Source organism: Chelonoidis abingdonii, chromosome 1, assembly GCF_003597395.2.
Source record: "Chelonoidis abingdonii isolate Lonesome George chromosome 1, CheloAbing_2.0, whole genome shotgun sequence".
Lineage (NCBI taxonomy): Eukaryota > Metazoa > Chordata > Testudines > Testudinidae > Chelonoidis > Chelonoidis abingdonii.
Window position 1 is genome coordinate 226,938,135 of NC_133769.1, and position 139,791 is coordinate 227,077,925.

At 42.2% G+C, this 139,791-nt stretch overlaps 2 protein-coding genes across 8 annotated transcripts; one reads left to right on the forward strand and one right to left on the reverse strand.

The window, feature by feature from the left end:
• Positions 1-2,079: 2,079 nt before the first annotated feature.
• Positions 2,080-35,113, reverse strand: MBTPS2 (membrane bound transcription factor peptidase, site 2). Of its 4 annotated transcripts, XM_075060021.1 has the most exons (14): positions 34,798-35,113; positions 31,193-31,341; positions 29,362-29,487; positions 26,187-26,246; positions 24,630-24,640; positions 24,430-24,446; positions 23,914-24,017; positions 22,443-22,570; positions 17,360-17,478; positions 15,262-15,442; positions 11,270-11,364; positions 8,782-8,977; positions 3,517-3,592; positions 2,080-3,067 (listed from the first exon to the last, which is right to left on the reverse strand). In XM_075060021.1, exons 1-14 carry the CDS (start codon positions 34,870-34,872, stop codon positions 2,845-2,847), a joined length of 1,560 nt encoding a protein of 519 aa, XP_074916122.1. In that variant the 5' UTR covers positions 34,873-35,113; the 3' UTR covers positions 2,080-2,844. The 4 variants fall into 4 exon arrangements, with proteins under 4 accessions (XP_074916122.1, XP_032637105.1, XP_032637106.1 ...); XM_032781214.2 differs by lacking the exons at positions 24,430-24,446; positions 24,630-24,640; positions 26,187-26,246 and having other exon boundaries at positions 29,349-29,487; positions 34,832-35,112; XM_032781215.2 differs by lacking the exons at positions 24,430-24,446; positions 24,630-24,640; positions 26,187-26,246 and having other exon boundaries at positions 29,349-29,487; positions 34,798-35,111.
• Positions 35,114-53,548: 18,435 nt separating this feature from the next.
• SMPX (small muscle protein X-linked) lies at positions 53,549-120,242 on the forward strand. Of its 4 annotated transcripts, none has more exons than XM_032781207.2 (5): positions 53,549-53,673; positions 56,843-56,902; positions 62,216-62,302; positions 69,979-70,129; positions 111,430-111,789. In XM_032781207.2, exons 2-4 carry the CDS (start codon positions 56,864-56,866, stop codon positions 70,114-70,116), a joined length of 264 nt encoding a protein of 87 aa, XP_032637098.1. In that variant the 5' UTR covers positions 53,549-53,673; positions 56,843-56,863; the 3' UTR covers positions 70,117-70,129; positions 111,430-111,789. The 4 variants fall into 4 exon arrangements, with proteins under 4 accessions (XP_032637098.1, XP_074916126.1, XP_074916128.1 ...); XM_075060025.1 differs by lacking the exon at positions 111,430-111,789 and adding an exon at positions 119,112-120,242 and having other exon boundaries at positions 53,551-53,673; XM_075060027.1 differs by lacking the exon at positions 111,430-111,789 and adding an exon at positions 119,112-120,242 and having other exon boundaries at positions 53,553-53,653.
• Positions 120,243-139,791: the final 19,549 nt, after the last annotated feature.

Here is a 139,791-nt window from a genome sequence, read left to right on the forward strand (position 1 = left end):
AGGCTCCATGATTGCCATGCTATGGTGTCTGCCAGGGCAATCCAGGGAAAAAGGGAGCGAAATGATTGTCTGCCATTGCTTTCACGGAGGAAGGAATGAGTGATGACATTTACTCAGAATCACCCGTGACACTGTTTTTGCACCATCATGCATTGGGATCTCAACCCAGAATTCCAATGGTCGGAGGAGACTGCGGGAACTATAGGATAGCTACGAGATAGCTACCCACAGTGCAATGCTCCATAAATCGACACTAGCCTCGGACCATGGACGCACATCGTCGAATTAATGTGCTTAGTGTGGCTGCATGCACTTGACTTCATACAATCTGTTTTATAAATCCTGTTTATGTAAAATCGGAATAATCCCTTAGTATAGACATACCCTCCTACTTAAATCTATCCTTATTCAGCAAAATTTAGACTTCAGTGAAATTAAGTATGTGCAAAGTTAAGTACATGTTTAAGTCCTTTCCTAAACAGAGATGGGCGTAAGCATGTACTTAAGTGCTTTGTTGAACTGGGGATTTAAAAGGTGATGGCACAATCTGGCCCACTGAAATTAATGGGGCTTTTTACAGAATAACGTATTACTCCACATGAGTTAGGACTTGTGCTTTGCTGTGCCAAGTAGACATCAGAGGGCTGTGATCTGTAAAGCGCACTAAAAGACTACACTCTCCCTGCCCCATGTAAACCCTGCTGGCGCACTCTAAAAGATCTCAAGAAGACTAAGTTAACATGAACTAGGTACCTTTTGGAGAGCACCAGTGGGCTCTATCTGGAACAAAAAGATTGTAACATGTCATAGCATTTCACAGATCACACCCTTTGCCACACGGTACAGACAAGCCTAAAGGGTGCCAGAATTAATCCTTTCATAAACACTAACCACAACAAAATTAATTGATTTTCTTTTAAAGTAAATGTAAAGGTGACACATTAAGTGACCAATTAATTTTAGAGCAGCGGGACTCAATTCATCAGCATATTAACAGAACAGTTATAGTAGACTTGTAGCTGGTTACTGGAGAGCACCCTTTTTCTCTCTCTCCTTTTTCCACATACTCAGATGAGTACTGTGCCTGCACAGATTGTCACAAAAATATCTGCAGTGAGGATAAATATTAATGTACAAAATATTATATTTAAAACTTTACCCAAAGAATATTTTTGAAACGGCCATAATAGCATTAATGATTATATATGAGAAGAAAACGATACTGCAACTCGAATACATACAAAGTGATCATCTGATTTTAAACTACTGAAGATAGTTCCATTAAATAAGAAATTTGATCAGTTCTACTGAGTTAGGGTCAGTGTCAAACAATGTGCGTCAGAAGACAGACCAGAGAAAAATGCAAGAGGTAAATTCAAAATATACGTACCTCAGACATGTCAAGCAAACTAACAAAAAGCCAAGTAAATGAACATGTTCTTTCAACCTGTGCATCATTGCTCACATTATCCAAGGAGAATATATTTTTCATAGCAATCCATTTGTGTTCCACATTTCTATACTGAGAAAATAGAGTAACCTATCAATAGTCAAATACAGGATACCGCAGTTATCAGGGCATGCATACAGCACTGGGAATAGGACTCTATCTTCAATTAAAATCACAGCGGCTTCTATCACTTGGCCCCTGTACATTTTGGAAGACAAAGCCACACGCCAACAAAGTTCACTTTAGAGATCATCATATTCTTTTTTCTGCTCGGTTATGACCCAAGACCAAGCTCAACTAAACATCTTTGATTAAAATGAATACTGATAAAGGAAAGTAACTCTTTTAGGAAGAGACAAACACCAATGAGGTACTGTATTTCAATCCTACCGCATACATGGCTACAGAGGACATATGTTCAGAAACAAGGTTTGTTGTTAAACACAAACAGGTATAACATTTAACTTTCTGAATCACACACACACACACACTTAACCTTACCAGTCACTTCTGAATAATTTTGCATAGTATTATTTCAGCAATCACAATTCTTATTGGGAGACCAGAACTTCAAATTATTTTCAAGCTACTGCTGATGCACAAAACAGTATCTTCAAAAATATTCTCAGTGGTGCACAATATTATACATTTAATGTTTTAAGGAACACAGACAACATGTGGGTGGGTTCTGCCATTCTTCCACATACCCATTTCTCAACTGACATTGGCATCATTGAAATTGACATTTCATCTATGTTGGGAGGCCAACATGCTTCCAGTCTAATCAGCCAGCTGGAAGAGAAGGGTCCTAAAGCATAGGACGACTTGCTTCTCACGAACACATGGCAATAATTTACATGGCCTTGCACCAATATAAAAAATGAGCCCAGACTTCAGTTTTTCAGGTTCAAATTAGTACACCACCAAATTTTTAAAAAACCCAACTCCTCAAACCTGCACTGGTTGAGCAGAGCCAATGCAGAGATCTCGTATTTATTCAAATTACAAAACAGAGCTCGAGTAGGTTTTTCCCCTCGCAGTATACAAGACTTCAATGTCACATATATTCCATCATTTTGGAATCTAAATTCACCAGGCCTGAGTCTTTTCCTTGTAAAATTGTTTCAGTGTAATTTCTCCAGAATGATCACAGTGCTTTAAAAACAATATTAAAAGAGAAGAGTTCTTACTCTTTAAACTTTTCCATTATCTGCACAAGATTTTGCAGTTAAATTAACATACAACTCCAATCACCAATCTTTCTTCCAATGGAATTTTAAGGAAGTTATTCCTATCTCAGACAAGGCAAGTTTTACAAGGCAATGGATTTCATTACTTTGTGTGTACTTGGAGAATTCATGGAAGTAATCAGATGCAGAAATGTATCCAATATACTATCGGGCTGTCACCAACCAAAGTCCCAGTGCCACGTTGGCAGCCAAAAGTGCACTGCCACCAAGCAAGATTAAAAAGCCAACAAGATCTCGGTTTTGTTTCTCTACGATCAGTGAAGCAAGAGTGGCTTCGAGGAAAGAGTTTAATATCCATTGACCATCCAGTGCAAAGCAGGGTACTGCATTGATAACTGCCAAGGCTCCTGACAGGGAAATTAGATATCTGGGTGGGATTAACTAAGGAACAAAACAAAAGAATATAGGACTGTAAGAATGGCCACACTGGGTCAGATCAATGGTCCATCTAGCCCAATATACTGTTTTCCAACAGTGGCCAATGCCAGGTGCTTCAGATGGAATGAACAAAACAAGGCAATTGTTATTCTCATCAGAGCTCTAAAAACTCACCATCAAGAGTTAAAAAAAAGTAAGCAAAATTATTCTTATAAACATCAGGAAGCAAGGAGTTTCATTCTGAGTTAGGCATGTGAGCAAATAATCAGTTTAGGAATGAGTCAGAGCTCATGTCCTAAAGATACGCTTCAGAACTGTGGACACCAGCGTAGAAGCAGCCCTGTTTAAAACTAGTAATGATATCCCCCTGAAATCTTGCTGGATCAGCAAACTGCAAACAATTTGTTTGTTGTTCTAAGAAAACACTTCAAAGGATACTTGCACATTGTCTCTATCACCACAGGCAGGTCAACGCTTAGAAAGTTATGTCGTGGTACAAAACTGCTGAGGCTCACTGAAACAAAAAGAAAATGAAAAAGCAATAAAACTGTAAATTAAACCAAATGGCAATTCAACAGACGCAGCATAATTAGTTTCGGATTAGCAGTGTATCATGGCAGATCTGATTTTTGTTTGTTTTCCACATTTCTTTCAGGATAAAGAACTATCCCAAATACAGATTTTTTTTTTTAAACCGCATTGGCACAATCACTTAATTATCTCTTAGTCAGATGCAGTCATAATGATGGTAGGAAAAATCAACACGCCACATTACACAATTAGTACTTTATACTATGCATGTAACATCAAATCTAAAGCACATTATATGCCATCAGACACAGTACAACTGAACATTTGTACTCCTAAAGAACATGTTGTGCAGTTTAAGCCCAGATCTGTGTAACCTTATAATGACTATTACAGCAAGAATGGCAGTTAAAGTTGTGTTAACATTTCCATTCTAACCACTCCCCTTGTTTTTAGGTCAGGTCTGCATTAGAAAGTTTTGCTAGAATCATTATCAGTAAGGGGTGCTGTTCTTTATGAAACGTTTAGCAAAAATCTCCAGCGTACATGTACTTTTATCAGCAAAAAATGTCCCTTAGTCAGTTTTGCTTAGTTTATTTCGGGAATTGGCATAAACCATACTGGCAAAAGAACTCTTTAAGATGCCTCTCAACTAGGAGCAGGGTTGCCAACAAAAGCTAGCTATTCCAGCAAACCTTTTCTTGTGCTGACTTGACCTTCATCATTTATACCTTTCTCAAACTTTCACTCTTCATTCTGGGCAGGCAATGTAAGTCACTTTGGGTGCTAACGAGAGATGAGGAGTTCTCAGACATTAGGGAAGTGTCCAGATTCTCTAGATGGTGGTCTCCATTGCCTTCAACATTTGGGTTTCTTTGAAATTGTGGAAGTTTTGTAAAGAAAGCATGATTGATTGATTGACTGATTTAGTATTAGTTGGATTCCACTATCAGAGGGGTAGCTGTGTTAGTCTGGATCTGTAAAAGCAGCAGAGAATCCTGTGGTACCTTATAGACTAACAGACGTTTTGGAGCATGAGCTTTCGTGGGTGAACACATGCATCTGACGAAGTGGGTATTCACCCACGAAAGCTCATGCTCCAAAACGTCTGTTAGTCTATAAGGTGCCACAGGATTCTCTGCTGCTTTTTTGATTCCACTGAAACTCACTGAATCCTTTACAACTCATTTTAGCATTTAAAAGATTTTTTCTGGTAGTGCACGCACCATGAAACTTGAACTTGTGTATTGAGCAAGGGCCATGCTCCAACATACCCTAGAAGCAAAAGCAGCCCCAAGGAAGAGGTGTTGAGGTATGTGTGTAACATAGCAGCTTAAAAATAGCAGGTGTAGAGGGTGGGGAGTATCTATCTGCAAAATTGGAGTATTGGGTTCGTAAATTAATGACACTAACATGGAGAAAAGATGTCGTGTATTCCACAACTCCTGTGTCCCTCTATGGTCTCCTGCTTCAATTCTCACCCTTTCCATGGTCTTTCCACCCCTGCCTTGTGCATGCACTCCGCCCTCCCTTTTGTATACTCCCACCATGCCCGCCGGCAATCTGCACTTTATCACCATGCATCTCTCAATCCCTGCCCACCCCAACCCCGGCTCCTACCCTCCATGTCTTCTTCCATGCCCCCAGGTTTTGTACCCCCTTTAATACCCTATCACTGCTGTCCCCACTCCGAGAAACTCCTTCACTTTCTGGACGGAAGCCTTTTAATCCTATGCACCCACCATATCCCCAAGCAAGCCTTAAGCACCAGACCTTCCCCACCCTTCCGACTCCCACCCCAATTTTCCCCTCAGTTGCCTGCCTCCAGGTCTACGCCACAGTTGTCGGTTATGTACGAGCGGGGGTCACAGGCCGACTGCGGTCAAATCTGGACCACCAGGATGCTTTGAAAATGGACCTCCAAATCTTTTTTATTAATAATCTCATTATTAGTTTTTTCTTATTCTCTGAGTCTCGGACCCGATAACCTTGGACCAGAATTTGGATCTAGAAACAAAATAATAACAGTCCTGTCTAGAGAAGCAAAAGCCCAATAATTATTGGTAACGTTTATAGAAAATACTGTCCTTAACATATGATTAACTTTTATTACCTCCTCAACCCCTTCACTCATTAGCGCCTCTTCTGCGTGGGCAACAAAAAAAGTTTGGGGTTGGCAACGCAAATCACAAGTCAACCATTGAGCCAAAAAAGAGAAAAAGAGGAAAATCTCAAAAGGCAAACTGAAGTATCTAAAACATTCTTTCACTTAAAAACTTCTTTGGACTTTAAATACCCTGAAAAGTCCAACTGGGCTGAGATGGAGTATGGAGATTTAGAGGTGTACTTTTAAGGAACCGAGTATTTATAAGAAGAACAAGCCTCCCATTTCAACGGAAATCCAGGTAAACTGGAAGCTAGTTTCAACCTCAGCTAGAGTAGAGTACTGCTGCTTCTGTATCAAGACTTATCATGACAACACATTAATGCAAGTAGACATAGAAAAAAATTCAGATGTAGAGCGTATAAAATAACGGTGAAATTTAAACAGGTTATGGAGACAAGAAAGAGAATTTATTCACGCTAGATAACTGAATGCAAGACACAGAGTAAGAAGGTTTAATACAAAGCTACTCTGAAATGGCCTATGTAAAGTGTCACTCTATTTCGACATCTGCTACTGCGAGTATTAGGGCCCACTGGCTATTTATTGACAAATGAGGATGTTTTTAAACACTTATGCTTTTTACAATTACACAGCACGGTGGGGGTGGGACCCTCTCCTGCTTCAACAAGTTTCAATCAGTTACACTCAGCATGCCATGAAGAAAGGCTTGTTTGCGCAGACAACGCACTATGCACGAGCCACTGAGGGCAATAGGGCCCAGGGGCGGCAACCTTTCCAGGAAGTGGCTGTGCCGAGTCTACTTATTAACCTATAAATTAGTTTCGCGTGCCAGAACATTATGTTTTTAGAAGGTCTCTTTCTATAAGTCTATAATATATAACTAAACTATTGTTGTATGTAAAGTAAATAAGGTTTTTAAAATGTTTAAGCTTCATTTAAAATTAAATTAAAATGCAGAGCCCCCCAGACCGGTGGCCAAGACCCCGGGCACTGAAAATCAGCTTGCGTGCCGCCTTCAGCACACTTGCCACAGGTTGCCTACCCTTGCAATAGGGCATCTGCATGCTGCACAATGCAGGATTTGGGCACTGGTTTACATTATCTTGTTACCGGTGCTGATATGGTAGAGGGAAAGAATCCTATTTGACTCAGACCCTAAGCTGAGTTTGCAATAATGGTTATTAAGAAAAAAAAAACATCTTTTTACTTGCAAACTGAGATAATTTGAGAGGGGAACCATTGAGAGACAGTAAACCATTCAACCTCAATTCTGTTTTCAAAAAGTAACTTTTCAGCTCAGCTCAGCAGAACTAAAGGTCACAAGTGCAGCAGCAATTTAGTAATTTCCTGATCATTTCTTTCCTGAGTGCCTGACAATAAAAAGCAGTTTTTTGGTGGAAATCCTAGTCTAGTGGGAAATGTCCACTAAAATTCCATTACTCCATCAGCAAGGTATTGCAAAACACAACAGAACAATACCAGCTGCTTGAAGAATACCTACAGTGTTTTGTGTTTTTCAGTTAGAAAGGCAAGAAAAGAGGCTTAAAATAATCATCACACACTATTCTTAGAGCTCTGGTGCACACTGAACAAAACATCAGCAAACATAACATTAAATGTCAATGCCAAAGGCCTCAATCAAGGCGGAAAAAAGACAAAAAAGACATTATATTCTGGACTTTCAGGATATACTGCAAACAATAAAGAGTAAAAAACAGAATACAATAAAAATCAAATTTTAAAAGTACTCAATAATATCTGCACCAAACAACCTCTTCTCCCAGCCAAATTCCAGCAGAAAAGGATAACGGCTGCCATCTTTATGAAAGAATCATTGTACACACAGGGCCTCATTTTGCCATTGTTACTCAAACTCAGCAATACATAATTCCAGCCCTGATTCAGGAAAGCACTTAAAGCTCATGCTTTAGACTACTCTTAGTTAGGAAACCACTTTAACATGTGCTTCAATTCCTTCTGAATAAAAACACTCTTCTAAAAGGGGTCTTCATAAGGAAACCCGCTGTTTCAATGGGACCTCTCGGAGAGCGCTAGATAGTGACTTTAAGCACAGCCCTGCCAAGGGGCAGTGCACACTGTACCACCCAAGAGTAGTCCTGCGAGGCTTGGAGGCACAATTTCTCCCTGGCTTTCTCCTTGCTCCTGGAGAGGGGGCATAACTTACTACTTGTCTAAACCAGCCTCAAATCACTACCTACCCCATGCTGGCTCGGCTATTCTGGCCAGTGAGTGGGCTCTGGAGCAAAGGGTCTGCCCATTCTCCACTCACCTACTCGTAGCAGGTAATAAACTTACTCCCATGTGTCTGGAGCCACGACCTGAATAGCCTGCATAGGAGTGAGTCAGAATTTAGCCCAGAGTAAAGAAGTACTTAACATGAGTAAAGGTGGCAGAATTTGGCCCACGTTTACAGACTGATTAGGGTTGATAACATAGGGCTAGGTTTGGATACTCTTCACTCATGATGCGTAGTAATTTAATCTATTAGTTGTCTCATTTACTTTACTAGGACTTCTTGTTAAGTAAAAAACTACTCAACATGTGTAAGGGTGGCAAAATCAAGCCCTTATATATTTACAAGGAAGACATCATGTGGACTTGTAGCAACATTTGGGTACTGGGCAGGGTTTAAAGGAACAATTGTGGATGTTCCAATCCAGGGGTTCCCTAAAGGCTTTTGAAGAGTGCTAGAGCCTTGAGCAGTTCACACATTGGACAATGCACAAATTGGACAAGTGAAATCTGTTGAAGTGTCCCTTTCATGCTTTTTTTGAATAAGCAGTCACCTAATATATTGTTTCTATTACAATTATATCTCTTTGCATGGTGCACATTTCACTTTTATTCCTAATTACTCCAGCATCTCCACTGGCTATAACTAGGAAAGGAACAATAGATTGGAGCTAGGAATGGATTCTGCACAAATGAAGCAAACTGGCAAGCCCTCCAACACCTTATTCAAGCAGTCTGCCAAAGCTAACCATGCCATAACCCTCTTCATTTAAACTCTCATAAATAATACAAACCTGTATACTGAAGATGCATTGGATGTCCTACAAACAACATGTCAACGTGGGGTGGATGTTTCACTCTGATTAGTCTCGTCTGATTTTCTAAAGAAGGTGTCACACACAAACTTGGAACAAAATCCTTCTGGCAATCCATGTTGGTTCGACAGACTTGGCTGGCCTCAATAGCTTTTCGTGCTGGCAGACAGGCATACTGCAAAGGACGTTTTAAATAATTATCAAATTTAGGGTATTTTACAATAGATCATAAACATACTGTTCTGCATGTTTCTTTTTAAAATAGAAGAAGTTGATTCAATTTCATCGATTTGCTGCCAGGATATGAAGAATATTGTTCTGATTCTTTTTGTTTTGATGCATGGGTATATCCCCACATGCCCTGCAGATCTCCTATACACTAACATAAAGGTGCGAACATATTCAGCCTGGGATTCTGCCATTAAGGCATAGAGGCATTTGTGTGTGCATATTAAAAGCAAGATTAGTATAAACATGTACATTAGCTGAAAATTTAAATATAGGAGGGACAGGATGGTTCAAGCAGGCCCACAGGAAATACACATCACCCTACTACAACACTGAGCTAAAGTCTGTTTATGGGGTTTTGGTTTTCATAGTCATGGTATCTGCAAATTAAAGCTTTTGTTAAAAGAAAAATCCTAAAATCTAATATCCTGGGCACTTCTGATGGCTAAGTTTTAGATCATTCTGAACTGAAGCAGCCAATGCAACGGTGTGTTCCTGAATGTGCCTACCATACACACCCCTTCTGCAGTTTGAGAGACCAGGCTCTTCTCTCCCACTCACCACAGCACAGGGAGAGGGCAGTGGAACCCAGGAGGAAATGGAATTTTTTTCCCTCATCCCCTTCTAGAGGCTTACGGTGGCTTGCTTCTTGTTCCTCAGGGCAGGCTGGGGAACAGTTCATACCCCCTGTCCCTGCTCAAGGAAGGGAGGCTGTCAGAGGGTTTCAACCAACAGCCACACTGGCGGTACAGGGCTTGCACACATGGCTGTGTCTGTCTCTCCCCATTAACCGGAATCTAGGCTCCTCCCCAGACCAGTCTCTTTCATGCTGGATGGGTGAAAGCATTCAGAAGTCCTCTGCTGTTGCTGTGTAGTTCCGCAAATAGCAGTTTAAAAAACTGCTCAGGCAGCTGAGCAGCCATCGTAGGCCCCCTGCACATCAAAAGCGTGAAAAAGTGTTTCCTCTCAAACATTAAAAGCTATGCATCCAAGAACCTCAAAGTGCTAGAAGAGAATGACTTATCTGAACCCAGTGCAGGTCGGGGCTGTTACAGTTGATGGCTATTTGGTGTCCAAGACGAAATGAACTGATGGATTATGTCCACTCTGTAGTGGACAGGAATCCACACAAAAAATATCACTGGAACTGGAAGCTTCATGTCAGAGGGATCAAATGGATTTGGGGAATGAACTCCTCTCTGTTTCTTGAGGTGGTGACTCCAGGTGAGGACTGGGGAACACTGGCAGAGCACTGCTGTTAACTGCGCTTTCCTGTGGATCCTGAAAGAACTGCTGAATTTGCTCCACCACTCTCAACGTGGCATCTTTCAAAACACTTACTTTTTCAACAGGGCTCCTATATTTTAATATTTTAATTTTAAAATCCCAGAGCGGCACTTAACATTTTCCCATATTCTACAAGATGATTAAGTCAGAGGAGGAGGGGCGAAACGGGGGTTTCATCCAATAGCCACTAGCAGTACAGGGTGCCAGGTGCCGAACACTCAGTCTTGATCCAGCACAGCACTTGCTTAACTTTAGGCATGTGTGCAGGCCACTGACTTCAGCTGTTTAATGCTGAGCATGTATTCCAATGCTTTGCTGCTTCAGGGCCTAAAGTGCTCAGACCTGGCAGCATCAAGCTCACGTTGAACAATTCCCCCTTGCTCTCGAGAGCTGCTGTTAGTCTCTTGTTCGCATGTATTTTCTCACAACTGTTGTGCCTTCGAAGTATAAAATGTGGATGTGTATAAGCAAAGTAAGAAAGAACGGTCCCCTGGCTAAAGACATGTGACCAGGAGGATTGGGATCTGATTCTACCTCTACCACACATTCCCTGTGTGACCTTAGGCAAGCAGTTCTCAACCCACAGCCCACGTGGAACCCAATCAGCACACAGCTGCAGCCCATGTGACATCCTGAGGGCCATACAGGTAAGCATATATATTGGGTGGATGTGGCCCATATAACACGCAGACAGCTGTATATGTGGTCCACAATGGCAATTAGGCTGAGAACCACTGCCTTAGGCAAATCACACAACCTACAGACTCTCAGTTTGCTCAGCTGGAAAATAGGGACATGAATGTCTGCCTACCTCTTAGGGATGTTGTGAAACTTAGCTAATTAATATTTGTCAAGTGCTTTGAGATGCTCAGACAGAAGGTGCTACACACTGCACTGTATAATTATGTGCATATTTGTGATACCTATCTGAATATCAGCTAAAGTAACTTACCAGGTGGCTGTCCAAGTTATTGCTGTATGAAAAGCAAATGTTGGTGAGGCTGCTGTTACTACAACATTCAACAGTGCCATCAAGTCTTCTGTAGACTACAGAGGAACACAACCAACTAAATTTTAGACAAGCACAGAAAGACAGATTCATAATAAATCACAAAAATACATACGTCTATGAATAAAATCAAATAATCGTTTCTGTAGCCTGCTGAATTATAATGAATTATTTTAATTCAGAGAACCTGATCTGGATGTCAGCAATAGTTGTAAATGAGTTTCTTCATCCTAAGATCACCACCAGACTGCAGCCATCTCTCCCACAGGCTGATCTTATCACCTTAATACATAGACTACTACAATTTTTTGAATACTGTTACAAAATAGTTTGATCTGTTGCCTGCAGCTGGCACCAATGGTGAGCAGAGGGATTCTGCTGCCTAGAGAGATTCTGCTGCCTGCTGTTGCATTCCCTTCGCTGGCTGTAGGAATGACCCAACTTCAAAGTATAGTTTTTAAAACATTAAAAGCTTTTAATGGACTGGGGCCCTGACGGCTCTCTGAGGCCCGTGTTCAGCTAAAAGTGTGTTTTTAAACTGATTTAGTTGAACTGGTGCAAAATCCTGTGGGGACAATCATAATTTGATTTCAAATGGACTTAGTGATGCAAACTAAATGGATACCAGCCAGTTTGAAACCAATGCAACAGTGCCCATGTGAAGAGTTGCACCAGTTGAACTAAATTAGGTTTTTAAACCAGTGCAACTTCTATATGCAGACAAGGCTTGAGCTGCCTGCATCCATATACCATTGTACTCTCTGAGGTCCAACAGCACGGAGCTTGGAGCTTGCAGGTGCAGAAGTTACTATACATATTTGTTTGCTGTAGTCTTAGGACCAGGCAATGACATACTTTTGATGTCTGGATGATTATGGAATTGGCCCCTTACAAAATACATTTTAAATGGTTTTTATTTCAGAAGGCCTTTGGCACATTGATTTTTTTATATCTTTATACCTGTTTTAGTTGTTTATTCTATATTTGTCTTATTGTAAAGTGCCTAGGGTCCATTTGCAATATAGGTTCATTATAAATACAACATATTAACAGAAAGAATGCTGAGATGTGAACTGTTGAGATTTTGACAAATTATAGCTACTGCAGTTTGAATAACTGAGTTCATTTCATTTCAAAGGAATGACTATCACTGCTGAAGGCTCACCGCTAAGAAATGCAGATAGACTCGTCTGGTGGGGTGGAGGCAAGGACTGTGGGCGGCTAACACAACACACCACTGGGTTTAGAATCAACTCTGGCACTTCGGTCCGAATGGGAGTAAGAAGGTTACAAAATATGCAGTTTTATTACCTTTGCCCCTGAAATTACACTCCTGTGGACAGCAGGGATCTTCTTATATTTATCTTTGGTAGGCTGGGATCTGGAAACACCACAGCATTGCTTCTCCCTTACCCTCCCAACCCAACTAGGGCATGTGGCAAGGCTGCCCTAACCTCCTTCGAAGAGTGACTCAAACCTTTAGTTTGTCTAAATGCTTGGGATCTGACCCCGGCATAATTTGGAGACATCAGTTTCAGATTTACATAAAAGGAAAAGACATGAATAGATTATAAAGACAGAAGGGACCACTGGGACCAGAATTAGCACTCTGAATGTCACATGAAGAACAGTACACATCAAAAACACATGTGCACAAGCATCTGAGCTGGCCTGGCATCCTGTTTACTTCCAAGTATAATGCAAAAGGTTGGTAACAATCTTTAAAGCTCAAATAGTCTAGAATCTGGTTATCTGAAAGACTGCCAACTGAGTTAGGGCAGTTAAGAATCGCTGCAAGGTGACTGCTGTCCAGTCGAAGTTAAACAAACTTCCCGAGGTTGGTGTGGGAGAATTGGTTCAGCTGAGGACGCTCCCTTTGGAATTCACAGTTTGCTTGAACCAAACCCTAAAAAGTTCCTGGGCATCATGCAAGACAGGGTTTAGTCCTGTGGTCCCTAACCTTTTTGTGGCCAATAGCACATTCATGTTTTCAGAAGAGTGTGGTGGACACCAAGAATTTTTCAAGGCATCAGCGGAGCAAGCACATGCCTGGGGTGGCACATGCTATGGGGTGGTATTCCGTCCATTCTTGGGATAGCAAAGTCAGAGCGCTGGGTTTTTTTTGTTTTTTTTTCCTGCTTCGGCAGTTTGGGCTTTTTTTGTTGTTGTTGTTTTTTTTGGTCGGCAGTTCTGGGAGCACAGAGAGAAGCCTGAGAGAAGCTGCAGCCCGGCGCCTGCCAGGGACAGAGAACACCGGCGCCTGCAGCCCCAGAGTTCTCTGTCCCTGGCAGGCGCAGGGCCGTGGCTTCTCTCCCCTGCTGGGCACTCGGCGGGCGCACATAAATGGCGCCCACGGGCACCACATTGGGGACCACTGGTTTAGTCTATGTTTAGTTTAGTTTAGCTTGATTTTTAATTTTTTGTTTTACTTAGATTTAGCTTTTTGTCCTAGTTTTACTTAATCTATATTCTTCATTAAGGGCCAAGCTCTTATGGTAAAAGGCACTGTATTGTATGAACAAAACCAGAAAGGGAGAGAAGACTAACCTCTACATCAGTGGTCACCAACCATTCAATCGCGATCAACTGATCATCCTGATGACTCTCCCAGTTGATCATGATCTCTGGCTGATAAAAGTCTGGTGGTGTAGCGGTGCTGCATCTAAGGCAAGTTTCCTGCCTGCTCCAGCCCCATGCCACTCTCGGAAGCGGCCAGCATGACCCCATGGGTGGGGAGTGGCAGGAGTATCCACATGCTGCTCCTGCCTGAAAACATCGCCCCCACAGCTTCCATTGGCTGGGAATGGGGAACTGTGGCCAACGGAACTGCAAGGGCAGTGACTGCAGAGACGGGCAGTGCGCAGAGCCACGTGCTTCCCCTCAAGGACTGCAAGAGAATGTTGGCCCCTTCCAGGAGCGGTGTGGGGCTGGGGCACTTAGCCTCTCTGCGCGCCTACCGGGAGCTGCTCGAGATAAGTGGCGCCCAGCAGGAGCCCACATCCCAACCCTCAGCCCTGAGCCCACTCCTGCACCCAAACACTTTGCCCCAGCCTGGAGCCCCTTCCTGAACCCAAACTCCCTCCCAGAGCTTGAAACCTGAACCCCCTCCTGCACCCCAAACCCCTGCCCCAGTCTCAGCCCGGAGCCCCCTCCCACACTCTGAATCCCTTGGCCCCAGCCCAGAGCCCACACCTCCTCCTGAAACCCAACACCCTACCCCAGCCTGATGAAAGTGAGTGACAATGGGGGAGAGTGAGTGACGGAGGGGTGGGGGGAATAGAGTGAGTGGGGTGGGGCTTCGGGGAAGGGGCGGGGGCAGGGTGGATCCTGGATTGCACGTAAATTCAAAAAGTGATCTTGTGCATAAAAAGATTGGAGACCCTGCTCTAGATGGAACACCCAGAATCAAGAAATAGAAATAATTCCCAATTCACAAAGATTTTGTTTAAAAAAAAAAAAAAATAAAAAAAAAAAACCCAGCCTTTATCATAGTGGGATGATCTGCAATAGCAATCATAATACAGAGCACTGTAACCTTATACCCTACCCACCTTCACAGCATTGTTTTCCTACCAAATCAGTCAAAGCAATAAGCCAACCTAGGAATTCACTACTGTAGAAGATCCCCGAGATGAACACTGTAGCTGGATTATTACTGGCAACAACTGTATATGCAATCTTACAAAGAGGTAATCAAAGCTCATTCGTCATTACACAAACGAAAACGACCAGAAGATAAGAAAAATTAATTCTTCTTCCACCTCCTCAAAAAGGAATTACATATTGGTCAATGCCAAAGACAGGATACCAGACTTGATGAACCAAAAATCTGACCCATTAACAAATCCTAAATCAAACAATCTTTAAGAGATGATGAAATTATAATAGACAGTACTTATAAGGAGCATTTATAAGGAGTATACAAATAATCATACCCCTGGCTGGGAAGCTTAACTGCTGGAGGGTTGCTGCATTTATGCAGTACCCAATTTGTGTCTTCTGCGAGATCTCTCCTAGGCAGGAATTCCAGTCTTCCACACCACGAACTGAGCAGTCTTGAAGATTAGTTACAAGGTCCCCTACAAAAAGACCTCTGGGTCCATTGGCAGGAGAATCCTGCAAAGGAAAAAGGAAGTCAGACACGCTACCATTCTTAATAATGCTGGGATTAGTTTATAGTTCTTCTGAATGTCCAACAGACATTTAAGCTAATAAACTATTTTTTGAAGAAACAGAAAACCTCAGGTTTTATTAGACCTGATTATTTTAATTTTAGGCAGGGTATGAGAAAAACAAACTCCTCCACAAAGAGCCTCAATTATCCAAATCTCTCAAGGAACATCTGAAATCCTCAAGCAATTAGTTTCATTCAAATGAATGTTTTGTTTGTTTTTTAAAAACTCATTTTAGATTCAAGAAACAGAAGCTGACACCTCAGAGTTTCAGACAAGCAGCGTTCACCTATATTTCTGGGGGAGTGAAGCCATAATGTTGGAGAACACCAGGGAATCTTTCCTTTCTCTTCCCACATAGGTCCTCAGTTATGTCAGCTCCCTTTTTATCCCAGAAAGATAAAAGTGACCAGCATCAAGTCTATCAATCATGCTCTGAGTAGCTGATTATTCAAGAGATAGGAGGTACTCCCTTTCCAGAAGCTCAGCAAGCTGCTCCATTGTGCTCCCAGGTCTTACTGACCCAGGGAGCGAAGGATCAAGCTCACAGTCTTAACACTGATCTCTCACATTACACTGACACTGGGTCACTGAACCAGTGTGGTCGTTATTCTCTCTCATGCTGGGATTGACTTCAGTTTAATTTAACAAAACTAAGGCTGTAAGTTCATTATATGTTTTTACTAGTATCACTGAAAATCAGGGCATTTCCATCTAAACAGTGTGTGTTTCTCAAAGAACAGAGTATACTGGATCCTGTAGAGTACTGCAGGATTTTTTAAAAATGTTTTTCAGTTTCACCTAGTGGCAGTGTATATTACACAAAAGCCCCAATCCTGCCACTGGATCCATGCAGGTGGATCTTGGAACCATCACAAAACTTAACTGAAGTTCACTCTAGTGTATGTGTTTGCAGGACTGGGGCCCGCGCTTGGACTACATATGGGAGCAAGGGAGAGGAATAAAATCAACTGCCTGTTCTACTTCAAGTGTAAATAAACCCAGTCAAGGTCATGTGAAAATGCACAAAATTCTCCATCATTTTTTAAAAACTGTACTTGTTTTTCTAGCATGTTAACCATCATAACCAGACTATATTATATGCAAGATTGTCCTGTGACAGTGAAATATAATATAAAATTATCTGTCTACACAGAAAATCAAACAAATGGAAGAACTTCATTAACTAAGTGTTAAGGCTGTATAATCCAAAAGTCTACTGATCGAACATCAGAAAGAAAGGAAATATTCAGTTAAGGTAAACAGATAAAAATACATCTTTATTCATTAAATAAATTAAGTTTAAGATTAAAATAAAACAAATGAAAAACAGGCAAATCAACCTGTAAAACTCACCACTAAAATGTTTAATTAATTGACATATAATACTTCTTATCCATGTGTACTTTGTGTTGTTCTAAGTAAAAACACTAATAATTTGAAATGTTAATAAAATACATATTGTAAATTATATTAACTTGGTAGTTAAAGAATAGTCTATAGACCATTTCTTTTTGTTGTTTGAGTTATCAGAAGGAGGGTAGGATTTCCAGAAGTGCCAAAAGGACGTAGAAGCATAAGTCCAGTTGACAGTCACTGAGATTTGTTTCTAAATTCACTTTGGATACCCTATCCAAAATGTTTTATGGTCCAATACTGAAATTTTTTATAAATGCTAGTTCTGTGATTTAATGAAGTATGTTTGTCTATATGATTTCTTTAGGCAACCTTAACTGAAGCAACATTCTTTTCAAATGCTGGAAGATGGATTTTTACACTGTTCAGGCAGTGATCAAATTTTAGCCAATGAAATGTTTCAGGTCACATAGCATATAAGGAATCATTCAAGACCTGTTCATACCTCTGTGACCTCAGTGACAAGTGCCCCAACACCTGTGTAGTAAAATGGGAAAAGAATTGCTGGCAGCAGGAACAGAACTATGAGACTCGCAACACCAAGAACAAAATTATGCCAGACACCTACAAAGAGAATAAAAAATATCAAACTAAGGAAACGCTGGCATAAGTAACTAACAAAAAAGTGTTTCTGAACTGTAAAATATCAGTGTCTTTCCAGCTAACTTTTCTGAAATGACTGCAAGTAGCTATGAACACAAGTAGCCTGCTGATTTATGGATAAAGGCCCCAGTCCTACAAAGACTTGAGCACATGAATTACTTTACAAATATAAGTAGCCCCCTTGATGTCAATAGGACTATCCACATTCATAAAGTTATTCAAGTGCTTAAGTCTTTATAGCATTAGAGCCAAAGCAAGTACTCTTTTGGTTGTGCAGCTTTAGAGTCTCTTTAAAAAAAAAACAACATAGCAAGTACCATGCTGATATATGCCACATAGAATTCACATCGTCACTAATTCAAATTGAAGAGAGAGGAACTGGGGTGGTTTAATTTTTATTAAACTGATAATCAACTACTTTACAGTGATTTTTCTTTATGCAGCGGTACCATGTATTCAGTGGGGGAGAATAGAAGTCCAAAAAGGGAAGCAGGGAAGAGACTGATACACCAAGTTACACTATGTCCTTAATAAAATACTTATAAAATATTGAGTGGAAAAATCTGGGCCCAAAGCTGTCCCAGGAAACTGGCTTGTGCAATCAGCACCTCCTAGTCTATCACTTTTCTTACTAAGGAGAACATAAGCTTCACAGGAGGCTGAGTGAATTTAGGAAGCCAAAAACAGGGTTACTTTCAACACCTACTACAGAAATTTTCCAGTTCTACTTGTTTGCATGGACAAGTATTCTGTGTGGCCAATTCATAGCAACTTTCCAGTGATGGAGTTTCCTTACAGTATCTTTTCTTGTTGAGAAGCGTATGATCCAGTTCCACATTTACAGTACTGTAATGATTTATTCAGGACTGGTGCCAGGGTTTCTCGCGTCCCAGGTGCATGGCCATTTCGCCGCTGCGCGCACCGCTCCCCTGGCTCCAGTGGAGCTGCCGCAGCCACTTCTGCGGAAGGTCCGTTGGTCCGCGGCTCCAGTGGAGCTGCTGCAGCCGTGCCTGCGGGAGGTCCACCAGAGCCGCGGACTAACGGACCCTCCGCAGACATGACTGCGGCAGGTCAACCGGAGCTGCCTGCCACCCCTCCGGCAAAATGCCGCCCCCTAATAATGCTGGCGCCCTAGATGATTGCCTAAGACGCCTAAATGCAAGCGCCGGCCCTGGATTTATTGCATAAGAGAAAGATTAATCTCAAAATCTTTTTAATTCATTTTCCGCTCTCTGTATATAATGGAGCAATCATAAGATGCAATGGAATCTCACGATAATCCCTTGGGATACTCACTGTGAGTCATCATTATGAGTCTTATAAAATTTGATTTCTCCTTCAGGGCTCTGAGACCACAGAAAGGGAACTTGAACCAAAGTTCTATCTGAGCAATGCTCTAGTTAAGGGTTTGTCGTCATTTCCATGAATAGCTCTTTTTTAAAGGGATTTCTTTCCATGTGGATTTTAAATCACATCTGGCTGAAATTAAATTGGCACATAAACTATAAGCCTGAACATTAATTCCTCTCATCCTAAAATAAAATAATCAAAACAACAGTATAAATCAAATAGGTGACAGCCATTTTATTTTAGCTTTCACGCCATTTAAAAAAACAAAAAACAAACAAACGTTTTAGTACAGCTTATAATACAGACAACTTGTGTTCGAGTTTCTTTTAATCTCTCACAAATTTTATACATTTCCACTGATATCAGTGCAGTCTGTGGAAGAATTCTATATAAATCAGACTACTAAAAGATGGATTATTAGATACCATCAAAAAGCAAGACGTTTCAGAGGCTGACCCTCCTATGCCTTGCACCTTGCAAAGCAAGAGTAAAAAGCTACCATTTTGATTGGGCAGCCTGTTACAAGGCAGTGGAGAAGCTGATCCTCAAAGTTTATGATGAAAGATTTGTGTTACACACACAAAAGAAATAAAAGGAGTAAGTTAGGAAACAAGAAAGGGAGGAAAAACTAAACAGGATAAAAAAAAGAGGGGTCAGCAATACTGTTGGAGGATAACAAGGGCAGCTTCAAAAGCACGAGCTGAGAACCACTGATGTGCAGTTTATTATGTGGGAATGGGGCAGAGAAATATAGAGGAGGGAGTGATCTTATCCATCCCAGATACTGCAAGATAAAAAAGGTCTGAAAGGGAGGTCAACTTAATTTTGTCAGAATATTTACATTCCTTAAAGGTAAATCTCAGGCAGCACCCTTGATGATGTCTTTGATATATTTAAAAAGACAAAGACTTCAGAAAGCAACAACAAAAAACAAAACCAACCTGAGGACTCAAACAATTTCTTAAAATCTACTTAATTCTCATTAAAAAGTACATACATTCCAGTGATGTCGCTACAAGAAATGTACCCGTCTCTGAGAAAATATTTTTTTACTTGGGGAAATAAATAGATAACATGGAATTCCTTTGCTTTTATCCAAATCTCAACCTTTATTTTAACACTCATTCAATATTATTGAACTTATGATGTCATCTGCTGAACAACAAACATACTTTTTATCTCAAAAGTTTGAAAGGCCTACTTCTTCAGCAATCATCATAAAATCTGATTTCTGTCATTTAAGCTTATATTTCAGGTCTTCAAAAATTGGAGTAGTAAGCTCTTTCAGTTCCTCAAATAAACAGTCAATAAGCAACTCCAAACAATGAAGCTTTAATACTCCATTCATCTTTTAAAATGCATTATTAGCGGTATCAAAATGCACTAATTTGATATAATTAACTGATAACTGTTCACTCAAGTATGGCCATGGCAGTCTGCCTCTACTCTTCCCTGTCATCACTACATACAGTTCATTTTCCTGTTTCAAGTTTCGAAAGAGTTGTTCTTGGTATTTATTAGTCAACAAAAAACAGAATTCATTTTTAATCATAGCTTACAAATGTTATTTGCTCCGATACAGAAAGCAATGGTGGGGAGCAGTTTCAATGAGGCATTTATGCCCCTTGACCCTTCCTCTTCTTCAATTCTGTCTAGGCTAGCTGGGTTTGACCTAGACTATGTTTGATTTTTAAAGAAATGTACAGCTTAAAAGAGAGAGAAAAAAAAAAAGGTCAACATATCTACCTGAAAGTTTTTGGTTTATTGATATGTTTGGGATATAGAATTATTTGCTTGGCTTTGATGCGCTCGGCTTAAAAGCTCTTTTGCAACAAATTACAGCTACAGTACTCAGTGAAACAACAGCTTTCCAGAGTCTTTATAAAGCAGCAGTACACTAGGCAAACCAACATACCACTTTCCCCAGTAGTAATAGAACCCCGTGTCTCCAAATTCCTACAGCATTGGTGGAGGAGCTCCACTGTGCGGTAGCAGCAGGTCTTTCTGATACAATAAGCACCAGACAGGTGACAGAGTTTATAACTCCAGGATCATTTTGAACTACAAGCTGAATAAAGAATTTTGTGTTTCCTTTGTGTGTGTTTCAGCCCCCTTTCCTTCCTTAGGGCAACCTTAAAATCATAGAATAGATCAGCGGTTCTCAACCATACTGTACTGGCTGTTCATTATGCAGCTAGTGTGCTTCAACGCTTTACTATTAGTATTTAGAAATATACAAAATAAAGATTATAGGCCATGTCCACTTAAAAGATGCTTTCTATTGCTCAAGATCAATGCGTTGAAGTTGAAGTTAGAAAGTTTGGTGCTGCTGACCATTCCAAAGTGTACAGTACCATTTTTTTAAATGGAAAAGGGAATTTAAGAAAATTAAATACACAGACACCTAGAGAAGCTCCTCTTACCAACCATTTCTGACATTAATCTACAGTCCAGCAAAATGGAGAGAAAAAACGTACAAAAGTAAAAACAAAAACAAAAACAAAAAAGCTCTACAGTTAAAACAGCAAGGGGCAACCCAACATCAAGGGTAAAACTAAAAATTACATATGTCACTCTTATTAAATGGAAAAAAGGAAACTACACCATTTTCTTCAGATTTAATTTTTAAACTCGTAATAACTAAAACCTTTCATGTTGGTTAATATTTGGCTTTTGATGTATGAGGAATCAATGTGCTTATGAAGGACCAGATTCTTATACTCTTGCTTACACTGAGTAACACTGTATTGCAAGTGTGCTTCCATTTAATTCAGTAGGGGTACTTGTGGAATTAAGTATTATTCAATTTCAAAATGGTGCATCATTTTGCAGTTCATTTCATGTAAACACCCATTTTTCACCTGATTTTATTCCATTCTCCTCTCCCATACCTCTCCTCCACCCGAAAGAAAGTCAGTAAGATTTCTCAGGTTGGAGAGAATCAAAGCCCCATTGCTGCAACTTACCAGGTCTTGTTGCCTTTATTGTAAGTGATACGGTACTTATTTATATTTTGTAAAGACGGTAGGAATGCATACCCTAACTTTTATTATTTATAATTATTCATTATTAAAATGACCTCCCAGGAAACTCAAGTTGTACTTCCAAAATGTTTCCTACAGATATTCTGCCATAGCTTTTATTCCCAAATTGAATCTAGGATACAACAATTTTCTTTATTTTTAAGCTTGTTCCGTCTCCTGGAGACTAAAGTTTTGTTCGGAAAAAACCCCCCCAAAAAGATCAGTATGGGCAGTGGTACTATAAATTTTCTCCCCATCACCCAACAACGTATCTCAGTGTCAAAACAGAGGGACCACATTTAGGGGGAAGAGAAGATTTTAATCTGTTTGTCCATTCATTTCTTGGACTTTCCACCAAAATTGCCAAATAGGGTGCGACGTGATATCAATTTTGGAGATGTTATTCTGTATAAGGACATTTGCCAACCAGTAATTAGACTGAAACCATAAGGAACTGAAAAAAACATGAGTATTTTCAATGTTAATACTAACACATGCAAAACAACAACTTGTTGGACAGATTAATATTTAACATAACACAGACTCTGTTACCTGCACAAAATATTCTCAACTGCTGGACTGGAGATATAAGTTGCAAGTGGGTGGTAAAAAGGTCGACAAATGCTCCAGGATATACAATAAAGATAAAAATCCCAAATCCATTAAACCGGACTTGTTCTCTAAAGAAAAAAGAAAAATGTTACTGCAAACCAAAAACCAATGACTCTATAATATAAAATAACGATTCTTACATTTTAGAGCACTGTAGAATCTTAGAGTATCTGTATGAAATTTAGTTTAGCACAATATACTATCTTAAAAGATAATTAAGCTAAACTTTGTTTCTTGTCTAAGTACCCAATTCTAAACAGAAGGAAAGGATGACCGAAATTTGTAAACGAAAGACAGAAAATAAATGATTATTTTTAAAACCATATTTTAAAAAGCTTTTTATGTTTTAATTTTTTTGGGGGGGGAGGGGTGTTTAAGTAAAAAATAATTCCAGTTAGGAGTCAATTATGAAATGGACCAGAACTGATCTTGCTCAAGAACGACTTAGAAATAGCAACAGAAATGCTTTTCTCACAACACCTGTGTTTTCCTGAATTTATCACTCTTTTCCCTAAATGCACTTAAAAGCAATTTGCAAGCTAAAAGAAGGGCAGTGCCACTTGAAAAGAGAAAAATAAGTTTTAAATATTCATATAACACAGAGAAGAAACAAAAAAAAAAGAGAGGATGAATGAAGACAAAGGGCATTAGTAACTGACAGGATGCGTGGGGTTTATATCCATACCAGAGTTTCGAATTAGTATTTTTTAAAATGGGAGTTATATTTTTGGACTGATTAGACAAAGCTTATGTGAACCTTAGGAATTTCACAGGGTTTGATACAGGCTTCATAGTTCCTATCTGTTCCAATGTGAATATTATGGACCAGTCCTGTATCCAAGCTGTCATGTTATACACGGCTTAACATTTTACTTATTTACTCATTATTTCAAATGCTTCTTATATGAATGAGGTACATGTACAATAAAAGCTGGTACAAAGCTTATTGAACGAACCAATAAACAATTATAGGTTTCCATAACACCCATAAAGAGCTGGAAACTTTTTTGAGAATATTAGATTCTGGAACACCATTCTGTAACAGTGCACAGTGTCTTTGCAAATTCCACAGCTACAGAATCACAGAAAATGTAGGACCTCGGTTAACGGTAAAGTAAATTAAAAGAAGGCTAACCTTAAATCTCAAGCAATGCAGTACATTAAAGAAGTTAAAGTCCATACTGATGATCTGCACAGTAGATCATTTATTTAAAACTCTATGCAGCCAGCCATGACTCTAGGCACTTCGAAAACTTACAATCTACACCAACCATGAAATACAATTATAAAAAGAGAACAAATGAATTGTATATATAAACCACGTAAACTTTAATCATATTCACCTGTAGTTAAATACTCAGGATCATAAAGCTTTGTGGGCACGTAGTAAGAGAAAAATAGTTTGCATTACCGAATAGCTGCCACCCCGTGGCCGACTTCATGTATAACACCACTGATGAGGATTGCAGTGAAGAAATACGTCAGTTGGCTGATGGGCAGATTTACACCAGGCACCTGTTCATGTAGGCATGACAACAAAACAAAACAAACTAGGATACCAAGAGATACAAAGACAGATAATTTTACCTTTAAACAAGCTACTGCAACATAGTTGTTTAAAGACCAGAAGCAAGACAAGGGTCCTTTAGGTACAGAACTAGCAAAATTACCCCTCTGCCCTTTCTACCTTATACATTTAAAAAAATTGTTTAAGACTTTCATTACCTTTTATTGAAGATTAAAAACACGCCAATTCAAAAACAAAACAACAACAACAACAAAAAACTAAACAAAAACAACCTAAATACACATGACAAATCATGGGAGAAACTGCCCTAGCTCTCATTGAGCTTCAGAAGTGTATACAGATTTACACAGAAATGGTAAACAAATAAATCAGTCATGGAAATTGCAAACATCAGTTTACAACTTTCTGCAGCAACTCTTAAAGGAATCGCAGCTTACCCATCACAACCGCTTTTGTATTGGAACAACAGTAACAGTCCAAAAATCATAAGTCACTATACCAAAAAATGAGATTGGCCTAAAAATCATGAGGTGTTTTTTTTTTTTTTTTAAATCATGTTTTTTGATCTCTCTTCTTGTTTGTGGACTCCTTCTGATCACTCCCACTGTGGCTGTGACAAATACAGGTTGAAAATTCAACCTTAAATGCATACAAAATGTGTGCACACAAACAATGCAGACCCCCTTCTCTGCCCTGCTCAGAGCCCTCCCTGATTCCTCTCCTGACAGATCCCACTGTCTCAGACTCCCTCTGAGTCCTACACATGCTGAGACTGACTGGCGCCAAAAGCTACTCCCAGTTCCAAGCCAGCTGGGGAAAAGGCCGCCCTGAGTTCCTACCTTTATTAACCCCTGCTTTCTGCACTGCAGTGGAAGCATGAGGTCACTGCTGCTGCTGAGTTTGGAGAATGCCCAGTGCTGCAGCATCTACACATGGGCTCTGACCCCTCAGAGCACAGGTTGCACCCCAGTAAAGGCGGCAGCAGCTCTGGCTACCACCAGCAGCACAAACTGAAATTGTGACCTCTAGCATTAAAAGGGGGGAACTGCAAACAGAGCAGGCAAGATGACTGAACTGCCTGTGTTTTATCACCAGAGCCTTCCAAAATCAGTCTGAAATTTTAACACACAATAATATCATGAGTGTTGGCAACACCGCAATAAGCTGATGTTAGCAATTAGTAAGACAGCCATTTTGTAATTTTCCTTAGCTTTTAAGCTGCAGTGTAAGATATACTAAACTACCAAAAGTCCACAAGCAATACTTCGATGCAATTAGAGAATTCCAAGCATATAAATTTATTTCATTCTCTCATTTTAGAGAAGCTCCTACCTTGAAGAATCCAAGGAGGAAATCGACAACACAAGAAGAAGTTACAGGGAAAACCCAGACAAACAGAGAGAAGATAAGAGACAAAGAAAGCAGAAAATGAAGATAGACGTAAGGATGGGGAGAAGCAGAAACCAACCATATTAGTAAAGATAGACTGCAGGACAATGCAATAAAGAGAGTGGGAAAAAATAGGAAAAAATAGAGAGAAAACTGAATAAAAGAAAAAGAGGAGTGGTACAGAAAAAGGCAGTGATAAAAAAAGAAAGGCTTGCCTCTGAAAAAACTGGTTCCAGAGGTGGGAATCAATAAGAGAGGCGTTAATCACTTAACCTAGAGTTCCTCAAACTTCATTGCACCCTTCTGACAACAAAAGTCTGACCCTGCCTGAGCCCCGCCACCCCTGCCAGAGGGTGGCAGGGGAGAGACACACGACTAAGCCAAAGCCCAAGTCGCACCACCCATGCAGGTGGGCCAATGCCCAAGCCCAAGGGCTTCCAGCCCCAACCTGAGCTCCACCACCCAGGGCTGAAACCCCCGGTCTTCAGCCCCGGGCGGTGAGGCTTGGGCTTCGGGCCCAGCAAGTCTAAATCCAGCGCTGGCGACCCCATTAAAATGGAGTCCCAACCCACTTTGGGGTCCTGACCCACAGAACTGCTGACTTAACCTAAAGTTATAAAAAATCAAACAACTAAAATAAAACTAAAAATCCTTTTTAAAAGAAGGGAAAAGGAAACTAGAGTAGAATAGAGAGAGAATATTTATGACTAGGCTTGTCACTATCAGCAGAGTAGGACCATGATGCCAATCTCAGCAGTAGGCACCACAGTCCTATAGTGTCCACACTTGAGAGAGAGCTCCTGAGGGAAGCGGAGTTAGAATTTTGACTATGGCACCCTACCAATTTGAAGCCAGCCATGCTCCCCCACATTAAGCATCTTCTGTATTTTCTGCATCAACTGGTGGTGTTAATTAAAAGTTAGAGCTGCAGAGAAAAGCAGAGATGTCTCAGACACATACAAGGACAAACTGCTATTAGCACTGAAAGCTGGCATCATGCGTCTACCATGAATACAGAATGTTTCCCTGCATCGAACAGTTTTTAGACTCAATGTCTGAAAACCTATTTTAAGACATACTTCGAATATACTCAATCATAAGCTGGTTCGTTTATAAACCAACCACCTCCCCCCGCCCCAAGAGGGATAAGTAAAAATGGAAAATTTTTATGACTCGTTCATAAGCCGACCCTGTAATTCGGGGGTCAGCAAACTCTGGCTCCCAGGCCATCAGGGTAAACCGCTGGTGGGCCGAGATGGTTTGTTTACCTTGCATCCGCCAGCACAGAGTAAGCAAACAAAGTGTCCCGGTGCGCCAGCTGCTTACTCTGATGGGCCAGGACAGCAACTGGTGGGGAAATTTTGGGGGGAGAGAAAAGCTGGGGGTCATGGGAGTAAACCCTGGGACCACCCCCCACCCCTAGCCCGGGACCCTCACACTCTCCCCACCCCATCCCTTCCCACCTTATCTGGGGAGGGCCAGGGGAGGATGGTATTTAAAAGGAATCTAATCCTTCATGAAATATACTGAAATTGAAAATAGCATTCTGTTAGGAAACAATGTCATCTCTAGATATCTTGATTTTCTAAATTCTAGTAAAGGCATTTGAATGAGAAGAGGACCCTTTGTTATGATGCTTCTTTCAACCTCTGACAGATGAAGTAATTTCCATAGTAAGCAACTGGTAGAGAATAATCAGCAGAAGAGGAAGACCAGTAAAGAGACAAACATTCTATTTTCATGCAAATACTCACAAGAGTAGAGGCAGAAAACAGAAACAGAAAATATTATATAGATATATAGCTATAAAAGTAAAATTGACTGTTTTTCAATTATTCTTATAAGGCATCTCTACCTCTTTAAAGTTTATTATTCTCTTGTACAGTGTCTATACACCTTTCCTTTACTTACCTTATAATAATTATAAAAAGATAATCAAATTGGTACGCAACAGACAGATGGCTGATCTACAGATATAGTTGGAGACAGTCCTACACAACTGTTCCTGTCACTGGGACTACTCTTCTGCCACCAGGTGTTGAATCTCTTTATTACCGCTAATTGGATTTATGTGAGTAAGTCAATGACACTTCACTCTGAAGACTTCTGCTTCATATAAAGCTCTAAAATCATGATAGTCTCTGAGGGAAAAAGTAGCAGTGAAGAGTGCAAAAACAAAACGGCAGATATATAGCATCTATTCTCCTTTGGAATGTTGAAGTAATGTGACAAGGGGGGAGGGATGGCTCAGTGGTTTGAGCATTGGCCTGCTAAACCCAGGCTTGTGAGTTCAATCCTTGAGGGGGCCATTTAGGCATCTGGGGCAAAATCAGTACTTGGTCCTGCTAGTGAAGGCAGGGGACTGAACTCAATGACCGTCAAGGTCCCTTCCAGTTCTATGAGATAGACCTATCTCCATATGTTTTTTTTTTAAACTAGTTTTAAAAAGTCACAAACTATATCTGTTTTATTTTAAAAAGTATATCCCATTTTCCCTCTAAACATCTGGCAATAGCACAATATACAGCAACTCTTTGAAAGGTAGGGTTAAAAAGTATGTTGTGACAATTCAAGGTAAAAGTAGAATAGGGAACATTAAAAAAATTACAAACCTGCCTAGGAAAATCTTACTTTTCACCCATATCTCTGAATTAGGTGTCTCTAAATACTTCTCTATCCTTGCTTTAAATGTGTTTATATTAGCAGCCCTCATATCATTGGGGAGTCCATTCCAATTTTGGATATTAAACTTAAGTCTCTACTTTCATGGATCCAATTCACAGGGACAGGTTATATCCCAAGGGTTCAGTTTTAATTCCGCCCCCCAACAGAGGTATGTCACAAAGACCTTCCATTTTGTGAAGGTCATGATATGATCAATTCCATGTTATGATCACAAAATGAGGGAGCTAGGGCGGTATTCCTGTACAAGAATATAATATAAATGTGAAGAGAGAGTGAACCTTAACTTCTTTCAAAATTGTTACATCGATGGAAAGAGAATAAAAGAATATTTAGCTGGAAACATTCAATAAAATTGATGTAAACTGTGCAGAACAACCTTACATGACTTTATATGAGTGCGGGGGACGCCAGATGCACTCTGGTCATATTATTATACTAGAGGAAATAAAATTAGCTAGATAATCCTTCTTGTAAACTAAAAGTATTTAAAAAGATAATGTCATTCCTTCTTCACTGTCTCAGATATTCCAAAATAAGAGATAAGACATTTTAAATGCAAACTCTTCACTTCTGTAAAATAGTTCTCTTCTTCTGGCACTGTATGATTTAGTGTCTGGTATCAGAAACCCATGCAATAAACGAGTACAATGTTATTAACTCTGTAACCAGACACTGCCAACAGAGATAACAAAAATTCCTGTCTCAGATCACCAACTCGACAAATGATCCTTGAGTGATTCAAGTGTATAATCAGCTTCACAATATAATCTTTGCCTCCCACTATCCTGAACAGTTGTTCATCCTTCCTTCCCTCTTCTACTGATATCCTGAACCAAAACAAACTGAAACACTCATCTTTTTGCAGATTACAGACATGGCTTGTTTTGCTAATTTCAAACCCATTATCCCCTGCTTGCAAAAAGTAGGGATTCTAAATAGTTGAGTGGAGGCAAATCCTTATAACTGACCGGTATTCTTAGTAATTATGACACTTTCTGAGTATTCAACATGCATACTATCTATTCCAAATTCCTCTGTGCTTTTTTTATAAAAACTCTTTCATGTGTTGCTACCTCTTTTTTAAAAGCCTGAATGTGAACATGGCCATTTTTGGTATAATTGGTGAGACTTCTAATCTTGTGTAGGAAGATTTAAATATCAGAAAAGCCTGCCATCTTCTATGAAGACATCTGTTTAGAACAGGTTATAATTCTTAAGCTGAAAAACAGAGAGGAAACACTTACCACAACTTGCAACACACGATCATTCTGGACTGTGGGGGCCTCAGCTATCATCAGCGTCAGTGTCTGCATCAATGTCTTTCCAAGAAGAACAACAGAACCAAACATGGCAACTATGCCAAACACCATTCCTATACTGAACCTGAAACAAAGAGAAACAAATGGTCTTGAGCACATAAAATGAGCAACTGCATATTATGAAGACACTTAAATGTATCAGTGCAGCCTAACATACCAAAAATGAGTCAAAACTTCCCCAGTGCTATTCTATCTGGTATAGGACCACAAAAGTATCAGCAATCCAGAAGAAGGCTTAAGCCTACAGGAGTAGAACTGCATTTTTCTCCAATGAAGAAGTTAATGTCATAATGGTATACAAAACTCATCCCAGTTGAGGGTCAGGATTAGATAGTGATTCACATTGTTTCCATGCCACTAGAGCAGGAAATACTTATTTTCAGATTATCATAACTTGCAAAATTGTATTAATGTTTCTTAACCGGTCAGAGGGAAAATTGGTACTGCACAGTATTTAATGCATTAGATAAAGCTTATTTTCTGGCTAAAATATTGCAAGTCTCTGTCAGCTTCCCTCTCTTCTCCCAACAGTTTCATTGTTCCACTATCACCTTTAACTGAACCTCATCAAGAGTTAGTCAGTTAGCACATTTATTTTACGATGCTTGCATTTGTAATTAAAATAAAGGGACAAGTGGAAGCCAATATGTTCTCGTTTGCTGTAAGAGTACCCACACAGCCAAAAGTACCCACACAGCCACTGTGCACATCACTCACGCCAGGAGCATAAAAAATTCCAGCAGAGGAAAGTGTAGAATGGATATAGGCTAAAATGTCAGCAGTGCACCATAACTCCTCACACAGCTTTAGAATGCCCAGTAAATGGCATTGCCAACAGAGCCAAACTTGTGGCCCGATTTCTGTCACGGCTCAAAGCAAGCAACTTTTTAAATATGTGCCTCTGGCCAGCCAGAGTACTGAATTTGGTTCCACTCATTTCTCAGATTGCCCTCCCCATCAAAAGGTGTAATTCTGAATTGGGACTGTTTGCATACAGTCTAACTGACTTCAGAGGGACTACTCAGATGCTTGCAGGAAAAAGCTGCAGGCAGTATACCAATATTGTAATAATAGCACGATTTTTGTCTGCTGCAATATACCAACAAGCATTTTAAGCAACGCTGCAGAATTATTACAGCTCAGCCTCTTGTTTATCTCCTTAATGAACACAGTTACTTAATAAACAGAAACTTGATTTCTAATATATGTTTTTGAAAGAGTACAAAGTAGAAGAGGATCTTCTATATATATAATAAAAAGTATGTTAAGTCTTCAGCAGAGCAGACCAGGAAAAATTAATTTTTATTTCTTTATTGGGTATTTCATAATCCCTAAAACTATAAGTATCAATGGTGCACTGACAATTTTCAGGGAAATTAGATTAGGAAAATACCTAACTTCCATTAACTTCTATATTCCAGTGACCATGGCAGAGCTTAGTGTACAGGGCTGGATACAACTTGCAAGACATGAAAAGCTATTTCTGGGTCTCCTAATAAATATATAACCTACGAATTTACAATGTTTACAGCACCCCATTTTTTCAGCCACTATTTTGCCAAATACGGATTTATAAAAAGAGAAAGAAAAGAAGATTGGTACTGCAACTACATTTGTGTGATTTTAATACTAACTTATCAAGGCTGTATTATAACCTGAACATTTTAAAACTAGCAATGTGGTAATAATTATTGCCATTCTGATTAATAAGAAGAAAGTTTTCTAGTGTTTGTCCAACACAAGGCCAAACTAGAATTCTGAAACTATACCATAGATAAAGAAATCTGGGTTTCCATCGTCCCCAACTGTAGAATAGACGGTTGAAGAGAGCAGTTTGCCATCGCATATGAAAAGGAGAGAAACTCAGCCCATATGACATCAGCCAATCTTCATAAGATGCTTTCAGAGAGCTAGATGACTATAAGAAACAATGGAAAGTTAGTCTGATACATAGCTTTCAGTTAGATTTCATGTAATGACATCCAGTACAACTAAGAGAAGAGTAGTATATGGAGTATGTATGTGTGCATATAGCAACGCTTAGTAAATGATGCAAAAATAATGAAATAAATTGTGTACAACACACACTTTGTAGGAACTATAAAACCTTGTAGCAGGAGTCTAGTGAGTGACCCAAAGTGCAAATGCATCCCACGGAGTCATGTACAACAGCCTTTAGTCAGCCTCTTCCTGCGATTGTAAAGTAAGCACAAAGCTGCAGATTTTCATTCCTGGTGAACTCAAACAATAACCAAGATCAATTGCTGCACCCAGAAAGACAGAAATCTGGACAAGTGTTGTGACTGTGTACATTTATTTTAATAAATATATTAGGGCTGTCAAATGATTTTAAAAAATTATCACGAGATTAAAAAAATTGCAGTGCAAATATTTGTAATAAAAATAATATAAAATGAGCACTGTACACTTCGCATTCTGTGCTGCAATTGAAATCAATATATTTGAAAATGTTGAGAACCTTCCAAAATATTTATAATAAATTTAAATTGGTTTTCTATAACTGTTTAACAGTGCAATTAAAACTGCAATTAACCATGATTAAGCTAATTTGTTTTGAGTTAATCGCTTGAGTAAATTGTGATTGATAGCGCCTGCCTTAGCCTTGCTGCACGCCGCTGCCAACCCCCTGCTGTACCCCACATCCCTCCCGTTACCCCAAACCCCTGCCCACCCCTGTGCTTGGAGGAAGGAAAACATTCCACACTTTCTAGGGATTATGACTGAAGACAATGGGGCTCTGCAATTACTCAGAGATCAGGAGTGGGCAAATTTTTTGGCCCAAGGGCCACATCTGGGTGTGGAAATTGCATGGAGGCCCATGAATGTAGGACTGGGACAGGGATGCGGGAGGGGGCTCAGGGCAAGGGTTTGGGGCATAGGAGGGATGTGGGGTGTACAAGGGGGCTCAGGGAAGGGGGCTGGAGGACAGGAGGGGGTGCAGAGTGCAGGAGGGGGCTCAGAGCAGGAGTGCGGGAAGGGGTGTGGAGTCGGGAGGGGGGTCAGGACAGGGGTGCAGGAGGGGTGTGGAAGAGGGCTCAGGGCAGAAGGTGGGGGTGCAGGGTGCGGCAGCGGTCTCAGGACAAGGGGCTGGGGTGCAGAAGGAATGCTGCAGGGCATCTGATATTGACTGATGACTAAATATATTCAAATTTGGGATTTTTCCTGGACTCTCCTGCTCTCCTCAAGAGTCCTCTCAGGACTGCTGTCAACTACTCAATTGCCTCTAAACCATATAGTTTCTTTTCTTCTTTGCTCATGGATGAGCAGTATCAAAGGGGATCTAAAAAGAAAAGGGATGGTTGCTCAGACTGAGAAACCCATTTCAAGACCCCTACACTGCAATGAGATGTAGATGGGCAGACCATTTGGAGTCCCAATTACTTCAGTGGGTCTCCACATAAGTGTAAAAGCTGTGCCCACATTCAACTACAGGGTAAGAGTCCAAAAATGTTTGTCAAAAAAAGCCTTTGAATAGCTAAAATCAGAAGACAGCCTGATGGCTGGTCTTTTTTTTTGATTACCTACGAAAGAAAGATCGTAGTTCAGATTTTGGATTTCTTCCCCCTTGTATTCAACTACTCCTAATGAATGGAGTGCCTAGTTCAAGTTTGTTTGCCAGTATTTGTTCTAGATCTCCTCAAATAAAATGTGAACAATTTTTTTAAATAACTGTTTTATTTTTACAAATAGCTTATTGAACTTTTTGTCGGCATAATATCACAATATTTTTCTATAAAATGTTTGGCAAATATTGCTTTCATTATTCACTGAACTTTATTTGTTTTTTATCAAGGCAAGCAGCAGAGGGAGCTGCTTATTACTCCTGTTTGCTCATCTTCTAAATATTAAGAGAAAATATCTTTAAGAGTTTGTTCCTATATAATTTCTAAAAATATTTTTGCTCCTAGCCTACATCTAAATATGTTTGCTTTATTGAAATAAACCAGGTTTCATCAAGGCTGGCATGAGTGATTAAGATTGCAGGATTAGGACCTTTGCTCTGAAAAATAAGAACAGCGTGGAGGGAGCACTATGTTTGATTTTCACAATCGTTGTTCTCAAGTTTGTTACATTTATATACGTATTTAACAACTTGGATGTACTTTCAAAGGACAAGCAACAAAACAAACTAGCATCAACATTAAAATTTACTGAGCCAAGTTTTGCTAGTTATGAAAATATACTTCCTCTGTGGACGACAGTACTTCCATGATCCCAGAGAATTCAGGGGATGGGGCAAAGCGAGGAAGAAGACATAAAAAAAGACACCACCCACTGCAGCACTTGTACTCACCCGACGGCGCTCCAAGTCTTTGGCAGGTCCTTCACTCGCTCCGCATCTTCGACAGCCCTGAAAGATCCGCCGCTGAAGACCGGGAGCTTGTGAAGGGCCCGCCGCTAAAGACCCGGAGCACCACCGGGTAAGTAAAAATTAAAAAGGCATCTCTAGCCAGGGAAGGGATTCTTGGCTAGAGCTCGTGGGGCGTGTAAGGGGCCCGGGGCAAATTGCCCCACTTGCCCCCCCCCCCGGCAGCCCTGGTCAGATTTATAAAAATGCTAAAAGAGACACTAATCTATATGCCCTAGGGCAGGGTTCTCAATCTTGTTCTTTCTGAGGTCCCCCCAACACGCTATAAAAACTCCACAATAACTTGTTTATTGCATATAAAAGCCAGGCTGGCGTTAGGGGATAACAAGCAGAGCAATTGCCCAGGGCCCCATGACATAGGGTCCTCCGCAAAGCTACATTGCTCAGGCTTCAGGCCCAGGTACTGGGGCTCAGCGACCTGGACTTCAGCCACATGTGGGCTTTCTGCCCTGGGCCCCAGCAAGTCTAACACTGGCCCTGCGTGGCAGACACCTGCTCGCAGCCACCCAGGGCGCCCCAGGTTCCTGGCTGAGATCCACTGCTCTCGGGTCCCTTGATACAGCTGAAAAACGCATCCTTAAAGCAGCAATTTAACCCACCACACATCCCTGCCCCTGTCCCTTTTCCTTCCAATCCCTCCCACCACCTCCACCGCCATTTTCAAACGCGCGGAGGAAAAAGGGAGCCTGGTAACACTCCCTGGAGGTTATTTTAGGACTATTTCATTCCCAAGTGGGTGAAGTTTTGTTTTACTTGTTATTTCTCTGATCATGTATTAAAGGCGTTAAGACACATACACGGGGCTCCCTCGGGATGCAGCAAACCCGGCCCGGGCCTGGGGTGCGAGGCGCCCCCGACAAGGCCGGCGGGGGGGGGCTCCCCTCCACCCGGCTGCTGCAGGGGCCGCCGGCCCGCAGTGATCCCCCCCGGATGCAGCCGGGGGTCCAGCGCTCCCCCGTCCCTTCGCTGCCCCGGCGACCTCACCCTCAGCAGCGTGTCCGCCAGGTAGATGACGCACCAGCCCCCCAGTACGCAAACCACCACCGGGATCGGGATCATTGCGGCACCGAGGAGGAGGTGGCGGCGGCGGCAGCAGCCGTTCCCGCATGCAGAGATACCCCCGGAACTAAACGTGTGTCGGAACCTTCCTGCGGCAGCCCCATTTTCTGGTCGGACACTTCCGAGATTAGGACACAGGAGAGACGACACAACCGGTCTCGGGGAGGTTGGATTACGTCATGCTGTATCTAACCTCCCTCGTCTTCCCTTCCCCAGGAAAAGCCATAGCGGCTGATGCGCATGCGCTTGCTGCTTCCTTCAGCGGGTCGCGGCCTTTGAGTTTGCGCATGCGCACTGAGCTTCCTGAGACGCCCAGGCGACTAGACAGGGTGCTGCGAGAGGAGCGCTTGTAGATTATGCGCAGGCGCAGTGAAGTGGGGGAGCTTGCCAGGCTTCTCACGTAGTAATAGCTCAACTTGGGCTGTGCATGGGACTCGAGCTGCGCATGCTCGGTGGGGGGGGGCTCTCACTGAAGGAGGAGCCTGCAATGAGCTTGCTGCACAGTGACGTTGCTCACCATCAGCTGTGCGCCCCGGTCACATGCAGCCCCTCTGGCCTGGGGGGGGGGGGGGGAACCAAGCACATGCCTCCCTCCTGCACCGCGGCGAGGAGTAGGGTGTGGTCCCAGTTTATGCCCAGCGAGCACCAGAGTTGACTATAATAGAGCCCTGCAGCAGAGGTGCTTGGCCGGACGGCCGAGTCCCTGCTTTAGCTGCCTGGGTTGAGTTAGCCTGGCCCATGTTTTCAAACCCCAGGCTGAGCCCAAGTGTCATATCCCAGCACCTGCCCGCTTGGCCCTCTCCTTGCTGACCAATTTACCTTTTAATTTAAAAAGAAATTAAGTTTGTATCACTAGCTGGTGTAAAGAAAAGCAGGTAGACAGTGATGCACTGCTTAGGTGAGTAGAGTACATAAAGAAAGGCTTTGGCATCAGGGAAAGGCTCTGGTTGCTTGAGTCTTTCACTGCAGTGGGGAAAGGGTCTGGAAGGGAGCTTTTCCCTGCCACATTGAAAGACTGTGGAACTTGGGAGCTGCCAAAGCCTTTCCCCACTGCCACCCTGTTGACAGAGCTTTTTCCTGCAATGTGTAGCTACACACCATAGATGGACTTAGCTTGCCTTTCACTAGGGTATGTAGCTACACCTTTCCACACACCACCCCAAGTGTTGACAGGATCACAGCTGTATTCTCTCAGTGTTCAGCAAAGATTCCAAGTCTGCAGATTTGTACAGGCAGAGCCCCCATGTTGGTGTCACTAGGCATAAATTTAGGTAACTTGGGAAAATGGAAGACCACGAGTGTCGATAAAGCCCTCCTGCTCAGGCCTTAATGAACCATTGTTCTTTCATGTTTAACACTTTGCATAACCTAGTGTAACCTAATGTGTTAATAGCTGTAAAATGTAATGTCAGCAGTTAGTTTTTTGATTGTAACAGCCAGTTTCCTGCTGTAATACACTGGAGCTAAATTGAAGCAAGTTTCAAGGCCACTTTTAGATACAGCATACATGTCTTTGCAGCAGAAAGGGGAGAGGGAGGGGGAAGACAAAGAAGTGTGTGAGAAGAGAATGCTGCAGCCGGACAGAAAAGGGAGGGGAAACGGGAGATTGCTAGTCAGCAAGAAAAGTTTTCATGGGATATAAAGGAACAGACTGCTTGTTTTAGCTGTGCTTGATTTGAGGCCTCAGTCTCCCTGCACCGCTTTGAGATCTCAAATAAACTTGGTTTGCTTCTCCACCCTAGTGTGTTTATTGGCACGGCACACCGGGCGACGGACCCCCACCGCTGTTGCTTGGCCTCAGGCACTTTGTGCTGGCAACACACTTGCAGAGGATGCAGGGGTTTGCATTCTGGCTTCTGTAAAGTGTATCTAGTGTGTAATATGCAGTAAATAAATAAATCAATGTAAAACACACTGCCGAGATTAGAAAAAAAATTATAGACAGCATTGTACAGACCAGGTAATCTTTCTCAGTTTAAAGAAGTACTTAAGCACATGTTTAAGTCCATCCCTATTCAGCAAAACATTTATGCATGTGCTTAATTATTATTTATATTACCATAGCACCTAGGAACCCTAGGCATGAAGTTGCATTGATGTGTGTAGTCCTATTGGTTTTATATTAGATGGTCAAGATTAAAGATTAAGATGGAATAAGAGGATTTCAATAAGGCTACCTATGTAAGTAGGTACTACACAGTTTGAGTGAGAGTTGCAGAATCAGGCCCTAAGTAGGCAGCAGCCACATCTTGCACTAGCTGATATTTCCAAGTGACATTCAAGGGTAGCCTCCATATACAGCACACAGCAATAATACAAGGTGAATGTAAAGGCATGGATAATTATGGCGAAGTCTATATACTAAAGCAGCAATATGAAAATGCAAATATTCATATGCTACATTCTGAAATAGGCAGATCTTGCAAAAAATGGAGCAAATACCAGCTAACCTCCAATTCCTCCGCAAAGTTTCAAGGCCATATATGAATCACCAGAGAGCATGAAAATAGGGTGTGCAGTTTATCACCACTGTGCCATATGGATCAATTTCCTGCAATATCCTTGAGAAACCTTTTTGAATTAAGTTTAAGTAGCTTTGGATTCCATTGTATTAAATGTAAAGTTTATACATTATTTTGGGAAGTGTTGAGAGTATCAAAGGCCTATTGTAAACAATGTGCCAGACAAGCAGGAATTGTTGGGACAAAGTTAAGCAGATTTCCTAGGAAATACCTGTGAAGGAGGTGAATGCAAATTCCCACCTTCAGACACAACCTTTTGCAGCTGCACCCTGAGGAGGGAGCCAGTGTCTGCTGATCAGCTGTTACTTGAGGACTCTATCAAAGGCCCAAACTTTATATAGGAAAGAATGAACTGTGCATAGTTGTCCTTGTTATGAATTTGTAACCACAGAAAACCCCTCTGAATGGCTGTTCACCTACCAGAGCCTTTGTTGGAGGTGGGATGATCTCTGGTAAGCTTAGTAGCATTTGTATAAGTTCTTTTATTGTGTTTATTATGTTTTTTCTGTAACACTTTCACCTTAAGAATAAATGTGCTTGTTTCGAAAGGGCTCTGTGATAACTTATAACTGTTGGCAATTACATTGTTCATAGTCTTTGAAGAATAAGCAAAGTACAGGTGCTGGCCTGGCTTTCTGGGAATAACACAGGGTAGGCAGGGAACTGTGCAGCCTGGAAAAAGCTCATTCAGGTGCGAGAGAGACACAAGTCTCCCCCCGAAGAGAGGTGCTGGCTAAGGAGCCAGAATCCTAAAAGTGGCTGTCCTTGGTGAGCCCTGGAGAGGAAATACAGGTGTAGTTGCTCAGAACTATGACAATCACTATTTCAGTATTGTTAAACTCGGTGGATAATGTCTCAGTATGTGGCTAGAATATGATTATCAAGTGTCAAAATGTAAAATGTATGATCCAGTTAAATTTTGTAAGTTTCTGAACGATAGCTCTTTGAACTTTTATTGTTCTTTTGGTCAAAGGATCCCAAAGAATTTTAAAAATATTAATTTGCCTTACAATATCCTGTGAGGCAGAGAAGCAGAGTGCCATTCCCATTGTACAGATAGGGAAACTCCAGCATAGGATTGAATATTTTGCACAAGATCATATAGAAAACTTGTGGCTGATCTAGGACTTTCTGGACCCCCAATCCTATGCTTTTACCACAGATGATGTTAACTTCTATATGAAGATTAAAACAAAATCTATAAGCTACAGCAGGGATGGGCAACCTTTGGCTCACAGCCCGCCAGAGTGAGCCCCCTGGTGAGTCGGGCCGGTTTGTTTACCTGCCGTGTCCACAGGTTTAGCCAATCGCAGCTCGCACTGTCCGCGGTTTGCCGTCCCAGGCCAATGAGGGCTGCGGGAGGTGGCGCAGGCTGAGGGATGTGCTGGCCGCCACTTCCCACAGCCCCCATGGGCCTGGAGCAGTGAACCGTGGTCAGTGAGACCCACAATCAGCTAAACCTGTGGACGCGGCAGGGAGCTTACCCTGGTGGGCCGTATGCCAAAGGCTGCCGATCCCTGAGCTACAGGAAAAACATGTTCTGAAGAGAGCTAGACAAAGACTACAGAAATGTTTCCACAAGTATTTATTTGAATTTTAAAATATATTTTGCTTCAGCCAGTCTGCACCCCTTATGGGTTTGCTTTGTGTGAAGATCTGAATTTTACTGCCAAAAATGTCCACAGAAGGCTAGTATCAAAGTCATAAAGGCACATGTTTGTGGAAAGTGAATCTTTAATACACAGGTAAGTATTGTCTAGGAAATCAGCATTAGGTAATATGATATTGCTTCCATTTCCCATCTGACACACACAGTTAAGCAATACAGCTTGAACTTCAACTACTCAAAATGTAGAATAAAGCATCCAAAACTGTTATTTGTCAAATACATTAGAATAGTGTATTTGAGGAGTATTTTATCTGCTCATGGGTATTCCATGAGCAGAAAAACAGGGTGAATTTGTAAAGTTAGTTATTTGTTACAACTTATTCACAGAGCTATAGTTCTGATCCACAGTCATTTCAAGATGGTTCTGTTTAAAAACTGCATGTATGCAGATTAGTACTAAGACAAGTTAAATTCACAATGTAATCACTGTTCCCAAACATCATTTTTATTGAATAAGAAATATGAGGTTTCTAAGGAAGAGCAAGAACTTGTAGAGACAAAAATCTTTATTTACAGGGTACCTTTTTTGAATTTAGAAACATATTTTTGAGGCACAATCTTGATGTATGAGAAGCATCATGCATTACCAGTAGTGAAGACGGTCGATCCATTTCATAGTTATATGAATACTCATTATATGAATACACATAACTAAACCATTAATGTTTCCTTTTAAAGCTACTCATTTTTTAGAAAGTTAGACGTAACCCCTCCCCCCAAGTTATATAGTCTATATTACAAGGTAACAGAGAATCATAGGACTGGAAAGGACCTGGAGAGGTCATCTAGTCCAGTCCCCTGCACTCATAGCAGGACTAAGCATTATCTAGTATTAGTATCTACAGTCTACCATCTACTATACTAGTATTAAGTATCTAGTATTATCTAGACCAGTGGTGGGCTTCCCACAGCTTCCATTGGCTGGGAACGGCTAACCACAGCCACTGGGAACTGTGGGCGGCTGTGCAAATGTAAACAAACAGTCTGGCAGCCCACCAGCGGATTACCCCTATGGGCCCTGTGTGCCCCGTGGGCCACAGGTTGCCCACCACTGATCTAGACCATTCCTGACAGGTGTCGTCTAATCTGTTGTTAAAAATCTCCGATGATGGAGATTCCACAACCTCCCTAGGCAATTTATTCCAGTGCTTAATCACCCTGACATTTAGGAAGATTTTCCTAATGTCCAATATAAACCTCTCTTGCTTCAATTTAAGCCCATTGCTTCTTGTCCTATCCTCATAGGTTAAGACAAACAATTTTTCCCCTCCTCCTTGTAACAACCTTTTACTTACTTAAAAACTGTTATGACCTCTCTCACTCTTCTCTTCTCCAGACTAAACAAACCCAATTTGTTCAATCTTTCCTCATAGGTCGTGTATCAGAGGGGTAGCCCTGTTAGTCTGGATCTGTAAAAGCAGCAGAGAATCCTGTGGCACCTTATAGACTAACAGACGTTTTGGAGCATGAGCTTTCGTGGGTGAATACCCACTTCGTCAGATGCATGCACCCACGAAAGCTCATGCTCAAACGTACTGTTGTCTAGAAGGCTGCCCAGCTTCTCTGCTCTCATAGGTCATGTTTTCTAGACCTAATCATTTTTGTTGCTCTTTCTGGCTCTCTCCAATTTGTCCACATTCTTCCTGAAATGTGCACCCAGAACTGGACACAATACTCCAGTTGAGGCCAAATCAGTGCAGAAGATAGATGAGAATTACTCTTCGTGTCTTGCTTCAACACTCCTGCTAATACATCCCAGAATGATGTTTGCTTTTTTGCACAGCATTACAACGTTGACTATATTTAGATCACGGTCATTGTTGACCCCACATCCCTTTCTGCAGTACTCCTTCCTAGGCCGTCATTTCCCATTTTTTATGTATGCAGCTGATAGTTTCTTCCTAAATGGAATACTTTGCATTTGTCCTATTGAATTTCATCCTATTTACTTCAGATCATTTCTCTAGTTTGTCCAGATCATTTCGAATTTTAATCCTATCCTCCAAAGCACTTGCAACCCCTCCCAGCCTGGTACCATCCACAGACTTTATAAGTGCACTCTCTATGCCACTATCTAAATAATTGATGAAGATATTGAACAGAACAAGACTCAGAACTTTTCTGTGAGCAGAAAGTAAAGTTCTCCCAATTCCTGTTTCTTTATAATAGATTCAGTGTGGTTTTTGTCACAGAGGTAGGGCTAACTGCACCTCTGTACCCTTTCCAGTCTGTCTGAATATACCCATTCAGTTGTCAGTTGAGCCTTTCGCTATCCTGGAGTGGAATTCCAGAATTCTCCCATACTCCAATTCCGTCACAGCTTTAGAAGCCTGTGCTGTATTATGGGTGGGTGAGTGCAGGGGCTTATAGAAAAGCAGAAAGACTCTGAATGCCGGAGAATCACACATATACATCATTATACAGGAATACCTAAATCCATGTAAAACCTTATTCAAGTTAAAAAGATTTATGGCAAAAGCATAATAGCACTAATCAAAAATAATTGGGCATATAAATACAAAATAGAACATAATAAATGAATAAAGATAAAATCAAATTCAGTCAGTCTCGGTGTCATAAGCAACTAGCTGCTAAATAACAGATTTATCTTGAGATTAATTATCTTCATCTCTAATTATTATTCATTTCAGCTTTGATCTATTATTGAAATGCCTAGACTTATTATTCATATATTACCATAAATACACATGAGGCTTTCAAAAATAATAAGGACCTGCCTTGACGTACTTTACTGTCTAGGGTCCTGATCCTATAGTGAGTTCTACATGTGTGCTGAAGTCTGAAGTTTGCAGGATCAAACATAAATTCAGATGAGAACAGGAGGATATGACAAAACTGAGCTGGAGTGGGCACAGAAAGGTTTTATGGGTTATGATGAAGACAATACAATCAGGAGGTCACTTGAGTGAGTAAGTGCGTGAGCCTTGAAGTCTGCAAAGGGAGTTTTGGGGTTGTTTTGAGTGAATATTTGTAAGACTATAGTTCCCAAACATTTTTCAAAGAAGTAAGTTTTGAGAAATGACTTAATGAGGGGAGGGCAGTCACAGCAGACTATGGACCTGGTCCAACAAACATTTTAAACATGTGAGTAGTCCCATGGGACTTAATGTATAAGTATTTGCAGGATCAGGGCTCGGGTCAGGAAAAGAAGTTCATGCAAAGGGAAATGAGCATATAGCATGGATGGGGGAGGATACTAAATAGATAGCTAGATGAGCTGAGTTAGGAGGAGTGTGGGGAGGGGCAAGTGAGCAAAGGAAACAAGAACAGAGAGAGGAAGGAAATCAAGGCACAAGATGGTCACTATGGTGACTGGCACACAACAGAGATGTATATAGAGAGACTGATTTTAGATGATTAAAGCGTGACCATCCATCATTTCACTTACTCTATCTGAAAGATGTTCAGATCATAGGAGTTAGCCAAGCATATGATATTGTTATGATGTTTTAAACTGAATTCTTCAATTAAATGTAAAGAGTGCTTAAGTTGCTATGTAAAACTAAGGAGAAGATGTGACAGCTTTGTGAGTAGAATTTCAGGTGTCTGTTATTCATAGCGTAAGACCATTCTGGTCTCATGTAAAGATAGAGTCAAAGTTCTCTGTTAAGTTTCAGGTATCTGTTTACAAAAGTTAGTATGGACACCACAAACAAATACCAGGCACTTTTTTGTTGACCTTTTCTAACAACCCAGTAAAATTGGTTCTTAAGTCTATGTTTGCATAGCATACCTTAAAGGGATCAAACACAGGCTAACAGACAGGCCTCAAAATATAACTGTAAATGGTGACTCACTATCATCTTGGAGTACAGATCCTCTATGTCAAGGTTCCTTCCCCACTCTGGACTTTAGAGTACAGATATGAGGACCTGCATGTGAACTCCTAAACTGAATTACCAGCTTAGATCTGGTTTTGCTGCCACCACTCCCAAATACTAGCTCCCTTCTCTGGATAGACTTGAGAGACTTCTTGACCAAGTTCCTGGTGAACACTGATCCAACCCCTTGGATCTTAACACAAGGAGAATTTAACCATCTCCCCTCCTTTCCCCCACCAATTCCTGGTGAGTCCAGATCCAACCCCCTTGGATCTTAAAACAAGGAAAAATCAATCAGGTTCTTAAAAGGAAGGCTTTTAATTAAAGAAAGAAAGGTAAAATCATCTCTGTAAAATTAGGATGGAAAATAACTTTACAGGGTAATCAGATTCATAGAGCCCAGAGGAACCCCCTCTAGCCTTAGGTTCAAAGTTACAGCAAACAGAGGTAAATCCTCTTAGCAAAAAGAAACATTTACAAGTTGAGAAAACAAAGATAAAACTAACATGCCTTGCCTGGCTGTTACTTACAAGTTTGAAATATGAGAGACTTGTTCAGAAAGGTTTGGAGAGCATGGATTGATGTCTAGTCCCTCTTAGTCCCAAGAATGAACAACCCCAAAAAACAAAGAGCACACAAATAAAAGCCTTTCCCCCACCAAGATTTGAAAGTATTTTGTCCCCTTATTGGTCCTTTGGGTCAGGTGTCAGCCAGGTTACCTGAGCTTCTTAACCCTTTACAGGTAAAAGGATTTTGGTGTCTCTGGCCAGGAAGGATTTTATAGTATTGTACACAGGAGGGCTGTTCCCTTCCCTTTATAGTTATGACACTCTGTCTCAGTGGTTCTCAACCAGGGGGTTGCGAGCAGGTTTCAGGGGGTCCACCAAGCAGGACCAGTGTTAGATTTGCTGGGGGCCAGGGCAGAAAACCTAAGCCCTGCTGTGCAGGGCTGAAGCCTGGGGCTCTGAGCCCCGCCACCCGGGGCTGAAGCAGAAGCCTGAGCAACTTAGCTTCAAGGGGGACCCTGTGGCATGGGGTCCCAAGCAATTGCCCTGATGGCTACCCCTTAATGCCAGCCCTGACATTTATATGAAGAAAACCATTGTTGAGGGATAGATGGGCCTGGAGTTTTTATAGAATGTTGGGGGGGCGGGGGGTCCTTAGAAAGAAAAAGGTTGAGAACCCCAACTCTATCTAGCAACCTGTCCTGAGAGCTTATACTATGCAGTGTCTCTACCCAGTCCTTGTTATCAATGCTGACTCATCAGACTCTCCCTGTAACTTAAGCACATCTGCTCCCAGAATTCTACCCAAAAATCTGAACCTCCTGGATTACTCAAAGGGCCACATGATAGGTGTACCATATAACACACAAAGAATTCTAATACATTATCGCTCTTTTCTTAATCACATGAGAAATACACAGATTTACAAAAATAATAAAACACATGCATTTCCCCTCCCTCTAGCTCACCCTGCCCTTGGGCATCCTGGGGGTGCCATCTGTGTTCAGGGAGGCAGGCTTCACACTGCCTCATCAGGCTACCCCATGCAGCACCTCTTAGCCTGAGCTGGTAAAAAGTAGCCAAGGAGCAAAGAAGTCAGGTCCTGTCCTTTTATAACCTTCCAGACTGTCATGTGACCTCCTGGTCATTACCAACTGGTTACCTGGTTGCTAGGTGACCTCTCCCCTGACAAACCAGTTCTGGCTGGGAGCCAATCCATTGTCTGCAATGTTTGTATTTTAGTAGAGGCCTATCTCAATTTAACCACCCCATTCTTAGCTCGGCTCCACTACAACTTAGCATTTCAGCCGAACATGGAGGTGAAGAGACCACAGAGAAGGCAACTAACCCCCACACTCAAAATGGACTTTGCTGGTTTGTCAAGATTCATAGAGACTTCATAATCTCACATGGAATTCATAAATTGTACAAACAGATTTCCAAATAGTCACACAGACCCACTGGCTTTGAACCGTGAAGGTTTTAGGGTACATCTCTAGGAAAAAAAGTGTGTTCTTAAGTTAACCAACACGAGATAAAATTCTCGTGAAGTCAAGACAGTCTATAGTTTTCAAGAGTCTGCAAGTTAGACGATGGGGAGCCTAGGGTTTACCTTCACCTGCTAATTCATGTGAAACCTACAAACTACCTTGTCTTTATGAGGATTTTACCTTGTGTTAATTACCATGCATTAGCTAACTCAGATAAAGGACACACCTTTTCCTCTAGTGAAGGCAAGGCCTTAGTTCAAATCTTGCTGTGGTAATATCTTGAATGCTTATGCATTAAGTCCAGCCAACGTATGGGGACTCTGCCAAATGGCTATCTGCTCTAGCATCTGACCATCAGTTGACAGACTCAACAAATAAAGATGGTATAAATCTGCAGTTTTCAAATGTTGTTTTCATATAACAGACATTTTTCAAACTGCGCTTCCAGCTCCTTAAAGAGAGCTGGCTTTTGAGAATCGAGCTGTACTTCAAAAGGTAACCCCCTGTGTAGCACAGCCAGACATAGCTGAATGAAGCAGTTTAATACTTGTGGCTTCTTATCCAGGTTCTGTGTTATCTTTGGACAGGAGATATGGCCAGCCTTTCAGTACACAACCCATCCTCCCACATGATATACATTATGTCTAATTTTTTTAAAAATCTGCATATTTTCCTAAGAGTTTTTATTAATAATTATTTAACTCTTGAGATTTGTGTTTATTTTGTGAAATACCATTTAGGAGTTAGATACTGTGGGACTTTACTATTATCCTGTCTCCACCCTAACTCCACTTACTGATTTACTTTTGTATATTTATAATACTAAATTGCAGGAGACCACAGGTGATTTAAAAAAATGTTCCTTTAGCACATTCAATAAAAGTAAGGTTTGATAGAGATCATTGAACTGTGATAGAATTATGCAAGTCCTGATACTGCAAAGCATTAATTCTTGTTATTTATATGATTTTTTTCAGAAGTTGCAGAAGCGGAGTGTTAAAAATGTATTTTTGGATGTTTCTAATGGGAACTGCAACAAAAGGATCAGTTTCCTGTTATTGATAAACTAGGAAATTGAAAGTTCTTGTAGCTGAAATTATCTGGATCTTTTATTTCATCTGCAGCGTATACAGTCTGAACTCAGTGACTGATGGGCCACATAAGGTTCAGAAGACATTATAGATAAATCCTGTAGAGTTTGGATTCTTGTTAGCTGAACTTATTCACACTTTTTGAGGTCTCCTTGATGTTTCACTCCTTCCAGTCCACCACATTTGTCTTGCTTCACTTCAACTCCCTCTCTCCAAACAGACTTCTGAGCGCTAGTATGCTTTTCTACCCAGACAGACTTACCATGTCCCACCAGCTCTTTTTCTTAGTTGATATGCCATTTGGGGGAGGGAGCATCGGTAATTAGTCTGAACTCTGTCTGCTAGGCTTTGGACAACAACTCTATTCAAATCTATTACATGTGCTGCTGGGGATCAAGGGACCCCCAAATGTATTTCCATTCCACAAAACCCAGTGAACCCTCCTAACCTGACAACTGAAGACAGAGACTACCATAGCTCAGCAGAACTGCCAGAGACAGCATTCACCAAAAGGAGTTTGTCATGACATTGGCAATACACTGAATGGTTATTTGAACTTTCAAAAAAGATCAGATTTGTTTGTGTTCAAAATCTGGGGTCAAATTCAGCTGGTTCTTTTTTCCCCCAAAAGTTATTTGCCAAGAACTAAATCAGATGCTGCGGTGTAATGGTTTTAATTTTTTTTCAAAATGATATTGACTCACTGATGTGCTTTAGACAAGATATTTATAGTATCAGTACATTGTTTTCAAGGAGTGTATGTATTTTAATCTTTCAGTACACTGACCCTCTTCTTATGTTGTCAGTTATGCTATATATGGTGGCTACATTTTGCTAAGAGCAGAACTTAAACAACATAATTGTTTGTTCTACAACCCCACATTTCAATTTATCAAAAGGTTTTGATTTTAATGCTGTGCACAAAGAGTATGAGGCAAAGGACAATATGACTTCTGTCTATTAGATGTGGTCAAGGCTGTTATGTTCTAGGATTTGTATGGGTTACATTCACAATGTGGTTTGTAAAAGCCTAATATAAAATTTTGATAATGCAAACACAGCTATTAAAGATGTTAGAACTTCGGGATTTAGAACAAGGTCAACTGGCAGCGTCTAATGAGACCACTCTCCTTGATACAAGGCTAATTATTTCTTTGTGGAACAAATTGTAACAATAATCACCAATCTTCAATTTGAAAAAAAAAAAAAACAGAGAAAGAACAACATTTGTCAACTCAAATGTATTTGCAACAAATATTGGTTAAGTTAATAAAATTTTATGATTTCCATTCCATTAGTACATTGTGTGAGTGGTAAACACTGTTTGCATATTATTTTATGTATTTCACTGTTTAAATAACCCTGCACTGTTATTAAATGTGTTGGCATAATTATCCAAGAACTCAGGAGAAAATGATTCTTTTCTTTTCTTCATGTTAAACATTTGTGTGGGTTAGGGAAAACTGAAAGATACATCATATATAATTTACATGACACTTTGTTAAGTCATTTACCTTCTTCAAATGACATTTCTTTGATAGGCACAACTGAAGTCTGTCATTAACCCTCAAAACTGTTATGTTTTCAATCGTTAAAGAGCTTTTAGATTATTTTCAGTTTAGATTAAGTGGAAGAGTAACCTCTAGACCCGGGATGGCAATTGGCCCCTGACAGATGTATTAAACTTTTGTAACACTGACCTATGTCAGGTACTTGGGCCCAGAAAATAAAATTCAGTCTCTTACAAGTACTCCTGCACATCACACATTTATTGTATTAAGGGGAAAAAAGAAATGAACAAAAATAAAGATTCCATAAGAAAGAAAGCAATCAGCATTTCTCATTCTCTAAGATCTTCCATTTGAATCCTGTCATAATTCTTCCCACTGGTAGATTCTGTACATTTAATACTCATTCATAACTTATTTTTTTCTGATATAGGTAGCTATTTCAATCATTAATGTGTTGGATAAAGCGAATAATATATCTCATACTGGGACCCAAATCTCCACCTTCCTTCCCAAACCTCTTCAAGCAACAACGATAGAAATGTACTATATTTCATGAATATGTACTAGTTTGGGATAGTCTTATTTACAGATATGACTTTCCCTGATACCCAGCTAGAATTTCTATAGCTAAAATTAAGGGGAGTGAGACTTTTCATCCCCAAAGGGCTGGAGCTGGTCCTTTGAGACAGACACCCAAGAATGTTTTTTGATTCTCTTATTTTAAGAAGCCTTGCCTGTGTACAGTGAATGGAAATTGTGATTGCTCATTGTAGTGTCTGGTGTTCTAGACTGCATTATATAGTTTGTGTTGCACTAAAGCATGATGGAGTAAAATAGTACGACTGCTTTCCGCCTGGGAATCTCAGGACAATGAGATCTGTGTGTCATGAGGCTATCCCAGTGAGCAAAGTCTTTAAATAAATTCCTAGGTGACCTGGTAAAGAAACAGATATTATATAGTGAAGTATCTCAGTCAAAAAGTAAGATATACACAAGCAATTAGTGTTGTTATACAATTTCTATTTTCCAAGTTAAAAAGTGTTTTTTTTAACAATGTGGATATGAATGTTCATTAGACAAGCTTCTAAGTATGTTTTGAACAAAAATGTCTTTTCTGTTACAAGTGAACTACTACTCCTGGTGCGTTCTCAGTATCTCATAGTATAGTACATAGTGATTCTATATAATATGTGTGTATAGTCCTAAAAATAATATTAGGGTTTGAGTCTATAGTCTATTATGCATAGATGTACCAGACTGGAAGGTAGCTAATGTAATCCTGATTTTTAAAAAGGACTCCAGAGGAGATCCTGGCAATTACAGGCTAGTGAGACTAATCTCAGTACTGGACAGATTGGAAGAAATTACAGTAAAGAAGAGAATTATCAGACACATATATAAACATGGTTTGCTGGGAAAGGGTGAACATGGCTTTTGTAAAGGGAAGTGATGCCTCCCCAATCTATTAGAATTCTTTGAGGGAATCAACAAGCACGTGGATAAGGGTGATCCAGTTGATATAGTATCCTTGGATTTTCAGAAAGCCTTTGATAAGGTCCCTCACCAAAGGCTCTTAAGGAAACTAAATAGTCCTGAGATAAGAAGGAAGGTCATCTCATGGATCAGTAACTGGTTAAAAGATAGGAAGCAAAGGTTAGGATTAAATGGTCAGTTTTCACAAAGGAGAGAGGTAAATAGGGGGATCCCCCAAGGACCTCTACTAGCATCTTGTGGCAAATTGCCAGTACTGTTATGCTGGGTCTCGCACTCTCTCTTCTTTGGGGAAGGTTCAGGGCACCATTACTTGCCTCTGAATCAGTATTTTAATTACCCCACTAGTGTCCTTGAGGAGGGACCTGGGCCCACCCTCTTTTCCAGGTCCCAACCCAGGGGCCTTGAGGTTTGTGGTGAACCACTTGAACTAGTGGTTCCTTCCCCTGGGTTTCTTCCCTCTCTTGCCCTTCAGCTTGTGAAGGGGCTTCTTGCCCTCCTTCTACATAAGCCAGGTGCCCCTTACCTAGGGTTATTTTTTGCATTTCTCAGCCCACCACAGCACTCCTCCAAACTTTCTTTTTGGTCTCTCTTCAAAACTGTTCTCTGCTCCAACCAAACCTTCCTGCTTCAACTCCCACACTGTCTGACTGAAGCAGGGGGGTTTTATCACATGACTGACTGCTGGTGCTCTAATTGGCTTCAGGTGCTCTAGTTAATCTCTAGCAAACCTTCCTCCCCTTGCAGGGAATAAGGCTCCCTGCTAACACTCTGCTGCTGCCCTCTGGCCATGCTGTATCGTAACCTGTACTGTTCAACATATTCATTAATGATCTGAACAAGGGAGTGAAATGGCAAAGCTGGCCAAAGATACAAAATTATTCAAGATAGTTATATCCAAAGCAGACTGTGAGGAGTTACAAAGGGATCTCACAGAACTGAGTGACTGGGCAACAAAATGGCAGAGGGAATTCAGTGTTGATAAGTGCAAAGTAATGAACATTGGAAAACATAATCCCAGTTATACCTACAAAATGATGGGGGTTGCCACTCAAAAAGCAATCTTGCAGTCACCATGGATAGTTCTCTGGAAACTTCCATTCAGTGCACAGCAGTAGTCAAAAAGGCTAATGGTATGTTAGGAACTATTAGGAAAGGGATAGAAAATAAGACAGAACATATCATAATGCCACTATATAAATCCATAGTGCACCCATACCTTGAATATTGTGCAGGTCTGGTTGCCCCATCTTTAAAGAAGGATATAGTAGATCTGGAAAAGGTTCAGAGAAGCTCAACAAAGATGATCAAGTATATGGCATGACTTCCATGTGAGAAGAAACTAAAAAGATTAGGGCTGTTCATCTTAGAAAAAAGATGACTAAGAGGGGGATAGGATGGAGGTCTATAAAATCATGCTTTTTGTGTGGAAGAAGTGAATAATGTTATTTATCCTTTCACACAATACAAAAACCAAGGCTCACTCGATGAAATTAATAGGCAGCAGGTTTAATACAAACAACAAAAAGAACTTTTTCACAGTCAACCTGTGGAACTCATTGCCGTGAGATGGTATGATAGCCAAAAGTATAACTGGGTTCGAGAAAGAACTGGATAAGTTCATGGAGGGTAGGTCCATCAATGGCTATTAGCCAGAATGATCAGGGACAGAACCCCATGCTCGGGATGATTCTAAACCTCTGACTTCCAGATGCTGGAAGTAGAAAACAGGAGTGTATCATTTCATAATTGCCCTGTTCTGTACATTCCCCTGAAGCTCTGGTACAGGCCACTGTCAGAGACCTAATACTGGGCAAGAGGGATCATGCTTTGACCCAGTATGGTAGCTCTTATGTTCCATGTTCTTTGGGAATACTAGAAACTTGTTAAATCAGCAACTGAATGTATATGGCAGATGAATGTACAAGTTATAGGGTAGAATACATCTGGGGCTGTTCTCTGCAAAGTGATTGTAAAACTGACATTTACTCAACAAATCTGCTGTGACATTTTCTGACTTTAGTGATAAATTGTACTTTTAATGATTTTTACTCCTTTTATCTCAATGTAGTTAACAAAGCTAGAGACTTAACTCAATTCTCTTCCTTCTCATGCATCAATAGGTTTATTTAATAAATTCTTATTGGTTACTAATGTGCAAATCTATTGGAGGAAATAGGTCTGAATCGCTGTCACTCTAAGCACAATCTGGAGACAGTGAAATTTCAGAGGTGCAAGTAAAGACCTTATGTGGACAGCAGAGCCTTTATTTCTGGTGATGACATAATTAGGGAAAGAACCCTGTTTGACTTTTCATATCCTAGGAGAGTAAATATGTAGCATGCATGTTGTAGTATCAAGTGAAAGAAATTAAATGTACAGGACTGGCAGTTAGGAAATCATCTTTTTACCTGTAAAGTGAATGCATTTGATATGGAAATCATTAAGACAATAAATGTGGACTGACCACAATGCAGTTTTTAAAGAGTAACTTCACAGAATAAAGCTGCACTTTAAGGCAGGACAAATTGCCTTGCAAGCATGAGCGGCGAGTGCACAATATATTGCAAAAATTCCACTGCTAGCAAAAATTCAAAAAATCAAGCCGTGAAGTTTGACATGTTTTAAGTGTAAAAATCCCCTGGCCTCAAAAATATTTGAGCTATTTTAACACTAGAACTGGGGTACAAATGAACTAAAGCCAAATGGCAACAACTTCACCCATATCTATACTGGAATATTAACTGTTTTATTGACATTTCAGATGGCTTTTTCTTTTCATTTGGTTGAGTTACCTCTGACATTACAAATCAAACTATGAACTGTTTATAAATGTCTTTTTCATCAAAATTAAGTTTGAAAATTGTTCATCTCCACAATTTTTACACTCAAAATTATCCATTTCTACATTCCAATGAGTCAACTGCATGTACAAACAGATGTATGCGCTGAGCATTTTGTGTGTATTGTGCACAGTGGAGACCAGCTGATAATTCATCCCCCATAGGCCGCCGAATGAAATGAAAAGGAAAAGCCAGCTGAAATGGCAATAAAACAGTTAATATTTCAGTACAGTTAAGGTAAAAAATGCTTTGACTTTGTTTTTCATATTGGATTGTGCAGTACCACTCATTAGCGCTACTGCTGCCACGTAGGCTTATGGCTCCAACTAATTGGGCCCATAGCTGCTAAGTCTTGTGCAGCTTCTTGTGTGACGACATCTGCAAATTATGTAATGAGTTAATGTATATATTTGTAGATCATTTGCATATGAGCATAAACTTCAGCTTATGGTCAATACACCCTGTCCCAAGGAGTAGTAGGTTCAGAACACAGAGTTGCACAAAACTTGCACAAAAAATGATGGGGTACATGGGAGGTTGGTTGGAGAGTTTCCTGAAATATGTAGGTGTGGAAGCCACCTCACTGCAGTGTATCATGTCAGCAAATGCATCCATTACTCATAAGAGAGTGCAACGGCATGACTCGACACCATACTACAGATGATGAAACTGCTGCAACAGCAGCTTTCTTTGGTTTCTGCTGTCTTTTATTATTGGTGTCCTTGGTCAGACATGGTGGGAGCAGCTGCAGCAGGAGTAATGGGAGAGGAAGAATGTCAGTTCCCATGACATCACAATGAGCTGGAGGTTGCAGTCATGTGAGTGTGAACAAGGGGATGATGTCACACAAATGTGATCCATTTCTTGTGATTCTGTGTGACCTGGACTGATGAGAAAATCTGCAGTTTGGTGCAAAGCACAACTGCGGGGGTACAGACAGCTCTGGTTTAGAGCTCTCACTAAAGAGGATCAAGAGATGTCTAATGTGCATGACCGGAAGAGGTATTAGGGATGATTGCTCATGTCTGTACTCTGCCATGATATAGTACAATGAGGTGGACTTATTGTTGCATTAGCTACAATGACTGCTCCCATTTGTACTTCCTAAGCATTTCTTAACCCAGATCCCTAACATTTAACAAATATTTCTTAGAGCCAACATTTTCAGAAGAATTCATTCATTTTGTGTGCCTCAGCTTTTGGGGGGCTTAGCTGGTGCCTGACTTTCAGAGTTCCCCTGGACCTGCAGCTTCCAATGATTTCAGACTCAACGTGTGTCAAATTGGATCCCCAAAAATTGAGACAAAATTAGTGAGCTTCTTTTAAAAACATGGCTGAAAATATGTGTGTTTGTGATCAGTCCTTGGCTTGGTGCAGTAGTAAAGAGAGAACATTGGGCAAGTGGTGCCTGAAACAGAACAGGAAAAGTTTAAGGATCTGCACTGCCTTCTACCATTATGTGCTTTGCTCCTGTGAACACCCGAAAACTACAGTGAGTGTGACAGCAAAAAATGACCCAAAGGTGTGTTTCATTAACAGCAATTGCTTGACACTTGAACCCTGTTTTTAAGAGTTCCAGTGTCTCAGAGGGAATGAAGTTACAGAGCGCATCAAACTATATTTAGGAAGAACAACTGCAAGCTATGGCAGGAATTTGCTTTTACACTTAGCTTCTAAATTGAGATCCACTCCAGCCCTGAACAGCTCTCAGTACCATACAGGCACAAAGCACTCTAGCTATTTCAGACACATTTAAAGGATCACAGTCAAGATCTCAGCTGACTGAAGAAGGTGTCTCTTTCAGCATTGAAAAGAAGAGTATATACTCACTTGACGGTTTGGAACTTTTCTCATATAAATAAATAAGTGAACTAAGCTGAAGGTGTCATTTGCAAACTTGAAAGATTCTGTGATGTGTCTGAAGTAGTTATAGTTCTCTGTTTATTTTAACATCTTGTGCTGCATATTAATGTGTTTAGTGCAGATTGTTATTGCTACTGCTTTATAATCTATGGGGATCTTAAAAGATTTAAAACAGAAAGCTGCTTTAATACTTAGTGACATCACAAGCAAAACTATGCAGCAGCATGGATACTTTACCAGAAATATGCTTAATTTTTAAAAAAAATGTGTTACAGTTGGTAAAAAAAATTGTTGGGGAGGGAGTGGGTATGGGAGAGAGTTAAGTTTTCTTCACTGTAATCATAGCAGCATACAGTAGTGGAGGCAGAGACAATTGTGTTATTGAAAACTTTATGTTATTATTGTATTTGCTTGCAGAATGTAGTAAGTTTCTGCCTGGCAAAGGGGAAGAAGCCAAGTGTGGGTTTCTCCTTCTCTTCAGTACCAGTTAGGTTTCACAGTGATGTGTAGTTCCTGTCAAAGTCTTTTATAAGAAAACACACTGCAGCTTTCTGGCCAAAACACCCATGGTGTTTGATTTCATGAGTGCAGCAGGAGATAAGAGGACCGCATGCAGTGTTTGGGTTTTTTGGTTTTTGTTGGTTTTTTTTGTTTTCCCCTGCTGCTTATGTACAGTAGGATTAAGAAAGATGGAAATTATGATAGTGCCTTGTGTATCTCAGCTGTATTTAAAGCAAATTGACTAAGAAATCAGTCAGTCCAGACAGCTGCACATCTTTCTGCACCTCTCTCGGGAATTATTTTTAGCTGAAGGAGATAACTTTGTTTTTTAAACTCGTTCCAGAATACTGACTGATTCCTTACTATCAAATATTCCTGTTCATGAGTGATTTCACTACAAAGTAAAAGAGTTTGCACTGGAAGTCAGGCATTAAACAACTTCAGACTGAAATAAGAGTGTCATTGCTTTCAAAGGTTGTCTTTGCATTCAGGCCATAAAAGGTAAAAGGTAAGGTGTGGGGAAGCCAAAGAGGCTTGAGAACAAGGCTTTGTGTGTGTCAGACAATTTGCCTGGCAAAGGGGTTTGAAATTCTTAGCTGATACTGAATGTGAACTGTAACTTGTTCGAGTTTGCAAATCTGCTCAAAATGCCATAAAGAATAGAATGTGAGTAACAGCATTTTGTTGACTATCTCTCAGATATACATGGCAAAATAAAAGCATTTATAAAAATATATATTTATTAAACCATGTCCATCTTTGTGCAGTGAGAGATAAAGATATTGCAGTAATGTAAGCTTTATTTCTATACATCTGATGGCCAATAGTTGTGCTAGAGGTGAATTGGGGGGAGGGTAGGAGGGGAGGGAATGCAGCCAGAGAAGGTTGTCTATTTTTACTCATCAGTGTGCTGTTGTCCTGATTTCTCTGGTAGTAATGAGGGCAGCATGAACTGGAAGGAAAAAAATCACCTCCTCCAAAAGCAATCCTACACAATTTTATCACACATCTCTCTTTAGGAACCAGTATCTGATTGCAATCAGTTTCAACACTTCTTAGGGACTCACAACATATTACAAAAACTAAGATGGCTTGGTTTAAAGAAAGACATTCTAAGGAAAGATTTAATCTAATTCCTCACCCACCCATGTTTAAGTATGGCCAAAGACTGGTGGAAGTATATCAGCTGTTTCATGTGAGGTGGCGGGGGAGGGGGGGTTGCCATATGCTAGAAGCCTTAACTGTAATTTCATTGCTGCTGTGGTTTTAAAGCACTCCCAAAGTATTTTTAAATTTGCATGTGTATTAATTTCCTTTGCCTTTGTTTTCATTTTTAATTGTGATTAGAAATGGGAAAAAGATCATAGCATAAATGAATTAAGTTTTCCCCTATTATAAGATATAATAGATCATATCTTTCTAACAGTTTGTGGGTTTTTATAATGCACTCACTTGAAATGCATTCACTGAATACAGCATAGGTCCACTTTCCATCAGTCATCTGAGAAAATGATTACTTTCCATGCACAATAGCAACATAAAAAAAAAAATGAATGCAAGGAGTAAAATCCTGGGAGTTTTGCCATTGACTTCAGTGACCGGATTTCACTACCAAAGTCAGTCTAACAGACAACAAAATGCACATTGCAGTTATTTAAACTATGTCTGGTTTTAGGTTATCACAGTGAAAAAAGCACCTGGAACTGTACAATTTATGATTTGCATGATGGGTTTTTTGGTCCCGAAATCCTTACACAGGCCTACTCAAACTGAAAACATAGCCCACAGAAAAGACAGTAAAAAAACAAGGGCAAAATTCAACCCGATGAGGTTGCTTGAGTGAAATTGATGGTAGAATCTGATTCTTGCTTTCTCCTCAGTCTTTACTGACTCCTCGACTTCAGAGTCAATAGAACTGAGTAAGTGGCCTGGTGTGAATTCATATATTAAGTCAGTATCAGTATTTCCATGTTTATCTGAAACGGTCTCTGTTCTTAATTCCTTCTTAAGCTATTGCTCAAAAACATACTAAACCTACTTAACATAAATCTTTGAAGGGAAGGTTCTCTGTGACCTGAAGATTTCCAATGACTTTATAATTTAACTATGTCAATTCCCCCTCCCCACCAGCCCTGAGTCTATACACAAATAGAGTTGAGAGATTTTTTAAGCTTTGGGAGTCAGGTGATGGATACATTTTTATTTGTTAAAAAAGTATTCTCCAGGATTACATTTTTATTTGCAAAGGCCAGATTCAGGCTCCGGGCTTTTGTAACCTCTATTTCTATTATGAGGCAACAGTAACAGTGCACTGTTTGCCCCAAACTTCTTCCTCCTGTTATTTGCTTGTTCTAGGAAGTCCTTAGTGTCTTCAGAATTTCTGATTCCCCTCACTATTATTTTTGTATGTGAAAGCAGTATCACCATTTCTGGCTATGAAAGATTAACCAGGAAAGCTCAGGTGTTCTCATTCCCTCAGGTATTGGAGGGAGTACCTCAACAACTCTGAAACTGAGTCTGAAAGAGTAGACGGGCTGATGAAATGGATGCCTTTCAAGAAGCAGTATGGGTTAAGTTCTAGTTTATCAAGCTCTGCTATCTGAATGTCAGAGCCTGTAACAGTTTCTCATTTTGCTTGCAGGGATAAGGCGCTCTCTTAAGAATGTCAAAACGGCCAGTTTCAAATGTCAGATCCATTCAGGTAAGAGACAGTACTTATATTTCTAATATCAGAAAATAATGAATTTCTACATCATTTGCTTCACAATCTGCATTTTGTTTGTAATGAACAACACACGTGTTAGCTAGTGATTATTTTAAAAAGAGTAAAAGTTTAGTCTTGGTAGACATGAAAGCACATAAAAATGTTGACCTGAGGAATTGCTGGTGATCTGAACAGAAAAAAAAATTCACAGATTTGATTTAAAAACAATAGCCCTTCCCAGGATAAATACTGTTTGTTGATGGGTCTGCTAAACACAATAGGATAATCCATGGAATTTCCATATATACAGCCAATCACTATTATAAGCAAATCCCATGTCTGAAAATCCTAGTGGTTTCTTTAGAATTAATACCATTGTAGTAGTTGTATGGGATAGATAGATGGCACAGCTTTTAATGTTTGCATGTTTTCATCTCTTCATTTTTTTGAACAACAAAATATATAGTTCCAGTATTCAATTTAACTACATTGTTATTCAGCAAGACATTTTATGGGAAAACCAAAATATAGTAGAGTAATCAACCGGAAGACTGTGCCAGGTAGGAGTGTATGCTCATTCTGGTTAATTGTATTTTTTAGAGTCTTTTTACAAACATTAACTTCAGAACAGTCACAACACCTCTGGGAAGTAGCTGAACAAAGTATGGTGAAACTAACCCCTTAATTCTTCTCCCACTGAAGTCAATTGCAGTCTTAAAACAATAAGAGCTATACTTTTTATTTGGTTGTTTTTCTTTTTTTTTTAATGAAACCAAACATGATCCTAGAATCTTCTGTCAATTCACTGTCAATTCACAGAGGCTGGTTACTATATGCTTTCTAGGCCCCAAAGACTGGCTCTTCCAGCAAGTGCAGGATATCATTCCCAGACTGAGCTCATGTTAGATTTTAAACTAATAAAAACTTTTAATAGATATTATGAAGATTAATTAGCTAATGGTTGTGCAGCATTTTGAAGCTGCAAGGCTTATGTGTGTTAATTCTGAGTATTATTAAGTATGATTTAACTGAACAGAACTGACTTTTTTATATGGTTTGAGAGAAGTCTTGGCTTTGAAATCAACGGACTTTTGCCATTGACTTCAGTCAAGGGGTCAGGATTTCACCCTTTATATATTAGATTTCAAAAGCATTTGCATTATTAACTCACAGTTTAGGGGATTTATAACTTGGATCTAAGTTTTAATCAACTACTAATCTTAATATGTAATACGTAAACAAGTTTTCTTGTTTTAAACACATTTTGAATTAAATTGGTTTTCTTCTTTCTTTACTGAAAGAGTAGGGGGGTGGATACTTTTGGGTACTTTTAAGATTTTTTCTCCAACTTCAAAATTGAAACTCTAAAAATCTAAATAACTGTTAGTATTTAAAAAAAAAAAAAAAAAAAAAAAGCTTGGGCCCCCAAAACACTAAGTTTAATACTTTAAGAAAGTCAAAATTATGAAATAGTCTTGCATTACAAATGTTAGAAAAGCAATCACTGCACAAATGCTTTTTACAACAGTTCTAGGGAATGCTGTTGGAAGGTGCTGCAGTAAGAAACTCTACGGTGCAACTGATGCCTATTACTCTTGCAGCTATCATAGATCCATACTACAAGGTGTCAGTGACTTTTATATACTATACCTTGTAGTGATTCATGGATTATGAGCTTTTGCTACTACATACCGATACAGTAGGTCCTACATCTAGGGAAATGACTACGTATATTGTGCTACAGATATGGAAATTTAAGGATCCATATCCATACACTGACATGAAAGAATGTAATTGAAGAAGCTGTCAATAATCTCTGTGTGAAATGCTTCTATAGTATTAGCTGATAATACATTCTGTCAACATTTACTACTTTGGATTTTCCTCTTAGTTAAGTGCTTTTCTGGTTTAAGGTTTTAGTGGAGGTCCTCTGTTCTGTTCAGAGCTCTGAAAACTTTCATATTTTCTCAATTTATTGTAACACAATTACCTCCAAGTGGTCCTACAGTTTGTTCATCTGTTCTTCTGGATGAATAGAGGTGACAATGACTCCATTCAGGTCTCACCAATAACATTCCTAAACTGGCCTTCTGGGTTGTTGCAGGGCAGTAGAAGGCACTCAAACTCTCCGGTCTGTATATTTTGTCTCTGCAACACTCCCAGCCAGAGAATCAAGTGACTGTAAAAAGAAGTCCAGTTCTAGTAGTCCAGATCACTGTATAATAGGCCATCAAGCTGACACATCATACATGTTATCTGTCCATTTATAGTCAGAGAGTAATATTAGCTATTAGAGAGACAAGATGGGTGAGGTAATGTCTTTTACTGGACCAACTTCTGTTGATGAGAGAGACAAGCTTTTGAGCGACACAGAGCTCTTCTTCAGGGCTGTAAACATATTGATCTATCATTCATTCTCTTTAAACTAGCCTGCAACTTTCTGTCTGAACTCTCGTATAGATAACAGATCAGACCCTGAACTCAGTTGCACTGACATAACTCTAGAGTACCTCCACTGATTCCAACAGGGAGAAGCACTGGCCATTGAAAGGTCATGGTTAAGGTGGCCAGGGGTTGTGCTGATTTGGCTTCCTCCACTAGTGAAAATCCTTTGGAACGGCTGATGAAATATTAAGATCCTTGACTGGAAAAACCAGAGGACGGAGCGATAGAATCTCTGCCCACCCTCCCAGGTGGATGAATCCCTCCCAAGTCTAAGGCAAAGAGGTAAAATTTGCCATTCCCTTTACCAGCACAATGAATTTGACCCATGAATGACAATTCAAACACTATTAAGCATAACTTACCAACTGGCGGCCTAACTGCTTAAGGTAATTATAGCAACATACTTTCCAAAGCACAGGAGAGGAACAGTGTTGGAAAGCAAGCATGGAATTTTAGACCTCTTCTGCCACAGGCTTCCTGTGTGGCCTCGGGCAAGTCACTTAGACTCTCTTTGCCTCAGATCCCCATTTTATGGATGGAGAACTGAGGCAAAGAGCACTTGCCTTCCTCACAGGGTACTGTGAAGTTAAATACATTAAAGACTGTAAGATGCTGAGATGGTCCTGGGGGCTATATGGGTATGTCTACAATGTAGTTAGACACCCATAACTGATTTGTGCCAGCTGACTCGGGCTCCCGGAGCTCAGGCTAAGCTGCTGTTTAATTGCAGTGTAGCATTTGGGCTGGGGTTGCAGCCTGAGCTCTGGGACCCTCCCACCTTGCAGAGTCATAGAGCCCTGGCTCCAGTCCGAGCCCGAATGTCTACAAAGCAAGTAAACAGACCCTTAGTCTGAGCCCTGTGAGCTTAAGTCAGCTGGCATGGACCAGCCACAGGATTTTAATTGCAGTGTAGTCATACTCTATCAGTACCTCAGATAGACATAGAACTTGCTTTCACTGCAGCCAGGGTAGGGGTTTTTGGCCACTGATTTTATTTACAGTAGAATTGAACCTACTAGTGAACTTCCCTGACACTCCAACCTATTTGAACCCAGAAAGGTGCTTGGGGTAACGGATCTAATTACTTCATGCGCTAATTAAACTGGAACCACACTACAGTATGCATTTTACTACAAATACTATTGTGCTTCCATCGCTCTAAAACTTTTATGAAGTCTGTAGATCTGCTTCTGACACAAGTTGACAAATCCATCAGCTATCAAGCAGATATCCTTCCTACCAGCTGTAGCCCAATCCAGGATTCTTGGGATGTCTAGCAGCTTTTCTTCTCCTTCTTCTTCCTTTATGCTGCTTTTCCTTGTGAGGGTCACAGTGGCAGCATGGAGAATAGGGAGGATCAGACCTCCTTTTCCTCCGCAACAGATTCCAGCTCCTCCTGGGGGATTCCCCAGCATTCCCAGGCCCACCGGGAGATATAATCCCTCCAGTGTGTCCTAGGTCAGCCATGGGGCTCCGCCCAGTGGGGCGTGCTCAGTAGAATTCCAACAAAAGGCTCCCAGGGGGCATCCTTATCAGGTGCCAAAACCACCTCAATTGGCTCCTCTTGACCTGGAGAAGCAGTGGCTCTACTCCAAGGTGCTTCCAAATAGCCAAGCTCCTCACCTTCTCTCAGAGACTAAGCCCAGCCACCCTGCGGGGAAACCTCATTTCCACCGCTTGTATCTGCGATCTCGTCCTTTTGGTCATCACCCAAAGATCATGACCATAGGTGTGGATAGGGATGTAGAGTGACCTGTAAATCGAGAGCTTAGTCTGAGAACTCAGCTTCCACTTCACCAACATGAATGGGTACAGCGCCCGCCTCACTGCCACCACCGCACCAATCCTCTGGCCAGTCTCCTGCTCCTGCTTGCCATCACTCATGAACAAGACCCCTTGATACTTGAACTCATCCACTAAGGGCATGTGCTCCCCCCTCACCTGGAGAGAGCAGTCTACTTTCTTCCGGAGAGGACCATGACAGCTGATTTGGAGGTGCTGATTCTGATCCCAGCTGCTTCATGCTCCGCAGAGAAATGTTTGAGTACACATCAGAAATCGCAGTCTGAAGAAGTAAGAAGGACAACACCATCTGCAAACAGCAAAAATGTCACCTCTGAGTCCCCATACTAGGTGCACTCCACAGCTTGACTGAGCCTTGATATCCTGTCCATGAAAATCCAGGGGCTTTTTGACCAAGTTAATTAGAAAACTGAAAAAACAGTCACCTTTAAGCACTGTATGAATCTACTCCATCTCCTGGTAATAGCATTCCGTTGGTGTATATCCAGCCTCGATCAAATTTGTGGGTAACACCAAAATTGGAAGGGTAGCAAATGTACAGGTGAACAAAACCAAACTGCAGAGTAACCCAGAGAACTTAAAGCGGTTGGGCTGCAGGCAATACAGGGAGCTAACTACTGATAAATATATTAATACCGTGTGCACGGGGGAGGAAATAAGTAGCACAACTTGAACAGGATGGTGGGTGTGGGAAACGTCCAAGCTGCCATACTGTGATTATTTCCATTTTGTCTCTTTAGTACCATCTTAATATTACGTTTTTATGTAACTAATCACTGTAGTTGCCACAGGCAAGGAGCGGGATCAGAAGCTGGAAGCTGGGTGGAGAGGGCCAGCAAGAGGATCTTTATCTTTATAAGCGGCCCATAGTATGAAAGGGTATGAGAGCCATCACTCCAGCACCAACTATGTAAAAACACTGCAGTGGCTACAAATATAAAACACACAGAGAAATTCACTAAGGTGATCCATTTTTTTTGCAATTACATCTTTGTCTGTAACTTCATTGCATTTAGACTTTTTTTTTGGTGTGGTGAATCCATCATGGTTTCCTTCTGACAGGCTAATATCAACATCCCAATGGGAGCATTTCGACCGGGAGCAGGGCATCCTCCCAAAAGAAAAGAATTTACACCTGAAGTGGAGGAGGTAAGAAAAAGAATATTTAAACTTAATGCAGGAGAATCTCTGCACTTTATGTGCTATGCTAGCCACTTTATCTAGGCACAAAATGCCAATCCTAGTTATCACAGGCATCCGTACGCCAATCCAAATTGGAAATCAGCAACTGACTATTGAATACAGTTGATATACTTGGTGTTATTTTTGAAGTCAAAACATACATGGTAATATAAAAAAGTACCGGAGTATGGGGTCTCGCTTTGTTAAGAGAATGGGTTCACCAGTGACAGGTGAGGGGAAGGCAGTGATGGGAAAGCAAGCCAGTACTTTGGGGAGTGTACATTGCACTGTGTATAGCTCTAGCATCATTTACTCCTGACTGGGGCAATGGGGAGACCCAAAGGGGGATTGTGACATCCCAGGCTACTCCAGGGACACCGATGATCTATCCCTAAAAGGGAATATTTAGGACATTTTTGGACAAATTATCAGCCTTTTCCCCCAGCTACTATAGACACTTCAGACTTGTAATTTTTTTACTTAAGGTTAATTCTTTCCTCCCCTCTTATCAGGTTCATTGTTAATCAAAACAGAAGAGGTTATTTTTGCTAAATTCTCTTATATACTTTGCAGTAATGATGCTCTGTTTATAAAGTCATTTTGGGGGGGGAAACTGATCTAACTTATTTTTGAATTAGGCATTTTGGAAAGAAAACGTATAAAGTGACCTTGCAAGCACAGATGTTTTTCTCTTCCAAAAAAAAAATTAAAATATATTTTCTATTTAGTAATTAAATTTTGAAGGACTGCAAAAGATGTTAAAAAGAAACTAATAAAGCATGCATGAGGGTTGGTAGTATTTGAGAAATAAGATAAATGGCTAACACGGTTTGATTTAGTTGGATGATTGAATTATAGCTTTGCTCTTCAGTTATGTGTATATTATATATGAAACAGGAACTATAGAATTAAAGTTTTTGTTCTGATCCTGTAGCCTTTACTTCCCCTAACCAATGGGATTATTCACATGAGTAAAGGCTGCTGAATTAGCCCTTGTAGTAGCAATGGAACATAAATGTTCCCAGTGGATTTGTTTTTCCTGTTTATTTAGCTTTTGCAGTACAATCCATGGTTCTATCTTTAAGGCCATTAGAGACAAATCTATTTTTTTCTTAACAGTTCTGAACATTATGGGCTACATTTTGAGAACCTGTTAAGGAAGATTTGTGTCACATTCAATGGGTTGAAATCCTTGTAGGTTTTATATGTGAAAAAAATTGAGTGAAAGGGCATGTAGCAAGCAAATTGAGTGGGAGGACATGGGAATTTCAAAAAAGGACACTGTCTCTTCACCTAGATATTTGCTTCCATAGTCTTAGCACCTCCAAGCATCTTATTGACTCTTTAGACTTCCTTTATTAAAGTTAGAGACCAAGTTCTAATCTCAGCTGCAAAGTGCACATTGCACACATAGTGGGGAATAATTTGAGGTAAGTAAAAAGAACGAAGAGTACTTGTGGCACCTTAGAGACTAACAAATTTATTTGAGCATAAGCTTTCATGGGCTAAAACCCACTTCATCATATGCATGCAGTGGAAAATACAGTGGGAAGATATATATACACAAAGGACATGAAAAAATGGGTGTTGCCATATTCATTATAATGAGAGTAATCAGTTAAGGTGGGTTATTATCAGCAGGAGAAAAAAAACTTTTGTAGTGATAATCAGGAGGGCCCATTTCCAACAGTTGATGAGAAGGTGTGAGTAACAGTAGGGGAAAAATTAGCATGGGGAAATAGGTTTTACTTTGTGAAATGACCCTTCCACTCCTAGTCTTTATTCAAGCCTAATTTAATGGTGTCTAGTTTGCAAATTAATTCCAATTCTGCAGTTTCTCATTGGAGTCTGTTTTTTAAGTTTTTTTGTTGGAGCATTGCGACTTTGAGGTCTGTGATCAACTGACCAGGGACTTTGAAGTGTTCTCCCACTGGGTTTTGAATGTTATAATTCTTGACATCTGATTTGTGTCCATTATTCTTTCACGTAGAGACTGTCTGGTATGGTCAATGTACATGGCAGAGGGACATTGCTGGCACATGATGGCATATATCACATTGGTAGAGTGCAGGTGAACGAGCCTCTGATAGTGTGGCTGATGTGATTAGGTCCTATGATAGTGTCCCCTGAATAGATATGCAGACAGAGTGGGCAATGGGCTTTGTTGCAAGGATAGGTTACTGGGTTAGTGTTTTTGTTGCGTGGTTGCTGGTGAGTATTTGCTTCAGGTTCGGGGGCTGTCTGTAAGGGAGCCTGGCCTGTCTCCCAAGATCTGTGAGAATGAGGGATCATCCTTCAGGATAGGTTGTAGATCCTTGATGGCACACATCTGAGGTTAAAAAGTAACCCTAAAAATAATTTATAGACTGGAACATCTCCAAAACATGTCCAAATCTTACACAGTCCCAAAGACCAAAATGATTGCTGCCTTAGTCAGTTACAACACTGCACTACAAAATAGAACTGTGTTGTAACTGATTTGGGCAGCAATCATTTTTAAACAGGTCCCCTACAGATCTGGAATTGTAGTGCATCCTGGCCCTTATTCTTTTCTGCTTATTCAAGTTATCAGGCAATGAAACTGTGCAAGAAAACAATACAGTCTGGTAACCATCTGTGACTGCTGAGACTTTCTGCTGTCTCCCTTCCTCTCCTTCTCCATTAATTTACTTATTCTATTTGCCTTAATCCCAGATTGTGAGGTCACCTGGACACTGTTCAGTGCCTAGTACAATGTGGTCCTGATTCTTGATTGTGGTCCTTACACATTACCACAACAGAAAAAATATATAATGGTAATAATAAATATGAAGACAGCTGACACATATTCTTACTGTAGTACAGTATACTTTGTGTGGTGCTTAAATGAAGTCGGAATTAGAGTTGGATTTATACTGTGATCAATTTTTTGTGATATTCACTCTAGTTTGTTATGTTTGTGCCCCAGGAGCATTCTGTTTCCCAAAGAGTAGTAGATTTACTTGTACTAGCTCTCACATTTGCAGTAAGTATGCACAAGTATTTCTGTGAGAAATGATATATTTTAACCAGAATAGAATATTGGAATAAACCTTTCACCAATACTCTGGCTCTTAGACAATGAAACAAGACAGACAAACATCTGATTGCATCATTAGTAACATGCATGCACATGTAAGTTATTTTGCATTAATTAGACGATACAAAATTAAATACAAATTTTTCAAGCCAATCAAACTTATAGTAGCCTAATTTTCCTCATAAAAAGCCCTTGTGGCCCAGAAAGGCAGAAGTTAAAAGGTTTCTACAATTCTCTGTTGATCTGCTTCTTCTCCCTGAGAAATTGAAGCCATAGTAGATTCACTCTTCCTTCTGGAAAAACTATGAGGAGTCCTTTTGGCACCTTAGAGATTAGCCAATTTATTTGGGCATAAGCTTTTGTGGGGTATAACCCACTTCATCTGATGCATGGAGTGGAAAATACAGTAAGCAGGGATAAATATACAGTACACAAAAAGATGGAAGTTGCCTTACCAAGTGGGAGGGGTCAGTGCTAATGAGGCCAAATCGATTAGGGTGGATGTAGCCCATTCCCAACAGTTGACAAGAAGGGGTGAATATCAACAGATGGAAAATTACTTTTTGTAGTGCTAACAAGGCCAATTCAATCAAAGTGGATGTGGCCTTTTCCCAACAGTCAGGGCCAGTTCCAGGCACCAGCCAAGCAAGCAGGTGCTTGGGGCGGCCAATGGAGAGGGGCGGCACGTCCGGCTGTTCGGCGGCAATTCGGCAGCAGGTCCCTCACTCCCTCTCAGAGCAAAGGACCAGCCGCGGAATTGCTGCCAAAGACTGAAGTGGCAGCAGTAGAGCTGATCGCTATCACAGCCTTTTTTTTTTTTTTCCCCTGCTTATGGCGGAGCAAGCCCTGCCAACAGTTGACAAGAAGGTCTGAGTATCAACAGAGGGGAAATTATTTTTTGTAGTGACCCAGCCACTTCCAGTCTTTATTCGGGCCTAATTTGATGGTGTCAAGTTTGCAAATTAATTCCAGTTCTGCAGTTTCTCATTGAAGTCTGTTTCTGAAGTTTTTTTGTTGAAGAATGGCCACTTTTAACTTTGTTATTGAGTGTCCAGGGAGATTGAAGTGCTCTCCTACTGGTTGTTGAATGTTAAAATTCTTGACATCTGATTTGTGTCCATTTATTCTTTTGCATAGAGAATGTCTGGTTTGGCCAATGTACACGGCAGGGGGCATTGCTGGCACATGATGGCATATATCACATTGGTAGATGTGCAGGTGAATGAGCCCTTGATGGTGTGGCTGATGTCGCTGCAGGGCCGGTGCTACCATTAAGGTGAACTAGGCAGCTGCCTAGGGCACCAAGATTCGGGGGCACCAAAAAGCGGTGCCCCCAATTTTTTTTTATAGTGGTTCCTCCCTGAGCGTGTGGTCGCTGCTCCACTTCTCCTGCTTCCCAGGCTTGCAGCGCCAATCAGCTGTTTGGCACCGCAAGCGTGGGAGGACAATTAGAGCGGGAAAGTGTGCTCGGGGAGGACATGGAGCAGAGGTGAGGTGGGGTGGGGAGGTGCTGCATGGTTCCCGGGGGGGGGGGATCCTCAGGGCAGAGGAGGAGCTGCCGCAGGGGTGGGGGCACCTCAGGGTGGAGGAGGGGGCAGGGAGCTGCCACAGGGCTGTAGGGTGGGGCGCAAGGTGGAAGTTTTGCCTAGGGCGTGAAACTTCCTTGCACCAACCCTGTGTGGCTGGGTCCTATGATGGTATCCCCTGAATAGATACGCGGACAGAGTTGACAACAGGGTTTGTGGAAGGGGTTGGTTCCTGGGTTAGTGTTTTTGTTGTGTGGTGTGTGGTTGCTAGTGAGTATTTGCTTCAGGTTGGGGGGCTGTCTGTAAGCGAGGACTGGCCTGTCTCCCAAGGTCTGTGAGACTGAGGGATTGTCCTTCAGGATAGATTGTAGAACCTTGATGATGCTCTGGAGAGGTTTTAGTTGGGGGCTGTTGGTGATGGCTAGTGACGTTCTGTTACTTTCTTTGTTGGCTCTATCCTATACTAGGTGAGTTCTGGGTACCCTTCTGGCTCTGTCAATCTGTTTCTTCACTTCAAGACTAACACGGCTACCCTTCTGAAACCTCTTCCTCCTGGAGCTATATTTGGTCCATCAATGACTAGAAATAATACTATATAACTTACAGAACCAATCACAACCAACCAGTTTTGAATTTTTAATATCAGGTATCAAATATCAAGAGCAAAGTCAATCCACAGACAAAAAAATCTCACTGAACAAACAAACACAAAAGAATGTCAACTAAATCCACCAAATACATTAGTTTAAGGAAATCATGATCCCTTAGCGGATATTCCTTGACTTAAAAAAGATAGGATAAATTAATCAAGTTATTTGCTGTAAAACTATTCATTCAGCTCCAACCACTATTGATTGATATTGTAATCATATAGAACAGTGTGTCTCAAACTGAGGGCCTCGACCCAAAAGGGGGTCTCAAGCCTATTGCAGGAGGGTCACGGTATTGTCATCCTTACTTCTGCGCTGCCTTCAGAGCTGGGCAGCCAGAGAGGGCAACTGTTAACTGGGCACCCAGTTCTGAAGACAGTGCAGCCACCAGCAACAGTACAGAAGTAAGTGGCAATACCATATCATGCCACCCTTACTTCTGTGCTGCTGCTGGCAGCAGCACTGCCTTCAGACCTGGGTGCCCAGTTAACAGTTGCCCTCTCTGGCTGACCAGGCTCTGAAGGCAGCGCTGCTGCCAGCAGCATCACCACAGACATAATGGTGGTATGGTATGGGAGGGTGTCGTTACTTTTGTGAGCTCACCAGAGCCTGAAATATTTTCAAAGGGGGTTCCAGCAAAACAAGTTTGAGAACTCCTGATATAGAACCTAGGCTGAAAAAATCCTAACCTTCTTGCTGGAAAACTACCTACCTGCACATAATGTCAATCGAGATGAGATGTCCCAGTTGTAGACTGTAGGCACTGCCACAGTATAAATGTTAAACCACTACTATAAATAATAATAAATGGTCCTTTCCAGTCTTAATGTCAAGGAAACAGTAGGAATTAGGGATGGGGGGATGAGAGGGGAAGAATTAGGCTGTCTTCAGTAACAGCATTGCACAGATGGCACCTGGCTTGACATCTCCTTCTCACAGAGAGAAGCTGTCACCATCTGTCTTGTAGTTGTATTAAGACTAGCTTGACTGAAACCTAAATCCAAGAAAGACAGGGTGATGTAACTGGACAGAGGGAAAGATTCTGAAGACGTGGCCAAAACCATGACTTTATCATCTTTTGAAGGCATCTACCCACCAATTGATACAACAAGGTAAATACAGTGTTCTGAATGTTTCACTACTTCTGGACATCTGAATTAAAGTTGGGTGAAAAACAGGTTTTTTTTGTTCTTTGGCAATTTAGAAAAGAAAAAAATGGGTTTGGATCAAACAAAGCATTTCATTTAAAAAAATGAAATGTTTCCTTGTGATTTTGAGCATTTTTAAATAACTTTGAATTTTTAAAAATAAAATTAAAGGAAATTTTGAAAGGAAAAGCTGTTTCAGACTGAAAATCAAAACATTTCATTTAGAAAATTTCAAAACTGACTGTTTTGATTTTTTTTCTGAACTTAATTTTTTCTTTTCAAAATGAAAAATTCAGCAAAATCAGCATGTACTCAGGAAGGTATTTGGTATCACTTTTTGCTGAAAAAAAAGTTGTCTGTAGAAAAGTTCACCCAGCACTACTCCAAATGGTGTTAGAATCCAGAAATGCATCCCTACCAGTCATAGCTGGACCAGCCACATAGATTTATCACCTCCAGCTTCAGTCACGGCAATGTATGACAAATAAGGGTTGTCAATGGAAGACCATGAAGAAGCTGCAGATAATACAGCATGTGGTAGGCCATCTTATAACTAACACAGATGACAAGCACATACCCCATCCTCACCTCCAATGTTCCAACACACTACATTAGCTCCCTGTTTGATTCTAGATCCAGGTCTTGGTCTTAATTTTAAAGATCCTGCACTAGGCTGTGTTGCAAATATCTCAAAATCCATCTCTTCCACAGGGCCTGATCCAAAGCTCACTGAAGTCAATGGAAAAACTCCCATTGACTTTAATAGGCTTTGGATCAGGACCTTAATGCCCATGAGCTACCATCACAGCTCTGCTCGTCAGAGACTCAGGAGTTGCCCAGGGTTAAAAATCACAGGTGCACAATATTAGTTTTCTCAGTAGCTAGAGCTCATGGCTATGTAACTCTACAAGATACTAGGTCATTAAAATGGACATTTACTTTTCTTCCTTTTGGCTGCCTATGGCACTACACCAGATTCACTTCCCATTATTCCTTGGACATAGTAAATTGCTACTCACATGTAGAAAGATGTAAATCCTTGTGCATTCAGTACACTTTAATAATGTATTTTTCAAAACACATCTCAGGCATCTCAGGGCATCTATTAACCAAGTTAATTCCCTCTTACAGCTGTCCAGCTTCCACTGTGATTACATTTAGGATCAAAAAAACCTTTTCACATTTCCCAATTAACTGACCTCTGTTTATGCTCAAGAGATTTGTACGGTTATAGTAAGGTGACTATTTTCCCTTTGCACAGAGCGTTCCTGCTTCTACAGAGGAGGAGGAGAAGAAGCAGCTCCCAGGAGCCAAGAAACTTCCAGGCCCTGCTGTCAACTTATCAGAGATCCAGAATATAAAGAGTGAGCTGAAATTTGTCCCCAGAGCTGACCAGTAGTAGAAAAGAACAGGTGAGTACAAGAGATCTTTCTTTGCTGTGGCTTTAGGAATGACAGGCAGATCCAAAACCCATTTATGTCAATAAGAGTCTTTCCATTGACTTCAGTAGACTGTGGAACAGGCCCTAAATTTGAAAGAGAAAGTCTGCTTCATGAACAGACGTTCATGGTCTCTGGAATTCTACAGCATTTAAAACTCAAATCTTGTAGCAGAGCACCTGAGAGTTTGCATCTGATCATTTTTGGCATGAGTACCAGCTTCACTAATAAAAAAATACTCTGCTATTATGAGTATTACAGCCAGCTTAATAAAGCCACGTTCAAGTCTCACAATCATGAACACCCCTGTTTGTGCAGAACAAGTGGCAGAATATAAAACTTATTTTCATGTACATAAACTATAAAGGAGTTAATTGTAATGCAGAACAACTAGGTCAGGAAGTACTACCTCCTTTAGGTAAACATTTATACTTATTTTATTTTTGTGATTCCAAAAGATGCATGTACACGTGTGCGTGACCACATACACATACACGCTCGCAGTTAGAGCTTGTCTATGATCAGTAGCAAAGCTTTTAAAAAGAAAAATTCATCAACATAGCAAAAACATTGATTTTAAAATTATTTTCACCTGATTTTGAACAAGTCTTGTCAATCTTTCTAAGTCTTGGCCTCTGTTGTCTTACCTTCTGGCTATTTTTAGACTTGAGTTCTAAAGCAAGGAACCTTCATCTCTATTTAAAAAAGCATTGGCTGACTTCCTTCAAAAGCCTAAATCTGTAAAGGTGCATCAGGCTGTAACAATGAGGGTTCAGTTCTACAGGGAGGGGGGCAACTGAACCGGGCTAAAAATAACAAAAGTGATTTGGGTCACATAGTATCTAACAGAACAGTACATTTGCCAATTACTTCTATTGAAACAAGTCCTTTGTGTCCTGGAGAAAGGCAGAGGAGCTGTAAGTGAAATAAAAGAATGGCATCTGGAATCTTCCGCCTAGTACCATAAAAGAAGAACAAAGCAATGTAAAACATAATACAGGAGGATTCTGTAACTGCTGAACTGAAGAGTGTCCGGGGCCTGCAATCAAAGTGATTTGGCCCAAAACACATTGTAATATTTATTTGTTTTTGTGTATAACATAAATGTGTCCATTTACAAAAAACCCGAAACAAATTAAAAAAACCTTTAATACTTTGTTGTGTTTCGCCTGCTGTGGCAAAATGTTCCTGTGATTTTCAAGTAACAACAACAGAGGCTTTCTCCTTAGGAAACCTGGGAAAAGATAAATTAACCTTTTTGTAGAATGTAATATTATAGTCATCATATTAAAGCAGTGCCCAGAGAAATATGAATTTTTAATGCAGAACTTTAAAGTTTCCTCCCTCTATAGGAGATATTCAGATCTAAATTTAACCCCAGATTTAGTTTCAGATGACTGTTATTCTTAGTGTTTGAAAATTGTGGTCTTATAATTAGTCTACTGGGGATCTAGCAATGATGTTTATCACATGCCCTGAAGTGCAATATAAGAAAATACATTGCTATATGGATGAATACCCAACTAAATTAAATCTTTAAAGCTGTTAGATCATCATACAGCAAAATAACTTGCCATTGCGGTTGTATTCCCTTCTTCCCCAACCCGTCTTCTCATGTTTTTATTGCTTCTCAGATTGGGAGAGTGACATGAATGGGAGTGCTGCTGAATCAGGCAGCTCAAAGAAAGTGAAGGGATTAAGGAATGCCTTAGAAAGGGATGAAGGGGAATTTTTGGCTCTGTAGGGGCTTTTATATCCCAGCCCAGGGAGCTTCCATTAGGAGGCGAGGATGCTATATGGTGCTGTATCACCCCATGGCCCAGTTCCTTCCCACTGGAGTCTATGTTTTGGGTTGGCAGTGACTGGAGAAGCAGCTCCAGCGGTGACAGCAACATTGGTAGTCTAGTTGCAGGTGTGGGTAGAAGCAAAAAGAGGAGACCACATGGTGCAGTAACTCCTTTTCAGGGCCATGGAGCGGGAGGCCCAGCCCCTTCTTCTGGCCATGTTTATAAATGCACTCACTTGGGTACCAGTCATGCTTTTAGCTAGAATTTGGCCTAAGGAGAGTGCTCGGCCATATGACTTGCCTATCATTGAAGTGTTGTTTGACTCATTAATAGGCTAACTTGCCAGACCCTTGTACCCTTAGGTTGTTCGGCTGTCATGTATCAACATTGTTATTTTCCAGCCTTTGGTGTGGCCCTGCTCCCCAGCCTTCCTCTCTATATTGTCACTCTTATGCACAAACCATCTTGTTCACCTTCCTGTGAAGACAAAGTTCAGATTCCTTTGAGAACTGCAGCAAATAACTTTTCTCAGATATAACGGTCAAAACCCAAATCAGTTTATATTAAACAATAGAACTCTTAGGAAACAAGGAAGGCCAAACTAGATCAGATCTGAGGTCTGCTTGCTTGGGTATCCTGTCGCTGACAATGTCCAGTGCTTCAGAGGAAGGTGTAAGAACTCCACAGTAGGGAGACAGGGGATAATCTGTCCCCACATTAGATCTAATTCTGATCTCTAATAGCTAGAGATTGTCTTAAATCCTGACGTTTGGAACTGAATCTACTGTTAATTTACAGAAATGAGTTAGGGTACATCAATACAGCAAAAAGGCCCCATGGCAGAAGGTCTGAGAGCCAGAGTCAAATGACTCAGGCTTGCGGGGCTTGCGCTACAGGGCTAAAAGTAGCAGTGTAAATGTTCCCGCTTGGGCTGGAGTCTGGGTGGGTCTCAGAGCCTGGGCTCCAGCCCAGGTGGGTATGTCTACACTGCTATTTTTAGCCCAGTAGTACAAGCCCCATGAGCCCAAGTCGCTTGAGACTCACTGCTTCTGAGTATTTTTGCAGTGTAGACGTACCTTTAGTCCAATAACAAGCCCAGGGGGAGGGAGAGCTATGGAAAGTTCTCCTCAGCAGCCCTCGACTTTGTATTGTGGTGATTGTAGGGTTACTGCCTGAATAACCTGTTAGAAATCTCTCTGGCCTCTAAAAAGCTGTCAGTGGAGCAGCATCTCTAACAGTGGCTTCACTTGAGAGAAATAAGCCTTTGAGTAGTAGGGCTCGTCTACCCCTTAGTTATAAGAGTGGCTTTCTTTGATGTGTAGATATCAATCATTTATAAAAGATGTTTATTTCCCTATTGTGGTGTTAAATGGTCACATAAACTTTCCTTGTTTGTAAGTACAAAAGTATCATTTCTATTATCCAACACAGATTGCCTTTAAACTGCATCGTGCTTGAGAGGGTTTCCTTCTTTCTTTCCCTGGTCATTCTTTCAGACACAGTCTTTGGTTAGCTTGTCCTTTATCCCCACGTTTAAGCAGAACAAGAGGAAACAGCTAACACTGAAATACAAGAATACAAACCCTAGGCATCTTCTCTAATGAACACGCTTTGTCCTGCTAACGTTTGTACTCTACACCTTGCTTGTACTCTGCCATGGTATCAGCTCATATTGATAAATCAGCACAGCCCTGGAGTTTCAGATTAAGGGGAAAACCTATCCACTTCACTATGCCTGAGCTACTGAGGCCATTCAGAGCTAGGTTGAGATTACAGAAACCTCCCTCCGGGACCCTGAGTAGTAACACAGGCAATAAACAATAATAATAAAAAAATCACTGCATATTTGTTGCTTCCACCTCCAGACTGTGGTAGTCTGCAAGTCTGCATTCCCCCTACACTCTGTAAATCCAGCTTCCTGCCCCCCTGCCCTCTCTCCCCCCACCAGAGTATATGACTGATGGATCTGATTGTCTGCAGCTTCACCAGCTCCATACACACTCCTCCCCCAAGCCCCCTGGGTGCTGGGGTACATTCCATCCCCACTGAGCTGGGCTCCCTGGCATGGAGTTCTGAAATCCTAGTTTTCTTCTGCAGTAATTGCGATGCAGGCAGGACCCTCTGCAGCCAAGGGTAAGGGGGCAGGATGGTCTCATCAGAGGATAGTGCAATAGGCTACCACGTCCTGTGTATACCCCCCTTCCGCAGGTGGTAGTGTCATAAGGAGCACAGGAGGGGAGAAAGAGTTAGTATCTAGGCAAATATGAAAAATAAATTGCATTGTATAAGGTTTTCTTAGGAAGATTTACATTTTTTTGAGCTTTAAATAAAATAACATAGCAATATGTTTTGTGACAAGGAGCACCTCAAGCTTACATATATAAGAGGTGTGGCAAAGTACCTGCCTCTCCTCTGCTAGCTCAGTCCTTCTTAGCCTTGGAGACGCAGGCTTGGGCAAAGCAAAAGCCCTTCCCAGTCGCGCAGGCTGACCCTTCTCAGGCAGCCCCTTACTCTGTTCTCCTCTCCTCCTGGGGAGAATGCAATCTGCCTTGCAAAAAGAATTTCAGAGTTCAGCTGCCCCTACTCACAGGCAGCTACTCTACTTCTCTCCTCCCCTCCTGGTTCCCTGCCAGGGAGGGCTGAAAAAGGTCTCCAGCAATTGGGGGCCAGCTGAAACTAATTAGTTCCCTGGTAACCCCTGTTCCAGCTGAACCCTATTTCCTCAATGGTAAGCCTAGTCTAGATTAATACTACACCCGCCCTGGAGTAATTGCCTATTGCACATATCCCCCCCCCCCCCCTGTCAAACACACGGGTTGGCTACGTGTCGGAAGGCCATCCGAGCCATTGGTTCCCACCTGTGCGACTGTGAAGTGGAAGGTTTAAGCGATAGAACCACTCGACTGCATCTCGGCATCTTTTGTCCTTGGTTGATCAGTCCACTGCAACGGCAAATGTCGGGAACCAAGGAAACACTCACTCCCATAAATATAGCAAGGCTCTATCCCATTTATTGCCACATTTCTCTTTCACTATGGCACTTCCGCTCCCTAGCAGGAGCCTTCACTGAGGAAGAAAACCGGTGTTCGCACCTCCGTCCGACCCATTGTGAAACGCACCGCCCCCAAGTCCACATCAGAGCGTCGTTGTACGATAAACTCTCCCCCCATCGGGCTACCAATACGGGGTCCTTGCAGAGGCCGTTATGCAGATACGCAAAAGCGGCTTCGGCCGCAGCAGACCATTTTACTATGTCTGGGCCCCGAGCCCTGGTCAGGTCCGTTAATGGGCATGCCCTGGTGGCGAAGTGGGGAATGAACCGTCTATAGTACCCCACGAGTCCCAGGAATGCCCGCATCTCTTTTTTCCGGAATGGTCGGGGCCACTTCTGTATGGCATCTAGCTTGTTAAGTTGGGGCCTCCCCACGCCCCTCCCTACTATATACCCAAGGTATTTGGCCTCCGCTAACCCGATCGAACATTTGAAGGGATTTGCAGTCAGTCCTGCCTTTCTCAGGGTGTCTAGGACTGCCTCTACCTTTTCTAAGTGCGTCTCCCAGTCAGGGCTATATATGATGACGTCATCAAGATAGGCAGCAGCGTACTCCCCATGGGACCATAACAGTTTGTCCATTAGCCGCTGGAAGGTAGCGGGGGCCCCATGCAACCCAAAGGGAAGAACAGTGTACTGATATAGTCCTTCTGGGGTTGCAAAGGCCATCTTCTCCTTGTTGGCTTTAGCCAGGGGGATCTGCCAATAGCCCTTAGTAAGATCAAGGGTAGACATAAAACAGGCCTTTCCCAGTCTGTCAATCAGCTCATCTATCCTGGGTAAAGGGTAGGCGTCAAATCGGGACACCTCGTTTAGCTTGCGGAAGTCATTGCAGAACCTCATACTGCCGTCTGGCTTAGGCACCAAAACCACGGGACTGGACCATTGACTATGAGACTCTTCAATGACTCCTAAGGCCAACATCTTCCTGCCTCTTTCCTAATCTCTTCTCTCTTGGCCTCCGGGATCCGGTATGGCTTGACGTGCACCTTCACTCCGGGCTCTGTGCAGATGTGATGGTGAACCTCAGTAGTCCTGCCTGGCTTCTCCTAGAACACATCTTGGTTGCGTTTGATCAGGCTGATCACTTCGGATCGTTGTTCCGGGGTCAGCTCCGGGGATATTCCCACCAGGTTGGGCTGATCGCCTTTAGGGGATGGTGCCCACAGCGCAGCTACCAGAGCTTCTCTATCCTGCCAAGGTTTCAGCAGATTTATATGGTAGATCTGCTCCAGCTTCCGGTGACCTGGCTGCCGGACCTTATAGTCAACTTGTCCTACAGCTTCGATTACCTCATAGGTCCATATGTGGAGCATGGTACACAAGTCCTTCATCAGTTTAGAAACAAAGGGGGTCCCTTGGTCCGTCAGGGTCTCCTTAGGTATCCCTACTCTGGAGAATATCTGGACTAATTCTTTGGCTATGGTCTTGGACATGGTATTCCGTAGGGGGATGGCCTCAGGGTATCGGGTGGCATAATCTAGTACTACCAGGATGTACTGATGGCCCCAGGCTGACTTCTCCAATGGCCCCACTATGTCCATAGCTATTCGCTTGAATGGAACCTCAATAATTGGCAGAGGTACCAGAGGGGCCCTTAAGTATGGTCGGGGCCCATGTATTTGGCACTCCGGACAGGAGAAACAATATCGCCGGACAGCCGCATAAATACCAGGCCAAAAAAACCTCTGTAGAATCCAATCGAGGGTCTTATCCATCCCTAGATGGGCCCCAAACAGATGACTGTGGGGCAGATCCATTACCGCTCTTTGATGCTTCCGGGGGACCAAGAGTTGTTCGATGACTTGCTCTTGGATGCGGACTACTCTATACAGCAGATCTTTTTTAATCATATAATATGGCCCTAGGTCCTTAGCTCTCCCCTCCACTGGGACCCCATTTACCTCGACTACTGCCTTAAAAATGTTGTGGTATATGGGATCATTGGCCTGATCCTGACCAAAATTCCCGGGTGCGGTCCCTATTTGCCCCATTTCGGGAGGGTCCACCTCCATCTCCCCCTCAGGACAGCCCCTGGGGAACCCAGTCCAACAATTGGGTTGTGGTTGGCCGACCCAGTCCTGCTGTCAGCTGAGTCCCTTCTTTCCCCTGCCAGTGTAGGTGTCAGGTACCGGGTCAGGACCCTCGTCCCCCTCCTTTTATCGGCCCTCCATTCCCTCCGAGTCTTCCTGGACTTCCCCAGTGGGAAGAACACATCCTGGCTAAACTTGTGGAAGGCGGGGAGAGGGTCCCCTATCTGGGCCACCCTTTGGGTCCCAGGGTCCTTCTTTCCTTCTCCCTCGTCCCCGGGGAGTAGGCCATCAAACCCCGGGAAGTCTTGTCCGATAAGGACAGGGTAAGGGAGTTTCGGAATGACTCCTACTGTCAACTCAGTGGGGTTTCCGAGAACTTCTATGCGTACGGGGACGGTTGGGTAATAGCTGATATCCCCATGTACACAGGATATTCCCAAGCGTTTGGCCTGGGATAGTTGGCCCGGCCTGACCAGCTTCCCTGAGACCAGTGTGACTGCCCTTCCCGGGTCTATTAATGCTGTGGTCTCTAAACCGTTCAGCTTAACGGGCCTAGTGTATCTATGAGGGACCATCGCAACCCCGACTAGACTTATTAGCTCGCATGGTCCCCCTATATCTCCCAGTTCACACTGCATAGGCTTTCCTAGATTAGGGCATTTGGCAGCAATATGCCCTAATTCACCACAAGCATAACATCGGTACCCCACCCGGGGCAGCCCCCTATTTTTCGGGCTGCTGGGATTTATCCCCTGAGCCTTTCTTCCCCAGTCCTCCAGTCTCTCTGGGACTGCCGGCGGCTCTTCTGCCTCTTGCTTCCCCTCCATTTTCCGGCCTGGAGCTAGGGCAAACCGGGGCCTCGGCGCAGAGGCTGGTCTCTGATACTGGCGCCTTCCTCCCCCGGTGGTCTGAGAAAGTTCTTGGGCTGCTAAGTGTCTCTCCACGAGAGCAACTAGATCGTCATAAGAGGAGGGATCATTTTGGCGGACCCACCCCCGTATGTCCGGCGGCAACCCTCTCATGTACCTGTCCAATACCAGGATTTCTACTACCTTCTCCAGCCCATGGGCCTCGGGGCGGAGCCACTTCTGAGCAAGGTGTATCAAGTCAAATAGCTGGGACCTCGGTGGTTTGTCCTCCCGGTACTTCCACTCGTGGAAGCGCTGGGCCCTTATGGCTGGCGTCACGCCTGTCCTTGCCAGGATTTCCACCTTCAGCCGAGGGTAATCCATAGCTGCTTCTGCGGTCATGTCAAAGTAGGCTTTCTGGGCCTCCCCACACAGGAATGGAGCCAGAAGACCTGCCCACTGGTCTTGGGGCCAGGCCTCCCGCAGTGCCGTCCTCTCGAACGCAAGGAGATATGCCTCTATATCGTCATCTGTAGTCATCTTCTGTAAGTAGTTGCTCACCCGTAGCGGCCGGGTCCCCTGGGCCCTGTGCATCATAGTGGTCAGGGCCTTCAACTTGTTCACTACCTCAGTCAGGGTGGCTCGATCTTGGGCTGCCTGGCTCATCAGCAGCTGGTTGGTCTCCTGTTGTACCCGTACGGACTCTCGCTGGGCCGCCACCTGTACTGTGGTAGCCTCTTATTGAGCCACGGTGGCCTGCATCAACGCCTTCAGTACATCCTCCATTCCCCCCCACCCATTTTTATTTATTTATTTATTTATTTATTGGTGATTTTACCTTGCCCTGTGATGGCTTGCCACAGAGCCTCACTCACTAGTACATCCCACTCCTGACACCACGTGTGGCAAAGTACCTGCCTCTCCTCTGCTAGCTCAGTCCTTCTTAGCCTTGGAGACGCAGGCTTGGGCAAAGCAAAAGCCCTTCCCAGTCGCGCAGGCTGATCCCTTCTCAGTCAGCCCCTTGCTCTGTTTTCCTCTCCTCCTGGGGAGAGTGCAATCTGCCTTGCAAAAAGAGTTTCAGAGTTCAGCTGCCCCTACTCGCAGGCAGCTACTCTACTTCTCTCCTCCCCTTCTGGTTCCCTGCCAGGGAGGGTTGAAAAAGGTCTCCAGCAATTGGGGGCCAGCTGAAACTAATTAGTTCCCTGGTAACCCCTGTTCCAGCTGAACCTTATTCCTCCATGGTTAAGCCTTCTAGGACTAATTACTACCCCTCTCCTGGTAGCTAATTGTCCTGAGTTTGCCACAAGGGGCCACTATCACATATGTCTTATAACCTGTCTCCTTACATAATGCAGGAAAAAAAGACTCCCAGGATAGTTCCTTAGCACTTATAGGATTATCCTGTGGTGCTCTGATGGGAGAGACTCGTTAGGACTATGGCAAAGTACTGAATACCATAATGGAAGCCTTCTCTCTGCCCCGCACCTCCAAAGACAGGTCCCCAACCTGGCTAAAGATGGAAGAGCACATTCATAACCTAAGTCTTGCCAATAATTTAATATCCTCAGCCTCTCAGTTTCCATTGATCTGGGCAAGAATATAAAATATATGTATCACTAAAGGCGGATCAAAGGATGCTTGTGTCAGATCTCACCCACTCTCTGAGCCGCTTGTAACAGTTCGATGTAATGACTAACAGATCTAAAGGAAATCAAGATAGTGCAGCTGTGCTCCTGTTTAAGAACTTTAAGTAAGAGGCAGATAGCACAGTCCAGAGTGATAAGGGGAAAAGTATGGGCTAGATGAGTTTCTGGCAGTCAATTTAACATGATCGCCCACTAGGATGACCAAACATCCTGATATTAGAGGCGTTGTCTTATACAGACAACTATGCCCCTTTGCCTTAAAAAAAAAAAAAGTGTCCCAATTTTTCACATTTGCTATCTGGTGACCCTGCCTCTCACCCACTCATTTGCTGTTTAGCCCAGTGTTTGTCTAAGGTCGTTTTTGCATTCTTTACCCCTAGTTTCTCTTTCATCAACTTCAGAGAGGATCAATCCCTGTTCCTCTGCTAAAGGGGTTATTTTCAGTATGGTCAACCCCAGGTGTTCAACAAGCATATCAGACCTCCCAAAATTATGACATTGTCTTTAAAATTAATAAATAATTTAATACATAATAAAAATAATAAATAGTGTAATAATTAGTAGTAAATTATTTTGGATCTTTTTATTTGCCTTCTGATTTTTGAGCCTTTAGAGTACGGTCAGGTCATGTTTTCAGGCTTCTCTCTGCAACCATGAGGGCTAGGAAAGTTTCTTTTAAAAATGAAAACAGACTTTCCCATGTAATCACTTGTCTCCAGGTGCTGAGATGTTAGGAAGAACACCAAATAGCATGAGATTCACAATAAAACTATCATTCGGCAACACAGTCAACCTCATTCCCAACTTCTCCAGTTGTAAGTCAATTATTCCCCCTATCTTTTTCTTTTAAAGACCAATTTCTTCATATGTTATTTCTCATGACCAGATAGGGCAGTGAGCTCCTGGAAGCTGAGTAAATGGCAAGGCTGGTGCCTCTGAAGCCGATTGTGACTGCCACCAGGAGCCACTGCTGAGACCCTCCACTCCCTCTCCTCTACTACCCAACAAATGTTACTGAGACCAGCTACCATTAACTTCCTGCCCCTTTGCAAATCAAGGAGAGTTTTCCTACAGTGCCAATGACATCTTACGGCTTGATTTGGGGAATGGAGGTAGAGAAAAGATTGAGGAGACTTTGGCTGCTTATATCCCACAGCACAGGTGAAGGACCCTAGGAAATTTTATGAGAGTTACACAAGATAGAGTGAGGGACAGAACACACTCCTTCCTACTGATGGCCAGGAGCACCTATATGAGCCAATCAAACAGGCAATAATTGAGTGTTGCCATTTTGGCCATGAAAACTAACTGCACTGACATCTTCAAAGTAAACATTCAAAGATTACAGAGCATTTTGCTCAACACTGGAAAAGATTTGCATTAGTTTTTCCTTTAATAGAAATGTGCAAAACAATTCTCCACATTCACCAACATCTTTATTTTAAACAGATAATTTTTATAGTTGGATTAGACATCCACAGATAAATAATTCAAACAACTGTCATATTTTATAGAAAATGTGACAAAAGCATGTACTGGTAGTTAAAATTTAAAGAAATTATATCCCATTATAGCACCTCTTATGTTCAGGAGCTAATTTCCAGAGAGTTTGAAGTTGTGAACACATGCTCATGCACTTCCCCCGCACCCCGAATAAAGTAACTCCATTACAGCCTCAGTTATGTTTACCCCACTCAGAAGTTCTAATACACTCTAAGCAACAAAAAAATTTTCATGAGTGCTGTGGGGTCAGCAAATAGACCTTTTCATTTCAGTCTACAATGAGACACAGAATTTTTCAGAACAGAGGTTGCAGCTAATTGCTTCAGAAGCAGACAATACCCTACTTCCATATGATTTTTTTGGGGTGTGAATTAGGGCTATTAAATAATTGGCTTCCTTCGATCATGGTGTACTACATAATACTGTGCCCTGAGCCTTTGTTGTGAGACATATTTATACACTGAAAACTTGCATAACTTTCTAAGGATTAGGTTGCTGTTTAATCACTGCTGAGTTGGAAGCAGTGCAAAGTTGCATCCTACAGAGGAAGCCCAGAAACATAGGATGCCTTTGGAAGCTACCAGGGGAGCAGGTCTCCCTTTTGGTGGAACAGCTTACTTCCCTGATATGCTGGCCAGTTGTGCTGGATAGGGTATGTGGGAAGATGGAGTGTAGCCATTGCTCTGCCTCTTGCCTACCTCTCTACATACACAATATGAATTACATCAGTTAAAAAAACAGTTGGAATGCAGTCTCCATAGAGCTTTCTGAATATATGATCATCTATCCCTAAAATCTAAGGCTCCATTTCTACAATCTGATCTGTGTAGACAGACCTGATTCCCACAGAACGTCTCCCTGACATAAATGGAGCTTTGCATGGGCTTAAAGGCCCATTCATGTGGATCCAGTTGCCTTTGGTCATTAGAAATTGTATGGTCTGCAGGAGAAAAATACATAATATATGATTTTTCTTGAGAGCATCAAACAGAACATAGTTACAGAGCTATGAATGAGATTATATAGTGGTTTTACCTACCTATACAGGGGAATTATATCATCAGCTTAAGCCATGTGCAGTGCACCCATACAGTATGGTGATGAGCCTGTAATAAATAATATAAAGTTCAAAATGTCTTCAGCACCATAGATTGTAAGTACCTTAATCAAAGTAAAGGGCTAAGTGCTCTCAAACACACAACATACAACTCAATCCCTTATTAATGGCACAACTCATTTTTATCAAATTTACATAAATTGTAGTCAATTAAACTGACAGAATGATTTGAAATATCATGGGTTGGACATGGCAATCAAGCTAATTTATTTCTCATAGACTTAGTCCTCTCATCATTTCATTTTGTAATTTTTTCCTCCTGTCATTGGATAGGAGACGACCTAATTATGTTTTCACAGGCCTGTGCTCAGAAATCATCTAAATTACTTTTTAAATGTACTTTGGATTTTTTGTCATCTAATTTGAAACTTTGTACTGATCTCATATAGGCTACTTGTAAGGAATGTATTCTATTGCCTTTAAATAGGACAGTTTTAAATATATGGTGCTAAATCTAGAGATCCTTGCTCCTTCCTCCCTTCGTCTGTAGTTAGGCAAACTCCCATTAGGTTCAGTGACAGTTTGCCAGTCTTAAGGCCTTATCTACATTTGGGATTAGTCCTGAGTCAGCCATTTATGGCCAACAACTGGTGCAGCTGCATGAACCCACCTGTACTTCATTTTGATAGATGTCACTCATTTTAGTCCCCAGGTTACTTCTGTACCACACAAATTGGATGTCCTGTCACTTTTCTTGTTGAAAATTATTAACATGGTAAATAAAGAATCATGAAATTGAGGCTGAAGTCCAAATTGATTACACTAAAGGAATGAATCCCACAACATTTTAAAGTTTCCTGCTTGAATAATGTTTTGGTCTCTCTCATTCTGAGCCTTTATCATACTTTGGCATTGGCATGTTGTAGCTGCTCTGGAGAAAACCTCAGATGTAGATAACAAAAGCCAGTTAAGCAAACCTCCGCTTGAAATCTCAGGTCAGCCAAACCAGTACGAACAGTGGTTTTTCTTGTCTACATTTAGGGATTGCATTGGTGCAACTACATCTGTAATTGACCACCAATGCTATAAATCCCAACCACTGACAAGGACAGAGTAAAAGCCTCAGCATTGAGGCCCGTAGTCAGAAGTTCCTCTCCCCTTTGGTAACGTTTACTTTGATTTGATAACACTGTTATTAATCCTTCAGCTTTTAATTCTCTTGGGTCTTTGTTCATGTTTGTTGCCCTGGAGCAAACCTTGTTCTAAATTGCTACTATGCCCAGCACAACCATACAGAGCCGCTCATGATGCACAAAGGCACTCCTGGAGCAAAGAACAGCAATCAAAAAAGAGTGCAATCTGCACTCTTCCTGTTCCAAACAAACTCACAAACAAGCAAGCAAACAAGGGGCAGACAAAGAATATAAGAGCTTTTACTGAAGAAACATGAAAGAACCAAAAAAGCATTCCGTCAGCAAGACTGCTCCAGCTCAGTGGAGGGGAACCCATGACAGTAAACAGATGGTATTATTTTAAACCTCTGGGGATGCAGCCCTTGTAGTGAAAACTAAATAAGCACAAATGTATATAGAAATGGAATAAAATGTAAATATACAAAGCCTTAAAAATGTATGTTCAGGCTTAAAGGCAGAAGCCAGGGAAGCAGACTTACCGCTGTCACCGCTCTGTTGTTCCTGGGTCCTGCGTCAGTCCCAGAGTTTTCCAGTAACAGACACTATACCCTCCATTGGGTAGGCAGAGATGAATTAAGGAGACATTGTCCTTTAGATATCAATTTTTGAATTCCCTTGCTTTTGTGAATTAGTCTGTAGCCTGTTCAATTGATCAATGCATCTATGGGCTTGAGTGCTTTTTTGTCTGGAGGAGAGAACAGGGCAGGACTATCAGAAGAAAGGTACAATTAAATTTTTAAGAGCAGAAATTTTCTCTCAGGAAAGAGAAGAGACATTTTTCAAGCTGTCAGGACTGGGATATTCCTTCATCTAAGGCTTCCTCAAAGAAGTGTCTCACATGCCAGGACAGTTCAGAGGGTCATGCACTCTGAGTACTTTACATATGTCCCTTTTTAAACCCTTTATACAAAGAAAAACACCAACTTTACTAGCTGTGTAAGAGACTACTGCTCTCAACTACCCCAGCACTCCTTTGCCCTTTCCACGTGTTGGCCAAGGAGGGCTAGTTGAGAGCAGTAGTCAAGTGTATGCAGGTGGTTGGGTAGCCAGAAGGTCAGTTGTATCAGAGGCAGTCCAGGGCAGTGGTCAGAATTCTCACCTGGTTCAGTAGTCAAAAGATGAAATCCATGGCACTGGGTCAGTGGGTTAGGAAGGTGAGGTCGGATGAGGTGGTGAGGCAGGGTTGGGAAAGGCAGCAACCAATAGGCAATGGGCTATTGCTCAGACAGCTTCCTCTTCCTGTGGGGTCTTTGTATAGGCCAGGTAGCCAGTGAGAATGCTGTCTGTCCATCCAATTAGGGGCTTGGAGCATGGCCGCTGTGGGTCTGTAGGCATTTATTACTAAGGCCTGGTCTACACTACGCATGTAAACCAATTTTAGCAGTGTTAAACCGATTTAACGCTGTACCCGTCCACACTACGAGGCCCTTTATATCGATATAAAGGGATCTTTAAATCGGTTTCTGTAATCCTCCCCAACGAGAGGAGTAGCGCTAAAATCGGTATTACCATATCAGATTAGGGTTAGTGAGATCGCAAATCGATGGTATTGGCCTCCGGGCGGTATCCTACAGTGCACCATTGTGACCGCTCTGGACAGCAATCTGAACTCGGATGCAGTGGCCAGGTAAACAGGAAAAGCCCCGCGAAATTTTGATTTTCATTTCCTGTTTGCCCAGCATGGAGCTCTGATCAGCACGGGTGGCAATGCGGTCCCAAATCCAAAAAGAGCTCCAGCATGGACCATACAGGAGATACTGGTCGCTGTATGGGGAAACAAATCTGTTCTATCAAAGCTCCGTTACAGAAGACAAAATGCCAAAGCATGAAAAAAAAATCTTCCAGGCTACACAGTGCTGTGTGACAAGCGTAACGGGAGCCAGAGACTCAAAATGGATGCTCATGGAGGAGGGAGGGGGTACTGAGGACTCCAGCTATCCACAGTCCACAGCAGTCTCCGAAAAGTATTTGCATTCTTGGCTGAGCTCCCAATGCCTGTAGGTTCAAAAAAATTGTCCGCGCTGGTTCAGGGAATAGCTCTCAATTTACTCTCCCCCCCAAGTGAAAGAAAAGGGAAAGAAATTGTTTCTTGACTTCTTTCAATGTCACCCTGTGTCTACTGAATGCTGCTAGTAGACACGATGCTGCAGCATGAAGCGCAGTATCCACTTCTCTCCTTTGCCCGGTGGCAGACTGTGCAGTAGGACTGGTAACCATCCTTGTTATCACACCCGTGAGTGCTCCTGGCTGGCTCAGTGAGGCTGGCTGGGGACGCCTGGGTAGAAAGAGGAATGACTCCTGGTCATTCCCAGTAGATGGTACAGAACGGCTGGTAACCGTCTTTGTCATAGCACACTGGGGGCTGAGCTCTATCAGCCCCCTCCCTTTCCTGTGTAAAGAAAAGATTCTGTCCTGCCTGGACTGTCATAGCAGCGGCATGCTGGGCTTTCTCTCCCTCGCATCGCTTAATGTCCTGCCTGGACTGTCATAGCATCGGGAGGCTGCCTTCCCCTCATTTTATGTCACTAAAAACTCAGTGTTCTTTATTCCTGCATCTTTATTACTTCATGACACAAATGGGGGGGACACTGCCACAGATGCCCAGGAAGGTTGGGGGAGGAGGGAAAGCAACAGGTGGGTTGTTGCAAGGGCACCCCCCGTGAATGGCATGTACCTCATCATTCTGCGGATCTGACATGGAGCAGCTGTGCTCTCTGATACACTGGTTCTCTAGTACACTTGCCCCATATTCTAGGCAGGACTGACTCTACTTTTAGAAACCATAAAGGAGGGATTGACTCAGGAGTCATTCCCAGTTTTGCTTTTGCGCCCCCGGCCAATCTCAGCCAGGGCACCCATGATAGCAGCAGACAGTATAAAAGGACAGATAACCGTCATCTCATTGCCAATTTACACTGGCAGCGACGGTACAGAACAACTGATAACCATCTCTGCTATCATGCAAAAACAAATGAATGCTGCTGTGAGCGCTGGAGTATCGCTCTGTCCGCGGCATCCCGTACACATACGGTGACTGTAAAAAAAAAAAAAAAGCTGAACGGGGCTCCATGGTTGCCGTGTTATGCGTCTGCCAGGCAGTCCAGGGAAAAAGGGTGCCAAAATGATTGTCTGCCGCTGCTTTCCCGGAGGAAGGAATGACTGACAACATTTACCAGAACCACCTGTGACAATGATTTTTGCCCCATCAGCCACTGGGCTCTCAACCCAGAATTCTAAGGGGCGGGCGATACTGCGGGAATCATGGGATAGTACTCAGAATAGCTACCCACAGTGCAACGCTCCGGAAATCAACGCTAGCCTCAGACATGGACGCGACACCGCTGAATTAATGTGCTTGTGTGGCCGCGTGCACTCGACTTTATACAATCTGTTTTATAAAAACCGGTTTATGTAAAATCAGATAATCCCGTAGTGTAGACCTACCCGTAAGATTGTTGGTCAGTGGCAGCAGTTCAGTGCACCAGCATGGTGCAGTAGATAAGGATGCCACTTAGGGAGCCAGTAGACTTCATTCAATATTGGTGTCATAAGAATGGCCATACTGGGTCAGACACAAAGGTCCATCCAGCCCAGTATCCTTGTTGCCGACATTAGCCAATGCCAGGTGCCCCAGAGGGAGTGAACCTGACCCGTAATGTCAAGTGATCTCTCTCCTGCCATCCATCTCCACCCTCTGACAAACAGAGGCTAAGGACACCATTCCTTACCCATCCTGGCTAATAGCCATTAATGGACTTAACCTCATGATTTGTCTAGTTCTCTTTTAAACCCTGTACAGTCTAGCTTTCACAATCTCCTCAGGCAAGAAGTTCACAGGTTGACTGCGCGTGTGAAAGAACTACTTCCTTTTATTTCTTTAAACTGCTGCCATTAATTTCATTTTGTGGCCCCTAGTTCTTATATTAAGGGAACAAGTAAATAACTTTTCCTCATTCACTTTTCTCCACACACTATGATTTTATATACCTCATTCATATCCCCCCTTAGTCTCTTCTTTTCCAAGCTGAAAAGTCCTCTTAATCTTCTCCTCATATGGGACCCATTCCAAACCCCTAATCATTTTAGTTGCCCTTCTCTGAACCTTTTCTAATGCCAGTATAACTTTTTTGAGATGAGGAGACCATATCTGTACACAGTATTCAAGCTGTGGGCATACCATGGATTTATATAAGGGCACATATTGGTCCAGCATATCTCATAAAACATCATTAATTAGATGCTGAAAGGTAGAAGGTGTGTTAGTAAGTCCAAAAGCATCACCAGATTTTTGAATTGTCCATACCAAGTGTGGAAAGTGGTTTTCCATTAATCCCTGACCGGATTCTGACTAGCGTGTATGCCTCGCTGAGATCTAACTTGGTGAATACTCAGGCTGTTCTTACCCAAATCCAGAGCTCTGGGACCAGGGGTAGCAGGTATCAATTCCGTACTGTGATTTTATTTAGGGCACAGTAGTCAGCCCAGAGTCTAAGGAAGCTGTCTTTCTTTTTCACAAAGAAGACAGGGGCCCCAGTCATGGATATGGAACTCTGGATAAAGTCTTTCTCCAGATTCTTGTGGATGCAGTGCTCAAGGGTGGCTAAATCAGGTTCTGAGATGGAATGTATTTAGCTAAACAGAATCTTGGCTCCAGGCTGTAAATTGATCAGGCTGTCATATTCCCAGTGAGGGGGTAGTATGTCTGCATTTGTTTTTTGAATATATCTTAAAACTCTTGGTATTTTATAGGGATTGTGACAGCTGACCCTAGTAGCAAGGAGGCCTTCCCTGTTGCCCAAGCATCTCTCCCTATTTCTGAAGCCTGGACAATGCATCTGACCTGAGGTTCTTGAGGCTTGAGCTTGGAAGACAGGAGGAAGTTGTCCTGGCAAAATTCAGAATTAAATGTCATAGTGTGCTGATGCCAGGAGATATGCAGGTCATATTTCACCAACCAGGGCTTTCTGAGTAACAAAGGGAGGTACAGGGATTGGAGCAAGCTGAATCATAGGAGCTTATGGTGGTCCCCAACCTTCACCTCCAAAATTGTAGTTTTCTGACTAACAACCCCAGAGGAAGGGGTGATCCATCGATTGTCTCAATTAAATTGGGGGCAGAGTTCAGCTGTATGGGTAAGCAAAGTACTTGAGCCAGGGTAGCATCCATTAAGTTATTATTGGCCTTAGAGTCAATCAGGGCCCTTGTGGGGCAGGAGGAGGATGGGGAGAGAAGTACCTGTCCAGGATCCCAGAGCTGGAGTTGTAACTGGAGTTGTAGTTATGAAGACATTTTCAAAGTGTCAGGCCAGGTGCCCAGAATAGGTTGCTAGCGGGGGCTTGGTGGAGTTTTCCCAATGTTGCTGAGACTCGACCCCCTTACTGAGGCTGGGCATGGTTGTTTCCCGTAACCGCAGGGGTTAAAGAACATAGGAGAACCAGACATACACCATGTGGCTGGTACCACCACAGTGGAAACACAAAGTTCTCTCGTCATCAGTGTTCCCAGTCAGAAGGGTCCAGTTAGGTCTGTGTTATGTCCACTTGCATGGGCTTGGGCGAGGAGGTCTTCACAGGGATTGAGACAGTGCCTGGACATGAAGTGGAATCTCTTTCCTGATGATTCCTAACATTTTGTATGCTTTTCTGACCACCACTGCATATTGAGCAGATATTTTCAGAGAACTAGCCACAAGGACTCAAAAAATCTCTTTGTTGAGTGGTAATAGCTAATTTAGACTCCATTTGTCATGGGACTGATACACCCCACGAAGGGGAGTCAGTCTGAGAAAGACGAAAAACAGGGGTTACGGCTCAAGTGGCAAGAGTTCCCTGGACTGTCTCTTGCCCCTAGGGCAAGACAACTGCCAGTGTGTCTGAGTAGCTAGAGTCTATATGGCTTCCCTTGAGTTCAAGGCAGCATAGCCCAGTGTCCAGGGTCTATGCAACTGCCTTTGCATTCAAGGCATGTGTAAGTGGGGGAATGGTCCCGCTATTGTAGGGAACTTTCTTGGCTTCTGCACTACGCCGGTGAAGTGGGCTGGCAAAAGGATCTGAGTCCTCGCTCCCACTTCCTTTACCCAGAGGCCTCCCTGCCCTTGAGGACTCCCCTTCCACTCTCCTGTCTGGCAGAGTCCTCGTAACCCCAACAAGGCTGGGCCCAGGATTCCTGGGGGGCTCAACCCCCAACCCTGCTGTGGTCACCTAGGACAAGGGCTAGAGTATCCCCACTCCGGGGTACTCTCTTTGCACTAGCAGCAAAGAATCCTGTGGCACCTTATAGACTAACAGACGTTTTGGAGCATGAGCTTTCATGGGTGAATATCCACTTCATCGGATGCATGTAGTGGAAATTTCCAGGGGCAGGTATATATAAGCAAGTTCTCCTACAGGTTTTTGTATATTGCCATTCCTAATATCTGATTTGTGTCCATTTATCCTTTTCCGTAGACTGTCCAGTTTGGCCGATGTACATAGCAGAGGGGCATTGCTGGCATATGCATGTGTGTATATTACATTGGTTGACGTGCAGGTGAATGAACGGTGATGGTTGTGGCTGATCTGGTTAGGTCCTGTGATGGTGTCGCTGGTGTAGATATGATGGGCAGAGTTGGCAATACAAAAACCTATAGGAGAACACTTCAACCTCCCTGGCCACACTATAGCAGATCTTAAAGTGGCCATCCTGCAGCAAAAAACTTCAGGACCAGACTTCAAAGAGAACTGCTGAGCTTCATTCATCTGCAAAATTTGACACCATCAGCTCAGGATTAAACAAAGACTGTGAATGGCTTGCCAACTCAAAACCAGTTTCTCTCTTGGTTTTCACAACTCAGCTGCTAGAACAGGGCCTCATCCTCCCTGATTGAACTAACCTCATTATCTCTAGCTTGCTTCTTGCTGCATATATATACCTGCCCCTGGAAATTTCCACTACATGCATCCGACGAAGTGGGTATTCACCCACGAAAGCTCATGCTCCAAAATGTCTATAAGGATTCTTTGCTGCTTTTACAAATCCAGACTAACACGGCTACCCCTCTGATACTCTCTTTGCACTGCGCACCTCCCTGACCCACTGATCACATCATACAATTTAAAGCAAATACAAGTTATTTAATTAACAATTAATTTAAAAAAAAGAATAAGAAAAATGGAAAAGGTTAAAGGAAAACACATCCCCCTGCTCTGTGCAGAGAACATTACAAACAGTCTCTCTGGAATGTCAGGGCAGTTCACAGTCTGTTCCTTGTAGGTCCCAGGCCTCCTTCTCAGACCCTGGCTGTGCTGCAGGGACGCTGTGGGTTAGACACTTGCTCTGGCGGTGGCCACACACTCTCAGGTTCTGGGTGGCAGGACCCTTCTCGCCAGCATGATCCCCGCCCTGTCAGGGTTACAATCCCCCTCCAGGTCTGGCCTGCAGGGCCTCTTGGCTGAGGCATCTCCCTGTGCTGGGCTCACTGCCCAGGGTCCCCCTCCCCAGCTGCTCACCGCACCTAGCTCCGGACTGCTCCAGCCCCAGCTCCACACTGCCTCAGCACGGCTGCTGCTGTTGCTCTGCCTTCAGCTCCCTGGGCTGCTTCTCTGGCCTCTCTGGCTCCAGTTGTTACAGCTGTGCTCCAGGGCAGGTCTGCTCTGCAGGCTGCTTCTGTGACTCTGCTCTCAGCTCTCACCTGCTTCCTGGGCTGCTTGTCTGGCCCCTCTGGCTTTGGTTGCTACAGCTCTCCTCCCAGGGCAGGTCTGCTCCCTCTGTGTTGTGCTTTGCCTTTGGGGCTGCAGCTCTGCTCCCGTCAGCTCAGCTTGCTCTCTCCTTAGCTCTGCCCCCCTCCATCTGACTCAGACAATTCCAGCTCACATAGAGGACAGGACTCCCCTGGCCTCCTTACTCCTTGATTAGCCTGCCCACTCTGTCAATCAGGCTGACCTGGAGCATTGGCCTCTCCACATTGTTCCTGGAGACTGTCAGTCTCAGGCTCCTGATTTCCCATCAACCCCTCCCTTTTTAGTGCTAGGAGCTAGCAACCAAACCCCCCACTGAATGTTAATAAGGGGGCAACAGTCCCCTTACACATGCTCCTCAGGGTAGTGACCACACCCAATGTGGATATGGTGTGGGGTAGGGGGACCCAGGCCCACCCTACTTCACCTGGTCTCGACCCCAGGGCCCTGAGGAACCGATTCTCCTGTGTTCAGGCTCGGTTGCTCCCTGCCACAATTCTATTCCCTGTGTTGTTTCCTACCCTCACTTCCAGCATCAGTAGTTTCCCAGTGCGAACAAATTCTTCTCCATCATCTGTGGCGGTCGATAGTTTCCGCAGGGACATCAGCGTGGTTGGCCTCTGTAGTCTGGAACTCTTGCAGCTTCGTGGCAGGAACCTGCAACACATGTCCGCTCTCCTCTTCAGTCCGACCAGATTGCGCTGAACTGCTTCTTTTTATACCTTGTCTCCAGTCTGAGCATGCCCAGTCTGAGCATGCCCTGAGGGGGTTTGGCCTCTTCAGTCCACAGAGTGTGGTTAACCTAACTGGGCCAGTGTGAAGCTGGTACACCACGTCACACTATCATTTTGTATGTCTGGTTGGGATTATGTTTTCCAGGGTGCATTACTTTGCACATATCACCACTGATTTTCATTTGCCATTGTCTTGCTCAATCACCCAGTTTTGTAAGAACCCTTTGTAACTCTTCACAGTCAGCTTTGGACTTAACTATTTTGAGTAATTTTGACAGTCTGCAAACTTCAGCACCTTGCTGTTTACCCCTCTTTCCAGATCATTTAGGAATATGTGAAACACCATAGGTCCCAGTACAAACCTTAGGGGACTCAGCTATTTACCTCTCTCCACTGTGAAGACTGAGCATTTGTGACTACCCTTTGTTTCCTATCTTTTAAACCAGTTACTGATCAACGAGAGGACCTTCCCTCTTGTCCCATGACTGCTTACTTTGCTTAAAAGCCTTTTGGAGAGGGACCTTGTCAAAGGTTTTCTGAAAATCCAAGAATACTGTATCCCTTGGATCACCTTTGTCCAAATGTTTGTTGACCCCCTCAAATAATTCTAATAGATTGGTGAGGGGAGATTTCCCTTTACAAAAGCTGTGTTGACACTTCCCAAACTTATCATATTCATCTATGTGCCTGATAATTCTGCACTTTACTCTAGTTTCAATCAGTTTGCCTGGTACTGAAATTAGGATTACTGGCCTGAAATTGCCAGGACCTCCTGTGGCGCCTTTTTTTTAAAAACAAAAAATCTGCATTACAGTTATTTAAATTTAGGTTTTTCAGATATTTGATTTTTTGACAAAGATTGTAATATTGTGTGGAATGCGGACACTTTTCTCAAAAAATTGAGTCAAAATCCCAATTTTGCATCAAAAATCAGTTATGATAAAATTTCAACTAGTCCTCCAATGCCTGCCTGTTCGTAATGCTATTCTGACCCTTCCTCTGTGCTTCTTTTCTAAATGCTCACTGATCTTAGGCTGTGAACTCCCACTAAAAATATGAAGAATGTATGAACAAATAATATATACTGTATACTAACAACATTTTACGGTGTTTTAAATAACGACCCTGTATTTCGGTCCCAGAGGCAACTCCGTGGGGACGGGCACACAGAGTTAAGAGCCCCCCAGATTTCTGCCAGGGTTTATATTTTTATTTCTTTTTTCTCAGGGAGTGGCTTCAGAATTATGCCCGTGTAGTAGGGTGGGACCAGGGCTCAACCCTCCTAAAAGGTGGGGGGAGGGGAGCCGCACCGGCTCACCACACTCCGTCGGCCTGGGGCCCGTCCCTTGCTGGGGTGCTGAGGGAACCGACAACAGTTAGTAGGAGGCTCCGGCCCTGTCAGTTGGGCTGGGCACGAAGCCAGGAGTCTATATAAGCCCAGGCCCTTGGACGGGCGGGGCGACACACACAGTTAGGCTCAGGCCTTGCAGCAGGGCTGAGCGATAAGGCAACCACTGTAGATGGTCTCCTCAGGCAAAGGGAGGGGGAGTCTGCAACCCTTAAGGGGGGCAGGGGGGACGCAGGCCTCCCACTCCACTGCGCTCCAGCCCGGGCCCTAGCAGCGGTCAGCGCCGCTGACGGTCGGTGGGGGATCCTGACTGAAACACACTGACATGGGCTCCGGCGAGTCTGCAGCCGGACGGGAGTCGGCTGCCCCCGGGCCACTTCCAACCTCCCCCTCACCGGGTACCTGCCCTTCGCCGGCGTCGTCCGGGGGGTCCCAAGCCAGGGGTTCCTCAGCGGGTCCGGCGGCGGGAGGTCCAGTCCACTCCTCCAGGTACCGGGGGTTGGGAGGTCCGGTCCATTCCTCAGGGCACCGGGGGTCGGGCGGTCCGGTCCACTCCTCAGGGCACCGGGGGTCGGGCGGTCCGGTCCACTCCTCAGGGCACCGGGGGTCGGGCGGTCCGGTCCACTCCTCAGGGCACCGGGGGTCGGGCGGTCCGGTCCACTCCTCAGGGCACCGGGGGTCGGGCGGTCCGGTCCACTCCTCAGGGCACCGGGGGTCGGGCGGTCCGGTCCACTCCTCAGGGCACCGGGGGTCGGGCGGTCCGGTCCACTCCTCAGGGTACCGGGGGTCGGGCGGTCCGGTCCACTCCTCCACAGGCCGAGCGTCAGACAGCTCAGCCAGCTTCCCTGGGTACTGGCCCCAGGGGAGGTCAGGCCAGTACCCCTCCGGATACCGGGACCGGGGTAAGCCGGGCCCAGCAGGAGCTCGGGCCCCAGCATCTGCCTTCTCTGGCAGCCTCCTCCTAACTGAGGGCTGGGGCCGGGCTTTTGTACTTCCTGTCCCTCCCCTTGACTTCCGGGGGGCGGGGACAGGCGGCAGGGCCTCCGCCTGGGGCCGCACCTTCTCTGGCCTATTCCCTTCAGGAGCGTGGGGGAGGGGGCCCCCTCGCTACAGCCCCCCACCCACTATCAACAGTTACTTGTCGCCTCTGTTCTCTCCCTCCTGGCCTTCCCCCTCACACTTGCTGTAGCACACAAGCAGCTGTAAGGAAAGGCTCATTGTGGGCTAGAGGCTGCACAGTTTAAATATTTAACTTAACAATAAGCTCTCAAAAGTGGCAGTAACTAACATGGTACTTGTAATAGTTTCAAAGAAACAAAGATAATGAAGGAAATTAAGCACAGCCTGTATGGACTAGATGGCTCTACCATGGACAAACTAGCAGCATGAGGGCGATACCTTGCCTGGTTGCTTATCCAGCTCTGAGAAGATGTTGTCCATTATGCACAGGCTGGTTCTCCAGGTTCCTGAGCCTATAAAGACCTCTCTCTTGTACAGGCGTGGGGCAGAGAGGATAGTGTGAAGTCCAAGGCAAGTGTGTTAAACTTTCAAAAGAGGATGCAGGACGTGTCGGTCTGACAGATTTTGACAGCTTGTACTCGCTCTTTTTCCACATGCACCTTCTTCCTTCCCTTCGATGGCTTGGTACATTCATCTTGCTTCAAGTTAGATCATAAACTCTTCAGGGCAAAGACTTGGTCACTTTCTAAGGGTGTGTTAAGTGCTTCACACAATGAAACCCCCATTCCTCCCTGGGCATTTGAATATTATCACAAGACAAACCTTCCACGTAAGCTCTTCCCACACATTCAAGGATACTTGGGCCTAGTGTCTCTTGTTTCAACTCCTCTTGCATACTGTACATGCCAGCATCACACTGAAAGAAACCAGATAGCTGAATTACACCATGTGTAATCCTGTTCACTACTTCACCGTGCAGCAATGTTGCATGTGATATATCTGCTGTACATTGCCTTTGAGTGGAATGACACTGTCCCAGCTATTGAAGAAGGTGCTTTGAGAGGCTGAAAGGAAAAAAAAAAGTAAATAAATAGCTCACCAAACCTGGGCCGTGTTCGATACAATCTGTCAGTGAGAGATTGTATTAGTGATAAACAAATTGAGAGCCCCTGCCCAAATTAAGAAAATTGCAATTACTGTTTTTCTGCTTCTCCTGTATGCTTGGAAACCAACATCTTTTCCATGCCACTTAGCTCCAGGGTTACCTATTAATCTGTGGCTTAATAGCTATAAAATCAGTCTGAAAAAAGTGCATTAGCATGTAATGATGATAAGTCTTCCTAGTACTTAGTAGCCAATTCCCCCCGATCCCTGTAATGTAGTATTTTTCATGTTGGTTGTAACCTTGTACCGGATCTGCTTTCCCGTTCAGGAAAGGAATGGCATGTTTCTATCATGTTTCAAAATGGACTCTGGTGTGATGCTGGCAGACCAGGTGCCATCTCGTCCCAGAGCCTCAGGCCAATTCACTTCTGCGTTAATATTGATCAAAGTGATTATTAAATGTATGAGAGTGTATTTGGTGTTTAAACTTCATGAAAACTAGTGGGAGGTTACTTGCATTGTTTTCACTTATCTGTGTCCCATTATAAGGTAGTGGCAACATTTGCATCGTGTACACCCTTGCAACTAAATAATCGATCAAAGGAGAACGAAGCCTTGTGGAATGCAAATGAAAATTTTAACAGAAAAGTGTTAATTTCAAACAAGTGGTCATTGGTGTGTGATGAATGGAGGTCAAAGCACTCAAAATGCATCCTTCATGCTCCGTCATTAAACTATAGTGATCCTGTCAACTTGTTTTTTGTGAGAAGAAGCTATAAGTATGGATTCAAGGAAAGATCCTGAATCTCTGGACTGTTTGGACTCTTACAGGGAAGCAGAGATCCCCAGAGACAATCTGGGTACCCTGAAAAGACTTTTGGGAAACTGGCAGTTTATTACATCACTGTCACCGTTTAGAATTACAAACTGTGACTCACCTGTGCATATATTTTACCTGCTTTAACCTCTCAATAACTCATTTCCTTTTTCTTAGCTAATAAACCTTTAGTTAGTTTACTATAGAACTGGCTGCCAGCATTGGCTGTGGTGTGAGATCTGGCGTACCAGTTGATCTGGGTAAGTGACTGGTCTCTTGGGACTGGGAGCACCCTTATGTAGTGTGATTTTTGGTTTAGGTGACCTTTTATCACAAAGTTCAGTTTGTCTAGGTAACAAGATAGGCTGGAGAGTCTGAGGGAACGGTCTGTGACTCCATGGTAAGACTGGTAAAGTGATCCAGGAGTTCACATTTGACACTGGCTTGGTAAAATCTTATTATAGAACTCACCACCAGTTTGCAGTGTCTGCCCTGTTTCTGACAGTCTGCCTTGAGGTAGGCACTCACAGTCGTGAGTCACTCCAGACAGCACGACACATGGCATAGATGCTTTTTGCTGAGAGTTCTTGGATGCATTCATGGGATTTGTGGGCATGGATTTGCCTGTTTTCATTAACAAGTCAGAACAGACCACCAAGTTTGGACTATTGCAATCTTAAAATGTCAAATTTATTTACACCCCTGAAAGATCTGAAACTCAAGCAGGGCTAGAGTCCTTTGCTGTAGCTTAAAAATAAATATACACCTGCCAAGATATATGGCTAAGATATATGTCTGTGCAACTTCTAAAATGAAATTATCTAAACACCAAACACAGTTCTCATTGTAAACTGAATTCCAGTTTAGTTTTCAAATGATTGCAGTATAAAGTGATGGTTGAGGTAAATCTATATGACTGTTTTCTTTTGTTCTTAAAACATTCAGGAAAATGTTAATTCCACTGTCTGAATTGTGACGCTGAATGCAGGCACTGAAATAGATTTAAACTGCAGGATTCATTTGCACCTGGAGGAGGCACTGAAGCACCATTCACTAGAACATTCATAGGCCTCCTGTCTAAAACGTTTATGATCATCAAAGCTTGAGAGAGCAAAACGGGAACCTCATTTAGATGCCAGTCTGGTTTGAGTTTATTTCTTGAAATGTCAAGGAACTTTTTTGTTGTATTTACCAACAAAGGCCTCTGGGCATTTCTTATCATCTCAGTCTCCTTCTAGGAACAGGATTTGTACAAATTAAACTGCTAGTTTCCACATTTAAGTATTAAAGCAGAATAAAGTACTTACTCCATGCTGTTCTCAGTTTGCCCTTGTGGGTTTCCCTGACTACCCGAGAAATGTTTCTGTTCCATCCTCTCCCCTTTGTATTAGTAATGTAAATACAGAATCTGTTCCACCACTTCTCCAACAGAGTGAAGTGATACAGTGCAGATGTCACTTCTTTCAATAATCACTTGCTGTTTCTTTTCTAGTGTTTATGATTAGAGTGCTTTTGGTATAGCTTTACGTAGCAAAAGATTATTTTTCTTAGTGTTAATTTCTATTCCAGACAATACAATTTGTATAATTATTCTGTTTGGCAAAATTAATTCCAAAGATTAATGTTGAATCTAGTTGATATACATTGGTGCTTTTCTAACAAGATGGGCAATAATTGCTATAGCAAAGTATAATTGTAGCTTGAACAGCTGCACACATACTGCACTATGACTAATAACTCTTTATGGTAACCTTGGAGCTGATGGAGAACAGATTTTTAAAGATATTTAGGCACCTGATGCTATAGATAGGCACCTAGTGGTATTTTCAAAAGCACATAGGCACCTAATTCCTATTGGATTCAGTGGGAACTAGGCCCCTAAGCATTTTGAAAATCCCAATAGGTACCTATGGGTATATCAACAGTGCACCGTAAATTCAGATCTGTGGGATGCAGGCTTGTGGAATCAGTGGTCCCAGCTCATGCTTGAGCATCCATACTGCACTGTAAACCCAGGCTTACAATTGCTGGACCCAGGTCTCTCGGCCATTCAGGATTTCCTTACACACACGCACCTCCCGCCACTTCACCCTCGAACTCCCCTAACCTCCCTCACCCCAATGGTCAACTAGTTCCAATGTTGCCATTTTAGTCATTTTTCAATTCCCTCTCCATAATAAATTTGAACATCGCCCTTTAATTTCAATTCTTAGGGAAAATACTGAGCCTAACACATTCATACTGTATGCCACAGACCTTCCAATTTGGATTGTGGCTTGAGCTGCATCCATACTGCAAAATGACAGGGCTTGGACTTGCGTCTCAGTGGGACTTGAGCTCTTACTCACCCGCCTAGCATCTCTCTCTCACATACTCAATGTGTGTCTCTGTCTCTCTCTGCCATGCTGTCTCCCCTCCCTCCATTCGTGCCGCCTTGTAGAGTCTGAGGCTACATTAACAACAATGTGTTAACTCTTGAGGGCTCAGCCAAATGCTAGTTCATCATTTAGCAGTAAGGCATTCCCTGGGAAATATCCCACCCTCTTCCATCCTCTGACTTCACCACCTCAACCAAGCTTCACAATCATCATTGCTGTGTACAGTATGTAATTGTTTGTTTAAAACTTATACTATATGTGTGTGCCTCTCTCTCTGTATATATATAACACAGAGAGTTTTTTGTCTGGTGAAAAAAATGTCCCTGGAACCTAACCCTCCCCCCATTTACATTAATTCTTATGGGGAAATTGGATTCACTTAACATCGTTTCGCTTAAAGTCGCATTTTTCAGGAACATAACTGCAATGTTGAACAAGGAGTTACTGTATCCTCTCTCCATACTAACCAATCTGGGGAAAACACTGGAAGATTAGAGAGTTTTCTTCTCCTTCCTAAGTCTCTTGTTGGATTTTCTGTGGAAGGGAGGAAAGTCTTGTGCATGGGTGCGCATGGGTGTGTGAATAATCAGGATGTGTGGAGGAGATGATGGAGCACTATGCCCAGCTTAAGATAGTGCTCTAAGAACTCTAAATCCTTTCCCAATTTTTAAATGCCTAATCTCAAGTATTATGGGCATCTAGTAGGGTCAGGCCTTAATCATGCAGTGCTGTTGTGAACTTGATGGCACAACAGGAATACCAAATGCTGTAACCTCCCATTCAACCATGATATTGACCTTCAAGGTGCAGGGCGAGGCTCTTAAAGGGGAGAAATGATGCAACATATCAGAGCACTGGAAACTCCAGCTTATGGGTAAATGATATGTTAGGCGTAAGGTTTATTAAAATGTATTTTATTTATTCACCTAGCATCATACAGAATAGAGAGTATCTGTCCAGCCACTCCCGTTGTGCTTGGTACAACTTAACATATAAAATTGAACTCCACTATAAACAAATGTATGCAGTTTCAGCCCCTGTAACTCCCACCCAGAAGGAAACACCTTCGTCATCAGTTATCCACACTCAAAATTTACCTCTCAACCACCCCCTTCAAACAGTTGGGGGGAAAAGATGAGCGTTGCAATATGCCCAGATGTTGGTTTCTTATCGTTTCATATGTCTGCACTTTGTAATTCAGTAACAGCTGTAATATAAAATGGATATAGCACTGGTAATCCTAAACAATTCCCAAATTACGTACATACTGTGCCACTACAATGTAACTACCTCTGGGGCACATAAAGCAGATGGAATCTCTGTTTTAAGGTCTTATACAAAAGATCCCCTATTGTAAACAACAGGAAACTCTCACTCCCCTCCCACCCCCTTGGAAGGATGAAAAGCAAAGTTTCTCTTCCTGTGACTTGAACTGATTGCATGTGTGAGTCTAGAGGGTTCAAACGTAAGATATTGGCCACTTACTCCATTCCTTTTAAAAGAAAACTAATGTATGATGGGCATGAGTTACCACAAGTGCTAAAAGAACATTTGTGATGCAAAAATAAATGGCTGTACTATGATCATGAAGGATGTATGAATTATCTATAATGTTAATACAACATTAAGGTTGTATTGCTAAGCATTGGAAAGTTAGGAAATATGGACACTGAAGTTGAATGTACAATCGTGCACGTGTTCCCTTGCATGTATGCCTTAAGTTACTCTATATCTTATATAGTATATACTTATAATATAGTATTACTTGAAAAACAGAATGCAATCACAAGTTTTTTCCTCCTACAGCTTTCGATACTTCTGCATGTAAAATTATCTGTGATGACATAGTTTTGAAAGAGACTCCTTGGCAAAGGGTCCCCTGTTACTTGCAAACATCTCTAACCTCAGACCTGACAAACTCATTATACTGAACACATTTTACAGGATATTTATCCATAAAGAGTAACATGGAAAGTATCTACAGAAAGCCCCAACTTGCCAAGACTCATAATCGTTGTGAGATGTATATACAGGTAGTATTTACCTGGACTTGGAGTAGAAATTAATCATTAGGAGGTGATGTGCCCCAGTGATGTGCCATTCAAGCAAGAGGCAGCTGTCATTCCTCATTAATCAGCTGTGAAGGTAATGCAAGGCTCAGTTGACTAGCCTTGCTTTCTCCCAAAACTACCAATGGGAAGTCATCAGAGACACCACCAAACGATTGAAACCTCTTGGGCTATGTCTACATTGCAAAAAACCACCCACAGCAGTGAGTTCTAGAGCCTGGGTCAAATGATTCAGGCTCAGGGTGCATGCTATGGGAAATAAAATAGCACTGTAGACATTCCCACTCATTCTAGTGCTTCAGCTTTGAAACCTAGAGTGGGGGAGTGGGTCTCAGAACCTGAGCTCCAGCCCAAGCAGGAACATCTACACAGCTATTTTTAGTGCTATAGCATGAGCCCTGAAGTGGGGGCTCAGGTCTGCAGGCCAGACCTCTGAGACTTGGCTGCCATAATTTTTATTTTGCAGTGTAGGCATATCCTTGGAGGTGAGAAAGGAACAATACAACAGATAGAGCTCTGCCTTGGCTGTGAATAGAATCAAAAGGCTGTTGTCACACAGCGAAAAGAGAAGCACTCTGGATCCATTCACTGAGGAAACCCTCTGAGAGGAAGGGAGCTTTCAAGAATGTTTGGGGCCTGGTTTTTTGTGAAACCAGCCAGCTCGGCAAAGACTGAACTTTTGGGGGAAAGCCTACCTTATTGAATAGGAATGATAACTATTGATACACGTAGACTCAGGTTCGCATTTAATGATTTTGTTGTGTATTGTAACCCATTGTTTCCATCATTCTCTCTCATTTCTAGTTAAATCTTTATTCTTTCTTAAATAAACCTGCTTTTGTTTTATTATAAGTGCTCACAAGTGATGTGCAGTTTACAGGAGGAATGGCTTAAGGTAAAACTGGTAAATTGGGGTACACTGCCCCTTTGGGCACTGAGAATTTGGAATTTCTTTCAGTTGCCAATGTCAGGAGCTGGATAACACAGACAAAGGCTTCAAGGGGAGAGTGGTCGAAGGGCTAGTGTCATCAGGTAGCTGCCACCCTGCTGCCACAAGAAAGGCTCCCTGTCGTTGGAGGCAGGGAATAACAAAGTGACTTACATTCTTGGACACCCTGAGACCCATCACAATAATTAAAGACTGTGACAGTAATTCACCTATCACCTACCCCAATGTATATCTGAAGTAACAATTGACCAGTGACGCTATGGGTTCAAGTGAGAGGAGAATCAGACCCTCTATTTTAATTTGTATATACACGTAGACAGTTAGATTGTATCTTCCTTGCTAACTTTTACATTACTTGCTGTTTGTGGGATTAATCTATAACCTTAACGTTGTTTTAACATAGTGTTTTTGCATTTAATTTCCCAGCCTCTTTTTAAAATCTCCTGCTCTGTAAACCTTACCAGTCAGCAAAGAGTGCTTCTCAGTGTCACTTGTAATCTGCACACGTGTACTTAACAAGCACCACAGCACTTCATGTATACCATAATTATGTATGTGCAGCTTTTGCCATGTAATCTACCCCCGCTGCAGATCTGTACTCCAGACTCAAAGCTTTTCTTTTGTTTAAAAATTATGTTTCTAGCCTATGTAGTTATGATAATAACCTTGAGAACATGAGCCAATCTTAAACAGAGGCAGCACTGTCTTCTTTGTAACTTCACCCTGAAGAACATGCCAGTAGATTGGGGCATCATGTGACTGGCAGTATGACAATAACACTAGACATCACCATCCATGTGAAATTAGAGAATCATTCCAGTGGTGTTTTGCTTCTAACATGTTTCATTCAGATTTACAAGAAAGTTTTGTGCATAATTTAAAAGAATGGATTCCTGTTTCATTGGAGAGCCACATGCCAGAACCAAATGAAGTATGAACATGGTTGGAATCTAAAATAAGCCTCATGCTTCAAATTTTCCTTGGCTTATTAATGTGGCTTACTTTAAAAATAAAAGTTTTATTCATAGTTTACTAAATACAATTATTAGTTTTATGGCAGGGACAGTCTGATCTTGTGGTTGAGAGCTCTATCTTGCAAAGAGTTACTCACCTGAATAATTTGATACATGTGAGTAATTCCATTGATTTCAGTGAAACTATTTGCACGCATAAAGTTACTCATGTGCCAAGTCTTTGCAGAATCAGTCCTTCCGGAAGACTCAAAAGGAATTTGGGTTTGACTTGGAAAATGGTGAAAATTTCAACAAAAATGAAAAAAAATCACCACATTTTTGTCAAAATTTCAGCAGAAAATGTTTACTTTTGGCAATGAAAGAAGACCACACAGTCTAAAATGGTCAGTTTTTGGCTGAAACCCCAAACATTTTGGGGTTTTCATTTTCCTGACAAAAATATCAATTTTTTTTAAGGGCAGCAGACTCTTGCAAGGTAAATGTTTGGTTTTGTCAAAATTCCAATTTTATGTCCAAAAATGTTGAGATGGAAATATTTTGATCAGACCTAGTACTAGTCCTGACTTTGGCTGAATCCTGAGCATAACATTTATCTTCTCCATGTCTCACTTTCCTTGTCTGTAACATAGGGATAAATATGTTACCTACCTTAAAGTAATGTTATAAGAATATTTCATTAGTATATTTAAAGTACTTTGATATCTTCTGATGGAAGACTCTATAGAGGTGCAAAGTATTATTTGCATTAACTCTTAACTAATCATTTTATTTTCTGACTAGACCTTCACCCTTGAGTCTTTAAAAAAAAGAAATGTGATAATTTGTGTTTCCTGTTGTGCTGGAAATGCCATTAATCATTAGGCAGCATCGAGACATGACTGAATGAGGTTGACATAGAGCTCTTAGCCCCTTAAGATTGTTAAAATGTTTCTTTTGTTTTCCTCACCCTGTTGTTTTGTAATCATAACAGCTAAAGGCGATGACATTTACAGGGTTATAATATTTTTTTAATATACAGTCAACACATTGGTGTTTATTTGTTCCAGAGTAGAGGATCACAGGCTGTTTTTAGCACATTATGCCTGACCAAGCCATAGCTTGTTCTTCTATGCAAATCTTGGTCCTGTATGCAAAACAAGTCCAAAGCCTGAAGTCCTTACTCAGTCGATGGGACGTGTGTGAGAGTAGGGAATAAGGTTTCCAAAAAGATCTAGTGATTTTGAGTGCCTTAATTACTGGGTGCCCCACTTGAGACACATTTAAAGGGGCCTGATTTTCAGCGGACAGATGCTCAGCACTATCTGAAAATTGGATGTCTCAGAAGGGACACACAAACACTGGGGAACTAGTCATTTTTGAAAAATCCTACTCAAGGACTTTAGGTTTGACCCTATAATAATGACGCTGAGTGTAACACAGATCACATATTGTACCTTCAGTGATCATGCCTCTTCTTGATCCTCATCCTGGTAAATGCCTATGCCAGGGGTTGGCAACCTTTCAGAAGTAGTGTGCTGAGTCTTCATTTAGACACTAAGTTAAGGTTTCGTGTACCAGTAATACGTTTTAACGTTTTTAGACAGTCTCGTTCTGTAAGTCTATAATATATAACCAAACTATTGTTGTATGTAAAGTAAATAAGGTTTTTAAAATATTTAAGATGCTTCATTTAAAATTAAATTAAAATGCAGAGTCCCCCGGACAGTCGGTGGCCAGGACCCGGGCAGTGTGACTGCCATTAAAAATCAGCTCGCATTCCAGCTTTGGCACATGTGCCATAGGTTGCCTACTCCTGGCCTATGCTCTGATAGCACCTTCCCTTTAGATGTTTCCCATCATGCCTTCAGCTGGTGGGCAACCAAGCTTTTGCTGGGATGAGCCATGTGGCATGGAACTTGGACATTCACCTTCAACCCATCACTCCCGACTTGTAAAAATATATTGAAAATACTTCTTTTTCAGAGATATTTCCTAGTTTAGACCCCAGACTTGCAACTGGCTGTGGGTGAGTGGATCCCACATGGAAGCAGTGAGTCACAGAGCCAGTGTCTTAATCACTGTCAGCCCCAGATTCTCCTTCACTCATTTAAAAAAGGATGCCGCTTTCTTCAGCTTTTTAGCATTTCATTTTACAGTTGTCTATGTTGTACTGTACTAATGATCAGTTATAGTTTTAATTGTGTCCAACCCAGGACACTGTGTGTGTGTCTCTCTCTGCTTTTTAAAAATAAAAAACACGGCACTGAATTTCTTTTATTTTAATACTGGGTGCTGACAATATCACTCTGTTCCAATGGTGCCCCAAAGCCCAGCTACTGGCTCCATTCCAATGGTTGATTTTCACTAAAGGTCTGATCCTAAAATTTAACAATCACTTCTGACTCTTACTGAAGTTAATGGGAGTTAATAATGCTCCGCACATCTCAGGAGGCAATTAGTGCTTCGCCCTATGCCTTTATTCCTTACTGCTGCTGCAAAATGATTCCTGAGCTTCTATTGCCTATATAGGATTTATCTCAGATCATCTGAGGCCTGGTCTACACTACGCGTTTAAACCAAATTTAGCAGCGTTAAACCGATTTAACCCTGCACCCGTACACACAATGAGCCCCTTTATATCGATATAAAGGGCTCTTTAAACCGGTTTCTGTACTCCTCCCCGACGAGAGGAGTAGCACTGAAATCGGTATTGCCATGTCGGATTAGGGTTAGTGTGGCCGCAAATCGATGGTTTTGGCCTCTGGGCAGTATCCCACAGTGCACCATTGTGATCACTCTGGAAAGCAATCTGAACTCGGATGCACTGGCCAGGTAGACAGGAAAAGCCCCGCGAACGTTTGAATTTCATTTCTTGTTTGCCCGGCATGGAGCTCTGATCAGCATGGGTGGCGATGCGTCCCAAATCCAAAAAGAGCTCCAGCATGGACCATACAGGAGATACTGGATCTGATCGCTGTATGGGGAGACAAATCTGTTCTATCACAGCTCCGTTACAGAAGACGAAAGGACAAAGTATGTGAAAAAAATCTCCAGGCTATGATAGACAGAGGCCACAGCAGGGACTCAGCACAGTGCTGCGTGACAAGTGTAACGGAAAGCCAAAGAATCAAATGGATGCTCATGGAGGGAGGGAGGGGGGACTGAGGACTCCAGCTATCCCACAGTCCCCACAGTCTCCAAAAAGCATTTGCATTCTTGGCTGAGCTCCCAATGCCTGTAAGGTCAAAAACATTGTCCAGGGTGGTTCAGGATATATCTCGTCAATTTACCACTTCCCCCCCACCCGTGAAAGAAAAGGGAAAAAAAATCGTTTCTTGCCATTTTTCAATGTCACCGTATGTCTACTGCATGCTGCTGGTAGACACGGTGCTGCGGCGATGAGCAGCAGCTTCCCTTCCCCTTCCTTTCCTGATGGCAGATGGTACAAAATGGTGGAAAACTGTCATCAGCTCGTGAGTGCTCCTGGCTGGCCTCAGTGAGGTCAGCCGGGGGCGCCTGGGTAAAAATGGGAATGACTCTCTGTCATTGCGGGCAGACGGTGCAAAATGCTGGGTAACCATCCTCATCATAGCAGCTGGAGCCTGAGCTCCATCAGCCCCCGCCTATTTTCGTGTCTAAAGAAAAGATTCTAGACTATCATAGCAGTGGGTGGCTGCAATCCTCTCCGCCCCATTGTTTAATGTCCTGCCTGGACTATCATAGCAGCTGGAGGCTGCCTCCTCCTCATTTTCTCTCGCTAAAAAGTCAGTGTTTCTTATTCCTGCATTCTTTATTACTTCATCACACAAATGGGGGGACATTGCAATGGTAGCCCAGGAGGGGTGTGGGAGGAGGGAAGCAACGGGTGGCATTGTTGCAGCGGACCCTCTAGAATGGCATGCAGCTCATCATTTCTGCGGGATCTCTGGGGCTCTGACACGGAATGGCTGTGCTCTCTGGTTCTGTAGTAGACTTGCCCCATATTCTAGGCAGGACTGACTCTATTTTTAGACAAAATATAAAGGAGGGAATGACCTGGGGAGTCATTCCCATTTTTGTCCATTCGCCCCCGGCCAACCTCAGTGAGGCCAGCCAGGAGCACCCATGACAACAGCAGATGGTACAAAATGATTGATAACCATCTTCGCAACTTTCCAATTGCAGACGGTACAAAATGATTGATAACTGTCATCTCATTGCCAATTTACAACGGCAGACGGTGCAACAGGGATGGTAACCATCTCTGCTACCTTGCAAAGGCAAATGAATGCTGCTGTGTAGCACTGCAGTACCACCTCTGTCAGCGGAATCCAGTACACATACGGTGACAGTGACAAAAGGCAAAACAGGCTCCATGGTTGCCATGCTATGGCGTCTCCCAGCGCAATCCAGGGAGAAAGGGCGTGAAATGATTGTCTGCCGTTGCTTTCACAGAGGAAGGATTGAGTGACGACATTTACCCAGAATCACCCACGATACTGTTTTTGCACCATCATGCATTGGGATCTCAACCCAGAATTCCAATGGGCGGGGAAAACTGCGGGAACTATGGGATAGCTACCCACAGTGCAACGCTCCAGAAATCGATGCTAGCCTCGGTACATGGATGCACACCACCGAATTAATGTGCTTAATGTGGTTGCGTGCACTCAACTTTATAGAATCTGTTTTACAAAACTGGTTTATGTAAAATCGGAATAATCCCGTAGTGTAGACGTACCCTGAGAGGCTAACTGTAATGAAATGCTAAATTGTATTATATAGTTCAGCCATGAGGTGGAGCTGCATGCAATATACCTTATTTAAGCGAACCTTAGCCAGACCTGGCAGCATGTTAAAGCATCTTATAGTGAACCCAGACATCTGGGGTATATTTCTCTGAGGAGGAAGCTGTCATAAACAGATAGCTAAGGGTTAATGTTTCTTTTACCTGTAAAGGGTTAACAAAGGGAACCAAACACCTGACCAGAGGACCAATCAGGAAACCGTTTTTCAAAGTGAGGGAGGGAACTTCTGGATGTGTTTTCTTTGTTCTGTTCTGTTTTTCTCTGCTATGAGGGAAGACTTTTTTTTCTATCTCCAAGCTTCTTTCTACCCTTCTGTTCCAAGTTGTGAAGTACAAAAGGAAAAGCAATAGGTTTATATTGTATTTGTATTTACATGTGTGGAGTTGCTGGAATGTTTAATTGGATATTTTTTGAATAAGGCTGATTATTCATATTTCTTTTTAACAATAGCCTTGTGTTATGTCATCTTGATGCAGTGACCATGTCATGTGTTTTTTCTTTCTTTTTTATATAAAGCTTTCTTTTTAAAACTTGTTGGATTTCTTTTCCTAGTTAAGGCAAGGGATAGGAATCTCTGTGCCAGGAGTACTGTCTCTCTCAGGAAAGACTGGAGGGGGAAAAGAAGGAGGGGAAAAGAAGAGATAAAATCATCTCTGTTTCCTTGTGCTTGAGGTTGTCTCTTTGTGGAAGAGAGGGACAGGCTTCTTGTATTGTGATGTAAAGAGATTACATCAATACTCTCAAGTTAGCCAGAGAGGAAAGTCTGGTGGGAGAGGGAGGGGGAAGGGAAGTGGAGTATTCCCTTGCCAGTAGACTCAGAGCTTCTGGGTCTTGGGGGTCTCTCCAGGGAAGGTTTGGGGAGACCAGAGGGGGCCAAAACCCTGGAAATTTTGGATGGTGGCAGCGAGATAAGATCCAAGCTGGTAATTGAGCTTGGAGGTTCATGCTAAGCACCCAGATTTTGGACGCTAAGGTCCAGATTTGGGACAGAGGCTTATTACAGAAGCTTTGTGGTCAGTCCATATCTGATACAGAAGCCTGACCTGCTAATAGCAGCACTGCAACCTACCTTGTACAAGTTGTCTATGACCCTAATTATGGGTAATGAAGAGCTAGAGCTATTCTGTCCTTGGAAATTTCTTAATCAACTACAATGTCTTGTGACTTCTTTACTACTTCAAATCACTTAAATTTTCATGTAACTTTATTAATAGACTATTTGTGTCCACTGGTATGACTGGAAAGATCACCTGTTAGGGGGCTCTGTTCTAAGCATTCAGAACAGGCTGGAGAGATTGATAAGACTGGGACGTTTCCGCTTGGAAAAGAGATGGCTAAGAGGAGATATGAGTCAGGCCTATAAAATCATGACTGGTAGAGAAAGTAGATGAGGAAGTGTTGTTTACTACTTATAACACAAGAACCAGGGATCACCAAATGAAATTAATAGGCAGCAGATTTAAAACAAATAAAAGGAAGCATTTCTTCACATAACACACAGTTAACCTGTGGAACTCTTTGCCAGAGGATGTTGTGAAGGCTAAGACCATAACAGGGTTCAAAAAAGAACTAGATAAATTCATGGAGGACAGGTCCATCAATGGCTATTTGCCAGGATGGGCAGGAATTGTTCCCTAGCCTCTCTTTGCCAGAAGCTGGGAATGAGCAACAGGGGATGGATCACTTGATAGAGGATGAATCACCTGTTTTATTCACTCTCTCTGGGACACCTGGCACTGGCCACTGTCAGAAGACAGGCTATTGGGCTAGATGGACCTTGGGTCTGATCCAGCAGGGCCATTCTTGTGGAGTGCCCATCCTACTGCCTCCCAAAACAAAGGCAAGATAGGATGGCTGAGAATAATTTAAAAGTGCCTCACTGAACTGAGGGAGAGTCCCCCCCTCCCCCCCCGTGGTGCTTGTTATATATGCATACCTGTATCGGCCTAAAGACTGAAGCAATAAGGAGAGAAAGATATATGCTTCCTAGCAGTATGGCTATACTCTCCGGCTTAACTTGTGCAACAGTATTCTCCTCAGTAGATGCAGCTAGTGGATCTTGGCAGGCTCCACTCCATCTTGACGGTGTGATGATGACAACTTTCATTGTGTATTTGGAAGATATTGCTTTCCTTGCTTCTTGTTCGACATCACACATTTCCCTAGAAACCTTGCAAAGGAAATTAAATGGGATTCTACAAGGTCTGTTTACACAGATGACATTTTGTTGATGGGAATTCAGAGGGAAAACATAATGAAAAACTGAAATCAGTTGTGAAAGCAATTGTGGGTGCTGCACAGGAATTAAATAGAGAAAAGCAAAGTGAACTACAAGTCTTAGGGCATGTAATTGGTAAAGAGGGAGTTAAGGGCAGCTCCAGGAAAAGTCAGAGCTGTAGTTAAAGTGCTGCTGTCTAAAAATATCCCAGAACTGATGTAGTTCCTCTGTATGATTACTAGTCTGGAGAAAATTATACCTATTCTGTCCTCAAAAGTCCAAGTTCTTTATGAACTGCTTAAAACAGACTCTCTGTGGATGTGAAATGAAGCACAGAATGTACTTTTGAGGCTATAAATAATCTGTTGCTCCCACCCCCAGTACTGGCATATTTTGATGTTTCTAAGTCTGCAGTTATTTTAACAGGTGCCAAAAGCTGGGGTCTTGAAGAGTGCTACTTTGTTTACAAGGAGATACCTGGAAGTCGGTAGCCTACAATTCCAAACAGTTGTCAGACTCAAGCCCAGCTATGCCCAAACAGAGAAAGAATGTTTGGTGGACATATGGGCTTGCAAGAAGTTTAACAAGACATTTGCATGGTCTTGATAGCTTTAGGCTCGGGCCGTACTACAAACCCCAGAACTCAGGATGAGAGAGGATCAAAAAATGGAGTCCTTTTTCATTACTATTTTTGTGAAAATAGTCTTTTTTATTGAAAAATTTTGAAATGAAATTTTTCAATGGGCTCTGCTGTTACTGAAGCACATGTATGTGTAGTTTGGAATGGATTGCTAGTGTCAGCACAAAAAACAGAACCTATTCAAATGGCCACTAGCAAGAGTACAATTATTAATCGTATCCAAGCTCATAGAACATGTTTACCTCAGGAATCCTATGTTCGGACTATGACTTACATGTAGTGAGAAGAATTCTCCATTGCGTGTCTGATTATCTGTGGCATTCACATTATAGTTGGACAGAAGGAAACAGCAAGGCCTAAAAAAATGTTGCAATGTTGTAAACCTTAAAGGTTAAAAAAATCCCCTGCTGCTTAAAATTCTCGCTCAAATGATGCAGAATGGAAATATGCCAAATCTAAGAGGACTCAGTTTTTCTTCTTTAATCATCAGAATCCAGTTTATCCAAACTTAAACTAGGAGATCTAATACTGATAAAAATGGACGAGGTAAAATATGTCATTGACTATAGCTATACCCCAATAGCCTCCATAATTAAGAGTGATCAAGGTATTGAACCCAGAAGAACCAGACACGTTCTGCTGGTTGCAAACCCGGTTGAGAAGAGTTCTAAACCTTCAGCACCCTGAGGATTTGATAAACAAACTGAGCCAGCTGGATGAAATTCTCTTGAACAGCAGAAAGCGAACACAGCTGGAAGAAGAGTGAAGCTGATGGCTCATCTGGACAATCTATAGTTGAATATTGATTCTTGGTAAAGATTGTTTTTACAGCAAAGCATTTGATGTGAAAGAGAGAATCTGAGGGCATAGGGACGGTTTCTTCAAAACTATAATTCTTTACCATTGTCACATGACTGATTTGATGACAGCCGATCACGTGTGCTGATTTATCTGAGTAAGAAGTCCATTTAATTGTTTAAGATCCTTGAAGAAGAAATTGGCTTCTACTGAATTATTATCAGAGCTTACATAAAACCTGGCCATTTCAATTCGAAAAGTAAAATGATTTTTCATCTGAAAAAAGAATTGCTGTTGTGTTATTTCAACTGATTTAAAAACTGAATTAAGATAATACACCCGCCCATCCTGAACAAAATTCTCACCTCTAATGTATTCATTTATTTCCTTGTTCATGCTGATTAATCTCCACATAAATTGCTTGCACAAATCAATTGGTGTGCCCCTGCAGTAGGTAGCCTAGCAATCACTCAGAAAATACTACTTCTGCATTTTGACCAAAAGTCCTCCAAACAGATGCAAACACATATCCTTATCTGTTCTTTTTTTATTACCTTTTAAACTCTCATGCTGGCCATAGGTCAACACAATGCCACAGTTGACAATTGCCTTGAAATTTACCCTTCACATATTGTCTGAAACAGCCCTCAGCGGCCACCATGCTAAATTATCACTCTTCTGCAGGAACAATTGTTAATTCAGCACTGGGGCAAACAGCAGCCCGGCAAGAAATGTGGCAGCAGAAATGATGACTGTGGTGTCCCAGCAAGAAATAACAGGAGCAGTGCATCAGGTGAAATGGTTTTATGCCACACTTTGCCCAGCAGTCTGAAGGTCTATTTCTGTTCGCTAGATATTCTGCTACAAAAACTCTATCAGCACTTGCTTGTGCACTTCCTACTAAGCTACACTACTACAAAAAAGTCAAAATTTACCTTCATTCACACTATTATCATCACTACACAGAGATACAATTTATCTTGAACAATAACAGCAAGGAAAGCAAGGATAGAGATGTTACAGCTGTTTAATAATAAAGATGGTCAAAATGTTATTGTCAGCAAACATGGTTTCAAGACATTTTTTTGTGGAAAAATGTCATTTTTGTCTACATAGTTTGTTTTTCAATGAAATTTTAATTTTTTTTCTTTTTTTTTAAACCTTGTGAAGAAAAATGTCACTGCTCTTATTTGCATTTAGTGGTCATCCCCACTGCCTACCTTTTTTTCCCCACTGGGTGAAGTGAAAAATTATTTTTAAAAAATCTTTCATTTTTACATTTTTTGTCAATTAACTTTAGTTAATGGAAAGTAAAAGAGCCAGTCTCCCTTTGCTAACTCAACCCTCACCCAACATAAGCATAGATATTAGAGAACTTCTCCCTCTAATGCCGTTCTCAGTGCTAATATGTATGACTGGAACACATTTGACCTCCTACTGTCTCTTCCACCTTTGGTGACTTCCAGTCCAGATATCCCACATACAATATAAATATTAAATCAGACACAAAGGAGAAGGTGATCTCAACAGATGGGGCCAGTTGAAAGGAAGTAAGGGCAACATGATAAGGCAACTAAATAAGACAGAGCCATTAAAACTTCAAGTTACCTTCTCAGGAAGGGTAAGTCTCTTGTCTGCTAAATGGCAAAATTAGGATACACTACTGGATTATCCAAATTTTCCTTTCACTGCACCAATTCCCTAGAGTAAGCTGCCAACTAAGGATATGGCCCTGAATTTATTTTTTGCATGTTTTCCTTCTTTCGTTCTGTGTGTTTGGAACATCATACCAATTCTGCTTCAGACTTATGAAAGTTCATGAGCTCTGTCCTCGTCTTACTTCACTGAATTTAATATCTTTCATTCCCAGGATGCTCATTTGTTTTCAGTGCCCAGCTATCATTTAAAAGCTCTGAGGACAAAAGTCTTTTCTGTGGCTTCTGACATCTCTAAAGGAAACCTTTCCTGTTGTAATTTGCTCCTTTCTCCCACTTTTAAAATTCTCACCTTTGTCCCTGCCCATTTACTGATGTTTTCATAACTGCAATGATTTCTCTTTAATAGTTTGCTGAATTTGCATGTTGTCAGCATATAACACATGGGAAATATACTGGATGTTTTCTATTGACTATAGTGTATAAGAGGTTTGTGATATGGGCACCTGATCAAACTATAATGCTAAAGGGAAGGGTTAATCTTTATTCCAAATTGTATAAAAAGATGTAGTACTTTTTCTTCTCTTTTATCTATGCATATGTAACTGTGGCAGTGGTGAGTAACATGTCTATAAATGGGTCCTGGTGAGAAGTAAACATCATGTGGTCTCCAGTTTGGAAGATTGTTGAGTGGGAGGCATTTTGCTGCATCTTTGGGCTCGCAGATCAATTGCTTGTTTTCTATTAGGTACATATTTGGTGCTAATAATATGCACCTTTTTTTGCAAAGATAATGTCACATGTAAAAAGTTGCATCATCAAAGTGGCAGAGTCAAGCACTCAAAGGCTAGGAGGGACATGGATAGAGATTGATCATGCAACCCCCTAACACATATGCATTAGGATACAGTCTTTAACTATATAAGTGGGTCACACATACGTACCTCATTATTATAGTGCCTCCCCATCTAACCATTAGAAAGAATCACTCCATGTTTTTAGCATTAAATTTGGCCATTTCATCCCACAACATCCTGCAATGCAACATACAAGATTTCAGCCCAAACACAGATTTACTTCCCTTTTTAAAAAATTCCTTCTCTCAAATATTTTAGTCACTTACAGTTTAGTAAAATATCAGAATATATTGACAGTTTGGAATCATTGCTGCAGCATTTTAGAGTGTAATTTTTAATCCACTGCCAGTTAGTCAATATCCTGGTATTTTGGTGGAGGAGGAAAGATATAGGAGAGATTTATGTTTGGAAAAAAAAAATCTGAGCATTTGCAGGTCAGCAATGTTATTCCAGTGTATTTTGTAAATTTGCATCAATGTTTGGTCTTACCCAGATTAGATCGCTTCCTATTTTCAAATGCCCGTCACTGATTTTGTTACAAGATTAGCAAAAGATAGTTCTCGCTCTTTTTCCCATTGAAATCAATGGCAAAAAGCCTTATTGACTTCACTGGGAGCAGGATTGGGCTGCCAAGAATCTTGTGAATTTTAGAATGACAAAGTAGAGGGTCTTGGGGGTAGGAAGGGACATGAAATCCATGATTCAGGAAAGAATTTAAGCACATGCTTAAGACTATCCCTAATCAGGACAGTGCTTAAGCATGCACTTAACTTTACGCATATGTTTAAATCCCATTGATTTATTTTAAAAAGATCAGAGTAGGATGATGAAAGTTGGGAGATTATTTGAGTGGCACAAAAGATACTGGTAGAAAGGCTACAATAGCTGAAAAATAACCAAGGGAGTGTAAGTATGAAAATTATTAATGTACCATCTAGTATCCTGGTTTTGAGTTCAAACACTCCCATTGATCTCTGTAGGAGTTTGTAGTCTAAAAATAGACTGCATTTGGGACCTGAGAGACAGCAAATTGGAGCAGCACAGAGAGAGTTCAGAGCAGATTGGAAGCTGCAGGGAGCTAAAAGAGGGGTTGGTAAGCAAGGAAACTCATTTGGCAATTAGCAGCAATTCTAGAGAGCTGAGAGAGCATTGGAGAGTAAGGTAATTGTAACAAATATGGCAATTTCATGCAATATCTTTGGGAGATCTTACTATATTAAATGTATGTGGGCCAGGGATTGTAAATAATTTCATGGGGGAAGGTGACCACAGCCCTTTAGGAACTAATAACAGTGCTGGGTGATTAGACAAATTCACTCAGGTTGTAATGCCTCCAGAAAGCTACCACCACCTGAAGAGACTTGTATACACTGGTTCAAACTGGATTCTCCAGAGACCAACAGAGAAAGACAGGACTTTTGGATAAACAGCCCGAGTTTAAATTGACTCAGGGCCTTCTTTCTCATCCAGCAAACTGAAGGACCTATTGTCCAAGGCAGCAGTAGGCAATCCTTGTGGAAGGTTGGAAGGGCTGACACAGGCCAGAGGTTTTGTGGGAGCTGGGGTGAGCTCTGATAAGCATATTAGCAATTGTATAGGTTCTCTGTAATGCTTTCACCTTAAGAATAAACATACTTGCTTAGAAAAAGCTGTGTGGTAACTTATAACTATGGGCAATTAACCTGTTCCAGAGAGAAAGCTCAGGCAGTCTGGCTTCCTAGGAACTCACAGTGTAGGCAGGGTACTGTGCAACTTGGAAAAACCCTGGTCAGGAGGGAGAGATGCATGGTCAGGAGAGGTTACGGCAGAGGAGCTGTGAGCCTAGAGTGGGAGCCCTTGCTGGACCACAGAGGGGGAATGCAGGTGCAGTTCCCCTGAACTGTGACAGTAATATTATTAGTGTTTGTTAATTTATGAAGCATTGCTCATAACCGTCACAGCAATTCACTAAATTAAAACAAATTAAAACATGAAGAGCTTGATTCCCCACTCCATCTACACAAGGGGAATCCTCGACTGGGAGGTTCTGGCTGAGCTAGGCTCACTCTGTATTTCATAAGTGGTGCAAAGTGAACTTGGTGGACTGGGGAATACAGCTCAGAGAACTTAAAATGTTCAGAAAAAAAAAAAGAAAGAAAAACTCCTGCCAAGCATATAGATTGCTGGCATGATACAGTAGGGGAAACAGTGTGGTCTAGTGGATGGAGCACTGGATTGGGAGTCAGGAGTCCTGACTCTGCCACTGACTGGTTTTGTAGTATTGGACCAGTCACTCCACCTATTTGTGCCTCTGTATCCCCTCCCAAATTTTTATTTGTCTTGTCTATTTAGACTAATAAGCACTTCAGAGCAGAGATTCTCTCTTACTGTCTGCTTAAAGTATCTAACACAGTAAGGCCCCAGTCTCAAAAAATAATATGAATAAATTTAAAGCTTTTAACTTTGTCTGGCATATGCTATTGATTTCAGTGGGAGTTGAGAGTCAAAGGACTCGATTTATAAGCAAGGGACAGAGTTATAATAAGGGGAAGATCCTAAGAGTGGACGGAGGAACTGAGCAAGTGACTGAGGTGACCCAAGCAGAAAAACCACTCGGCTATCAGTAGCATATTAATACTGTATATAGCAGCATGTAGTTTTACTTTACAAACTCCCATCAATATCAACAGAGCTCAGCTTACACACTCAGAATAGTAGCTATTTGGAGGAATATAAAATGATATACATACCTGATGATTGGGTCTAAATTAGCTGCTACCACTCAAGAAAAAGACCTTGGAGTCATTGAGCAGATGTTTTCAGAGAACTATCCACAACATGCAGCAGCAATCAAAAAGGCTAACAGAATGTTAGGAACTAATAGGAAATGGATAGACAAGAAGGCAGAAAATATCATGATGCCACTATATAAATCCATGGTATGCCCACACTTTGAGAATTGCATGCAGTTCTGGTCACCCCATCTCAAAAAAGATTATTAGAATTGGACAAAGTACAGAAAGGCAACAGAAATGATTAGGGGTATGGAACAGCTTCCACATGAGGAGAGATTAAAAAACCCTGGAACTGTTCATCTTAGAAAAGAGACAACTGGAAAGGGGGGAGAGATGATGGAGGTCTATAAAATCATAAATGATATGGAGAAAGTGAATAAGGAAGTTATTATTTACCCCTTCACATTCCATAAGCAGCAGGGGTCACCCAATGAAATTAATAGGCAGCAGGTTTAAAACAAAAGAGAGTACTTCCTCACACAATGTGCAGTCAACCTGTGGAACTCATTGCCAGGGGATGTTGTGAAGGCCAAAAAGCATAACTGAGAGCAAAGAAGATTGAGAAGCTCATGGAGGATAGATCCATCAATGGCTATTAGCCAAGATGGTCAGGGACATAACCCCATGCTCTAGGTGTCCCTGAACCTCTGATTGACAGAAATTGGGACTGGACAACAGGGCAAGGATCACTCAATAAATTGCCCTATTCTGTTCATTCCCTCTGAAGCATCTGGCACTGACCATTGTCGGAAAACAGGCTAGATGGACCAATTGTCTGATCCAATATGGCCATGCTTATGTAATTGAGTAGAACTGAGGAAATAAGTGAGGCTCAAACTGGTGTAAGAGGGAGTTAAGGGAAGATTAGGAGATGGAAGACAGGGGAGCTTTCTGACTTGCATTGACATCACAATGGCTCCTTTGTAGTTGTGCTGTCAATGGAGATACCCCTTTCTGGAAATACAATATTACTGACTAAGATGTTTATTGTGCTACAGTGAAATTAAAAATCTGACTCAAGCCCATTAAACAAAGGAACTCTAGTTAAAGCAGCTGCTCATTCTTTATTTATATAAAACAATATCTTACATTGGCATCTTTCAGCTTGAAGGATCACAAAATAATTTACAAATTAAGGACCAAATTATGCGATTAAGTGTACACAGCCTGGCTTGCACCGATGTCAGTAAGAGCCCTGCATACATATCTGAGAGTAGGGTTTGAGCAGATGTCACCAGAAGTATTTCCATTCACCTATGGCTGAAAAGCAACCACACCTCTCTGCATTCAGCAACAGTCACACAGCAGGGAACTGAAACTTCAGGGAGACTATATGTGGGCAGAATGTAATTACTCAGGTTGGAGGGCATGTGTGTTTATGTGCTGGGAATCCATCAAGCAGACTTTTAAAACTTTGATTTTATTTTTGTCATTTTATGAATATAACAACTTGCAGGTGCAAGAGATTTGAGTAGTCAGAGCTCTCATACCAACAGTGTCTTTCTGGGGCTATGTAGTACTTGAGTGGCCAAATTCTGTGCACAGACCGGTGTAAATCTGGTGTAGTTCTACCAACTTCAGTTGAGTTCCTTCACATTAATACTGGTGAAAGTGAGACCAGAATTTGGAAAGATGTCCAATGAAAGCCATTTATCTGTGAGATAACCTGAAGGAAATTCAGGCTGAAATTAAGTGACAGGCAGCTGATAAACATACAAAGCCAAACTGAGATGTGATCAGGCTGCTTTGATTATTATAAAAGATAAACAGTGTTTGAAACATTCTGTGAATTTTTTTTACCTCATTCTTTTAGACAACTAATTCATTTTCACCATTTCTTAATTAATTTCTCCAAGTCATCAGGATTAGTCATGTGGGATTATTTAGTATAGCACTCCTATGTCCTCTCTTATTTGCCTCTGCTGTAAACTGATCAGTCCCAGTCTCTCTTCCATTTTTACTCTGATTGATAACGCCAACATCTTAGGAAGAGCAACAAAAATCAGTATTTATGTAAAATATTGTGAGCTATAAACCATGGTCATTTTTCTTGGTGCTATGACTGTTTAATTTTCTGAGAAGTTTAGTAAAAGTTTATTGAGTGCAATAGAGTTTACACCAAATACAGGTATCCTGAAAATAATTAAAATTTTACTGATTAAACACATATCCCAAGAAAGCAAATTTCCTGCATTTCAAATCTGGTATTTCCTCATTATTGACCTGATCTGTACGATTGAAATCAGTGGTAACTTAACTTCAAAGAGAACAGGATTAGACCCTATGCAAGGTTATACCTTAACTGTAACCCTTCAGGCGAAAAACCTTGGGTGCCAGCAGCAGCCCCAAAATCAAACTGTTCAGATGTACAAAAATAGGGCAGAAAATATTGCTCTCACCTGCTATAATGTGTTCAATGCTGTCATTCAAAAGAGATACAGCAGAAATAAAAGGGGTGTAGAGAGAAGTGACAAAAATAGAGGCAAAGAGAAACTTCCATATGAAGAGAGACTTGAAAAGGCTGGGACTGTCTAGAGAGGCAATGAATAAGAGGGATATGATAATTGTTTACAAACTAATGAGTTGTATAGAGAAGGAAAATTGGATGCTCCCATTTACTTTTTTTCTTAGTTAAACAACAAGGGGACATTTAATGAAATTGAAAGGCAATACATTTTCAACAGATGAAAGGAAATACTGTGGTGTTTTTTATATTTATGCAATGCATATTTATTATTTATCCTGTGGATCTCATTGCCACAGGATACCATAGTGGCCAAGACCTTAGACAGATTCATTAAAGGATAAGACAATTAGAAGAATCATGAGGACATCCACAGCTTCATTAGTGATATGTGACCTGTGGGTAGAGGGAGGTACAACATCAAAACGATGGTATTTTACACCCACTTGGTATTCCACTCTGCACTGGTGTAAATGACTACTGAATGTGCAAGGCAAATTGCAGATGCTAAGAATATATTTTCATGAAGAATTTACATGAACTTTCATGATTTCTCAAAAAACGTCCACAAATACAATGTTAAATGATACATTTCTTGTCTGTTTTTATCTTGCAGATCTGAAAAGAGAAACAGAATAAAATATAACGAGTGCAGATTATTGAAATATTTTATGTATTTGTACGAAGATTATGAACTTCCTAAATACAAGAGACTCCATAAAAATGTCCTCTTTGTACATTTATATCCCTTTCTTGTTGTCTATTTTGCATAATGTAAAAAGTACTGGTGACATAACCTAGCACAAAACAGAAAGTGGTGAACCTGTACATATTCAGGAATAAGTTTGATTTTATGAACAGAGAATAATGTAACTCATGGTTTGAGTAAAAAAAACAAAACAAAAACAAACAAACAAACAAAAAAAACAAACAAACCATTTTTCCAGGGGGAAAGATGTTCTTACTAGTTGAATTTTTTCTCTTGCTGTTGAAAATAGATAATATTGACATAACAGTTTCATGGATAAAATGTTTTAATGAAAGTGCAGATTGCAGGCTTAGTAAAAGTTCATCTATTCCATGCTTTACTTTTACATATTAATGATTGGTTAATGGATGGGTTTGAAATTCTGTAAACTAAAGAGTTAAAGTAAGGTGAAAATCTTTACGTATGCTCTTTGAAGAGGAGTTCATTCTAAATTCCTCCTTTGCTGTAGAGCCACAGTATTTTCTTTTGCCTAAAAATGTAAAATGCACTGTTGTTCAGATATTTATGCAATGCTTTTACATTCTACAGAACTTGGTGACAGAAATGTGAGATAAAAAGATCCTTAAATTGACCCTGATTCAGGAAAGCACCTCTGTTCAGGAAAGCTCTTAAGCACATGCTTAAAATTAAGCACACACTTAAGTGCTTTCCTGGAATTGTGGGTCTTAAAACCCAATCCTGCAACCCTTACTGAAGCAAATCGTCCCACCAATTTTGATGCAACTACTCACCTGAACAAAGGATAAAGAATCAGGCCCTTAGAAGGTGATATAAAATACTGTCTCCTATATATTTTTCCACTGTATTAATATTGCACAGAAATTGAGTATGATCAAACAGATATTTAAATATTATGATTAAATGTGAAACCCACAGCTTGTTTTCTATGGAATGTACATAATGAAGATTGTTTAAGGCATATTCTATTTTTGGAAATGAAATTTTATTGTTGGAGAAATTCAATACATTGTATTTCCTGGTCTCGTTTATGTCATTTACTCACTTGGAGGGACTGTTCTGGTAATGGTATTCATGAGTTTTCTACTAGTTACTGTACCTGTTCTACATGCAATGAAATCTGCCTGGATTACTTGTAATTTATTCTATTCAAATAAGGATAATTATTCTGGTTAGAAAACAGGATTCCAACAGAATGTTACTAACAGTGACATATGTTTAATGCAGGCAGCACTTTCTCATTTGCTACGTGACAGGATACCAAAGTCAGCCACTAGTATCCTTACATTTTAAGTCATTACAGGTTATATTTGCATGACTCTATTCAGGAAATTATACAGGATTCTCAGTCACTTCATCTCAGGAAAAAAATACATGTATTTTACTTTAAATAAGTAATATCAGTGTAGTTTACTAGCTTGCTTTATCCTGTACGTGTGTAGCTGATTCCCCTTTATGCACTCCGCAGCCCTAAAGCAAGAGTGTCTAAGGTGAAAATAGAGAAGTGTCAAGATCCAGAATGCAGCAGGCGCATCTTTCATTTACACATTGACAAGATTAGCATGACTATTTGATCAAGAAAGAACAATTTCCCATATGCTGCATTATCACTCACTGCAATGCAAAACATTCTCTGGAAAATGTCATCCTTTGGATTTTTACACAATCTCCAACTACTTGCAAAATTCACAAGTGGAGATGTTTACTTTGTTCTATTTCCCAGGAATCTTAAGGCACTGAATTTTAAACAGACCACAAACATTCATAGCTGAATAAGATACGGATATGCATATTTCCCACTATTTTATGAACTTTTCCTCTCTATAATTAATTAACAAATTCAGCTAATTAAATATACTTTGGTAAAGTCCCTGGTTATCTCAGTAATACTCATGTTCTATCACTTAATATCTAACTTCCAGAAAGAAGAGACTACAACTAGATGGAAACGAGCCTTTGAAAGAAGGGAAAGGTGGACTGAAAGCAAATTAACAGAATGCACATATCCTGGAATCAGAGATATGGTATTAATTTTCTGTTTTATCCTACACCATTGTCTATCACTGCTGTAGTGATATGCATTCTTTTACTGGAGCTGGTAAGAATTGCTTGTAAGACTTTTTATATGCACAGCAAATTTAGGTCATGCCAGAATTAAGGTTGCCTGTGCAATCTTAATTCAGCCCGCCTGTGTACATGCTTTATGGTACAGTTTTTAATTACACAATTACATACAATTTTTGCCAGAGGACTCTGGCCTCAATTAAGTGATCAATGTCAATCATGTGCACTACATAATTAAATATTTTGTTTTCTTCTTGTTGAGCTGAAGACAGAATTATAATTTCCTCATGGGCTTTTCTGTGGAGCTCCTCATTTTGTATCCGACTATAGTATCACCAACAAAAATAAATGTATTTTCACAACACCCATGTGAGGTAAGTGGCTATTAGTCCCATTTAACAGATGGGAACTGAGGCACAGAGAAGTTAAAATCACAATATCCACCAATTTTTGGTGCCCGATTTGAAATGCTGAAGACCTGATTCTTTACTTAGCATTACAGCATGTTCAAACCATAGCTCCCAGTTGCAGCTGGGAGAGCTCAGCACTTCTGCAAGTCAGACCCAGAGTCTCAAGCCAGGCATCCAGAAAAGAAGCATCACATCAGAACTCTGTGGCAGAGGCAGGGAACAAATCCAGTTCTCCAGGGCAGTATTCAACCTCCTTAACCATGAGCCCATCCTTTTTCTTCCTGCAATTCCCTGCCTCATTCACTGCACACCTTTCAACTTCCACAACAAATGAAGCAGGGATCCTTCAGAGAACAGCCTCCTTTACAATACAACTCTGATTCATCCCCAGAGCAGGGCCATCCTGTGTACTGAATGAGACAGAGGTCTTATGTGATCAGGTACTCACCTCCTTCCCCTCACCCTCTGGTCTCCTTGCCCAGCTAGTCCCAGTTTCCTACCTGGTTCCTCATCCAGTCTTAGTCTCACCCATAGCTACTGGCTTGCAGTCTCCCTTCACTATTGCTGTCCTGGTTCCCAGTATCAGTCTCCCTCTGGCTCTCAGTCTGCCTTTCCCTCAACTCCCAGTGCCATTCTCCCTCTGCCAGCCTCCAGTCCCAGTCTCACCCTCAGGCACCTTGTACCAATCTACTCTCTGCATAAATCTGGCTTTTATCCCTTCTTCACGTTAGTCATCCAGCTTCCTTCTCCACGCTGCCAGAAGGAGGGGCACTCAGATCGCAGGAAAGACTGCTCTCAATTCAGGTTGCCAGACACAGACTCAGGATAGCCCACAATGGCCCAGCACTGCAATTGCCAGGAAAGCCCTTGTCAGCCTGGACAACGTGGGGAGTAATTTGGCAGCTATAAACTGAGAAGTCTCTACTGAGCATATGAAAACTGTGGTATTTCAAACACTTATAATTCAGTCACACTTGGCTACAAGCCCCACACTGGTGAGGTAACGGCTAAAGAGCAGCTCTGGCCTCAGAAAGCTCTGCTCAGTCTCTCCTGCTGAGCATGCTCATAGCGGAGGCAGAGGTCAAAAGGGAGCAGCTCATCTCAGTCTGGGTGGACAGAGCAGCAGAGCAGTTGTGTGTTGTAGGCTGCTGCTGAGAAGCTACTGAGGCCCCACATGCCTGGAACCAGGTCCCACTGCTGGTCCACTACAGGTCCTCCAACCATTGAGGTCAATGACGACAAGCTGTGGCTGAGAGAGGAAGACCCTCCGGAGTGCTACCAGAGAAGACTCCAGAGGGGACTCAGAACCGAACAAGCAGCACCAACAGATGAACAGAAGCTGGGGTAGGAAGTAGCCCATGGAGCAAGCCTAGGGGTACTGGCCTCCCGAGGCCACAGAGAGTGAACTACTATTTACTAGCCCCGGGGTTGAAACCTGGTGAGCAGGGAAGGTCTGGGTTCTCCTGCCCCTGACATTCACCACAGAAATTCACCCCTGGGCAACATAGCCACAGATTGTCACTGCTGGGTGACTCAGCCACTGATCCTCCACCACTGGGCAACACAGCATAGAATATAACCAGTAGGCAGTACTGCTGAGCTTGGGCACCAACCCTTCTCCGTCCCCAACCAATAGGCCAACGAAATGTAAAAGTCACTCCCCTATCAAATTTCAAATCCCTGTTCCACAGCATGGGGATGCTGGAGCTTTTCAAAGAAAATATCACCAGAATTTCTGAAACCGTGAAAGACAACATGTTATTCCATAGCCTCATTTTCAGATATGGCTAAACCATTTTGGCTGAAATTTTCCAACAACTTCAATCTGAGGCCGATACCAGACACTCAGCCTGGAAAACTTAAGCCCAAATGCTTTTAGTTTGACAAAGTTAGAAGCAGAGTCCTATGACTTTTTTTTTGAGTTTTTGTTTTTATTTCATTTTCTCATCCATGGGAGAGGGGAGGGCAGCTCCTGCCTCCAGGGGGATGAAATGAAATTCCTGAAAAATTCCTGGTGAGGAGGGGAGGCCTGGGATGGGGTTTGGAGAGTGAGCCCACCCTCCCCTCACCTTGGGCAGTGGCATCTCCTGTGTCCCAAGCATTAGGCCTGGCTCTCCACTCTGGGAGTTGAGACCTGGGACACAGGATCACAGCACCTCACAGCGTGACACTGTGTTCTCAGAATGGACAGGAGGTAACTCAGACTGACGGAGACGTATTGCATTGTTATAATTAAACTCTGTATAGGTCATAGAATAATAGAAATGTAGGGCTGGCTGGGACCTCAAGCAGTCGTCTAGTCCAGCCCCTGCAGTGAGGCAGGACCAAGTAAACCTAGACCATCCCTGACAGATATTTGTCTAACTGTTCTTTTAAACCTCCAGTGATGGGGGATTCTACCACCTCCCTTGGTAATCTCTTCTCTTGCTTATCTATCATTTTTACTAATATCTAACATAAATCTCCCTTACTGAAAACTCAAATAGAATAATGAAAGCCAGAGGAAGAATTATCTAGGTTAACTTTCTACCCAATACTAAGCACTGTGGTTTCTTGCCAATGGCAAAAAAGGATTGATCTAGCCTGGTTGTGTTTTCCAGAGAAGTTACTGGGGCTACATGGCAGAGGAAAGTTCCACCAAGAAATTAACAGTAGTCATTATGCTATACCTGCAGCAAGGGATTCAGTTAATGAAACATCAAGATCATATATCAGAGGGGTAGCTGTGTTAGTCTGGATCTGTAGAAGCAGCAAAGAGTCCTGTGGCTCCTTATAGACTAACAGACGTATTGGAGCATGAGCTTTCGCAAGTGGGCATTCACCCACGAAAGCTCATGCTCCAATACGTCTGTTAGTCTATAAGGTGCCACAGGACTCGTTGCTGCTATCAAGATCATAACGTTTCCTGGAGGAGGCTTTTTGTCCTCAGCCATTGAAAAAATATGTTGCAACGACTATTCAGGTGATCGGCATGCAAGCACAAACACACACAGTTTGTAGGGTCTAGAGCTAGAATGATCACTTCTTTTATATGATAAATTTAAATGAGCTTTATTACATTTAATACAATAATCTTGGCAGGCCTAATCCTTGACCATAAAGAAGTCAAATACATATCAGCTGATATGATAGCATCCCAACCTTGCTGTCTGTGTAATCTGAATGGTAGAGCTACCTTTTGGGGTGCTAGTATTTATTCAGGTTTTATTATTTATATTGCAGCCAGTCTTAGAGGCCAGGACCCTATTGTGCAAGTGTGAAAGGGTGCACTCACTCCTTTTCCTGGTGCCCTTTGTCAGCTGTTGCCCTCGCCAGGTGGGTTTTCAGGGATTTAGCCCTCTGGTTAATTTACATATGGTCAAAACACATGAAGGAACTTCTTCTGGGGTAACAAATGGTTGGCCTTCTCCAGGGTCTTCAGCCCCATCTCTGGACCCGTTTAAATTCTAGCCACTTTCTTGGGCTTTTATTATTGAGTCTTAGCCCCTTCTTGGGGTTTAGGCCACTTAGGCCAGTGGGGGAACCTGGGCTTGCCCACTACTCCGGGTCCCAACCCAGGGACTCTATAAACAGCAGCCACATACTGCCTCCCTTTAACGTTGCTGCTGCTGCTGCTGCCTTCCCTGGGCTGCTTCCTGCTCTGTCCCACCACCTTCTTGGGCTCTCTGTGCATTCCCTATTTGAGCAGGGTCTTTCCAAGGCTTTCTTGTTTGGAGAGTCTCTCAGTCTCTCCTGATTTCTCAGGGTCTTCTCTCAGGCATCTGCACTTGGAGAGCTTCCTGGTCCTATCCCTGCCTGAGTACTGTCTCTCCCAAACCTCTTTATCTGTGGAGTTTCACAGCCTTCTAGTCCTTCTTCATCCTTCTGGTCCCAGCCAGCAACTGACTAGCTCAACCCATGCCCTGTAGCACCTTTTAGCTGAGCCTGCTGTGCTCTGATTGGCTGCTTTGCTGCAGTCTTTCCAGGCAGGTCTGGAGGACCCACCTTTACTGCTTCTTTTCTGGGGTGGGACCTAAGAGAACTGCTAGGCTTCAAAGGGCATGGTATACCCTGTCACAGCAAGGTCTGTACAAACATATAACAAAAAGCGCCTACTCTAAAGAGCTTACAGTCTAAGAGTGTATCCACCAGTGGTCTAAAACAGACAGAGAGGGCAGCACGAGGAAACAGGGTGACCAGACAGCAAGTGTGAAAAATCAGAATGGGGGTGGGGGGTAATAGGAGCCTATTTAAGAAAAAGGCCCAAAAATCAGGACTGTTCCTATAAAACTGGGACATCTGGTCATCCTACAAGGAAACATGATAATATCATAGTTGGTATCCTGCCAGCCAAAACATAGGAAACACTGGTGGAACATATGCAATTACACACATGTGGTTTGTGCTGGACTTACCCCTAAAATAATATCAATTGTCTAGTACCATTCATGTGTGGATAAGTTACAAGGGAAACTCATTAATGCTAAATGGGAGGATACCACCTTTGCATGTACAGGCATATACTGCAGCATTTTCTTTTGGTCTACATCATGTGACTGGATTAAACAGATGTTACAAGACAAATAAGGAAGAACTAGAAATAAGACCAGAAAACCAGTCTGTTTCCTAGGTGTTTAGAAGGAGTCAAAAAACCATTTACAAAGTAAGCAGAGCTGCTCAAAAGTTCTGGTGGACTTTGCCTGAGACAACCTAAGGCAGACTTGTAACTAATTGCAAGTCATATAATCAAGTAGTGAAATATTAAAGAGCTTGAAGTGAAAATATTCTGGCCCTGCTAAGAACAATGTAGTTTGCATTGACAGGCTGTTGGTAAATCACATTTGGTAGGCTACCTCCACTGTGGTTTTGTCAGGATGGTGTATTTTGAACTGTAAAACAATATGTTGCTATATTTTAGTAAATTGCAATATTGCAATTTGAAGTTATTATTTAATTTTAAAAAGTAACAACATTTTTAAAGCATGATTTAAAACAATCATTTTACCTTTTTAACAATGTTGAACATATCTATAGTTATATAACTTCAGATCTTAGCTATGATCAAACTAAAACACACAATGATTACTTGGGTTTGATTGGGCTTGGTTCCATATTAATTTTCTAGTGAATAAACAGAAAAATTAGGGTGGATGATATTGTCTTTGTTGTACACAATAAGAGTTTGTAAAAAATAAGCCTGTAGCTCTCAGTAATCTCTGAGTAACAGGCCTCAAGCTATGTTCAGCAAGTGAAGTGTATTCTCATAGACTGAAATGAATCTGGAGCCTCTACTTTTTAGCTGATGGGAGATTAAAATAACCTCCAACCTGAACAGACATTTAAATACCACCTAGTGGAATTTTTAAAGGAAAACATTGCTGCAATAATATAGTATCAGTTGGTATGGCTACTTTTAGAATTTGGGAGGTGAGAGGAAAATCAGAAAGATGCAGCTTAACAGAGAACACACAATATCTCCAGATTCAAAAGAACAAATCTCCAATGCCTCAGTTGGAGCCAACTGTTAATATATAAAAAAATAAAACAACATACATTACTGTATGAAAGACACGTTACTTCTCTCTGGCTACAGCTACACTTGGAACTAGGGGCATGATTCCCAGCTCTCATAGACGCACTCACCGTAGCTCTCAATGAGCTCTTGTATTAAAACTAATAGTGAGGCCGCAGTAGCATGAGCAACAGCGAGAGGCTGCAACCGCTAGTTACCCCAAGTACAAACCCTCCTGGACCGCATGGGTGTGTATTCAGGATGGCTAGCCTGTGCCACTGGAGCTACACGGCTATTTTTTGCATGCTAGCTCAATAAGAGCCAGAGTGAGTATGTCTGAGAGCTGGGACTTACCCGGTGCAAATGTAGTCTCTGCGACAGTGAAGTGTCATCAAAGCAAATGTGCAGTTTGTAAAGAGCTTTACAACCCCTTCAGCTCCGACAGCGTTCTTAGCACTTCTTGCACACCTGCCCCATGCACAGCCATGCACTCATCCTCTTTTTTAATGCTGAAGGTCAACTAGGATAAATTAAAGCTTCCAAGTCCGTTTTCTGCAGCTAGTTTAGATCCAATAGATAATCTCACTTCAGGTCACCTAACTCTTCTAAATGTCACATACGCATGTGACCTGGAAGCATATGCAGGCTGTCTGCATGCCTGAATACCAGTGAGTCAGTCCCTAAAATGTGTGGGTGAAACAGCATCTTTATTCCGTTCTTTGACGAATGCGGCTCTCCATTCTGATATTTACAGCAGAGCAGTTGAACAGGACAGACCGAGTGGGAGAGCCTTGCATAAGTCATGGAAAGGGAAAGGACATCCCTACCACACAGCTCAGGGAATCAGAGTCTGTGTCAAATTCATGTAATTACTGTGATACAAATGTTAATTCTCCACGGGAATGCTCGCGCTTGACAAGACTGTGGTGTGTGCGTCTGAACACAGGCAAATCCATGTGCTCCCTGCACCATTTGGCAGGCGAGTCAAATGAAGCACACATTTGCTGCAGCCACATAAATGATCTAAAAATGACAGGCCAGCTCCTCAGATGGTGCACGTTGGCGTAGTTCCACTGAGGACACTGGAGCTATGTAGAGTATAGACTTTAAAATACTCTGAGTGAAAAATGTTCAGAACAGTTTGTACTGAAAATCATGTTAATATAACAGAAAAGGGTGCATTAAAAAAAGAGTCAGCCTCATTCACTGTCTCTATGCTTTACCAGGCATGTGGCTTAATGGTGCTCATGGTCTAGCAGTTAGAGCACCTACTTAATAATAATAATAAAGAATTTACACTGGTAGGGCTTGATCCAGCAAAGTGCCCAGAACCTCCTGCAGGAGCTAAGTGCCCTTGGTCCCATTGCCCTTGTTTTTCTGAGACCTCAACGGGATTTTGGAATACTCCCCCCCGCCCCCTCAGGAGTTACTTGGTACCTACCAGGATTAAGCCCTCATCTGAAGATCTCAAGGGATGTTTACAGTAATTCACTGCTTGTTTTTCTGAGGCAGGTTGGTGATCTTATGTTAATTTTACAAAGGGAAAAAATAGAGAAGGTAAGTAAGATGTCCGATATAACCCAATAAGTCAGTGGCAATGCTAGGGAGCTGTGGCCAGAATCCAGCCCCTTTGCATCACTCAAGCTGTGCCAAAGTGTACATCTACACTTCCAGCTGGAGGGGCCATTTCCTACCTTTCTTCTATTCAAACAAGTGCACTAAAAATAGAAATGTAGCTGCAGCAGTCTGAGCAGCAGCAGAGGGTAGCTGCCCCAAATACAATCCCATCCAAGTCACTAGGTACTGTGACAAAGTTCTTTCTCTGACTTGGTGGGTCCTGTGCTTTTTGGTGGATTTGCTTTCCTCAGAGGTTCTTAGCAGCCCTCAGTTTGGCCACTTCTGCTAGAGGCTCAAACCTGTCATTCACTCAGCTAACTTTATCACTGGCCAGCATGGGGGAAACAGAGAACAGTCCCCACAGTCTCTGTTGTTTCTCACAGACCAGGTCAGCTCGTCCTGTGACCAATCAGGAGTTGGAGGGATGGGGAGAACCCATCGGTACACCAGGTTCCAGCCTAGAGCCCTGTGGATAGCAGCTGTCTACAATGTTTCCTGAATCAGCTGTGTGACAGCTACAGCTACAACTCCAACTCCATGTGCTACTTCCCTGTGGCCTCCCCCCTGCACCGTCTTTATCCTCACCACAGGATCTTCCTCCTGAAGCCTGATCACACTTGTACTCCTCAGTCCTCCAGCAGCACTCCTTGCACCCCCCCATCCACCCAACTGATGGGAGGGCCTTTTAAAACCAGGTATAGCGATTAGCCTGCCTGCTATAATTGATTCTAATAAGTTCTTAATTGGCTCCAGGTATCTTAATCAGCTTGCCTGTCTTAATTGGTTCTAGCAGATTCCTGATTGCTCTAGGGCAGCCCTTGGTCATTCAGGGAACAGAAAATTGTTCATCCAGTGGCCAGGATATTGCCTTCTACCAGACTTCTGTACCCCACTAGTTTGGGTCTGTCACAGTATGTATTCAGGCTGGCTAGCCCCTCCCACCACCACTTGCTCTGTAGGGGCTATACTCTATATTTTTAACGTGCTAGCTGGTTCAGAGCTAGCAAGGGTTTGGGAATTACAACTCCAGCCTGAAGTGTAGGCATAGCCAAAGGGATGGTACGGGGGGATGAGAATCTGGCCTTTTAGCTCCTGCTTATTTACCAGATCACCTGGAATTTTCCATAGTCTCTCACTAGCACAGAAGAGAAATGAAAGCAATTGGCCTTCAAGAATTCAAACTACTAACATCAAGAACAGGAATGTTTATATTCTTAAGCTTTCAACAAAGAGAACAAAACACCACTTAACCTATTTTCCTTTTATGTGCAGGCAGCAAAAAATATCCTAACCTCAGCACTGTTGAAATATATTTTTATACTGTAGCCATGAATTCTTAAACATGCATTCTTATATATTGATCTCAGCAAAAATGCCGAAGCTGAGATATCCCCAGGGAGTAGCTCTTTAAACAGCAATGATGTTAGGCAATGAATTTTCAATCACTCTTTCTGTGAACAGAGGCAATAGACATACACTCACCCCTTTGTTCTGTGCCTTTTCAAATTACTGACATGCTGGGCAAATTTTCAAAACACGGCAACTGTGGTGTCTCAAAAGCACCAAATTTCAGTATGCAAACCAGGTTTGTCCTATTTAAGACTCCAGTTTAGGAAAGTCTCCCTTTTCAGGAAAGCATTTAAGCACATCAGTAGGACTTAAGCACATACTTAATGTTAAGCATATGCTTGAGAGCTTTCCTGATTTGGGGCCTATACTAACATTGTAATTAATACACAAATTCACACACAGCATTTCAGTGAAAATATATATAGGGAGGGGAGTGTCAAAAGGAAGAGGAAAAAAATCAAAGGAAATATGAATATGAAAAACCTGAATATGAATCCTACCATTTCCGCATATTATATTTTAGGAAGAAAGGCTTAAAAAGAGATTATTTTCTCTGAGGTAAAATTTACCTTAGTGCAGAGGTTTCATACAAGTAACCATGTCCTGCTTAAGCCATTAGAGCCAAATGACCAAAAAAATCAATTCTTGGAAGCATAGCAGCTGTCTCAAGCTGAACCCAGGCAAGACTGAAATGATGCTTGTCAGAAAGGAGAAATGCTTCAAAGAACTTGCCAAGACATTGTGTTCACCTTCCACAGAACCCCCCACTTTGGCAAAGTAGTATGAAGCCTCAGGCCCGTTTGACTGCTATACTTGAGATAGCAGCAAGCACCAAAAATTTTAGTAGCTATTGGATGTCTAACATAGTGAACATCAGTGAAAATCACGTAGTATCTGAGGCTAAAATAGGGAAAGAACAAGTTAAAAAATATCTAGACAAGTTAGAGGTCTTCAAGTTGCCAGGGCCTGATAAAATACATCCTAGAATACTCAAGGAGCTGACTGAGGAGATAGCTGAGCCATTATTGATTATCTTTGGAAAGTCAAGGAAGACAGGAGAGATTCCAGAGGACTGGAAGAGGGCAAATCTATAAAAAAAAAGACGAAAGACAAACCAGGAAATTACAGACCAGTTAGCTTAATTTCAGTACCCGGAAAGATAATGGAGCAAATAATCAATTCATCTGCAGACACCTACAAGATAATAAGGTGATAAGTAACAGTCAGCATAGATTTGTCAAGCTTTCTTTGACAGTATAACAAGCCTTGTGGATAAGGAGGAAGCAATAGATGTGGTATATCTTGACTCTAGTAAGGCTTTTGATACTGTCTTGTATGATCGTCTCATAAACAAACTAGGGAAATGTAGCCTACATGGAGCTATTTTAAGATGGGTGCATAAATGCTTGGAAAACCATTCCCAGAGAGTAGTTATCTGTGGTTCACAATCAAGCTGGAAGGGCATATCAAGTGGGGTCCCACAGGGATCAGTCCTGGGTCCAGTTCCGTTCAATATTTTCATCAATGATTTAGATAATAGCACTGAGAGTACATTTATAAAGTTTGTTGGTGATATCAAGCTGGGATGGGTTGTGAGTACTTTGGAAGATACTATTACAATTCATAATGATCTGGACAAACTGGAGAAATGGCCTGAAGTAAATAGGATGAATTTCAATAAAGACAAATGCAAAGTACTCTCCACTTAGGAAAGAACAATCAAGTGTACACATACAGAATGGGAAATGACTGCCTACGAAGGAGTACTGCAGAAAGGGATCTGGGGGTCAAAGTGGATCATAAGCTAAATATGAGTCAACAGTGTAACACTGTTGTAAAAAAAGCAAAGATCGTTCTGTGATGTATTAGTAAGAGACACAAGAAGTAATTATTCCGTTCTACTCCGTGCTGATTAGGCCTCAACTGGAGTATTGTGTCCAGTTCTGGGTGCCACATTTCAGGAAGGATGTGGACAAATTGGAGATAGTCCAGAGAAGAGTAACAAAAAAGATTAAAGGTCTAGAAAACATGACCTATGAGGGAAGACTGAACAAATTGGGTTTGTTTAGTCTGGAGAAGGCAAGACTGAGAGGGGTCATGATAACAGTTTTCTAGTACATAAAAGGTTGTTACAAGGAGGAGAGAGAAAAATTGTTCTTATTAACCTCTGAGGATGGTACAAGAAGCAATGGGGCAGGTTAGGTTGCACATTGGGAAAAACTTCCTAACTGTAAGGGTGGTTTAGCACTGGAATAAATTGCTGGAGTAAGTAAGGCGGAGGAGTAAGGGTGAGCCAGCGGCAGCGGGTGGGGGCAGTGGCAGAAGGTAAGAGGTGAGCAGCGGGCAGGCAGGTGAGCTAGTGACAGGGGGAGCATTAGAGCTGGCGGTGGACAGGCAGGTAAGCCAGTGGTGGCGGTGGCAGCGGAGGTGAGTGGGGCTGAGTGGGTGGCAGGGGGTGAGTAGGCGAGCTGGGAGGGTGGGGGGCTGAGGAGGCGAGCAGGCAGGCAGTGGCAGGGAGGCAGGTGGCTGAGGAAGTGAGCGAGCGGGCAGGCAGTGGCGGGGGGGCAAGTGAGCTGGCGTACAGGGGAGGGGGGCTGAGGAGGCGAGCGGGGGGTGAGTAGGCAAGCTGAGGGGTGGGGGAGATGATGAGCTGGGTGGGCAGTGGCAGGGGGATTTATACTTGTGGAGGGGGGAGCTGCGTTGCGAGTCGGTGGCTGACCTGTTCTATTGATCTTGTTCCTCATAAAAATTAGTCCTTTTTGCTGCTTTTCTCTGGGTTGGGGGTTGTCCCAATGCTGCAAAGAGGGTGTTCCCAAAGGAAGGTACTTGTGTCTAACCCTCTAGTCCATCAGTATGTCTGCTCTTCTTTAGTCAGCTACTTGACAAGTTTGGTTGTCCTTGGTCTGGCTCCCATCCCCATCCAGGCAGCTGTCTGGAGGTGCCTACCTTCCATGCCTTCCTCATTCACACCTCATTCATTCAACAGGGCAACTGATTACAAAGTTGGGGGAAGATCTTCTTCTTCTAGCAAAAAGACATTTTTCTTTTACCTTAATTATACCTTAGGGGCCCGCTATAACATATTACCAAGGTTCAATACCGTTGTTTCGGTGGGGCGGTGCTGGGGAAGGAGGGTTTGTTTCCATGGGGCGGGTGGCGCTGGGGCTGGGAGTGTGTTTCAGGGGGCTGCGCAGTGCTGGGGGGTGGTGTTTTGGTGGGGGCCAGGGGGTTTCGGCCTCAGCTGTTTTCTTTGGAGTAATATGGCCCTCACCGCTTTATGAGTTGTGCAGGCCTGGTCTAGATAATACTTAGTCCTGCCATGAGTACAGGGGACTGACTAGATGTCCTTTGAGGTCCCTTCCAGTTATACAATTCTATGATTCTATCATCACTGTCTGACCAGCTTTAGGAAATGCAACAAAACTTTCCTCTTTCAAAAAGCCTTTCCATAATAGGAATGACACTCACTATACTGCCACCCCTTTGTACCTGTAAACTTCAACCAATCAAAAAAAGGAGGAAATTAATATTTTTTTAAAAAAAACAACCTAAACCAAAACCTCTATTCCATGCAGATGTTTGACCGTGAAAAGGAGAAGTACCAGAGACACTAAGGACTTCACTGTAGCTATTGATTTTATGTGGAAGGAGCTCAGATACTCCAGTGATGGGTGGCAGTATAAAACCCCAAGGAAGATAGCAAGACAAACCTATTCCAAACAGAAAAGGAGAATTGGGGGAGAAGTTGGGGAGCTTTCCCGATGGGAGGGAGGAAAAGATTGAAAGGAAATCAGATCAGATAACTCCAAATTCCAGGGGCTCCAAATTCCAAATGCCAGTCCAAGTGTTGCAGCCCCTCTAAGATTCCATGCTCTTCACTTCCCCAGAAAGGCGCCGCTGACCTCCATCTACCCAAGTTATTCTATACAGTTCTAAAAGATACTAGACCAGATCCTCAGCTGGCATAAATCAATGTAGCGCCAATGAAATCAACAGACTAAAGTTAGGCCCCAATATTAGGAAACTCTGAGCACGCAGGTGTTTCTTGAATGATGTGGGGAAAGAACTAACTCAAATTAAGAGCTACTCCATTCCCCTGAAAATGCATAATATAAACCCCTGAAAGATGTTGTATCAAATGTTGAACAGATATTGCACCTTATCTTAGTCAAAGGCAGACTGACACATTCTGGGAGGATAGGCAGCGAGTGGCATAAATATTTCATCTCTGTCTGTACCTTTCCATTGCCAATTTCACAACCACTGCCACTACCCACTTGTCATAGCTCCCTACTCAGATCTGAACCTTAGAGTTCAGAAAATGAGATGCTAGCAGGAAACCCCCAAGCTTACTTACCAGCTTAGATCTGATAGCGCTGCCACCAGCCAGGAATTCCAGTGCCTGGCTCACTCTGGTCTCCCCAAAACCTTCCCTGGGGGACCCCAAGACTCAGATGCCCTGAGTCTCACAACAAAGGGAAATAACCCCCTCCCCTTGTCTCCACTTTATTTCCTCCCAGGCTTCCCCTCCCTGGATGGGCCTGGACAATCACCCTATTCCAATTCCTTTAAATGCAAAACAGAGAGATCAAGTTTCTTTCACCCTCAGTCAGAGTCCCTGCAAAGGTAAGCTTTGCAACTCTGACACAAAGATTTTCCCTTCCCCCGTTTCCTTCCTCCCCACCAATTCCCTGGTGAGTTCTAACTAGGAAAAAATTCAACAGGTCTTAAAAAGAAAGCTTTATATAAAAAGAAGAAGACCTAAAAAATGGTCTCTGTATCAAGGTGAACAATATACAGGGTATTGGCTAAAGAAAAAAAAGATAAACAGCTTATCCAATAAAAGAATACAATTTAAAAAATTCAGCAAATACAACACATGTAAATACAAAAAAAAACAATATAAGCTACTTGTCTTTCTACCTTTGTACTCACAACTTGGAAACGCTAAGCTTAGAAAGCCTGGAAGATAGAGTGATCCCCTCAGGAGGACTAGAGAGCAACAGACCAAGACAAAGAACACACCCCAAAACTTCCTCACTTGAGTTTGAAAAATCTTGTTTCCTGATTGTTCCTCTGGTCAGGTGTTTGGTTCCCTTTGTTAACCCTTTACAGGTAAAAGAAACATTAACCCTTAGCTATCTGTTTATGACACCACTAACATAAGGTTCAGGTCCAGGATACAACATCTGTTTAAATCCTTCAACTACTACTTTTCAAATATTGCCATTTGGTAGAAGAATGGAGCAGAGGAAAGCCACAGAAATGGTCATTTCAAGCCACCTGCTGGATCTAGAGTTCTGTGTGGATACAAATTTTGTATCTGCATCCAATCCAAAAACATGGTCCATGGATATCCACAGAGTTGCAGGGCTATAGCTGGATCTTAATGTTTCCTTTTTTATTCACAAGAAGATGTGATTACCTATCCCTAGAAAAGACACAGGGTTTCTTTTGTGGTGTTGTGATGTGGGGGAGAACAAACTTATTGTAATCTTTCTCTACAATGTTTGATTTAGCTTACTCAGTGGAACCCCCTTACGATGAACTAAGATGCAGTGAAACTCCACTAATAATGACATAGATTGAAAGTACAAAATTATTTCCTTACTTTCCATTGTGCAGATTGAAGACCTGGTCAGAGGAAACATAATTTTGTTAATTTTTATCCCTGTTACTAAGAGGTGAAGGAGATCTAGATTTCACAGGCTGTGAGGCTCGAGGGTTGAAAAACTATGGTCTTCCCCCCTTTAGTAACAGTATCATTGAGAAAAATTGCTTGAGTGTCAAAATGCTCACAGTACCAGCCAAAGCAACTGCATGATCTTACTATTGTCTCCAGTGCTCTCTCTTTCTCCCTACTAGACTAATGATACCATTCCTTGTGATGTTAAGCCTTAATTTAGTCTGTAAGCTATCTAAGGCAGACACATTGGGCTTGATTCTGATCTTCCTTACACCAGCTTTTCACTGTTGTACAGTACCTCCATTGGCTGAAATCTTCATCTAGCTTCACCTCTCTCATATTGCAGGGGCAAGAAGGGGGCAAAACCCCCAGTAGCAATAGTTGCTGATGATTACCACCTGCATCAGGGGTTCTTGGAACATCATAAAACCAGCAGACCGGCTCTGTGCTGTGTCTCTGTCCCATGGGGTGAATAGGATGAGGAAAGGGAGGAATTAGACCTAACTGACTTCTCACAGAAGGCTCTGAAATGTCTAGAAAGGGCATGGCGTCCTGCTGAAGAATACCAACCCACTTTCTTGCTGATAAAAGGATTATTAATACTTAAGAGGGAATCCATGCCAAATCCAACTGTGTGGTAGCTTGAAGAGGCTGGAGGGGGTCCAGAGAGTTCAACAGCCATCAGTTTAATGGAGAGCAAGTCAATGTGCTCAGCTGAGGGTGAACAGGAGCCCTCAGAAGATGGGTCAGCTGCAGACTCAAGAGCAGACCAGGCTGCCTTAACAGCTAATGAAAGCCAGGGGCAGCTCTAGATATTTTGCCACCCCAAGCACGGAGGGTCTGCTGAAGCCGCGGGACCAGCGGACCCTCCGCAGGCAAGCCTCCGAAGGCACCCTGCCTGCCACCCTAGCGGCGACCAGCAGAGTGCCCCCCGCCCCCCCGCGGCTTGCTGCCCCTGTGGTGTGAGGAAAGGCCTAACAAAAGCAGTGGCCTTTGCCCTGCTTTGGCAAAATTGGCACAGCAGCAGGAAGACACACTTTGCACTGTTAGGCCTTGCCTGCAATGGTATAACTTAGGCCTGGTCTATACTAGAAAATTAGGTTGTCACAATGACGTTGCTCAGGGATTGTGAAAAATCCACATTCCTGAATGGCACAGTTAAACTGACACAAGTCCTCGAGTAGACAGCGCTAGGTCGATGAAAGAATTCTTCCATTGCCCTAGCTTCTGTCTCTTGGAGAGGTGGGTTACTTGTGCTGAAGGAGAACTACTCCCATTGGCATAGGTAATGTCTACACTGAAGCGCTACAGTGGTGATAGAGTTTTAAGTGTAGATATACCCTTAGGATGTGATTTTAAATCCACGTGATTAAACCAGTGGTCATCCTTGTTTCAGTTTAAGAGTGATTCACTTGATTTAGTTTAAGACAATTCCTAACCAACTTGAGCTAACCCCAAATAAGGCTGTTTAAGCTTAAATAAGTGACTACACAGCCCTTTGAACTGGCTTAAGTGAATTGTTGCTCTTGATTAGCAAGGTAATATTTGTCTGGGACAAGAGCTAGGGGAGAATAGTGAGAGCAGGGAGATAAATAATGTATCTCACATTTGATAAGGATTCCTAATGTAACCCTACTTCCAGGTGGTGTCAGCAGAAGCAAGGCCCAGGTCTAGGGGTTCCTTTTAACAATACAAAACCAAACTGGTTCAAGCCCCCTATCCCAACTCAGAAATCTGGGAAAACTAAACATTACCCCTAGGTGTCTCTAAGAGGCAATGTTTCCTCAGTCACAAGCACTGAGTGTGTGTATAAAAAGGGGCAGGGAACACCACATTAATCTGGGAAAACATCTCAACAATGATTCAAAAGTATGCAAATCATAAACACTCACCCCATGGTATCTTGGGCAGCAGTCCCTTGCCTCAATTTCCCACCTCGTGGAGTGAAAGTCTGATGAATGAATGTTCCTCCACTCACCTTTCACTCTGCTGCACACCACTCACAGTTGCTTGTCCAAAGTCAGCAAAGTCCCAGAATTCAGGCATGCATCCACATGGGTTCACCTCCCACCCCTAAATCGGGGGAAGAAAGGGGCAAGCAATGCCTCTGCTGCTCACCACTGCTTGCTGCTTTTGTTATCTCCTCCGCTGTTGCTGCTGCCTTTGCCGAAAGCTGCAGTGCTGTGTTCTGAGGTTACACCACTTGGCCCAGAGCTTAGTGATTTCACTGGGTAGTGGACACCTCACTGCTGCTGCACCCTCCATGTTGTCTTTTGCTGCCACACTGTCCCTATGCCAGGTCAATGGTCCAACCCCTCAGATTGGTGACTACAGCTCTAGCGATCACTGAACAGAAACAAGGACTCTTCAAGGGGCCAATGGTATCTAGGCCTCTTTAATCAGAGTTCACACTACCAGACATAAACCTCTGCCCTCACCCCTTTCACTTGGATTTGGCAGCTGTACTCTGCTTAGCAAGTGAGGTAAATTAAGGAGACCCCCTCAGTTAGGGCATATTAAGTACAGTTCTGCTGCCCTGCAGTCATACAATATGGGTGGCAACATTTCATTACCCCTGGGTTCAAGACTAAAGTGAATTGTAACCCAAACGAGCTAAAATTGATCAGGTCAGCAAAGCAGGTCATTGCCAAGGGATGTTGTGAAGGCCAAAAGTAAAACTGGATTTAAAACAGAATGAGATAAGTTAATGGAGGTTAGGTCCATCAATGGCTGTTAGCCAAGATGGTCGGGGATGCAACCCCATGCTCCAGCTGTTCCTAAATGCCACCTGCCAGAAGCTGGGACTGGGTGACACAGGATGACTTACTCAATATTGTCCTGTTCTCTTCATTTCCGCTGAAGCACCAGGTACTGGCTACTGTCAGAAGACAGGAATCCTGGGCTAGATGGTCGATTGGTCTGACCAAGTATGGCTGCTCCTATGTTCTTACTGAGGCCCATAAGACTGGGTGCTAGTTCTGAGCTAAGGCTGTTATGAACTTGTGATGCAAAAGAGACTCCTTTGGGGTTTTTGAAGGGCCCACCTGCCAAAGCCCATGTTGGAGACAGTTGGGGTGGTATCTTGTAAGCTTATTAGCATGTGTGTAGGCTCTTTTATTGTTTTTAGTATGTTTTCACTGTAGTACTTTTAGGTAAGGAATGCAATAGGCTTGCATAGGAAGTGCTGTATGGTAATTTATAATGGTTGGTAATTACACTGTGAACCATTTCCAAGAGGAGAAGCAAGCAGGCTTTTTGAGGCACACTATCTTTTGCTGGGAACAACACAGTCAATGCAGGGTACTGTTCAGCCTGGAAATATGCCAGTCAAAAAGGAGAGAGGGGTGGGTCTACAGCCTAGAAAGCTGAAAGCCTGAGTTGAGCCACTGAGGGGAAATACAGGTGCAGTTGCCCTGATCTGTGACAGTAATTTCTCAGGAACTGTTCTGGTTCCTACTGAAGAAAAATAGGTTTGATTCACCTTTGCAAGCAGGGTGAGCCTGTGCAAATTTCCCATCTCGATCACACCAGGAGTGAGGTGGTCACCCTCCCGCTGCCTTGTGCATAACTTCAAAAGGCTGGGTTTTTGCATAACAGCAGTTGGGGAATTTGCATTAACTTCTCTCTAGGGATTCCCCAGGAAATCCGCTTAACATTTACTGTCCCAAAAGTCCATATTTGTCTAGCTTGTTGTCAATATAGCCTTCTGAACTTCCAGGTCTCACATCTGTCACATCTCCCTCCTAGAGAGGTTACATACAATCCCAGCCCACAATAATACATGCATTTAGTATCATAAGGTCTTGTCATAAACAGATAAGTAAGAGTTAATAGAACAGAAGTACTTCACATCTCTTTTGCCTGTAAAGGGTTAACAAGGTCAGTGAGCCTGGCTGTCACCTGACCAGAGGACCAATCAGGGGACAGGATACTTTCAAATCTTGAGGGAGG

Bases quoted from the DNA above. Each gene is read 5' to 3' on its own strand.
- MBTPS2 (XM_075060021.1), bottom strand. From the start codon at position 34,872: ATGATCCCGATCCCGGTGGTGGTTTGCGTACTGGGGGGCTGGTGCGTC. The intron at 15,443-17,359 runs GTATGAACAGGT...TTTCCTTTGCAG, and splicing joins TTGTCACTGAGGTCACAGAG to GATTCTCCTGCCAATGGACC. The intron at 3,593-8,781 runs GTTTGTATTATT...TTTTTGTTTCAG, and splicing joins AATGCATCTTCAGTATACAG to TGAGCCTCAGCAGTTTTGTA.
- SMPX (XM_032781207.2), top strand. From the start codon at position 56,864: ATGTCAAAACGGCCAGTTTCAAATGTCAGATCCATTCAG. The intron at 56,903-62,215 runs GTAAGAGACAGT...TCCTTCTGACAG, and splicing joins CAAATGTCAGATCCATTCAG to GCTAATATCAACATCCCAAT. The intron at 62,303-69,978 runs GTAAGAAAAAGA...CCCTTTGCACAG, and splicing joins TTACACCTGAAGTGGAGGAG to AGCGTTCCTGCTTCTACAGA.